This window comes from Passer montanus, unplaced genomic scaffold (assembly GCF_014805655.1).
Source record: "Passer montanus isolate IOZ18808 unplaced genomic scaffold, ASM1480565v1 scaffold25, whole genome shotgun sequence".
Lineage (NCBI taxonomy): Eukaryota > Metazoa > Chordata > Aves > Passeriformes > Passeridae > Passer > Passer montanus.
In genome coordinates, this window is record NW_024367149.1 from 1,803,158 (window position 1) to 1,930,668 (window position 127,511).

Below are 127,511 nucleotides of genomic sequence, written 5' to 3' on the forward strand. Positions count from 1 at the left end.
GCTGCTTTTCCTGTGCTCACAGGACTTGTGGGCACAGACTGTGAGGACACATTCATGTTTAATTATAATGAAAACGTCACACAAAGAAGAGGAAGGGTGTTAAATCACCACACAAAGATTTAAACTGGAAGCTGGTAAGGTTTTAATAACACTGTTTGTGAATTATGCTTCCAATAACACATAAATGTATTATGGAGCTTTAGCTGGTATAAAGCAGTTTCTTATGGTTTAATGTATTTGAAATGAGAATGGCTGTACTTTGTGGTAACAGAAATACCAATTATGAATCAAACTCTTAGTTTAATTCACTTAATAATAGCTGCAGTTAGGGCAGATGTTTAAATGCTTAAATGCTTTCTCTTCAGTTTGTGAAGAGAGACAACATTCATTCCCCTTATTTATGGCGGTACAGTCACTGAAGACTCTTTTTTCCACGGGGACGGGACCCAGCCGAGTGCCCTCATGGGGCCTGTCCTGTGCCCTGGGCTCTACGGGCCAGCTCCTGTCCCTGTCCCCTGGGCTCGGGCCGCACGGGGCCAGCTCCTGCCTGTCCCTGTCCCCTCTGCTCTATGGGGCCACCTCCTGCCCGTCCCTGTCCCCTATGCTCTATGGGGCCAGCTCCTGCCCGTCCCTGTCCCCTATGCTCTATGGGGCCAGCTCCTGCCCGTCCCTGTCCCCAGCCTCTCCCCCAGCCCCGCTCTGAGGGCGGCGCGGGGCGCGGCTCTCGCTGCTCTGCCGGCCGTGCCCGGGCGCTGGTGGCAGCCTCTGGGAGCGGGATCGGGGCTGCCCCGGGCCCGACCTGGCCAACTCCAGCCGGTGCCAGCCACAGGCTGCGGGGGGAAACTGCGGGGGGAAGGAGCGCTGGGAGCGGCCAGGCCGGGGGCAGCGGGAGGTGCTCCAGGGCCCTCCTCAGCCCCGCAGCGGCCGTGGCGGAGCGCACCTTTCCCTAAGGAGCAGAGCCTGAGGAGGGGATCCACAAAGGGCAGAAGCACAGGCTCTCGGCCGTGCGCGCTGAGGGTGGCAGCGGTGCTCTCGCTGCTCTGCCGGCCGTGCCCGGGCGCTGGTGGCAGCCTCTGGGAGCGGGATCGGGGCTGCCCCGGGCCCGACCTGGCCAACTCCAGCCGGTGCCAGCCACAGGCTGCGGGGGGAAACTGCGGGGGGAAGGAGCGCTGGGAGCGGCCAGGCCGGGGGCAGCGGGAGGTGCTCCAGGGCCCTCCTCAGCCCCGCAGCGGCCGTGGCGGAGCGCACCTTTCCCTGGAGGCGCAGAGCCTGAGGAGGGGATCCACGAAGGGCAGAAGCACAGGCTCTCGGCCGTGCGCGCTGAGGGTGGCAGCGGTGCTGGCTCTGGCCTGAGCCCCGTGAATTGTCCCTTAGGCCCGCCGAGCGCACCTGGCGCAGCAGCTGGAAGGAGCAGACACAGGCTGGGGCTGGCCTGGGGCAGCCTCCTGTAGAAAGCGGCTCGGTGTCCAGATTCTTCTGATTTGACTGACTCAGGAAGAGCGGAGGAGGAGCATCTCTGTTCTTCCAGTACAATCGCCTCAATAAAAAGTTGTGGGTTTGTGTTGTTGGGGGGTTTTTTGGGGTTTTTTTTTTTGGTTTTTTTGTTTTGTTTTTTTTTTTAATCCCATGGTGGTGTACTGAGTTCCAGTTCTAGATAGTACCACTAAAAGAAAAAATTAACGTGTTATGGAGAATGTGGAAGAAGGGATATTTATTATATAACAACTTTTTAAGCTCATGTATAGGGAAACATTATTCCATTTAAAAAAGGCCTCGTCATAATCCCGAACATAGGGGAGCAATGACAGAGCCTGTCAGCTCAGATTTGTCCTGACTGCTTCTTTTAGGATTTAAACAGCAGCTTTCAAACTCAGCATCCATGTGTATATCTGCTCTAGCTGGAAGTGAGAGCAGCCAAAGTTTACACAGATGGACACCTTTTGGCCTCAGAACAGCTGCCAGCCCTCCAAAAGCCATAGTGATTCTGCTTCCACCGTTCCAGCACTGAGAATGCATCCACATATTTCCTGCAGATTTAATACTAAATGAAATATTGATTAACCTTTTAATCTTTAAGTTCTGTTTAGCATTTTATCTCAAATTGGCACCAACTCACCCCCCCAATACAACTGCAAAGATTTCAGTCCCTAAGTCCATGAAATCTACAGTTAAGCAACTCACCCCCCCAATACAACTGCAAAGATTTCAGTCCCTAAGTCCATGAAAGCTCCAGTTGAGTTACTTCACAAGATCATAATTAAAAGTTTATTTGCACTGTACATAATCACCAGTAATACACTCCAAATTTGCAATTTGGACTAAATGAAATATTGATTAACCTTTTCATCTTTAAGTTGTTTAGCATTTTATCTCAAATTGGCACCAACTCACCCCCCCAATACAACTGCAAAGATTTCAGTCCCTAAGTCCATGAAAGCTCCAGTTGAGTTACTTCACAAGATCATAATTAAAAGTTTATTTGCACTGTACATAATCACCAGTCATACACTCTAAATGGTTTGCAATTACAGGGGTACAGGAACTTTTTAAGAGGTATTGAACCTGCCTTACGACTCTTACATAATCAATCAATAAATCAATTTATTGTCAATGACTGGACTTGCCTGGCATATTCTTCATAGCTGCCTACCCCAACAGTAAAACTCACTTCAGCATTCTGGGCATTTCAGGTGCCACATATTAAAGTCCAATGCAACACAAATCCCTCATTTTGCTGCAGCAGCCCATCTTTAAAAACCCACAAGAGTGCCAACTGAAACCAGCCCCTGGCCAAGCACAAGGTTTGAGAGTTGCCTTCCAGAGGCTCCAGCTCCATCTCCAGGTACTTCCATCCACTCCCCACCAAATTTCTTTGAACAATGTGCTGATACATTTAGAACCTCTCTGAATAATAGTCACACTTCTGTCTTATACTATTGCTTCCTCCAGGACTCTACCTTCTCAAGCCCAGAAAAAACAAAATCAAACAAAACAAAGAAACCCAAAACAAAACAAAAAATACACTTAAAAATACATTTTGAAGTCCTATTGAAGTCTGTTTTGTGTTATGGTAACCACTGGCTAGTCAACATCCTTTCCTGGCCTTGAGAAGAGCAGCTGCCAAGAAATGGCCTTCAACTGCTTACACTGCAAAGGCTTTTTTAAAGAATTCCCCTGCAAGAGACAAGTTCCAGCTGAATGTTATTTCATGTTATTCCCATATGTAAAACATTTTGAAATATGCAAGTTACTTTAGCTTTAAGCAAAGTTCTAAAATACAAAGACCAAAGATTCTCCTTTATTAAGAAGGCAGTGCATTAGTTCTGCTCGTCTCTGCTTTTGCTGAAACGAGTGAAGTTACAGCTCACTTCACATGTCTTTAGCCATTATTCTATTGCACATTCAAGTTCCATCTTATTAGTCAGATATTTTTTCCAGGAGAAACCCCCATCTGAATGGAAGCCTCATGTGTTTAAACAAGAGGGGTCCCACCAGCACCCATCTCCTCTGATCCCCTTCTTGCTCATGGGGTAATAAATCTTCACAGTTCTTATAGTTCCATAATTGGGGGTATAAGAGGTAGGACTGCCTCCTGTTTTTAAATAGTGCCAGCTCGTCTCAAAAGGTTAAAAAAAAAAATCACCTCATTGTATGCAACAGACTAATAAAAATACTGTGTATCAGCATAACAGGAAATGTGCAACTCTGACACTTCTGCTTGAGGAAGTTATGCAGACTCCTGGAGTCAGGCAGCAAGAACAGCTTTTCTTTGCAGGTATCAAGTATTCCAGATATTTAGCATGCTTTCCCTTGTGTCAGCAGCTCCTCTGCGCAATCCATCCAAGCAAAGAAGACACATTTTCCATCTCTCAACAGTAGCTGAGAAAGGCACACAGATCCCAGTCTATATGTACAGATAATAAAATGCAACTAGCAGGCAGGAGAGAATGGTAGGAAGGTCCCTCAGACAGGATAAAACTGTAGAAATGTCCCTCAGGCACGTCCTGGTTCAGTCATTTTGTTTGCTAGAGTTGCATTTGTGACACAGGAGTACTCAAGGCCAGGGGCTCAGAAGGGGTCTGCAGAAGCCTTCCAAATTCCAGAGATGTGACATGGGGCTAGTTCTACATATCCTGAGTCAGCTGAATGATGTAAACATCCAAAAAATTTCATTTGACTTTGTCTATGTTGTCAAATATACACAGCAAGATCGCTGCATCTCAGCAGGCTGAGCTGACACCTCACAGAAACCAGAAGAGCATTCTCAGTTGCATTTCCAGTTCTCCTTCTCATCAGCATCTGAATAGGCATGTAGTGAATCCTTTGAGGAGAAAGAAAAAGAAGAAAAATACCAGAAATTTATTTTGTGTCCACTTCTCCTTCAATCCTTACTGCAATGAGGATCAAAGAATCCCAGCCCATCCTTTCACCCAGAGGACCAGGTAGTGTTACACAACCCCAACTCTACAGTGGTCTTTTGCCACCAAGAGCTGCCCTGCTACATGCCCTCTCTGCAGTTTCATCTCTCCTGCCACTGCAAGTGTTGATCTTGCTTAGGAAGAAAAAGAAACACCTTGGTGCCCACATCTCTCATCTTTGGGAGATGAACAAGGCAGGCTTTGCTAGTGTGAGATTTTTCTTTACCTGGGCTAGAAGCTGGTGACGCCTCAGCTGTCTGTAGAACTGCAGCACAGCAGGATCAGCTCTCACTGCCTTTGGGTCAAAATCCAGAACACGGAGTCCTGCAAGGCTTCGGGCTCTGGAGAGGGCTACATAGGCCTGCCCACTTTCAAAGACACGAGACAGGGAGATCTCCACACAGTCCAAAGACATGCCCTATCAAAGGCACAGAGAGCTTGGTTACAGAGCAAAGAAAGAACATTGTGATGTATCAACACTAACATGTCCTGTGAGTCTGTCCAAGGTACCGTCTTTGGTAAAAGGTTTTGATTTTTTAAAAAAGGGAATCAGTAGAAATCAAAGGCATTTTTCCACTGTCAGGAAGTTTCTAGGAGATAGCAGGATCCACTAACTAACTCCAGTGAGGCTCTTCTTGTGTGAAACTCTATAAATCCCATCTAATTAACACAGCAGGGAAAGAAATCCCGCTGGTTTCACTCTTAGTGGTTAAATGGAGGAGGCACCATTCTCAAGCAGTCCTCAGGGAGACCTGAGAGAGAGTTTGGGTAAGGCCTGGCCAGCCCTGTCTCATGGGTTGTCCCAGGTGCAGCAGAATTTACAGCATGGCCTAGTTTAAACTGTGGCATGGGAATAAACTCATAGGTCACAGGCCTCCAAGGCCAGTATTTATCAAGTATGAAGTCTTCTGGAAAGGAAGGAATTTTTAAAATATTACACTGTTACATTGAAAGTTATATTGAAAAAATCCCCACTCTGCACCACCAAAGGGTGAGTCCAGCCCAAAGAGCACAGCTGTGGCTCCAGCAGCTTCCTCAGTTACACTGCAGAGCTCAGCTCCCTACTGCTCTCAGGGGAGCACTAGGGACCTGACTCCTCTCATCGGCCCACAGATAAATAATGCTGCTTTATAGTCCAACTCCAACTCTGCAGATGGCAGTGCCCTTAAGGAAACCTCAGCAGTACTGACAGCCCCACTCTCTGCAGCTGGACACATATTCTGGCCTTCACCCCCACAAGGGCCTTTCAGCTTTGCCTCCTGTTTCACCAGCAATGCAAGCTCACCCAGGAAATAAGGTTTATAATGATGTAAAAGTCTATAGCCAGCTGTACAAGAACACCCACCTGACTCTTGTGAATGGAAATGGCCCATGCCAATTTTAAAGGTAATTGCTGACGACTCAGATGAACTCCTGATGGTCCTTTGATGACCCATTTCTCCATTTTTATGAGCTGTGTGACCCCACAGAGAAACCTCACCTTAGGCAGCCCTGTAGGAAGGGGAGTAGGAAAAAAAACAGGGATGTATTCCTGACACTCAACAGCCAGGACGTCAGCAGCTAAAGAACACCTTTTTTTTGCCTAAACCAAACTTAATCCACAAACAGTTAATAGCATGTCCTGAAATGATGTTTGACATCTACTTAAGCAAAAGAATTAAAGGCAGGTATTTTACCAGTTGAGATGCAGAGAAAAATAGATTTTGCAGGTAGCAGAACATTATTCTTTGAGAAGAACAAACAAAAATTAATCAAAACTTGCTTCAACAGAACAAACAGGAAATTCAAATGAGCATACACATTTACATACAGAATAGAGAACACAAGAGGTCTACAGATAGCTGTAGCTGATGCAGTGCATGACATCACAGCTCATGAGAGCCCCAAGCTTGCAGAGATCTCTCTGCTTTCCCTGAAATTATTACCAAGCTGTAAACAAATTAAGAAGTCATGAGCCATCAATGACAAACTGTTTTGTTATTTTCTCACTTCCTTAAACAAAAGATCAAAAGGCTTACTTACCCTTCTGTTCACTTTCAAACCCTACAACAACACCTCGTGCCCCATTCACCAGCCCTTGAGACACATCCAGATTCTTTGCTAACATCACCTACAGAGAAAAAGAAATATTTTAATGCACTGTTTCCACAGTCTGTTCAGCTACCTGCAGCTAAACTTCTTGCCAGGAAGCATAAGCACATCAGGCTGATTTGGCCAAATCATCCTATCCTGCCTATTGCAGCACCATCTTTCATTTGATTGGAATTATTTCACAGCCTTTCTTCCCTAGGATTCCTAATTACATCATTTTACAGCACTGAACACTTTACTTGAGCTATTTCTGTCCACAGCTGTGAGCTCAGATCCAGGGAGCAGTTTCCCCTTCACCAGGCATCACCAGCCTATGCATCTATAGATTCTGGGAACAGCTGAGGAGCAAGTTTCCAAAGCAAACAGTGCTGCTACTAAGTGCAATCCTACCTCCTTTCCATTCTGACAGCCCCAGCTCAGAGCTAGGTGCCCAGTCCAGCAAATATGGCAAGCTGTGCCATTCCTTTATAGGTGGGGAGGGCTGCTGTACCTGGAGCTGAGACTGCAGGCAAGGATTGCTTATGCTCTCTGCTACTGGAAGGCTTCTAAATTTGACTGGACATCTCTGTCAAAGTCACAGCAATCACCACTGTCCTCAAGACATGGACCTGAACTCATCTTCTATCTGGATAAGACTCTAAGCAGGAAAAATACAGAGATTGGGACAGAGTCTTCTGTTGGCCTGGCATAGCCATTCTAGATTGAATTTGCATTATATAAATTAATCTACTCTACACATTTCTCTGATATTCCTCCATTTTTCTTACGCCATTTGTTCTGGTCTATCACACGTGTATGTACACACAGTTACCTGAGCTCCAAGCTTCAGCTCAACTCTACCACCCACAGGACACTGAGCATCAATTAACTTCACTAGCATTGGGTCACTGTCCAAAGCCTCAAACACGTGCACTTCTCCTGTTAAGGAAAGAAAGACAGAACTTACAACTGTTGAACATTGAACATGAACTCTACACAGCATTTCAGGAGGTTCAGGATTTATTTCTAACAGTAATTCCTCTTTTAATATCCATTCTGCTCTGCTGCTAGGACATCCTCACACAAACCTGGTCACATCTAACAGCAGAGAGCTCACTGTTGCCTCTCTTGCCTATATAACTTCCAGAGCATGAAAAGGCACAGGAATGAAAGGTCAGCAGTAAATAAGAACTGAGCAGACAGCGTTTTGAGCAGTTTCACTCAGTACCAACACCAGATCTCCAAAGCAGACTAAGGAAGAATCCAAGGGCAAGCCAAAAAAAGCAAAAAATTAAATAGCCTTTAATTCAAGTCATGGCTGGATAGAGCATAGCCTTTCTAAGATGCTATAGAAAGAAAAAGTTGGGGTGTGGAGGCAGTAAGTTACCCACCCTACCTCACAGCAAGCAATGAGCTTGCTGTCTCTTACAAACCAAATAGTGACATTATGTTTTGAGCAGTTTCACTCAGTACCAACACCAGATCTCCAAAGCAGACTAAGGAAGAATCCAAGGGCAAGCCAAAAAAAGCAAAAAATTAAACAGCCTTTAATTCAAGTCATGGCTGGATAGAGCACAGCCTAAGATGCTATAGAAAGAAAAAGTAGGGGTGTGGAGGCAATAAGTTACCCACCCTACCTCACAGCAAGCAATAAGCTTGCTGTCTCTTACAAACCAAATACTGACATTATGGCTTTTTAAACAAAAAACTGTGCATTTTTTTCCCTAGACACCTCAACTCCAGCACACAGAGCTCAGACTGGTGCTGCTGTGCATGACAGAACACCAGTTCCACCTGACACCCCAGTTCCCTCACTGCATCCAGGCAGAGCTCAGCCCCAGAGGCAGCAGTTTCCTCCACAAGCTCACCTGGCAGGTGTTGCAAGCGTCTCTCATTGGTTATTTCTACATCATCTTTATGGGTGCACAGCCTCGTAGCCAGGATCCCATCACGCTCAGACTTGTGAGCAGCAGTCTGCATCAGCTGTCTGGTGACCTCCTCTGTGCACCTGGTAGCCAGGAAAAGGGAATTCTTCCTTAAAATGATCAGGAATAGGTCTGAGCGGCAGTAACCTCCACACAGCTAGATCAGTCTGTGCAAGCTGCAGGCCTCCAGAGAGGACAGAGAAGGATACCTGTATGAAGTGAGACAGCAGAGCCAGTGTGTGCCCAGCCCTGCCAACTCAGGATCCTTTGAATTAATTCACAGAAATTGCAGAGGGACCCTAGGAAGCATCCTTCCTTACCAGAGCAGCATATATGAAACCTGTCTACGTTAACTACAGCATTTATAGCTTTTGCCCACAGGCACACATTCCTGACAGGGTACAGAAAAGTGACAAACTGCTCTTTCCTCTGCTCCATCAGTGGGGAGCAGGGATTACAATGAGAGATGAGTTTCTCCTCACCTGCCTAAACGGATTTCACTCAGGAGTGAGACAAAGGTCCTGTCAGTCTGTCTCCGCACTTCAGTCAGCTCCACGTTTATGTGGATGCATTTCCTCCAGCTTTTTGCCTAGAAAAATCATTCTTTTGTTAAGAAAGAGGCAGACTTGAAGTATGAGAATGAGTTTAGGAACAGTTTTGTACCTGGAAGCAGAATTTGGTTTCTTCATTAGCCTTGCAGACTGGGGGTAGCTGTAAGAAATCCCCACAGATAATTAGCTGAATTCCTCCAAAAGGCTCATCCCGTTTTCTGACAGCCCTGAAAGGGATAGAAGAGAAGTTCTGAATGTCCTCCAGAATCTGGACATAGTCAGGTCCCAGAAGTTACTTCTTAATCTGTCAGCATATTCAAACCTAGACAACCTACAGTGAAAGATGTTTATCAGTAGAGTTCAAGTAATTAAGCAGTGCTAGTACAAAGCATTAAATTTGCTTTGCTTGCCTAGCCCAGAGGTCATTACTCTTGGTTCTGTAGTGGCTGTTATACTACAGCTACTTCTCTCTTCCAAGAGAGACCTTTTGGGCAGAGCTGTATATTCTGTATTCAGCTCTACAGACAGCACATAGCTCAGGAGATGGAGACAACAACCCAAACAGCCACAGCTGTGAGTGAGGAGCAGACATGACCAAAACCTATCTCATGGCAAAGATCGACCCAGATGCTTTGATTTCATGCTCCCTTACAGTCCTGTACCAGCAGCTGCCTTGTAACCATTCAGAAAATGAAAGAAAGGATGCAGACTTGAAGCTCAGAGAAATTAATTTCTGCTAGTTTGACCTAACAATGCTCACCTTGCCACTGCTTCCAGCTTGTCAAAGAACTTGCCATCCACCATTGAGATCTCATCAATAATTAAGTGTTGGCAGGCCAACCAATGCTGGCGCACCCCTGGCCTCTCTGCCAGCTGAATGCACTGTTCCAGGGGTGCCTTCCCAGAGCCGATCCCTACCACAGGACCAAAAAACAATGCTTTAGGATGCACCTGATTCTTTGGGAAGGGAGTAAGGCTCCCAGGCCCTGTCGGGCAGGCCGTCACCTGCAAAGGCGTGGAGAGTAGTGCCACCGATGTGACAAGCCGCCACTCCGGTGCTGGCTGTGGCGTACGTGATGTTCGGAGGGAGGGAGCCCACGATCCTCTTCAGCAGGAACGACTTCCCAGTCCCTTCGAGAGAGAACAACAGGTCAGTGGCCGGGACTTTCCCCGGGGAGCCGATGGGAGTCGCCGGGAGCCCTCACCTGCGGAGCCGGTGAAGAAGATGCTCTTCCCGCTCCGCACGGCGCCCAGCACCGCCTCCTGCTCCGCCGAGAGCCTCGCCGGGGGCCGCCTCTCCGCGCGGGGCACCTGCGGGACGGGACGGGGCGCGCCGTGAGGGCCGGGCCCCCCGCTCTTCGCCGGGGCGGCGGCGGCCGGGGCCGCACAGCAGGTCCCGCTCCTGCACCGGGCTGATGGCGGAGAAGGCCGGCGGCGGCCGCTCCAGCAGGCGGGGGCGGCGCGGCGCGTCCCGCGACCCGGCGGCCACCTTGAGGCGCAGGAGGCGGAGGAAGCGGCGCAGCGCGTCCGGGGGGCAGTCGGACAGCAGCACCTGGGCGCCGTCCGGCCCCACCCGCACCGCCGCCCGCCCCTCGCCCGCGAACCGCGTGAAGAGCCGCACGGCGTCACCGGCCAGCACGAAGCTCTGCACCGCCGCCGCCGCGCCGCTGCCGCCGGCCACCCGCAGCACGGGCTGCCGCAGCTCGTTGCGGCCCAGCAGCACGGTCGCGTTCCGCATGAGGCGGCGGCGCGGGGCGAGTCCCCCCGGCAGCGGCTGCTCCACGGCCGCCGTGCAGCGCAGCTCCGCCGCCTCCATCGCCCCGCCGGCCGTTCAAACGCGCCGCGTGCGCCGCCGCCAATCAGCGCCCGGGGCTTTAACTCGGCGGCCAATAGGAGGCAGGAAGGGGGCGGCGGGCGGGCCAATCAGCGGGCTGGCCGGCGGCAAGCGGGCCAATCAGCGGGCTGGCCGGCGGCAAGCGGGCCAATCAGCGGGCTGGCCGGCGGCAGGCGGGCGTTGCCAGGGCGGCGGGAGCGGGCGCGGCCATGGCCGCCCGGCGCGGCGAGCGGGACCCGCCGGACGCGCTGCAGAACCGCCGGCAGGCCGAGCGGGCCCGCAAGGAGCGCCGCTGGCAGCTGCTCTTCACGCAGTACACCGTGAACCCCCTCCGGCCCGGTGAGGCCTCGCGGGGGCAGGACAAGCCGTGAGGGGGCGGGGGGCAGGACAAACAGCGGCCAGGGAGGGTGAAGCTGGAAAGGGCAGCTGCTGCTCTTCCCTTCTCCCTGGGGAACCCGTCTGCACACTGAGACAGAACCCAGACATGACCCACTTGCCCAGATGGTGCCTTTAGTAACCACGGAGAAATTAGGCGACTATTTAGGGTGCAGAACTTCTAAATTCAGTGTAAATACAGAGCCAAGATAGGCTAGAGGGCCCCAACACTACCCTCTGCTCCTTCAGGTCCTGATTGCTTTCTACATGCCAATTCACAGTCTGTGCTAGCACAGGCAGGTGATGTAAGTAGATTCTTTCAGGTCTAAGTTTTTCAATAAAACAACAAAGAAAAATAATTTCCTGAGACTTGGCACTCTGCAGGCTGCCCTTGGGTGGGGTGGGACTCTGATATGGTAAGGACAGGCAGCATCCCATTGAAGGGCCTTTAGCACAGTTAATGCCCTTCCCTTCCTAGAAGTTGCCATTAATCAGTATTTCTAACTTATTTTCTTCTATGCACGTGCAGATCAATAATACATGTTCTGTACCTGGCTGTGATGCCAAATTCACATTGAAGCCATTCACCTGTCTCATTTCTCTCCAGTTCACATGGTTGCTAGGAAGCCAATGTCTTGGCATGAGAACATACAGGAGCCAATAGATGGTAAGAAGTCTCTGAAAGCTTGTGGTAACTACATAAGAAAATTATTAGCACATAAGATTTAATAATTGTAATCAGTCTAAAATATCCTGTATGTGGAAACACCTCTGTGACCATATAAGTTAAACTAATTTATGATTTTTGTTTGTAAAGCAGGTTTTTTTCCACTTCAAGTCCCTTTCCCATTACTTTCCATTTTCAGCACAAGTTTGCATCCATGCAATTATGCCCTTATTTTTAATTAAAATATATATAAACTATTAAATATATAAAATTCCTTATAGTCATACTATAAACATTTGGTTGAGAATCAGGAAAACAAAAATACCTAGACGCATGTTCTGTGTGTACATGTTGCCTGCCATTGCAGATTGTACCCAACCACCACGCAGTTAAACTGCTGAAATGACTGCCCAGTCTTACTTTAGAACACTGATAACAAGAGCCCTTATGGCAGCTGCTCCCTTACTGCTAACATGCTGATTTTATCCAAAAACCTTAATGGGTCAGGTGAGGTTGGCCTGCTCTGTTCAAGGGCTGGGGAGGGTGGCAAACCAAACCAGGGAAAGGCTGCAGGTCTCAGGCAACTGAGGAAGTCAAGAGCTGTCATGGAGCACAGGTTTGTGCTAGATGTGGTGCAGGAAAAGGAAGATGCTGCAGTACAGTAGGCAGGGATACCAGAATTAACAGGACAGTACTGTCAGGCAAGTCTTGAAACTTCCTCAGGAGATATTTGAGTAGAAATGTCACCGTGCATTCGGACAGTGTCATTCACAGAAGCACAGAGGCTGCCCCTACCCTTGCTCTTCTTGTTGCTTGGACAGTGTTAAGATGTCCCATTCCAACACATGCCTACAGGTGACTGATTTTTAAACACTTTCATTTGTATTTGTGTCTCGTTTTTTAAAACAACAGATGAATTCCTGAATCTTCTTCACCGTGCAGCAGTGGTGCCAAGAGAGAAATATCCAGAGCCACAAACTGAAAGCCAAGAAATTGGCTGGCATACAACACCTTTGGTGAGTAGGATGCTTAAAGACTCAGCCCTTTACAGGATTCAGAGATGTTAAGCCTATCACCCTGAAAAATACTCATGCAGGAAAGCAATTTGTGACAAACAAGGAGAACAAGAATTACACGGAATGAGCAGAGCTGTTCACAGAAAACAAGTTTTTAAAATTTACACCTAAGAGGACTTTTTACTTCACACTGGCAGAGACTTGTGAACAGAGAAGCAGTACACTTCCCCTGAGAAACCTGACTGCAAAACATCTACAGAGACAGTGACAGCACACTGCCAAATGCCACAGGTGTACTCAGGGCTGTTTATGAAAGTGTTCAGCCATGAGAAATGGTGTGGTGAGCAATGTGAAGTGACACACAGAAGTACTGTGAAAAGAAACGTGCTGCTGCACAGCACCTTTCAAACAAACTGCAAGCAGAACCATAAAATTAATAATCATGTAAGTATACCCAAAGCAGATACACCAGTGAGGATTCATCTTGGGAAGTGTGAATAAACAGAAGAAATATGATTAACAAGTTGAGACATCAATCATATCTGGCAAACAGCTGTGATGATGACTGACTTTGCAGATTAGCATTTTGGGAAAGGCAAATTTTGGCCTGTTATAAAGGAAACTAAGATAAATAAGAAAATAAGACAGTCTTCATTGACTTTCCATATTATATATCAAGTAAACTAGTTAGTAATGACAAGAGTGGAGACAGACATCCCAGCTGGGCTCTGTGGTATTAAGGAACTGCTGGAAAGATTAATCTGGCAGGGTAGAGGCAACTAAACTTCTGTGTAGGGAAGCAATTTTTAGAGTCAGAACTGATGATGTTGTTTAATTTGTTAAGCTTTCCTTATTTGGCAGGTTTGACCATAACAAAGCAGAGAACAGGACAGTGGTACCCTGCTCTTCTGTCATTTGGACATTTCTCAGCAGCAGAACACCACGCATCACTCCCCCCAGGAGGGACTGATTTTAGTAAAAGCACTTGACTGTTTGTTATTTTTGTTTCCCAGGTTCCTTTCGACCACAGTGATACCAGATTCTACTTCCCACGCCAGAAAACTGAGATTACCATCCATGGCTACCCTGCACCACGGGGAGAGAAGTCTAAAGACTAGGGAGAAAGCCACAGACAGAATGTTAATGACATCTAACGTGTTAGGTCCTGTTCATTATCTAGCAAGTCTGGCAGATTGCCAGTGAGAGACAAGAGAACTTTAACCTGTCCAGATTTACAACCTGACAACAGTGACACAAATAAACCTATCTGTAAGGCTCTGTATTCATCTCATTGCTGTTCCCATACCCATCTACACAAATAGTCTAAAAAAACACTCTAACATCTCAAAAAGCTTCACACTTCTTATTTTGACATTGGCAACGAGACCCAGCACTCAAGGTGACCAAATTCATCTTGACAGTAGTGGTGGGAACAAAGGGCAGGCTTCAGCCACCATTCATTGAACAGCTAAACATGAGTTACACATAGTTCTGTGCAAACCACTTAATGTGTTCACACAAAAAAGGTTTAAGTAGAAAACAATCCTTCAACAAAACAGACAGTAAAAAAAAAAATTAGTGATAAGGCACTGGTTTCCACTGGCTTTTTTTCCTTGCCACTGCAAAGCATCCAGCTTGTTCCACAGTTAACTGCTTGATGACAGCAGAAACACATCTTGCAACACAAATAAACACAGGAACTCCACTGGGGAGCACAGTTCTCTTAGCGGGCTCGGTTCTTCATTTTCTGCCTTGCTCTCTTTCCAGGTCTCTTCTGCAAAAAAAAAAGGACAGATTCAGATTTTTATTTTCATGTTCCCCATCTTTGTTCTTGTTTTATAGCTTGGGGAGGATAGAAAGAGAGGGTATTGTCAGAATGTCTGGAGAGGAATGTTTTGGCACACAGGTAGCAAACAGCACTTTTTAACTCCCTTTCTGATTTTCCTGCTGATACCAAACCACTGTCCCCAACTCTGTTACTAACTGAATTATGCTTAGCTCCCAATGACAGGCATCACTTCCAGATGCTGGAGGCACCTATCATGCACTTGCCTCCCCCTGCCAGACATGGCCTGGCTTCCTAGCCAACCAGGATCATTTTCATGCAACATTTTACTTACATTAAGGGCTTTTTTCCCTCCTTTTCCTCCTCTTCCTCCTTTTCCTGGGCCTTTGTTGTGAGCCACTTTTGACTGGAAGCTGGATACGTCATTAAAACTCTCCTTTGTGTTCCACTTTGAGCCCTTCTTCTTCCCACCAAAACCAAACTTCTGATTTTTGTATCGTCTTTTGGCATTTGGTCTGAAAAACAACCAACCAGCACCACTGGCTACATTCCTTGTTTCAGAAAGCTCTCGAGACACACACATATATATACTCATGGTCTCCCATCAACCATCAATAAACCTTTCCCCTCTGAACAAAGACACAGAAATTACCACATTTCAGTCTCTGTTCCATTTTGGCCATAGTTTTGTACTCTTTAGGGACAGAAAGCCACCTTGGACTTACTTTAACACTAAACAGAACAGTTTTCTTTTTCCCCAAAATTATCCCCTAAAAAGACTGAAAAATCAGACATTCTGTGTTTAACTATCTTTTGTTTCTGGTCTCACCCCTTCTTTGTCCGTTGATTTGCATTGCCTTTTTTATTCCCTTGAGATGATGTCTGCTCTTCATCTAGGAAGTCCAGCTTGTCAGAGAGACCTGCAAGAGTGAAGACATCACAGCTACACCTCAGAAAAGACAGATTTTCAGTCTAAGCAAGTATAGCAACAGGTCACCCTTGCTGAAGAACAGCTGCTTGGGAGGTTTTTCTCTGCCACTGGCACACAATTCTGCACAGCAGCAGCTTTCCAACCTCAAGGCCCAGAACTACAGACACAGCAACCACATCACTCTGCCCTACACTGCTCACACACCACTCCTGCCCTTACACATTTGTTCTCTTAGACAAGTTGACTTTACCTTTCTGGTATTTCTTGACTGCATTCAACATATTTTTCTTCTCCTTTTGTCTCCTCTGCAGGACCTCAACTTGCACCTGAGATTAGAAGCAGAATGTTAGTGTTGCTCCTTGCAGTGTCTCATACTTTTTTTTTAAGGTATCCTATCTTTTTTTCTGTTTTCCTTCAGAGCAGCTAGACAAGAAGACTAGCAGCTAGACAGATTCTGTGTGTTTTAGCCAGACCCCTGTGGCTGCACTTTTCCAGCTCCCCACTCAGGCTCTAAATTCTTGTCACAGATCCTTTTGCACATGTCCCTTTTGTAGCTCCTCACCTTCTTGCCGTATTTTCTCATTGCACGGAGCTGTTTTGCTTTCTCAGACCTTTCCATTGCTTCCTGTTTACTCTTAAGTTTCTGTCGAATCTAATTAGGGAAGAGAAAAAACAAAATTTATCAGTAACACAAAAGAAAAAAAAATTTATAATTTCTGTACTGGCTAAAAAAGACAAAACTCACACAAGAGAGAAGAAAAAGCCTTATAATGGGCTCTAATGGAACTGAGAGTATCATGTCAGTCTGTTTGGGTGTATGAAAAAGACTTACTAGTTTCTTTCTTGTCATTATTAAAAGTAAAGCACTGAAGACAATCCTGTAGAAAACATATTTTCTGTTTCTTCCTTGTTCACAAACATTTCTATAAGGATGCTGCCTTATGAATAATTACAAAGATTTCAACACAGATCTTTTGATTCAGTCTAGTGACTCCAGTAGGAGATAAAAACTGTTCTTCAAATGCAAGTCAGTGAATAAGAGAAGAGTAATGTGCAGGACTGACTTAAGCCTTAGTACCAGCAAATTATCCTTCAGCTTATCTAGCAAGGTTCCATCAGAAAGCAGAACAGTGACCCACTGATACATGAACCTTCAAACTAGACTCCAGCTCATGTTTCTTTAATTTATACAGTGTAGTCTTTTTTCCAAATCTAAACCAAAAAATAGTTCAATTTTGAACAATGACTACAGTCAAGAAGGAAATGTGTGAAAGTCTTATTTCCTACACCAATCTAATTTCCTATCCAAAACAGATTCATTCAATAACATACAATTTAAAATCACAGAAAACCAGAACACACTGACAACAAACAAAAAGTGATACTTAAATATGAAAAAAGGATTGCATTCAAGCCACAGTCAACTGCAAGTTTTATGACAAAGAGCAAAAACACAGGCAACTTTATATCCAGTGTTACAGATACTAAGAAAAATTTACACCTTTTTAATATAAACACCTTTTTAATATTAAACACATTCAGGACAAAGTATAAATCATGTTTTTCTACTTTATCATCCAACCTGTTACAAAAATCCCCATGTTGAACCAAAAACCTAAACAAAAAGAAACCTCCTGTCACAAAGTTCCAAACCCAATCATGGTCACAGGAATCAGAAAAGCAGTGAAGGTCAGTACTCACATGTCACACGTTAAATTTAATCCCTACCCCAGGCTAAACCACACACATTACACTGGAAAGAAAACCATTCACTGCACCTACCTTCTGCATCTGTTGGTCTGATTTGGCCATCTCTGCAAAGTAATCATCCGGCCTCCTCGTGGGAACTTGGAGCTTACGCAGCCTGGGGAGCGCTTCCAGGACGGCCGCCTGCGCCTGCCGGTAGCTGGGGAGAGCAGGGCACCAGCTGTCACTGCAGCAGCCCTGTCACTGCACTGCCTGTCACTGCACTGCCTGTCACTGCACCAGCCCTGTCACTGCAGCAGCTGTCACTGCAGCAGCTGTCACTGCACTGCCTGTCACTGTCCCAGCCCTGTCACTGCACTGGCTGTCACTGCAGCAGCTGTCACTGCAGCAGCTGTCACTGCACTGCCTGTCACTGCCCCAGCCCTGTCACTGCACCAGCCCTGTCACTGCGCCAGTGTACACACCAGCTCTGCCACCACACCAGCTGTCACTGCATGTTGGGCACCCCACAGTCCTGATACAAACTGCTCACACAAGCAGGCTGATACTGGGATCTAGCAAACATTCAAGGCTACTGAAAGCAGCTTAGGTGCCAGTACAACATTAACATTTATATATGGCACATATACATTTATCTTATTTCCAGTTATAGTTTTGGGGTTTTTTTCTATTGGGATATAAAAGGCCATTAACATTTACATCTGGCACATATACATTTATCTTATTTCCAGTTATAGGTTGTTTTTTTTTTCTATTGGGATATAAAAGGAAAAGCAAAACAAGAGAACTGTAAGAGCACCAAAACAAACCCACAAAGAAAAATGCGTATCTTGTGTTAAAGCGTTAGTCCTGCTATCAAGGAGCTTTGAAAATAAACTCAGCAAAGGATAAAGTCTGCTATGAAGATGGAAATTATTTCTTTTCAGTCACATAGCAGTTAGATATACTAATATTAATTTGTAGTTATTTTGGAAAACATTCAGAGCCAGCAAGTGTAAAATAACATGGCCAAGAGTACACAGAGACAGCCAGTGTAGCAGTCTGCAGCAGTCTGTAGCACACTGCTGAAACATAACTCCAAAAACGCAGCAACACAGTGAGACAAAAAAATACACGAAATTTCTTTTTGACACTTACAAACTCATCTCTCTCTGGAAATCATTCTCCGGGTCAACATCATCAGACGCAGAGGCGCTCTGAGAAACGGGGTCCGCGACCGGGCCCAGAGTCACGTCCAGCCTCTCCACCCACGAGAGCTGCTGCCTGAATTCGGCCAGGCACTGCTTCAGGCCGTCCTGCGGAAGGGGCACAGCTCAGCCCGGCAGCGCACCGACCGACCGGCGCGGCTGGCCCGGCCCAGCCCCGCTGCCCCCGCGGCTGCTCCCGGGGCCGCCGGGGCACAGCCGCAGCGCACAGCACGGCAGCCCGGCCCCGGCCATTCCCGGCCCCGGCCATTCCCGGCCCCGCGCTCACCGTGTCATTGCGCCGCTTCGGCCGCTCCTCCAGCACCACGTTGAGCCCCGGCTTCAGCGCGCCCCTCGCGAAGGCCTCCTGGAGCTGTGAGAGAGTTCGGTCAGTCCGCGCCGCCGGCACCGGGCGGCCCTTCCCCACCGGGCTCGCCACGGCGGCCGCGGGCTCACCTCCGAGTCCGAGAGCGAGGAATCCTCCGAGTCGGAGCCGGAGTCCGAGAAGGAGCCACGCCGCCACGGCGACGGCGGCGGCGGCGGCATGGCGGGGGCGGCCGTGCTGCCCGTGGCCGTGTTCGGCTGCCGGCCGCGGGTGGCCGGCGGCGTCTGCTTCCTGGAGGAGCAGGTGGTGCTGCACGCCGCGGGGGCGGGCTGCCTGCGGCTGCACCTCGAGCACAAGTGGCACAACTTCATCCCAGGTGGCTCCCGACCCTACCCCCGGTGCCGGTGCCGACTCCGGCCCGCCTGACCGCTCTGCTCCCCGCAGGCACGGAGAAGAGCCGGGGCGTGCGGGCGCTGGCCGTCAGCCCGGACCGGCGGTTCCTGGCGGTGTCGGAGGCGGCGGGCGAGCAGCCGGTGCTGGCGGTCTACGAGCTGGCGGCGGAGCGGGCGCGGCGCCGCAAGGTGCTGGCCGCCGAGGGGCTGCCGGCGCGGCAGGCCGTGTCCCTGGCCTTCTCCCCCGACAGCCGCTTCCTGGCGGCCGCCACGGCCCCCCCCGAGGGCCAGCTCACCTGCTGGCTCTGGGAGAAGCAGCAGCTGGCGGCGGCTGTCCGCGTCCAGGCCGCGGGCGACGGGCCCTGCCAGGTAAGGGCTGCAGCTCCGCCTGCTGCCAGAGCTGCCAGAGCTGCCAGGGCTCCCGGAGCTCCCGGAGCCGTGCCACCGTCCCTGCCGCTCGCTGGTAACGCTCCCCTTCGCAGCTGACTGGTTCTTCGGGAGCACACTTCACTTTTCAAAAAAGTGGATAAAACGATCAAACTGTAGTTCAGCAAGTAGCAGGTGCGAGGTTGGACATACGTTCATCCTTCAGGACATGTGCACAGTCTGTTTTCCCGTGGCCATATGGCTTTTTATCCATGGCAAGAGAGGAGAGGGCTCCACACTGTAGATTTCATACAGTTTCTCTGACCTTTCTTGACATCTGCTGTTGGCCTCCCTCAGCAATAGGACCCTAGGCTAAATAAAGTTTTGCACTGACCCAAAAAAGACATTCTCATGTCTGTATCTGTTGTATCACATGAGATTCCCTTATATCACATGTCATCCGTGTTACAGGGACAGTACAACAGGCCAGTGGGTGTGCAATGTGTCCCTTGTGTCCCTGCAAAAGCACTCACTAAATAGATGGGCTGTGCTCAGTAGTTGTAACACATTTCTTGGAAGCTCTCAGTGCACCTTTTCCTTCATGCAATCTTCTGTGTTCGGAGCAGAGAAGAGTGGCTAGGAGCAGGCTGCACACAAATGATTCCTGCATCCAGCTTTGGGTGCTCCTTTTTAGATTCTTTCAGTCCATATGTTGGTTGAACTCCAGCTGCCATTTTTTCTGGGGTAGAGCTACAAGCAGAGGTTGGCTGAACTACTGAATTCATTACCTCAATTCCTAAAGAGAGGGGAGTGTAAAGACTTTGGCTGTGTAAAGTCCCATAAAGCACAAAAAAATTACTTCAAACTACCCTTCCTGTCCTTCATGTTGACTATTGAGATGGCTATTCCATCATTTTCACAAATAAACAACCTAATTATGTGAATTCACGTACATACTGTTAGCTTGAAACACAGGAATGCAGAACTTATTCCTGGCCTTTTGAGAACAAATGGTCCCACTTTTCAGGAAGCTTGCTAGTTGAAAAAATTTTTAGTCAGTAATAAAGAAGTATTTTGTCCTTACTTTTGTAATTTAATTTTAATAGACACACTTTTGAAAGGGGGAAAACTGCGGTATGTAGGTATGGTGTATTCGTACTGTCTTTAGTATTCCTATTTGGTTCTCTGAACCATCTTCCCCTGTTTGTTTTCCTGTATCTGGTATAGAAAGTCTTCAGAACAGGAATAATATTTGTGAACATAGCTGAAAAAAATGCTTCCTCTCTTTTTTGTTCCATAGGTGAGCTTTAATCCTCAAGACAATACCCAGGTTTGTATCACTGGAAATGGCTTTTTTAAACTTTTCAAGTACAGTGAAGGATATTTAAAGCAGATGAATTTACAAAGGGGAGAGCCAGAAAACTACCTGTGCCATGCCTGGCTGTCCGAGGAGGAAGTTATATGTGGCACTGACACAGGCAAACTTAGCTTGTTTGAAACTGGAGAGCTGCTCTGGGAGAAAAGTTTGGAGTACAGAAAACCACCCAGGAAACCAGAAGAAGAAACAACAATAGAATATGAGAGGTAAATCTGTTCAATGTTTTTAGTAATAGTTCCATGCTTTTGCAGTCAGATTAGTTCCTTCCTTCCTGTCCAGTCTATGTCGTCAGTTGCTGCTTAGCATTTTTTGATTTGTGCTTCTTTATTTGTAAGTCTTTATGCATTTCCCAATTGCATTTCTGTTGTTTCTAGTGGAGTGGCCTTTGAAGATAATGGTTTACAACAGCATTCTTTGCCTCAAATATCTGCAGTGGCAGCATATTCCAAAGGCTTTGCATGTTCACCTAGCCCAGGAGTTGTTCTTCTGTTTGAGAAGACCAGTGAAAAGGAGGTCTACGAGGAGAGACAAGAAGTCTGGGTAAGGAGGGAAAACACTTTTGTAAGCAATTATGCAGCAAAGCCCTGTTTAGAGAACTGTGAGTGTTTCTGATTCAGTTTTTGATAATAATTTTTAGCACACTGCTAAACTGCATTGTAAGGATTAGCTAACTGTCCTGGTGATATCAAAAGGAGTTGCCAAAGGTCACACTGACAGTCAGTGCCTGATGACCTTCTTCAAGGTAGTTCTGTATGTTTCCTTCCCACATATAAAATGTGCTTTGAGGCTGCTAAACTTCAGGAAACCTTTAAGAAACTTTTATTTGTGGAGACTTTTAGGACTAAGAGATAGTTTACATCAGTTTTTAAGAACTTGGCTGCTTGTTTTTTTCCAAGGAGAAGCTTTTCTCTCCTCAGGTATTTATTAGAGCTGTCAGGAGACCTATGCATTCTTAAATAATCCTTCTAACTGTTCTATAGCAAACTGTATCCATTGACCTACTGAAATCTCTGCATAAGAACATTTAACTCTAATGAACTGGTCAAGACTTCATACTCTGATTCTAAAAGGTCAGATCTTCCCTATGCATGAGATCCTGTAATAAGACTTATCTACCTTAATGATACATTACAAATAATTGTTATTCTAATCACAATTTTTAGGCAGTTTTCATTCTGACGCTTGCTAGGTTTTTTTCTTGATATTTCTCTACAACCATTTTAATTCTTGTTTAGTGCAGTACTTCATGTTACTGCTGAAATGTCCCCTGTGATGTTATGAATACCATTAGGTTGTCCTCCTGTCCTCTATTCCATGCCTTGCAGTAGTTATGTGCTATTAAATATCCAAGCTGTCTTGCTGATATTATGTATGTGCTTATTAGAGGAGCATTACAACAAAAGTTTGTGTGTGTGCATGCCTACTACCAAAACATGGAAACCTGGCACAACCCACAGGAAGCCTTTCTTGTGCAGCTGCCTCAGGACCTGTTCAGCACCGAGCCAAAAAAGTCAAGCAGACAGGACATTACATGTATATGCTTCAGCCCCTCTGAGGAAATGATGGTTGTTAGCACAAATAAAAATCAGCTCTACATGTTTACCATGTTCTCCACCAAACTTATAAGGGTAAGTACAGTTCTGTCACATTGCACAGCTTTCATGTCCAGTATTGTAATGATACAGAATAGTCAGTCTTGTTTTCTGTGATGCATTCTCATTAAATCCTTCAAATGAACCCTTAAAGCTCAACATCTGAAGTGCTTGGTGTGCTTCTCTGAGGACAGTGTTTCTGCAGCCCCTTGCTCAAACCTCCCTCCCTGCAAATACTCGATGCTTTTCAGCAGGATAGAGAGCACTTAAGACTATTAAAGGGTGCCTGTTACTGCTGAACCACTTCACTAAGGCTTGGACTGAGATATCCTCGATGTAACTCTGTGGTTCCTGCTCCACTGTAATATGCAGAAACTTTATTACAATGATAAAGCTGGAACGGCCATGGGAATCTCCTTCTACTCTAAAATGATAGCTGAAGTCTTACCTAGAAGTGAAACCTGTCTGTGAAACACAAACGTAATGAAAAACCTTCCCTACTCTAAAGGAATAAAATAATACAAAGATAAGTGAAAAATGTATTATCATTAAATAGACTTTTATGGAATTGAGTAAAACCTGTGTAAAGGCATACAGAAAGATCTTTACAGGAAGACGGGTTGTAGTTAGGGGTTCTGTTTCCACATGCAGCCTAACATTTTATTGATGCTTCACTTCCAGCATGTGGTAGCTAGACATCCTAGTGAAGTTTTCTATCACTCAGCACTTGACTTTTTTTAAAGTATCTGCCTGACCAGAAGGTATTAACTGAATTCTTGCAGGTCCAGTTTTATTTATTTATCTAACTTGCCTTTTTTTATATACCTGCAGTTATGTTATGCTCTCACTGCTCTGCCCTGCATCCCTTTTCTTGATTATTAATTATGAACTTAAAACTAGCATTGTTAGGCTTTTGGCATTGTTATGTTCAGACCAGTGCAGTGAAAGGATTAAGTGGTTCCCTCAAATCTATTCTACAACTGTACGGAAAGACCCATGATAGATTTTTTTATCTGCCTTACTGCTTGCAATGAAATATTTGTGATTTGTTAATGTTCTCATTCCTTCTCAGGAGAAGATATCTTATTTTGCATATATGAATTTCCCATTGCATTCTAATTCAATCACTGGTCTGGACATGTGTATTTGGAAACCCATCCTTGCTACGTGTTCCCTGGATAGATCTGTCCGCATCTGGAATTACAAGACAAAGTAAAGAGCTGTTTGTATTTATTATTACCTCTTGCTTTTTGTATATTGTATTTAGGAGGCAACAGCAGCAATCTCATATGAATGAGAGTGTTGTTCTGGTAAAATTTTTGTGTGGTGTGGGATGTAAATGGTATTACTGACATGATTTGGGGAGTGTGAATATGCAGTGCCTTTAAAACTGGTGCCAAAAGAATACAAAGCCTTTTCTATTAAGCTATTTTCATGTCAGACTTCTTGTGTTTTGGAAAAAACTTTTTCATTCAGCTTTGTCTTAAGATACTGTTGCCCCATATCCTGCTTCTTAGGCATAGATCTTAAGCAAAATTACTCCAGCTCTTGAGGTTCGCTGGAGGGCAAAACACATCTCAAGAGGTACTTGTGTAGGATTGCAATCAGCAATTCATTTACCTTCTCTATCATATTACAGTACACAAGGATTTGCTCTTGCACCATCCACACCTTCTCTGTGAACCAGAAAGTCAAATTTGCTGTTGTTTCCTGCAACATCTCTGTGATCATTACTTAACTGAGTAACAACACACTTCCTCAAGGACAAGGCAGAGGCAGATTTTAGCTGCAGGCGTCCTTGCTGGGCCAGATAATATCCTGTCAAGTGTGCAATGGGGAGTTTTTCCTATTCCATACTGCTCAATGGTTTTCTCTTTCAGCACTTTGGAGCTGTGTAAGGAATATCAGGAGGAAGCATACACAGTATCACTTCATCCCACTGGCCTTTTCTGTTTGGTTGGGTTTTCTGACAAGCTACGATTTGTAAGTCTCTTGTATGAGGACATGCATGTTTTCAAGGAGTTTGCTGTGAAAAAGTGTAGAGAGGTAAGGAGTGGTGCAAAAATGAAATTGGGGAGTTATGTGGAACAGGGTGCTGAAGAACATGACAGAAAATAAAAAACTTCTCCAATACATCCTAGTACTATATATGATGTCCTATATCAAAGCTTAGAGAAATTGATTCTGACTATTGGAGAACAGGCCCAGAGGCTGATGTGTAAGTGTGGGCCTGGGAAGCAGCAGAAGGGATAATTTTGTCAGAAATACTCCAGAACTGAATTTTACAGGGGAAAGCATTGATTAAGAAAACTATAAGTGGCTAATTATGTAATGGAGTTTTCTTTTCATACAAGAATTTGATATTAAAGGATGTAATTGAAATTCAATGCATGAATGTTTTTATCCATTCCATCTGCAGTAATGGGTGGTTATGTTCTTTTTGTAGTGCTCATTCAGTAATGGAGGCCATCTTTTTGCTGTAGTTAATGGAAATGTGATTCAAATTTATTCCAGCATCACCTTTGAGAATGTTACTAATCTGAAAGGACATACTGGGAAGGTTAGTAAACAAATCTTACACAGTACAACTTATTCATATATTAACTAGTTGATAAGATGCATTTTGAAGAGATAAAGTACAATTTTGGATCTCGAGATGGCCCCAAAAGTAAAAACAGAAATAGAGAACTTAATTTTCATTGGTCAGAAGGCAAATGTTCATGCAGTAGATACACCTGAAAAGTCTGCCCTTAAATTGGAAGTGAATGGTTGGCAGCTGGCTGAACAAAGTAAAATATCCCAGTAATATATTACAAAAATAAAATCTACTACTCCATATTGAAATGAATTTTTCCTGATAGTGTGTTCATAAAGTAGTTCTGACTGGTTTTTCTTTTTTCTAATGCTAAAATAGACTTGGTTGAGAAACATCTAGAGGCTTTTCAGTAAGACTTTAAAGTATGATTCTGAAGTTGTCATGGCTTTAGCAGTACAACGACTCCATGCTGTGTGTCTAAAATTTACACATCGAGCTCCTTAGTGTGTTTTGCTTTTGCCAGGTACATGCAATTAAATGGAGTGAAGATGACACCAAACTTGTCTCCTGTGACACACATGGTGCTGTGTATGAGTGGAACTTGTTGACAGGGAAAAAGGAGTCAGAGTGTGTGCTCAAGACCTGCGCCTACAGCAGCATTTCCCTGACTTATGATGCCAAAATTATCTTTGCTGTTGGATCTGACCAAACTCTCAAAGAAATTTCAGAGTCTTCGGTGAGCTAACAAACACTCCTGGATTTTGCTGCATTCTCTGGGAAGGGTACTGGTGCTTTGCTTTCATCCATTTGGCAAATAGAAACTGGTCTGGTTTTGAAAGCTGTGATATTTACTGACACTTTTGTGTTTTTATGTGTTTTACAATGAAACCTGAGATTTTGTTGTAGTTTTATATTTTTGTAATTTTACTTGCATTTACCTAGAAATCTTCTAATCCAGCTAACAAACTAATTTGGCAATATTGTATCAACTGTTCTGCTGAAGTACAAGGGTATCACATCTACCACTGTATCTACGTGCATTTTTTTCCAGGAAAGTAGTAAATTGTATGTGATAACCATTACGTCTTTTGGATCACACATCAGCTTGGCTTGAAAATTTAATACTGGTAACTATAACAAATACAGATATTTTATATCTAAATATTTCTTTTAAATCTAATTTTTTTTAATGTATAAAACTTAATAGTAATTACTGTTGGGGCTATACTTCTATAGACATCTAGATTCTTTTAACTGCATTATGTGCTGCAGGCAGAGGTATAACCATTGCTCATGCCGTGTGTAATCAAACCCTTACTGCAGTCTGAGGTGTGTGTGGTGGTTTGTGCTGTTGGTTTCTGTAGATCCAGCACGAGGTGCCTGCCCACGGTGTTGTGTACACGACTGTCGCTGTGGCTCGCTCGGGGCGCCTGGTATTTGTTGGTACCTCCCTGGGGGCAATTCGAGCCATGAAGTACCCATTAACTCTGAAGAAAGATTTCAGCGAGTACCAGGCCCATGCAGGTGCTGTTACAAAGGTAGCACAGACTTCTTTCTTTTCCTTGTGGTGCCAGCTGCACACAGCTCCTTTTGAGCTGATTTTCCTTCTCAAGTCATAGCATAATAAGTTAAAATTAAGGCTGAGTCTGCACATGGAGAATGAATATCACAGCATTCATAGGAGTCCTGTCTCCAGATATGTCAGGGATTAAGCTGTTGACTAAAAAGTGGCTTGCACCAGATTACAAAACATGGCATATTGGACAGAGAGCTTTGATACAGCTCCTTCTGGAAAGAGGAAGGTAATTTTGTCATAGAATCTTTTAGATTGGAAAAGAGCTTTTAGGTCATCAAGTGCAACTGTTAACCCAGCATTGCCAAGTCTACAGTAAACCATGTCCTCAAGCACCACATCCACACATCTCTTCAATATCTCCAGGGGTGGTTCCTGTGCCACTTTCTCTTGTAGAGGGGCATCACATTCATCGATTTCCAGATGCCTGAGACTTCTCTAGTGAGCCAGTACTGCTGCCAAATGACTGAAAGGGCTCAGTGAGCACTTGTGCCAGCTCCCTCAGTGTGTTTTGGTAGGTCCCCATTCTCCAAGAAGCCCCATGTTCTGTGTTACAACTGTACTCTGTTAAAACTGGTCACAATTTTGGTGTTTTAAGTACCACTATCAACTACAGCACCTTGACTTATCCTCGCACAGTCCAACATTAGAATATGAACTTCAATTACTGTAACTCTACTTTCACCTCAGCTGTAAGCTGTATCAGCTCCCAGGTACTCTATGCCAGATCAGGCAGCCACAGGAGGTCTGGAGGAGGTGACAGCAGTTACTACTACATAGTTCTTGGTGAGATTAGTTGTAGCTTCAAAAGAAAACATTTAGCCATCTGCTGCTCACACAGCTTCTCAAAGAAAACCACTAGAGATCTTTGGAGTTGTCATATAAATTGCCCGTCTGTGCTATAATTGCCTAGAAGGTCTTTTCTGTTTCAGGTTTTTAAAAATCTTGCTATGGCTTTGAGACCAGAAGCAGATCCAGTATCTACACAAATTCTTTACCTTCCCTTTGTTGTTTCAACCAGAGCTGAACAGGAGTAGGAGACATAATCAAAATGTTGGTAGTGGGACTGTGTTATTACTTCCACTGTTGACTTTCTGGGGTAGAAATGAAGAGAGTATGTGGGTGGGGAGAAAATGTGGTGTAAAATAAAACTGTGTCTCCATTCTTCCATGTCTCATCTATTATTTTGTTGTCTCTTCCTTCTAAGATGACAGTGACAAGTGACGACCAATTTCTACTGACTGCCTCAGAGGATGGCTGTGTATTTATCTGGAAAGTGTATGATAAAGAATGTGGGGGAGTGAAAGAAGAGCAGAAGCTTGAGTATGCTGAGGAAGTGTTGATCATGAGATCAGATATAGAAGAGAAGGTAGGAGGAGCAACTTGTGAACAAAAACCAGAAGATTTCTGTGACTTGCACTTGCATAATGCTTGTTGCCAGCCAGTCCTATATGGCTTTGGTCAAAGAGGTTACAGCAAGTTGCTGCAGTGGCTTGTCAATATGCAAACAGCATTGTACAAACAGTGAGTGTGTATTAGATTTTTCTCTAATACTTTCCCCAATCTTTGAAAGCACTTCTAATAGAGTAGAGAAGTCAGAAGATGCATTTCTATAAACCATCTTCTAAGACAGCAAAAGAACTTTACTTCTAGAACTTCTTGGTCGTCTGTCTGAAGATTCTCTGTAAAGGCTGTTGTTCATAAATATGTGCATGTAAATAAAACATCCTTAACAAGCTGTTGCTAATGGCAAATATTCTCTCTCTTAAAACTCTTTTCTCATCCATGTCCTAACAGAGTCAGGCAATACTAGACCTGCAGATTTGTGTGAGAGATCTACAGACAGAAAGTGATTACGAGCTACGTCTCAAGGACATGTACTGTGAAGGAAAAATAAAAGCATTGGAAGAGACTTTCACTCAGGAAATAGACTCACTTAAAACTAAACACCAGGTATGATTCATCTTGCAGAACCAAATGCTAAGAAATCTTTCACTGAACAGTTGAATTCAAGCTTACATTACATATGTAGATATGCCATACAGCATCTGAAATAATTCCTTTCCAGTTTAAGACATTCTTGATTTTATAAAGCATGAAACTACCTTTGAGTCAAGTATCTTATAGGTACAAGGGGATGCAAGAGTTCTCCTAGGCAGCTTGTAAGTATTTTCACATCAAACCAGCACAATAAATACTGCCTGAGCCTGAGGATCAGTAGGAGAAATGGGACTGTGCCTTAAAAGCTCCTTTCCATGTAAGGCTGCAGCTGCTGTAGGATCTAACAATTATTCTCCTCAATACTGCCTTCTTTATCTGCTTAGATTTTAAGAACATCTGCTGAGGTTTCTTGTATTTTTTTTAATAAAAGTAAAATATATTCCCTGCATGTCTTCTGTATGTGTGCTTATTGATTTCTTTGTGGTCATGAACCAGGACTCCCCTGCACAGCAAAGGCTATGATAATTCTTCCCAGTGTCCTATTTGTCTGTGTCTGATAATGCTATTCTGTCCGTCTGTCTGATGCACACACTGGATTTCTGACCTGTAATTTGTTATATTTCTGGACTTCTTTTAGATGTAAAAGGCAAGGGATCCAGTAGTAATTTCTCTAGCAGTAAAACAACTCAAAGGGATTATATATCACATGATTCAATCCTGTCAACCTCATGTTCTTTTTGAGCTTTTGGGTGAATATTGTCCTGTTCTGGTGATTTGTTACTGCTTATTTTGTTGAGTTGTGCATAGTTCCTTCGAGCAGTATTTCTCTTTGACTCCACATAAAGGAGTTCAGTATGAAAGCTTGCCAAGTGACTTATTAGTTGTAGTATTTTACAGGTTTGTAATTTTCAAGTGCTCTCTCTATACCTCTTTTGTCTTTTGGCCCTACAATTGTTCCAGTAGATTTTTGATATTTTTTTGAGGAGATTTGATTATTAATTTTAATGTTTTCAAGTATTTTTTCAGATTCTTTGGCTTGTCTCATTGTGGGGTTTGTCTAAATAACCTGAGTTTTAACCTTTCTATTTTTTCTCTCTTTTGTAGAACCTAACCTTGTACAAGAAAGCCATTTAAATTATTGTGGATTCCTCTACCTCTGTTTTATCTCTGCTGGGTTTTTTTCTGTGGTTCTTCGGGTCTTTTGATAAGTAGTGCTTGGCTATATATTTATAATAATCTCAGCTACACTGAAAATTCTTTAGACTTGTTGATTATAGGCTTGCAAATAAATGCCTTTGAAGGTGAATATAATTCTCTAGGCAGGCAAGTTGTACTTCCTCTCCAAGTATCAGTACATGTTAAGGTTAAACTGAATGACAGCTTCAGACTGAAAGTGCTAAACTTTCTAGTTGTATCCATCAGACAAATGGAATATTTTTGTTTATGAAAGACCATGCAGCTGTTGTGAGAAGAAGGTGAAAATATTGTAACTATGGTACAATTCCTAGTGTCTCTGAGAAATTTCTCAGCTGTTTTCCCGCTCCAGTTCTTTGTGCTTTTTTAGAAGATTAAGTAATTTACAGTGGCAGGCTGACATTTCAAGTGAATGGCATTTAAAATTCTCTCTTGCTTAGGTTTATGTCATAGTATGCAAATGTCAGCATTTTAGGGCCTCAAAGTTGCTTCAAGTGAAACAGGAAGCAGCTTGAACTTTAATATCTGGACAATAATTTATGGAACTGCAAATTCTCCTCAGGCAGGCATACATAAAGGAGTGGAGGCTTTTGTAGCTCACAAAATTTTCTTTTTAGATTAGGATCAGTACCTTGTATTATATGAACAATATTTGCTGCTTTTCCTTAGCTTTCCTTAGCTTAACTTGTCAAAACAAACTAATATGTGGGAAAGCTTGTTTTAGGGACACATGGCATCTCAGTTTTTATGAGAGATTTCAAACATATTTCTGTTTTGTATGTATTCCTCACCAGGGGCAAGAGCACAAACAATTTGGACATTGCTTTGTCTAGTTTCAGATGAAAATGTATTTTTCTTATTTTTTGTTCCAGATTTTACAGGAAGAGAAAGAAAAACAGAAGCTACAACATGAGATTCAACTGTCTGAGCTGATGGATAAACAGGCTAAGGAGGTGCAACAGCTAGGTTAGACTATAACAAATGTTTGTAACTAGAAACTGAGGGAAATGCTGTGTTGATAGCAAGGGACAGGGAGGGATTATTGGAGCAGAGATATAATGAAAAATGGATGTATGTCATGCAGGTATTTGGTGCAGACCACATGGTTGTCTAAACTGCACCATACACGTGCCCATGATGAGAACATGCACATGGGCCCTGTATGTTAAAGGTTTGGTTCTTGACATTAGTAATTTCTTCATTTATTTTATGCACAGCTCACTGTGCAAGAGCAGTGCAGTCATTCAATTCAGCAAGGAGGTGCACACAGCCTGGAAATACCTGGACTCCAGATTTTTAAGCAAGATAAAAATACTGCAAATTAGTACCAAGGAGTCCCCCCATAAATGACTCCATTGCCTACTCATACTTTGTAGCACTTGAGCTCAGACAGCTCTGCCATGGTTCTCATCCCAAAGAAATACCTAAATTAGTTGTCAGTTTTGCATGGCTGCAGAGGCTAAAGCCCCTGTATATCCGATGAAGAAAATTATTAAATACTTCTACTTTTAATTTATTGCAACCAACTGCCAAAAAGACAGTAAATAATAAGGCAGTGATAGCTGCAGAAGGATAGGATTCACTCTTCTTTTCTATTAGTTTTATCCATTCCATATGTTTCCTGTTAACAGAATCTGACAGTAGTCAGAAACTCTCAATGGAAAATGAGAAATACCAGGAGCTTCAGGTGAAATCACAGAAGATGGAGGAGGAATACGAGAAACAATTGCACAATTTGGAGGAAAGCAAAATCAAGGCTCTGGCAGAGCTAAAAGAACATTATGAGAAAAAACTTAAACATAAATCTGTTCTGCTGGAAGAGGTAGGAATCTTGATTTGCACACAGTCTGAATCAGCAATTTTAATTTCATCAGAAACAGCAATTTTAAAAGATCCTAAGTGATACTGGTTTTTGATTTCTGCAGCCAGAACAAGTTTGCTGATGTTAGTATTTGGGCCAAATTCCTAACCTGAAGCTTTCAAGACTTAAGAATTATTAAATTAAAAAAAAACACAAACAAACAAAAAAAAACACCATCCCTCAATGTATATGTTATCAGTTTCTAAAGTTACTTTAATCCACTAAAAAGTTATCTTAGATGATATTGCTGCAATTGAATATTCCACTAAACATAGATTCTCCCAGGAGAAACACAGTTACAAATAACCTTTTATTTCTCTCCTTTATTGGTCTCTTACTCTTGCCTTCTCTAATGTTTATTTTCCTTAACTGCAGGCAAAACAGAATATGAGGAAGCAGATTGAAGCACAAAAAGAAATGGAGAAACAAATTTATGAAGATGGAGACAAAGAAATCTTAGAACTCAAAGACAAGTATGAGAAACAGCTTTTGGAGGAAAAGGAGTCCAACATACAACTGAAAGGAGAAATAGGAGTCATGAATAAAAGGGTATCTCTTATTCTGTGCTAGTATCAGACCTGTACAAGAAGACCTATAACTGAGGAATGAATGTGATTAATGGCATGTCAGTTTAGTTCATTAATCTAGTCTGCAAATATGTGGCATTTCATATGAGAACAATAGCCTGTTCTTAGGTTAGTTTGAATGTTTAGAGTATTTGGGCAGAAGAAGAAGCTGCCTGCTGATTTTATTCTGATATGATTAAAGATAGATGATAAAGGAGGTATGTTTTATTAGTACACTTTCTCTGATCTACATAGTTTTGAACTATAAATAATATTGTTCATCCTATGACAGGAAAGAAATGAACTTTTAATTTTTCTATGATTGAATACTTTGCTTTATTACTAAAATATTTTTACTGCTTCATTCGATGCAATAATCCCAGTGTTTTGTTTGCATCATCATTTTTTATTTGCTTTACTGGGATTTTTAAGGAGACATAAAATATTTTACCTTTTTTATAGTCTGGGTATTATATTTGCCTAAGAATGTCAGAGAGACATTTTTTCTTCTTCATTTTGTTCAGTATCTATCTGGAGACAGAAAGGTTCTTTTCATACCCTCTACTATCATGGTACTGTCTTTTTAGTTTGTCTTTTAGACCTCAGGGATTTCTTCATATGTCCTTACAATTTGTCCTATGCCATTCATTGGTTCCAACTTTCTTGGTTTTCCAGATCTTAGTACTGAGGCAGGGCTTTTGAGAGTACCCAAGAGCTATGAACTGGGAACCCTTCCAGTCTTCCATCTTTAGAGATGTATTGCCTGCATCTTATAAGAACATTCCATGGATTGAGTGTTAGCTGCAGCTGATGCTTAGGTATAAAATCCATACCCTTCTTGCTGCTGGATGCAATTTCCTTCCTTCCTTCTAGTGCAGCAGGCATTCTTGTCAGTATATACAGAAAAAGCAAAAATGGATATTCAGCCCTCTTTTGAGTTAGAGGCATTTAACTGATGCGCTGCTCCATCACATCTTAATTTGATATCCTTTATCCCACACTGTCTACAAGGTACCCTACAGAATAGGAGGACCAAGCTGTGCACAGCTTTTGGAGACTGGTAAGTTCTTACTAGTTTGCCTCTCTAGTTGAACAGCCTACAGAAAGAGCTCAAGGACCGAAACAGGGATATTGAAGAAATGAAACTGGAACAGCAGAAGCTGCAAGACATCATTAAATCACTGGAAAAGGACATCTTGGCACTAAAGACAGATGTTAAAGAGAGAACTGAAACTATCCTAGAGAAGGTGAGAAAGTGAACAATTGGATGAGGTCAAAATCACCTCCCTTAATTAAATAGAGATATTTATTTTAATAGTATTTGTTGTGATAATATCACATGACTGGAAACTTGGTTTCAACTTAAGGAATTTGTGATCTCCAGTTTGGGATTTTGGTTTTTAGTTGGCATTCTAAGCTTTTCTTGGGGAGCTCAAGTTCAGGACACTGACTTTCTCATCCCCAGTTCTGGGATCTGTAGATGGCTCAGCATTATTTGCCCCTTCCCATCTAACCTGTGGGTTTGCAACTGGAGTTCAATCTTCCACAAGATGTGTGACTACTGGTTTTGTCTCTTCCGTATTTGTGTCTTGTCCTAGAGATCTGTGTGAGAGTGCTGGGTCTGATTCAGATCTCTGTACCCATTTCTTCCAGGAGAAGCATGTATATGACCTAAAAACGAAAAATCAGGAACTGCAAAATTTCAAGTTTGTACTGAGTTACAGAATAGAGGAGTTTAAAAAGCAAATAGAGTCACGTGAAAATGATATTGAGACAATGAAGAAACAGATCAGTGAGGTGAGTAACACTCCTATTTGGCCTCTGCTACTAAGCCCACTGTCTAAATAAAAACATGACCCAAACAGTTCATGAAAGATTCCAATTCCACCCTGGTTGTTTTTTGACTTCTTTCAAGGATACATAGCACTGATTCAATATCTGTGCAGCTAATAAAAATATCTGTAGACAATAGCTAATTAATTTTCTATCACATGCTACCAGTGATCCACATAGTTATTTAGTTTCTGTATGTAATTCTAAAATTTGCTTTAAAATAGATCTTATCCTTATGTGTTTGCCCTCCTTGTGCCCTATAGCATTTTTAAGACACTGCTTTTACTGATCTGGCAGAAAAGAGTAAATTTCTTCTCTCAGAAATGTTGCAGATTTATGCAAACATAACTCTGCCAGGGGTTAGGTACATGGACAAATTATATTCATCAGTTGATGCATGGGAAATTTAAACGTATCCATACTTAGCATGCAGCAAATTCATTGAGGGAACTTATTTATGATAGAAGCTTGATCCCTGCATAGATGTATCCTTAGCTCAACCAAACTAGGACTATGGTGTCATAGTCTTTTAAATAAAATGCAAACTAATCAACAATTTGTATGTACTTCAGACTAGCAAGATGAAAACCCTGTTGTCCTTTCTGGTCACCATCTTGTGCTATAAATAAATGCTGTAGCACCCTTATTGTTTTTTCCTGTGTGTTTTGCATATGTACCCACAGTTTTTAATCCATTTGTTTCTTTTCAGTAGCAGGGTCTAGTTATTGTTGCCCTTACTCTTTCCAGTGTTGACTGTCCATTTCCCCCTCATCCCTTTTTATTCAGATGGAACAGTAGAGCTCCCGTTCAGCTCAAGGAATTTAAGGGGCATCACATAATTCAAATGTGACTCAACAGGGAGTTGCACATTCATTTGTGTGGTTTCTGTATATTCTGACAGAGGGCAGTGTTGTTACAAAATTGACATTTCTGCTGTTGTCATTCAACCTGAAGGGGGACCTATTCCCTCAAGTCTGTATTTCCATCCTCTGGTCTTCCTGTTATGTGTTATTTTTTCACGTCTCCTCTTAGCCCTGATTTCCTCCTCCCGCTTCCTTTCAGATGGAGGCGGAGCTGGAAAAATTCCGCAAGGAGAGCATAGAGCTGAAGCTGAACATCACACAACTGCAACAGAAACAGAGGGCAACTGCTGGTGAAGTGCACAAAGAGATGGAAAAGGTATGGGGTATCCCCACGATGCAGGTCCTACAGAATGACATTGGTGGGGACAGAACACTGGTGAAACGTTAATCTGAGCAAACAGTTACTTCAGGGGTGCTGTGTCCAAGGACCAGGAGAGTCTCTGGTCAGTGGGGACAAAGACAAAACTTCCAAGCTTGCAACCAGCTTAGAGCGTTCATTAAAAAAAAATCCAGTTATTTATGAGTCAACACATATTGTCCTGAGTTTAAGAGAACAGTGAGGTGAATGCTGAACTATTTGTTCCTGCCCAAGCCTGAAATCTGGGGACACTTGGCCTAAACAGGAGCAGCATGTAGGATGCCACCTAGGCATTAGTAGGATGACAAAAAGGAAGTTCTCATTAATGGAGGAGTCAAGGACCCCTTGTTTGAGAGTGTATCAGACATGAGGGAGGAAAAGGGACTGCAGGGGAAGGTGGAGGAGCTTAGCAAGCAGTGCATGGGTGAGGAAGCAGGCAGGGAGGCCTGGCAGAAACCAAGAGAGAATGAGAAGGCAGTCTTGATGTGAAATCAGCAAACTATACATATGTCTGATATGTTTTGTCCCTTGTCTTCTCTCCTTAACTGTTGTTGTGTTGTTTCTAAATAAGAAGGTAGGACAGCATTTGGACAATGCTCTCAGGCACATGATGTGGTTCCTGGGGATGTCCTGTGCAGGGCTGAGTTGGACTCAATGATCCTGGTGGGTCTGTCCCAACTGAGCATATTCTGTGATTCTGTGTTTGGGAAAGGACAGTGGGCAATAGCATAATGAGCCACTGTTTTTCAGTTGTCATCTTTGCAGGTTGTCACTGATATTACCTAATAAAAGTATCTTGGCTTATAATTTAAAAAATCTATGCTAAAATCTATCACTACTGTTCAATATAATGCTCACATTCCCAGAGAGTTGTTAATTAATTCTTTTTTTTAATCAAGCGGAAGAAAGTATATGAGTGTCTCCACCAGTTCCACTAGATTTTCTAGAAAATTGCACAGTGGGGTGTTCTGATGAACCAAATAAGAATGTGACTACATCATTCTTGCAGAGGCAAAATATGGAAACCCTCATCAAACGATTTAAGGCAGATCTTCATAATTGTGTGAGATTCATTAATGATTCCAAAAAAATGAAAGATGGTATCCGTGAACTCTATGCCAAGTATGTGCATCAACAAGACATGGTGAGTCAGGACCTCTGCCTTCTCCTTGCCCATGGCTTTGTCTAGTAGTGTGATTACTGAGGCAACATGCTGTGCCCTGTCAGGTGGAGGCTCAAGCAGAAGATGCAGATTTGCAGCAGCAGTACAAGAAACAGCAAGAGTACAACGAGAGGAATTTGGCAGTTTTGAGGAAGAAGGTGATGAAGGATAAGGAAATGCAACACACTGCTTACATGCGCATCATGCAGGTAATAGGCCTCTCCTTGTGGTGTGGAGTGGGAACAAAGGAAGGGCTGCACAAAAGAGATTTTATTAACCTTTCTGTTATGGTTTCTTAGGACTTTGAAATAGTTTTGGTTGACTTTCTTGCCAGAAATTCCTACATTTTTCAAGTGCTTCCATTAACTTTTCTGAACAAAAAGAGCAAGATCTCGGAAGTCAGACATTACTTTTTTTTATCTCCCACTCCCTAATAGGAGATAGGGAACTTTTGTTGCATAGAGGTTTTAAAGGAAACTAATGTACCTATTTTTTATTTCAAGCTGTATTTATAATTGCCATCATAGTCAATTTGCCCTTGTTTGGGTGTCAAGCTGTATCTGCTATGTAGTAATGTTTAGGAAGCAATTTTGGAGGAAGAAAAGGAAAAAAACACCCCTTCTTTGTCCAATAGTCCCTTGCCTACTGGTGTGAACTGAGAAGAACCTTCCTTTTCACATCCCAAATTTTCAAGGAAGTTCAGAAATACATGGGGAATATGTCTATTTGTACTAAGATCTCTTGCTCAGAATCCTTGTTCCTTTACCAGTCAAAGTAAACTCGGGAATGCTGGGGTCAAAGATCCACTTTGTTTTTATCTGGTGTGGGAGGACCTAGAGCTCCACCTAGGAGGACAGCTTCTCTAGTCTCTTCTTAACATGCTCTCCTTCTGCTCAGTCAGCATTTCCTTTTCCCCTCAGTAGCCCTTTCTACATTGTTACTTTATTATGCTTCCTCAGGACCATTAAATCTCATCCCCTCCTAAGTCATCTGTTGTTTGCTATTTATTCATCATTTGCTTCTTCAAGGCTAGACAGCAGCAATCTTCTTCCCTGACACTATTTTAATTTTTTTTAAATTCTTTCTGTGAGATAGATGTTTCCTTTAGCACAAAAGGAGATGAGTTCAGAAAATAACCTGAAGAATTTCCTTAATGGAATAGGGTGACAGATGGTGTTCATAATGATAATACTTGATGTCTTGGATCAGTAAGCCTAAAATGAAATTATGATTAAAACCAAATTAATAAAACATCTGGAAGATGAAGATATCAAAGATTCTAACCAGCCTGGTTTCTTCAAAGAAAAAGCAGTTCTCTGAAGTCCAGTAGATTAATGAGATTTTATAACCAGCAGGAATTATCAAGCCTTCCAGTCTTTCACGGGGGCTTTTAAGACTAGTTTAGACAAACTTCTGTGAGGATTTGCTTTGAAAAAGCAAATGACATCCTGACAGTCTTCTAGCTCTGTCTTTCTATTATTTCTCAGTTGCAGTTACATTTTCAGAGCTATGCCCTCCTCTTTGAGAGATTATTCATAGGTACACTCCACTAGTGACTGCTGCAACAGATGATTAGAACTGACAAGATAATTTTAGTTATTCTTACCAGTTGACAAGTTGCCTGTTATTCAGCTATTAGTTTTTCCTCTAGCCTTCTGTATTTGTAATGGTTTCTTTGGATACATAAAAACAGAGACACTGAATAACCTTGAAGTAGTGCTGCTTAAACTGAAGCCCATATAGGATGAATTTTACTGTATGTCCTACCTATATGTCCTGTCTGACAGTCAGCACTGTAGGGACTTCCTAGACTGTAGATTGCATCCATATGATGTGTCATTGTACCTGATGGCCTCATTATCCATGCATTTGATCAGCCCCTTTTCTGAAACAATTGGTTCTTTGCCACAACCTCCCGTGACAATGAGTTTTCCCATGAACATTTATTTTATATATCCATTCTGTGACGTTGCATTGCAGTGCAAGCATTCTGTCAGAATGTAAATATTGAATGAAAGGCTAATCTCTCTGGAGAGAAGGCCTCTTTGGGAAAATATTATCAGTGTCAACCAACAGTCTTTTAGCATCAAGGAAACCAAACAAGACATTTCTACATAGCCCAGATTGCTTCATACAAGACACTCTCTATTATATTTTCTGATAGACCAAAAGCAAGGTCTTAATTTGGCAGCAGCAGGTAATCACTTGGACAGAACATATATGAATGTGCCCATGACTAAAGTACACCTAAAGGCAAATGTTACGACCCAACCCTGAAAGCTGATCAAAAGAAAATTACCTTGACTGATTATTGGAAGTTGCCCTCTTCATGTGTTCTTTCAGGATCAAGCTCTGGAAAAAAAGCATAGAGTCAAATTTCATCTGTATTTAAAGGCTTGCATTAGACAAGTCAGACTCAACAAAATATTACAGTTCCAGAGCTGCCTGAGCACACCAACTCCTGCTGCATTTTATAGTCCAACATAAGCACTGCAAGAGCAACTCTTCTTGCCCAACAAGTTCAGATCTTAATGAATCCCACACTCTTCCTCCAGTCAGTGATTTTCAGCTGAGGAGAAACTAAAGCACAGCTGCTGTACTTGCCTAGTGTGAAGTCTTGATACTCTTGCTACACACATGCCCTGAGCTATTGCTGCCAACTTGAACTCCTTGAGTGCAGGCACATACTGTGAGGTGCAGTGGGCTTTGTACTTCACTTCTGACCAGCCTGCAGTTGTGTGGTACCAACACCTTTATAAGTATACTGGAAGGAACTGAGTCGTATGTTTTGCACTATCTTTGGTGGCAGCATCTCTATTCACCAAAATTATCATTAAAACAAAAGCAGAAAACAAGATTTGAAGACACCGTATTCATGGAAAATTTAATTCATCCTTGTTCTTATATCCTGTTGTTTTAGTGGGTTTCCTACTGCTTGAAACTGATATTGTGAGGTACCCTAAACCTGCCTTTTTGCCATCTATCTTTTTCAATATTGCCACTGTGTTCCAGAAGTTCTAAAAACCACACCACAGGTAGCTGAAATAGTTGCTCTTCTTGGTTCAAGTATGATGGCAGCTGTTTAACATTTGTCCTAGTTATTAATGTGGTAAGGTATTTCACTGTCCTAATAAGAGGCAAATACACAATTCCATGTGTAGCATGAGCAGCAGTGTTATCATGAGCAGCAGTGTTATCATCCTTAAATAGTACTAACTTAATGTGGTAAGGTATTTCACTGTCCTAATAAGAGGCAAATACACAATTCCACTTCACTCTCTTGAATACAGAAAAGAGATGTTTAGTTAATGGTGCTCCTGTTTCTAAATCATGAGCAGCAGTATTATCATCCTTAAATAGTACTAAACCATACTGGTTTTGCCAAGTCTTTGAATCTGTTGCAGCAATGGGTAAATTACATTTACTGGCACTTTCACAGCTCCTTCAGCAAGATGCTTCATGGTAGGTTACTAAAAATTAGAGGACTGAACTTTTATGGGCTGAAAACAGACTAAGAAAAAAAGAACAAAATATTAATACATTGCTAACTTTTCCTTATAACAGGAAGTGTTAGCGGTAGCTACCTCAAATCTCCACATGTGTGATATATTTCCTCACAATTTGGAAGGAGTATGGGAAAGTAATGTCAGAACTAATGAAGAGAGCTTTGAATAATGCCAAGGAGATAAAGATAATTTAAGTGAACAAACACATAGTGACAAATGAAAAGCAAAATAATAGACACTGGAGGGAGAGATGGGAATTCTTCGCATTAATTCTGAATTAATTGGATCAATTTAGGAAGGCCCTGAGCTTCCCTTTGGAATTGGCAAGGAAGATGATACCTTGGAGTGCAGCTGCAGTCAGAAAAGCAAAACAAATATTGGTTTTTTGAGCTAACGTGGTTTGAATACTCTCATGTTCTGAGTCACATCTACTGTGATCTTTTCTGAAATGTTGTGTACTCTCCTGATTGCCCAGCACCTTCTGCTTGTGATACTGATTCTATACTTTCCAGTGTCTTTCTCAAAGATATGAAGATACATATTGCTCAGCCAGATAGTACCTGTGCCTTTCCTTATAGAGCATGTTGTTTTTGCAGGAAAATGTGAGTCTGATTAAGGAAATTAATGACCTACGGCAAGAACTGATGGTGGCCAACGCGCAAGTGCACGACCTCCAGTCTGCACTGAGATTAAACAAGAACAAAAAGGCAATTCAAGACACAGGTGAATAATTCTTGTATATTTTCCATATTGTCAGTACTCATGGCAGAAGCTCTTTTGGTCCTAGGTGAACAATTCCATTACTGTCTGTGTTTCATTCTAACTTGTCTACCTTGTGGTACCTGGCACATTTTAATGTTAATTGTAGAAGCTGCTAAATCCTGTAGATTCTTACTATTTAGATCTACTCCTTCAACCCTGAAAGATGCTTTCCTTTGTTCATTCCAAAGAACTGTATGATCTGGACCTTTGTTACTGTAATGTGTCCTCTCTATTTTATCTTCCAGCTCCCTCCAGTGAACTTCCATCCGGCCCAGCTGTCCTGAGGTTGAATCCAGAGATGGAAAGTGAAAAAATCATAGAAATGCAGCAGCTAGAAATTCAATATCTGCGAGACCAAATCCAGGAGATGGGGAAAGCCCTGAGCTGTCCAGATTCAGTCTCCTTCAGTCAGAAATCTTCCTGACCTGAATCTGGGAAGAAGCCACAAGACACAGCAATACTGATGTGGTTCAAGGATGCCTTACATTATTATATCCTCCTGGCAAGATCAGAAATGCAACAGCATAGAGTAGACTTACATCATCCTATACTCTTCCACTAGGAGCATTTATGAAACAATCAGTGCTCTGAACACTTCTACTTTCCTGAAATCTGCCCTTTTCATGAGACTTAGGAGCCTAAAGAAAAAAAAATAAATTGATGTTAGTGTTAGACTAATCTTTGTGCCTTCATGCTAGCTACTCATCTTTCTCTTGAAAACTAATGTGTCCTAATTCAGAACAGGTGGTCAAACTGTAAGCCTTTTCTGCTAGAATTCTAATTTGGTGTCATTGTGCTGCAAAATACATTAGCCTTTTATTTTCCAATTTTAAATTGCCCATGTCCATACAAAGGACTGCTGCTCTTAAGACTGATGTCATTGCTATTCCAAGCAGGTATCCAGTCACAGATTAACAATCAATTACCTTGTGAGGACAACCTTTGACTCAAGAACACATGAGCTAGAGCAGAGGCTAAAGCCTCTGCTTTCTGTCTAGAGATGTGTTGCCTCATCTGCCAAAAAAGGCAGCCCAGTTTCAAACTCCCAAAATCTGGAATAAAGTCCAAACTTTATGTCATAACTCCTATAACTTTGATAAACTGATTTTTGTTTGTCTTTTTTTCAACATCCACAATCCCTTTAGTTCAGTTTTTCAGTGAAATTCTCCTAATGAGTCACTCTGCAAAGTACTCATACACAGAAAAGGGCAGGGAGTAATTTTTTTAATAATGAGAGGGGGAAAAACCTAAATTTTTCACCATTTGTTGTCAGTACATGACACACTGTGCCACTGAGGAGTATTTCACATCTATCAGAAGTTTGAGCTACTGGTTGAACGTAGAACTGCTTGGTATTACAACAGCCAGTATATTGCTGTTTCATTTCCTATCCTGAGTTGTGGAAAAGTGATGAGTGCTTTTAATATACTCCTAATATTATACAGAAGGTGATGCCAGGGCTGGATAACATGTAAGCTACATTACCATCAGGAATACCAGACTCATTTCCAAAGCAATACCATGGCAAAATAGATGGTTCCATGAGCTCCAATGATTTTGGAAACTTCAGCTGAGTGCTTTGGCCATTAATGTGGAATTAAGTTTCTTTAGTCTATTTTTTTTTCCATTTTTCATCTTTAAACTGTATGGAGCATAGATTTTACAGGAGCAAAAGGAAGAAGTTAATGGTCTGTTAATGGGCTAGCTTAACACCTTTTCTTCCTCCTCCCCTCCCCATATAATCATCTTGATACTTCCTGTACAGAAAGAGGATGTAATTAATGTAATTAGTAAATATTTTAGAAACTAGTTCCCTCTAAAATTTTCAGGACACACCCATTTTAATTTGCTAGGTTCTCGTGTGGTATAATTTCCCCCTCTCTCTGTCAGGACAAATTGAGTGCTAGAATCATACCACACTGCTTTAATAGTTGTGGTTAAAGAAATGTCACACCCATTTTAATTTGCTAGGTTCTCGTGTGGTATAATTTTCCCCTCTCTCTGTCAGGACAAATTAAGTGCTAGAATCATACAACACACTGCTTTAATAGTTGTGGTTTAGAGAAATGCAATCAACTTTTCTGAATAAGAAGAATCTTTTCCTAATATCCCTATACAGATAGTGAATTATTTCTAAATGGTGACTGGTATGCTTAAAAATATACCCCTATTTCACCCTTGTTAGCAAATTTTAAAGGCAATACTCAGCCTGTCAGATGAAGCCTAGGTAGCTGCAGCTGCCAGACTAGGCTGAAGAGGATTTTGAACTTGATCTTAGTGGCTAAGGGGCAGCTAAAACATTGCTTGTATAGGGGAGCATTAAACATCAGGCACAGCAGAGTGTTACAACTAAACTTCAGCAGACCTGCTGAAAGCAAAATAGATCTACAAGCCCCTTCTATACTGGGAAAAGCAGACCAAGGTCAAACTCCCACACACAAACTCTATAAATGTTTTAGAATTAAGCTGTAACTGGATTATGGTTTTGTGTGCTAATGGCCTTCTGAATTCTCTCAGGGTGCAAAATCATTTTCTGCTTTCATCCTCTCTTGACCTTCATTGTTCTGTTTCTCCTACTGGTACCTCCCTAAAGGAGCTGGTAAGGATTTCATGCTCTTATAAAGCTACAGCCCATTTTTTTAAATTACTATATGGCTATCTGAATGAGATTTCCCCTTATATGACTTTTTTGCTAAATGGGCCAACTGAAAAACAGGTCCTTCTGGATAGGGTCAAGCTCATTGTTGAAAGGTGTTTGTATAGGAAAACCTATCACATACCATTTGTTTTTTATGTGTAGGACAACATCCTTTGGACTGATGATATTTCACAAGTCTCCAAAGACATATCAGATTTTTCTCAGACAAATTCCTGAACCTGTCACACTACTTGGTTTCTATTTGATTAGCATATCCTAAGCTTCCCTTCTCACAGCCTGATAAAAAGTAGCATGTGACTTAATAACCAAGCCTCCCTTTCCATTAGCCAGGCAAGAGCTGTTGTTCAGTCCCGTTCTCTTCTTCCTGCCTTTCTCTGGAGATTTTCCAGCTGCTCAGACTAACGGCAATGATCCCTTCTGCTATCATGAAACCTAGGCAGGAAAGGAGGGGATATTGATGAGTCTGGGAATCCCATTCCCCTACTGACTTCAACATTCCTGCTACTCCCTTTTGTTATTCTTCAACTCTTACATGAATTCTTTTCTGTTTCCCTGATTCCTCTCAAAATAGTTACCCTTTTCCCCCCACTGGTTTACCAGGAAATCAGCTCTTCTGCAGCATGATAAACTCTGCTGGTGCTGCTGTCTCCCAGGGAGGAGGTTGTGCAGCTGCCTTTTGGTGGGAAGATGTGACAGTAACATCTTGGCTGACTTAAGTACTTGCCTGCACTTCTGCCGCAGAAAGAGGCAGTCCTGATATGACTGGATGACCCCAACCTGTAAAGTAGAGCAGGAGCTACTTCATTTAATACCACTATGACACACTGTTGCTGAGTGTGTCAAATGTCCCCTAGCACTACCCCTTGCTACCTGGGAGCTGCTCTCCGGCTCTGGCACCCCTTCACCTCCAGCTGGGAGGAAATGAGCCACCTTCCAGGATCGGTGTGTGGCCAGAGGCCAGATCCTGCCCGAGGAGGGAGGGGTAGCACCTGCACACCGGCGCGGCTCTGGAGCGTCTCCAAGAGCAGCAGCAGGTTTGCTGAGCCGCCACCCAGCTGGGGAATGCACCTGCCCGGGCAGGAGGAGAGGGCTGCCGCCGGACCTCGGTGCTGCCGCGGCACCAGCAAGGGGAGCCTCACCTGGGTCTTGGCAGGCACTTCCAAGAGGAAGGGAAGAGATTTTCCCCGTGGGCTCCCTCGTTAGCTGGATCCAGTGGAAGGAAAGCCAGGAAAAACCATTGCTGCCAGCCTGGAGCAGGGAAGTGTGCCGGGCTGTCGCATGTGGGCAGCGCCTGCTGCAGGTAAGTGATCCCTTCCTCCCTGGGGAAGGAGCTTCAGCAGCAGCTGCTGGCAGGTTTGAGGCTGCTTCAGACTCACTTCTTAAGAGACCCTGCTTCTTGCCTCCAATTCATTTCTTCTTTGTGCTATTGGTTCCTCTCAGCGTGTCAGGCTTGGGAGTTTCTTGTTCCCTTGGAACTCCCAGGCCACCCTCGGCAGAGGCGCATCAGGACAGGCTCTGCAGGATCAGGATAATGGATGCCTGTTGAGCTTACAAAGAGGAAGGGGAACATGACACTCTACAATGGAGTGTGCCAAAACTGTCTAGATCTGTGTAAAAAGCAGCTGTGTACTGACCCTGTTACAACAAGCCCTCCACCATCCTTAAGGCCAGAACCCCTAGGCTTGGGGAAAGGAAGGGACAATCCACCATCACCCAGGGCTTCCCTGGGGCTTCCCAAATGGAGTCTCATGGCAGGAGCACTGCTGGGACAGATGCTCACTTCTGGAAAGCATTATCTGTCTGTTGGGGGAGAGAGGGTGGGCTCTCCCCAGAGGTGCAGATCCAACTGCACAGATTTGCACGGATCCCGAGCAGCCCAGGAAAGGAGGAGCAATTGGTGGTTGGTATGGAAGGCAAAGGAGTGTGGATCTCTAGCTAGGATTTTGGGCAAGACAGATAGATTCCACATGAAAGCCCCATTACTCCCATTCCTTGCAGGTTCCTCCATCCCCAGTCCTGAGTTCTCAGAGAGGGAACCTTCTCACATGCTCTCAGGTGCACCATGACAGGTCTTGAACACCATGACACAGAGCTTCTGGTTTGTGCATTGAGAGTAATTCAGTCATAAGATACATGTGCTTCATTCTCTTTGAGCCTATAGGGAGTTAGAGCAGAATCAAATATGCTTAGACACCCCAAATCTGTCAGTATTGAAGAGGCTTCTGGGCAATCCCCTAAAAAACATTATTGAATTTGGTCAGCCCAAAATTTGTCAGGCAGCTGGACTAGATGATCGTTTTAGGTCCTTTTCCACTGAAATACAATAGAATAGACAACACAATAGGCTAGAATAGACAAACTAGAATACAATAGACAGAATAGAATGTACTGTTTCAGTTGGAAGGGACATACAACAATTCAGGGCTGACTCTCTTGGTAAAGAAATGCTTCCTAAAGCATTGGAGGTTGAAAAAATGACATGAAATTATGGGAAAACGTTTATGACTATTCTGGACTAAAGATTTTTGTGAGGCACAGAGTGGTGGAAGGTCCATCCCAAACAGGCTATGGACTGATCAGGAGAAGAAGCAAATAAGCTGTGATGGACTGGGAAAACAGAGGGCTGAGATGGCTTGGATTTGCTTGAGATTGTGAAGCTCTGTTGGCTCTTATCCTCGCTGCTCAGGTAAATAATTTTATGTATTATTATTTTATAGCAAATCTTGTTGGACTCTCCCAGTCTCCATGATGTTTACAAAGTCCACATAAAAGCTGCATAAAACCCTTCCAAGGCTGGAAGTACAAGGAAGTACAGCAAGAGCCTGTCTCATCCCCAGACTTCCCCTCCTAAACCCTGTGGGTAAGCAATGTTTGGGGGAGGTACCCTGGGTTTGAGAAGAGGAGGGAAGTGAGAAATATTTCAAGAGCTGAATTGTATGTGGCTCTGAAATTGAATTTTTAATTAATGTACAGTCCATGGCTTGTCTGCCAGATATCAGTCTGTCAGGCACAAGAAGTTTATCAGTAAATAAATATATGCATGTATCATTCCGAGGCATTCAGCCAGTGTACATCTCCCACACCTGCAGCCAGGATCACATTGATGATGACCCTCAATTTCCAGTTAAATGTTGTCAGAGTATGGAAAGAAAAAAACAACTAACACAATGGAAAAGGAAAAACATGAATATTTTTGCTTTCCTGCATTCCTAGTGCTTTCCTGTTCTTCCTCCACAGCTGCCAGCCAGCAGTGGGGAAGGACAGCATGTCACTTTCTTCCTGAAAAAAGGAGTGGTGGGTGACAGCCCAGGATAGGGCTGCTTTGGTTTAACATATAAAGAGTTTTCTGAAGAAGGTGGGAGGCAATGCACCCAGCCTGAGGAATGAGAAACTGTAGCTAGATTTAAGAAGGAATGTTTTCATGGCGAAGGTGATTTAACTCTGGAATGATCCCTGAGGGGCTGTAGATCCTCCATCCTTGGCATGTAAATGAATGGGGCCCTGACCTGCTCAGTCTGACTTTTAGGTGAACTCTTCTTTAAGCAGGTGACTTCACAAGGTCCCATCCCACCTTAATTATTCTGTGATTCTAGGAGTAAAAATACTGTTATTAGCAGCACAAGCCCTCAGGGTCTAGAGAAGCAAGTGTGGATGGTTTTAGAGCAAAAGATTATATTCCCAGAACATATTCAAAGAGACATAAGAAAATATGAAAGCACACTTCAGTGGAAGCCTTTGCCTCTCCAAATAATTTGTTTAATAGGGGTTAATGTAACACTGGGAAACTCTCCAAATAATTTGTTTAGTAGAGGTTAATATAACACTGGGAAATACATGCTTGTAGAGGTGATACCTAATTTTGTTCCTCGGCCAGATGCTCCTATGGTTTTATTTTGCTCCCTTGTCCTTCCTATGAGCAAATAAAATACTAAAATGGTTACATTTTAAAAAGGAACATGAGAATGCAGTGCTGTAGCTTGATTTTTGATCACATTTTCCCTCATTGTGGTTCATGCTGTTGTGGTTTCCTTGTTTACTGTTTGACTTGTGTAACTTGGGTCAAGCAGCAGAAGGACACAGACTTTGCACTTCTCCAAGCTTTATGTTTTCTTGGTCTGAAATCTCAATCTAATCTACAAATTTGCTTTCTACTAGACTCACCCATTCATTGGTAAGGAGGAGATAAGGCACCTCTGTGCTTGGAGAAGGAAAGCCAGGAGAGAGCAATGTTTAGCCCCAAGCTGATTTGCATAGGCTAAGGAAACAACTTCAGACTCACTGTCTCCTTGCCTCTCTCTACTTTAACAGTGCCCCGTGACATCCTCACCTTCCTGGGGACTCGTGTCCTGGGCACACACAAGCTATCTGCTGTCTCACGCAAAATCAAAGTGCATCCCAGCAGGCACAAACCGACACGCTCAGCCACAGCTCATTTCTCTCTCTAACTGCTGCATTCTGGTTGCTCCGGCTCAGCCAGGAGCTGCAGGTCTCTCTCCCACGGGCCTCCCAGCCAGGGTGCTCCCTCTGTGTGCTGGGTCTCTGTGCCACAGCCATCGCAGGGCCAGCCCCTGCAGCTCCCGTCCCCACGGACTGCCCGGACACGTGCTGGGCCCGGAGCCAGACCAAAGTGACCTCAGCTCCATCACAGCCGGGGAGTGACTCAGGAGGAGCTTGGCCTGACACTGTCAGGCGGTGTCTGGTTCGGGCACTCCCCGCACCATTGTCCTCCCTCTCCCCCCGGCCCCTGTTGGCTGGGCCCCGACAGAGGGGGTTTGAGGTGTTTGCTGGCAGCAAAGGCATTGCCACAAGGGATGCCGTCTGTGGAGAACAGAGACAGGGACAGTGATGGGAGCAAAGATCCCTGATGTGTGCAGAGCTGCCACGTGTGGAGGTCAGAAATTGTCCCTGCCTGTGTGTAATGAGCCCTGAGCCCCAGAGCCGAGCAGAGCAAGGTACAGAGTGTGTTTGACATGGGCTGATGGGTTCCCATGCTGTCCTCTCCAGCACCTCTCCATCAAAGATCCCTGGTGTGTGCAGAGCTGCCCTGTGTGGAGGTCAGAAATTGTCCCTGCCTGTGTGTAATGAGCCCTGAGCCCCAGAGCCGAGCAGAGCAAGGTACAAACAGAGTGTGTTTGACATGGGTTGATGGGCTCCCGTGCTGTCCTCTCCAGCACCTCTCCAGGTTTGGGTACTAGCTGTTCTAGAGGGTCCCTGTGGTGCTGTGGGACCATTTGGAGCACTCACATGCCAGGTAGGAACATTATGAGAGAGAAATGCAAGTGGTTTCCGCTCTTGATCTAAAACTGTACCCAAAGAAGTATTAAGGGGGGGCAGGATAGTGGGGACACAAGCCTGGGAACCACAAGGGGTGGGCTGAGACAAGGTGCTGTGCCCAGGGGAGCCCAGCTAAGCACAGCACCTCAGAGCCAATGCTGCCCTTCCTCTGCTCCCCTCCAGTGGCAAAGTGCTTCAGAGACCAGCAGTGAGAGAGCAGGGCTCCAGGCCACAGCTAAGGGCTCTTTCCAGGGATGTGCTGACATCACTGGAAATGTAGCTGCCATATTTCTGTAGGGAACTTTCTGAGGGGAAACCACTGGCAGTGCAGGGATGGGGATGGGCTGAGAACACGCAGCTATGGCAGATCTCACTCTTCCAGCCACTGGAATGGAAGGGTTAAACCCTGGTCCTGACCCCCACCTCCCGTTCTGGGCAGCAGAGCCAGTTGGTGACAAGAGGCTGATGCTGATGAGGGAGCATGTGAAGCCGGAGCTGTGAATGGGGCTTTATCCCAGGAGGGACCTGCCTCTGCTCTGTCCCTGCCCTGCTGCCAGCACCAGCTGCAGGCAGAGTCCTTCAGGCAGCAATGTGCCAGCAGCAGGGCACACAGCGTTGGGGAGGCAGGAGAGTCGCCCTTGGGGCAGGCTGGGGTTCCCCCACAGCACATGGAGGTCTCCCGTGAAGACATGCAGCTGAAGCACACAGGGCTTCTGTGAGGGAAGCTCAGCAAGGTCTGCAGGCCAGCCTGAGCAATGAGGCCCAGGCACAGGATTATTTGCTACAGGGGAGCAGGGTCTCTGTTTAATGATCTCTTCTTGACTTTTTCAGATGAAAGACACAGGAAAGGAAGGAGGCAATCCTGGCTGTTCCCCTGTGGTGCTGCTCTGGGAACACTCCATCATGTTTCACAGCCCTGCCTCGGTGGTGGGCTCAACCCCAGCACGTGGACCATAGTTCTCCAGGTGGCACCACTGCAAAAGGAAATTCCATCAGGATGCAAAGAATGAGACCGAGACATCATTGCTCGAGAAATGCAGCTGCCTTCACCACTGCTGCTGCACTGACCCTCCGTTTGCTGTAAGGGTGCAAATTCATCTGTGCCACCTCTGTGCCCTCTTCACCCAGCTGCCCGCCATGCCAGAGCTGGCAGAGCTGAGCAGCCCCCGCACCCCTGCGGATGCGGACCACATCCAGAGGAATATCTTGGAAGAGCATGTGGAGCTCTGGTGGTTCCAGGACCCCAAGAAGTCCATCCTGTGCTATGGCATGGCCGTGGTGCTGATCCTGGCCTGCGGGATTGGGGGCATCATCCTGCTGTACAGCACCAGCAGCCGGTCTGGAGAGTGGCGGCTCGCCGTGGGCACCACACTCTGCCTCCTGGCCCTGCTGGTGCTGCTGAAGCAGCTGCTGAGCTCTGCAATCCAGGACATGAACTGCATCCGCAGCCGGGATCAGATCGAGCTCCTGAAGAGCGGAGGCTTCTCGGACTGCCTGGTGCTGCTGCTGAGCGCCCTGGTGCTGCTGGTCTGCGGGGTAGTGCTCACCATCCTCTCCACCACCACCATGCAGCTCAGCCCCGCACGGCCGCTGGCCAGCATGTTCACCAGCGGGGTCATCCTCCTGACTGCTGGCAGCGCCATCCTCCTCTGCCTGCTGCTATACCTGCTGTGCACCTCCTGCCGCCGGGCGGCTCCTCGGAGCCTGGAGACCGGCGAGATCCGCGTCTTCACCATCTCCGGCCGCCTCGCTGGAAACAGGCGGCTTCCCCCCACCTCCAGCATGGCCAACCTGATCTGACCCAGGACACCTCTGCGTGAGTCTTAGTGGATACAGCCTGTCAGTGATGGCCTTTCTCCAAGGAAGGGTGACGGCTGTAGCGTGCCCTGTGTTCCTGTCGGAGATGACTGGCATTTGCTTTGCCCCAGGCTGGTGGCACAGCACAGACTCGGGGCACCTGGACGGGCTCTGACCTGGCTGGCATTTTATCACCACAAAGCCTCCTGTGTCAGCTGCTGCCTGCCTGGCTGTGACCATGTTACAGAGCGAAGGTGAGCCTGTCTTGTACCTCTGGGAACCCCAGTACTTGTTCGGTTCCTGCAGCTCCTGGAACGGTGTCATACACTCTCCTGGCAGGAGAGGCTGTAATTGTGGGTGGTATAAAACCAACCTGTGCTCTGTGCAGAGCCTCCAGCTCCTGAGTGAAGTAGAGCCTCTAGCAGCTGGTGAATGGCAGGAGATATGTTGCATGTCAGCAGGCATGAGGGAGCCTGGTGGGAGGTATGGCTGCAGGGGCTGCTCCAAGAAATCACTGATGCCTGTGGGAGTGAGTGTGGGATTTCCATAGGATTGTGTGTGCCAGAGCCACAGCATGGCTGGACCTCACATGAAATGCTTTTTGTATTTGCAATGCCAGTATCTGTTCCAGTGTTACGTTTCTGCAGCCCACCATCACCTGTGGTTTATCAAAGGGGTGATCAAGGGGTGTTGGTGTCAAGGCCCTGATGGATTATCTGTGCTGGACTGAGTGTTGGGGCTCTGTTTTCATGCCAGGATGCTCCAACTGCATGAGCCACAAACAGCAAGGTGCACTCGCTGTGGGATGGTGATGGGATGTCCAGATCCTGGGGCTGCCCTCTGCAAAAGCTGTGGTGTGAGGGGAGAGTGCTGTGCCCTCCCACAGGAGCTTCCCAGGCAGAAGCACCTCTGCTGCCAGGTGCCCTGCAGCTCATCCCAGTCCCTGCTTGTTTCCATGCTGTTTCTGTCTCCCAAGTGCTGCAGCTGCTGCAGGGCAGAAAAGTTCCTCTATTAGCACTTGGGTTTTACCTGGAGCTTTTTTGGTGTTTTATCTCTACAAGGTGTCCTGTTTTATCACCAAGGTGTCTCTACCAGAGGCAGACTAACAATTCACCCCAGGAAGTTTTCCTGTGACTTAATGAGAATTTTCTCAGGTAAACTAGACTTTCCCTCATAGACTCACTAACTCTTTCACTGCCCTTTCCTTAGACACAGATCCCAACCTCCTGCTGAAGATGCTCCTGCATGACTTTCTCCTTTTAGCTGCTTGGTCAGAGCACGGTGCTAATAACAACAAGGTCATGGGTGTAAACCCCATGTGGGCCATTCTCTTAAGAGTTGGACTCTGTGATCCTTCTGAACCCCTTCCAGCTCACTGTTCTGTGATTCTTCATCTTGTCAGCTCCCATCTTTCCTTCACCTGAGTTGCTCTGCCCCAGATGTTGGTTTTGCTCATTATTTGCCAAGGGTCCTCTGCCATGGAACAAGACTGAGCTATTGTTTTTTGGTGCCTGGTAGCAAATTCATTTGGAAGAGGATGGTAGCTGATTCCCTTGCTAACAGCACAAATCACTGCCCATGTTACACCTGGAGGCAGTGTCAGAGCTCACCATCAGCTGGTCAGTGAGGGGTTCACCCCTTCACAGCTACAGACCAACCATTCCCAATGCACTGAAATCTCATGAAACCACATTTGTATTCACCTGCTCTTGCCCTGCTCCTGCTGACTTTCCTTTGCCTGAAGCCTTGGATTGTTTTCCCCAATGTACAGGTACATCATTTGAGCTTTTCTCTCTGTATCTCTGTTATTTCTACATTTTCCTCTGCCACTTTCACATCTTCTGTAGATTTTATTAAACTGCTGTTTCCTCTTCTCTCTGCATCTCCTCCCTTACTGCCCAGGAGCTCAGAAGGTGGTGGTGAGCTCAGATCCTCCTGTGCTAAATCTCTTCAGAGCTGAGCTGTTCTTTCCCTCTGGGCTGTCTGGACTCAGGTCCACCAGGGAACCCTGTGCTTACACAGGAGGGGACAGGTCAGAGCTGAATGGTCTTGCACACCATCACCGTTGCTGCTGCTCTGCACGTCTGTGTCAGTGCAGGTGCAGTTATGCCAGGCTGCACCCCCTCTGCCAGCACCAGTGGTCCAGCAGTGACTGCCAGCTCCACCAGCCCGCACGTGCTGACAGGCCACAGCTGCCTGCACACCAGCTGTTTTGCACATCTGGGCATTTCTGTGAAGAGGTATGACTGTGCCCAGCTCGCAGCTCCGTGCTGCCTGCATGTCAATGTGAATCCTGTCCCCTCCACAGCCCCTTCAAGTCACAGTGCCTGTGACTTGTGCCAGAAAAGGGTGATTGACTGTGGGCCACGACAGCAACCCAAGGAGACAATGGCTAAGAACAGGCTGTGCCTGAAGATGGTGGCTGAGTGTCCAGCTGCCCAGAGGGACAGCCTGTGCTGCCCAGTCACTGACTCCCCTCTGCGGCACAGGTGCTGGTTTGTTTCTTGGTTCCTGTGCTGTGTGTGGACATACATAATAAAGTGTTAGAGAAGTTGACTGTGTTGAAGGCTGTACTTGAATGCAGGCCTCTCTGCAGAGCAGAGGTGTCAGGCTTTTCAGGGCTGGCCTCAGCCCAGGGCAGTAATCACAACAGCCCAGGGTCCCACGTGTGGCTGTGGTTTTGGATCACCAGCTAGTGTGGCAACGCCACCGCAGCCCCAAAAATGCATGTACTTCTTTCCTGATGAGAATTCCCACCTCCAGATGCATGTTAATGTCTTTCTGCTTAAGAATCCAGGTGTATCCAGATTCCCTTAACCACCGCTCTGTGAACCTGAGACCTCACCATGCCCCTGAAAGATGCTCACGTGGAGCACACAAAGCCTCCTGAACGTGTAGTGCTGGCTAGTTTGTTTACAGAGAAGCTGTTTCACCCTGTGGCAGGGCTGAGCCTCACACCTGGAACCAGTCTGCCTGCATACCTGCTCCTGGTCCTGGCCAGCCTCAGCCAGGCCCTCATGGCAGCTTCCTGGGTGGACCCCTGGAGAAGGATCCTCCTTTTCATGCATGTATTCCCAGCTCTGCATGCCAGATGTATTGTATTTCCCCCACAGACATGAGTTGCCAGGTTCCTGCCCACTTGCACTGCAGCTGCTCCAGAGGGGCAGAAAATGCACGCACACACACACACACACACACACACAAGAAAACCTGCCATATCTGCTAGGCTAAAAAATAAATGGGTGGACTTATGAACAGGGTCAAAGTAGACAAGCCATCAAACCACTAAGTGCTGAGGGGCTGGTGAGTAAGATCCTGGACAAATAAGCCTGGGTGCTTGTATTTTTAACTTCTTTTAAGACATCACCAAGACTAAAAAGAAAAGACTGCATCTAGCATGAATTCATGTGACTGAAAAGCATGTTGAAAAGCCCAGAAAATACCCTACAAAAGATAACTGAAATGCTTTTTCCCAGCCCTCACATTTAAATCTCTTACACAAAAGATATTAGAAATTTCCAAAAATACAGTGTATAGTATATTTTCATAGGTAGCTGATGAGCCCAGAAGACAAATTATGAGACAGTAACTGAAAAAGTAAAGCTCACTTTAGAAATGTGGCATTTAAGAGCAAAAGTTGGCTGACCACTGAAAGAAGCCAGCAGGTTTTCCTCCTGCTCCAGGCTTCAAGTGGCACATTTGCCCTCTAGCCTGTCTCATCCATCCAATGCCTGACCCATTTTTCCCCTTTGGTTTGCATTCTCTGGGGTGTATTATCTACCTTTTTTATGCACTAAATGTTTTAATGAGTGGAGAAATAGAAAGGCAGTTAGCAGTGATATAGAGAATTGAAGGAGGTGGGGGAATTAGCTGTGTGGCAGAGCTTTGAGAAATGCTGTCCTGTGTTATCTCATGCTCTGGAGCATGACAAAGAGACTCCTGAGCTATCAGGGATGGTAATGACTGGGCGGTGCCCTGGGAAATCTTCCCAATCGGTTGTACCAGCCTTATGAATCACTTACTAAAGGTGAATGCCACTGCTGCTCCCTGCTTTTAACTCCAGAGTAACCCATGAAGGCACAACCAACTCCAGCAGAAATAACTTGCAGTTACTTGTGATTCATGTGCTGTTCATTGTACCACAAAGATGACAGGAATGTAAAAATTATTGCATTTGTACAACTCCACAGTTGAACACAGTTGACACATGGAACTCTGTAATGGTGCTGGGGGAGAAGGTCACCTCGCCCTAGTGCATGGGCCTAGCACTGCAACTGGCAGCACTGATGAGTTTTCTCAGCTCTGCAGAACTGACAGGGGAAAGGTGTCTTTTAGCTTGTCTTCCTGGAGAAGAAAGAGAGAAAAGAAAGAAGGACTGTGGCTGGAGAGATGTGCACAGAAGCCCTGTGATGGTGCACCAGGGCTGCCTGCACCATAGCAGGTGAAATATTTGTTTGGATAAGAGCACTCACTGTGCCACAGATGTGGTCTCTCATTGCCACAGTTAGAGGAATGTATTTATGGTCTTTGAAAGCACATGCAAAAAAAGCTGTGCCCCAGCTGTGGGGCTGGGGGTCTCCTCCCAGCACTGCCACTAGGAGAGTCCCAACAAACCACTGCAGGCAGAGGCAGGGCTAAATCATGTTTTAATCACACCTCAGAGTGACAATGCATTGAGGGACAGATCAGGGCTGGGTCTGGTGTCATGGGGCAGTGGGGCCAGTGCCCAAGACCCCATGGCAGCACCAGGGCAGGCTCCTCTTCCCACTTCACCTGCCTTCCCGGGCATGATAGGCACCATCTCCTTCATCCTCAGCATCCAAGCAAGGCTGGGAAAGCAGCACCTGGCTTGGTGTCCCTGTGACAGCACAGCCTACTGGTGTCAGGCTGGGATACTCTGGGACCGGCTGCCTTCAGCCTCCATAATCATTCCTAGCCCATCCCTCTCTCCCCTCCTCTCTGCTCCCTTCCTCCTGCCCCACACATGTGGGGCCCAAAGCCAGGGACAGGTAGGAAAAGGTGGAGCTAGGGAGACAGCAAGAGGCTGCAGCAATGGTGGCTGAGCTGTAAGCTTATAAGCTCAGATGGAGCGATGCAACTCCCGCTCCTCTTTTGTTGGCAGCTGCTCACTGGGCTGGATGTAGTTGTCCTCGATGAAGCCATCATCATCCTCAGCTTGTAGGTCAGCAGCATCAGTTATGGAATGGCTCCCACAGGAGCCCCTGTCCCAGCTGCTGCTATCCTCCATGGGGCTGCCTCCGATGGAGCTGATTTCAGGCAGCGGCCGGTGGCGGTAGCTGGCAAAGTTCTTGTGGACAAGCTTGCACTTGGCAGCCAGTGCAATCAGGATGGAGATGCCAACCGCTGCCACTAGGAATCCCACCAGGTATGGCCAGCTCCTTCCCCCCTTCCCAGCAGGCAGTGCAGTGGCTGTGACACAGGAAAGGCACATGGTCAGCCTGTGGCACACCCAGCGCTTCCCATCCTCCAGCCCTGTGCCTGCCTGCAGTGTGCAGCCAGCACTAGGTCATTAGGAGCAATACAGATCCTCTTCACCAAGATCAGCTACCAAGGGGGTGTGAACACTGGGGGCAAAACTGCCTGACAGCTGGCTGGTACTGCTGCACATCACTGTGGAGAGTGATGTGCTCCGTGTGGCTTCATGGCCCCTTTCCTGTCACAAAGCCAGCAAACACCTCCAGGAGCTGGCCACCCTCCCACCAAGCCACTGCACCAGCATGGCCAAGCAGCCTGCTCCTCTGGGGCTGTGGGGCAGAGCAGGGGGACTCCACCTGCAGCCCCATCTAGTATGATGGAGGACAGGAAGGTGCTAGACCTTATGGACACCTCCTTATGGACACCATCCGCACAACTTACTGTTGTTCTCAGTCACTGTGATCGGCTGTGGTGTGCTGAGCCCACGAGCAAACCGCTGCTTAATCTGGCAGCCCAGGTCCTGAGAATCCAGAGCTGTGATCTCCTGGCCCCTCAGCCCCGGGGGCGACACGCAGGTCACCTGCACAGCTGGGAGACAAATGGGCTAAGGTGGGATGGGGGTCCGTGCCCATCCCCTCTCCAGTTCAGAGAAGATGATCCCCACTTGCTCCTGGGTTGATGGGTTGCATTGCAAGGTGCTCCTGGCTCTGCCTTACAGACATGCTAACCCTCAGCAAATTGTAGGAAACAACCAAAGGAAAAATCCCCTGATCAAGAAACTCTTGTGTGACTCTAGGAGCTCCTTTAAACTGGATACAGACAAATTCATGGATACCCACAGAAACGCCACTGCTCTTACTTGGAGCTGAGCTCAGATGGTTGGAGCCTGACCTGGCTCCAGAGAGGAGCTGCCGACTCCTCAACAATGAAAATATGGTCATTCCACAAAGACACATAAAGATGGATTTAGAGGCCAAAGTGTACATACAACCCATTTCCTAGAAGAGTACAAATTATCTTGCTGAGGTTCTTAGAAATCCTTGGTATCCTTTGTAACTGCAAGCAAGGAACAGACACATCACCTTTCCTTTTGGTTTACTATCCCTCAACAGGGTAGGACAGAGAACCATCTCAGACCTTGCCCAGGGGGCAGAGCAAATGGATCAAGCAAGACTCCTACACTTGGGATTCCACCTGCCCAACACACTCCCTGCCACCCATCCCTTCCACTCACCTCCTCTGCGCCGCAGCCACTGCTGCAGAGGGTGCACGCTGCAGTCACAGACCCAGGGGTTCCCTTCCAGGCGCACCCGCGGGACTGTCTCCATCAGCTGCAGGCTCCAAGTGCCCACAGAGACCAGCGCGTTGTGCCGCAGGTCCAGGTGGAAAAGAGCCTTCAGTGGCAAAAGGAAAGGGACATCAAGCTCTTGCAAGCTGTTGTTTCTTAGAAGCAGGGTGTGCAAGTTTCCCAGGCCCTTGAAAGCGTCCATGTGGATGTAGGTGATGCTGCAGCTGCTCAGGTCCAGCAGACGCAGAGCCCCGAGGTTGGAGAAGACTGCTGGGCTCAGCATGAGCTTGGCATTGCTGGAGAGGTTGAGAGCGTGCAGGGAAGGAAAATGCTTCAAGAGAGTCCTGTGATGGGGCATGACCAAGGAATTGAAGGAGAGGTCCAAACTGGTGATGTTTCTTGGAAGGGAAGTTGGAGCATGCTGAAGGTTCTTCCCACTGCAGTTGGCCCATGCCTGGGAAAAGAGCTGCTGTTTGAGATGTGCTATCCATGATGGGGACTGTCTCCATAGAGAGACTGCTCAAAGGTTCAAACGTCTTAATTACCCTTGCAGAGTTTAAAAAAGCAAAGACACAAACGCATTTAAAAACCACATGAGCTACCGTATGAGATTGGAGTGGGCCTAGAAGACACAAACGCATTTAAAAACCACATGAGATTGGAGTGGGCCTAGGAAAATGGAGAAAGATGAGCAGGACAGCCCAGGACTGAGAGCAGCTGACTGAAACATTAAAGGAGGAGCATGCAGGACTGGAGGGAAAACCCAAAAGGATGAGTGCAAAGGCAGCAGGTTGTCACCCCCCTGTCCTTCCGTACAGGGCAGCTGTCACACAGGGTCAGTTTGCAGAAAGCCTTCCTTTTCCTCCCCTGGATCCCCATCTCCAGCCCCCGGGGAGCTCTTGTGTGACACAGGGGCATCCTCCCAGCTGGAGCAGGGAAGCAGGAGCGCCTTGCCTGTTGCAAGGGCAGGCAGGAAGCTGACCAGGCTGCAGAGCTACAGGTACCTGTACCAGTCACCCATGCCAGGAGCAGCTCCCTGGGGCCTGTGCAGGATAGTGCATCAATGCTTCCACCTATCCCATGTTCTTGAGGATACATGGTGAGTAGCTGTGGCTTACTGCTGGCTGGCTGTGTCAGTGTTAGGAAACAAAACAGGCCATGGACCATTCGCTGTCCCAAAAGACCAGCAGAGCAGGATGGAAGGATCAGTCAATCCACATGGATGGATTTTTATTTTTTTTTACCAGTAAAACAGGGTGCCCCGACTCAAACAGTTCTGGGGAGCAGTCTGCAGCATGGGTTACTCTTGCCTGGGCCTTTAGTGGGAGGGGGTCAAGTGTCCAAACTGAAGCTGCCAGAGAGCAGGTCAGCAATTTAAGTTTGGTTGGGAAGGCACAAGCTCCTGCTAAGTGCTGTGTTTGGACCTTGCAAGCAGAGATGCTGTGCTTCAAGTTTACTGTGGTCCATAGTCTGGGTTTCTGTGTTGGCTACATTCCAGCTAGCTGGGCTTTTCATTTCCTTCACCTCTCCTTTCATCCTCTTCTCCACTTAAATCTCCTATCAGACCCTGCTGTTCCTGCTTGGTAGAGGAACAGATATGCCCTTAAAAACCTCAGGCGCTGCAGACTGGTTTATAATTGGGCCAAGCCACAGGGGGACCACATGAGCCCAAACACAGCTGGGCTCAGGAAAGCTTTGGAAACGGTGCAAACTTTTGGGTGTAATAACTGAGAGCTCAGTGGAAATGTCAGTGGCCCATGACAGCCACTTTCCTTCATTCTCCCAACTCCTGCCTGCAGTCAAGCTGCTGGCTGCAGTGCTTGTCCCTGTGGCTTAGTTGTGTTTCCTGCTCCTTGCCGGGTGCTCAGCGATCCTGGCCCCATGCTTGCCAATCACCCTGGCTCCAGTCACTGCAGCACCATGTGAGGGGTTGGGACCCCCTCAGGGATGTGACTCATGGCTGCTTGCCATGCACCCCTTATGGGCAGCTGTGTTACACCTGCAGCCAAGAGACCCCACAGTCAGAAATGCCATGACTCAGACAATGCTTTCCAGGCCGTGCTCTGGTGAACAGGCTGGACAACATGACATGTTCAGCTCAAGGCTGGGAGCAGGACAGCCAGGCTCTGGGCATGGGCAAACCACCCCTGTGGCTGGTGGCCACTGGCACAGCCCATCTCCCAATTAACTCTGCTGGCTCCCGTGGGTTTTCATCACTCGTCTTCTCCTGAGCTTTGAGCAGGAGCTGCCTGCCAGGCCCTGCTGCCCCGTGGCACCGCAGCTGAGCTGGCAGGGCCAGGAGCGGGGCCCGGCCCACCCTCAGCTGCTGCCCACACCGCGGCCCCGCGGCCCCCCTACCTGGTGGTCAAGGCTGCAGGGGTGTCCCATCACCACCGGCCAGACGCAGAGGAGGCTGCAGACCCAGCAGAGCAGGCAGGTAGGAGCCATTTGGCTCCAGGAAACTTCCGGCCAGAAAAACAAGTCTCGGGGAAAGCTGGGAAGCCGGCAGAGCCGGCCCTGCCGGGCGAGGTGTGGCCGCGGCCGCCCGGCTGCGAGCCGCCACCGGGTCCCCACACGCCGGCCCCGCAGACAGCAGCGCCCGGCTCCGAGCCTGGCTGCCGCCCCGGCCCCGCTGCGCCCCGGCCCCGCTCCTCCCGAGCTGGTGAAAGGTGGCGGTGCCAGTTACACATTAACAGCCGCGCCCCATCACCTCCCTGCCGTGTGGCCGCCCGTGATCGGTGAGCAGCACTGCCGGCTGCGCTGTGGGGGCTGCCGGGCTGGCAGCAGGACCCTGGGCGGGCTGCGAGCCCCCAGAGGCCAGGCGGCACCTCTGCGGCATCTGCCCTGAGACACCGCGCTGCAGGAGAGCAGCCGGAGCCTGGTCCAGCCGTTGGTGCGTTCACCTGGGACAGCTGGGGCTGAGGCAGCAGGAAAGTATCCTACAGGAAAATAAAGGTCTTGCTGGAATTCCAGCAGAAAGCATGCGGCAAACTGGCAGGTCTCTGGGCCCAGCAGCAGCAGCAGCTCAGTGAACAGCACCTGTCCATGAAGGTCCCAGAGGATGGGAGTGCCCCACCACCTTCGGCACCCTTCATGCAGACCTACCACTTAACAGTAGTCCTCCCTTCCAATCCTGCCATGGAGTCAGTGAAAGTCTGAGAAATCATGTCAAAGCAGCATCTCATGGGTGTTTGCTGGCACGCCAGACCTGCGCCTGTGCCCATGGGTGATGGGGCAGGTGAATGGGCAAGACTGGCAGAGCCACAGGTCAGGCAGGGAAAGAACTGGCTGCACCTGCTCCTGGCTTTGCCTCTGCAGCAAGAGGGAGCCCCAAGATCTCTTCCCACGAGGGGTAAGGGACCAGGGTACGGACGTCATCGACAAGAAGCCAATTGTCAGCAAGAGCATTTTGGACATGTCCTGGGACATGGACGGCCCCTCCTCCCCCAGCTGCCAAAGGGGTCCTCCACAGCCGCACGTCCCACCCTTTCCTCAGGGAAAGGGCTTCCCAGCAGCCTGTCCTTCATCCTGTGGGCATGTGCTGGATGCCAACGCAGCAGGCAGCTCCTGCTTCCCAGCTGCCCAGGCGGGCTGGGGATGCTCAAATACCCCATTTCCAGGATGTTCCTGCGCCTGGTGGGATCAGTCCTTAGCCCACCCTTGTGGGACCTCCCCAGGACCCACTGAGCACACAAAACAAAACAAGTATCCAGAGAAGCAGGACTAAAAAGTGTTGCTGAGGCAGCCCAGGCCATTGGTGGATCTGCAAGGCAGTTGCATTTCCTATCAGGAAATGTATCTGTGCATTATGGTTTCTGGCATGTGGTGCCATGAATTAGAATGTGCAAATGATAACAAAAAGTGGTATTTTTGTCAGTCTTTGGGTTTTTTTGGGGAGTTTTTTTCAGTCTGTTGTGATTCAGCAAAAATCGACTCCTAGTACTTTAGTCGTCTATAACAGGTGCTTGGAGTGTCCTGTGGATTGGGCAATTGGAGCTTTCCATGTTGCAGGAGAGCAAGTGTGGAGAGCTGCTTCAGCTGTGCTCAGCTGTGCCCATCTCTCTGGTGCCTCCTCTGGAGACAGATAAACTTAAACTGGAGCTGTAAGGTCCTGGCTGGCCACAAAACTCCCCAGAAAGGTTTCCTACTCTACCTCCAGCTGAAGGAATCTGCACAGCTCTTATCCAGGTCCTCCTAGAAAAAAACACGAGCGAACAAATCACATTGGGTGAGATTCCTCAATGGATCCCTGAGATCTCCTGGGTATGGCCTGCAGAGAATGACCCCATATGGCTTCCATTCCGCGAAAAATTCTGTGTGAATAATCCCACCCTCAAACGGATCCTCCCAAAAGAGGGAATTTCACAGAGTGCACTGTGACTTGGGCTTTGTGTGATGCGCTCCCCCACAGCTGCCAGGGAAGCACAGAATGGGTTGCACGTGTAAGCACACAGTTCTGAGCCTGATGGCCTCTACAGCCAGCTTCATTTTCCAGGCAAATGAGGGCAGCTGCACCTGGTATCCATCTTTTTCAGATCCTCTCCACCTCTCCTGCTGTGGGGTGGCCAGGCAGCTGCACTGTGGGAGCCCCTGCTCACTGCCATCCCTCCCTCAGCATGCCACAGGCACCGCGCGGCCCCAGAGCACTCTGTAAATAGTCGGAAGCGATGAATGGATTTCCCTTTCCTCTCCATGTGTGCTTTAGATTTTTGGCCGGATACAGCACGGGCCCAGGACACATCAAAACATGAGACTCACTGCCTGGCAGCCCTGGCTTTCACATGGGAACAGTTTGATTTGTGAAGCAGTGTGAGGTTTGGTGTGTGAAGCTTATGGTGATTTCCTGGGGAACGCTTTTTGTTTGCCAGGCAAAAGAGCCTGGAGTGTGCTGGTGGCTGGCACAGCCTCCGTGCTGGGTGTGAGACACTCTGGGGCTGGGCTGAAGCAGGGCCATGCTGTGCTGTGCCCATGCCAAGCACTGTGCATGGGAAAGTGCTCAGGGAAAGCCAGGCTTTCTCCTGCTTCCCCTTCCCCCCAGACATGTTTACCACAACACAGAGGGTTTTTTCCGCGGGCAGTGGCCACCCTCCCGTGTGAGCCGGGCAGCTTGTTGGCGCCCTGCCTGTGCTCCCACTCAGCCCGTTTCAAGCCGGACAGCGTCCCCGCCATGGGCCCCTGCAGGATGAGTCAAGCCCCGGCACGGAGAGCACGGAGCCCGGGTGGGCCATGCCTCGCACCCCGGCTCGTGGCGGCGGGAGGCTGAGGCCTCCCGAGGTGTGCGCGGCCTCAGCCCCGCCGCACGCCGCTCCCCGGGGGACAGCCCGTGCAGGGCTGCTCCCGACGGCTCCTGGAGTCAGGGCCGTCTCCAAACAATGGGTGGAGAGCAGGAAACGCCGCATGGGAAACAGGATTTGGCTCCGCCGCCGCCGCCAGCCACGGCCCCTTGGCCCCTTTCCTTTCCCTGCTCCAGAGAGCCCTTCCCACAGCCATCAGCCACGGGGCTGCGCCGAGGGATGGGGATGCCGCCGCCCGGGCGGGCTGGGGCATGAGGCGCTCTGAACATTGGACGAAAAGCAGGGTCCGGACACCTCCTGGCTGGGCTAGGGGCTCAGCATGGCTCAGGGAACCCTGAGCACGCGGCCCTAGCCCTGGAGGGGTGGGTGGGTGCCTTTCCCTGGAAAACGTGTCAGAGGCAGCGAGGCCAGGGGCCCCTTGGCCAGCAAACCCTGCTCTTGAGCAGCTGACTGGCCACGGAGCCAGAGAAACAGGGGCATCTCTCAGCCCGTGCCCAGGCTATGCACCACAGGAGGTGGTCCCAGCTGCCCTGGAAGTCAAGCAACAGCGCAGAGAAGAGATGGGGGACACGGGCAGGGAGCAGCGGACCTGAGCTGCTGCTCACGTGGAGCTCCTAGGCAGCCACAGCCTCCAGCTCTGACCCCCGTAGCCAGGAAATGCTGGGGATTTTCTGACCTCTGCCAGATTTGGAACAAGCTCCAAGGACATGGGACTCCAGCTTTGTCTTCTACTTCTCTTCCCACATCTAGCAGGTAAATTGCTCCTTTTCATCTGCCTTAAGTGAGCAGCCCCTGTCTCAGGGTGGCTTGGTGGGCAGAGGCAGCTGTGGAAGCCTCAGTGGCGCCATCGGAGCAGGGTTGGGAGGGAGGAAATGTCCCTTTGTGATCAGCCATTTGGAGCTCTCAGAGGCTGCCTCTCTCTGACATGGGAGGAGAGGCACCTCAAGACTCCCATTCTGATGCATGCTTGGCTCATGCTGGGAAGCTGATCCAGCTGGGGTCTCCAAAAGGAGAGCAGAAATGCACACTGTGTCATCCCAGTGTGTGTGCAATGCTCCTTGCTTTGCCCTAGCTGTGCTTCTGAGCTGGGGGTGGCAAAAATATCCTGGAAAGGGGGAGACATCTGGGTGATAGGATCTGGCCCCGAGGCAGGGCTGATGTGGCCATGCTCTTGCTGAGCTGTGACATGCCCTTGTGCTCCCTCACCCCAGGAGCCATCCTGGACATCACCCTGATTGCCAACGTGCAGAGCCTGTCCCACTCCGACTTCTTCCTCTCCTGCATCGTGGGGGAGCACGATGTGAGTTACCTGCAGATCGAGCGGGAGAACAAGATCGTGATGACACACCCCAAAATGAGCTTCCAAAACTACCGCAACCGCAGCAACCAAGTCCAGGCCAGGGGCTTCTCCAAGAATGACCTGGTGGGGATCCTCTACTGCCTGGGGCGCACCCCGACCGAGCAGGCAGAGGTGGTCTATGTGCACAACAGCCACAATGGTGAGTGGCTTTTGGGGACAGCAGGAGGCTCCTGCCTGCCAGTCGGGTGCACAGGGGACCTGCCTGCTCTTGCTTCACAATCCCAGCACCAGGCAGGGTGGTGGGGGGACACTGGTGACCCATAAGCTAGGTTTGGGGTCCACCAGCACTGGTAGTGGGGGGGATGGAAGGGAGGTGGAAGGGATGTTCAGCTGGAGGAGCATGGTCGAGCCTCATAGAGGAGCCGTCTGTATTTATAATGGGCTTGGGAGAAGGGCAAGGTCCAAGAGGAAGTTGCGTGCCCTTGGAGGAGGTTGTGGGGTCTGGAAATCATTAACCAGAGCAGGGGGTAGCCCTTTGGAGCTGTGCCAGCCCGTGCCCCCACCACAGGCTCAAGGGGAGGAGGTAGTGCTGGGGCAGATCTTTGGCAGCCTCCCCAGGTGCTGGACAAAGACCATCCCGGGGCAGCACATCACCATTCCAGGAGTGGGGCTTGCTGAGAGGCACTGCCAGACAGCACTGTAGCCAAGAGCAGTGCTGGGCTCATCTCCTGCTTCTGTTTGGGCCATAAGAATCCAATGGGCCTCCTGGGCTGACCAGCAGTGGTGATACCACTGATACACACTGATACAGTGGTGATACACCTGGGGCAGCATGCTCCCACACTGCCCCTCTGACCTCTCCTCCCTGTGCTTGAGACTTTGCAAAACTAGTAGGATTGAAACTTTGTGATGTTTGCCTCAGGATGCTTTCTATGTCTTTTTAGAAAGTCTAGCTAAAACAGTTGACCTTTTGTTCAGAATAAGAGGAGGGATAAAAGTTTCCATGCCTGTGTTAAGACACAGCTTCAGCAAGGAGATCAAATGTCTCCAAGCTGGGGCACAGAGGCTGCTGGTGGAGCCTAAGCATCCCCCAAGGAGCAGGGCTCAGCTTTTGTCCTTGTAAAGAGGCTCAAGCTGAAAAATGGCAGTGGTCCTACTGGAAATGGAGCTGGATTGTCTGAGCAAGCAGGGTGGCACTGAGGAATGGAGCAGAGGCCAGTGAAGAGACAGTGTGGGAGACACAATCAGCAGCATGGGGTGAGGAGCACAGAGGGACTTCTGCACCCCCCAATGTCCTTGTTTATAAATCATGGATGGAGATGATGGCTCCATCCCTGGAACAGTGCTTCCTGTGATGGGGTGTTCTCAGTCAGCCCCCACTCCTGGGTCCACTTAGCCAGGCTAAAATAGTGCTTTGGAGGAGCTGCCCCTGTGGGAGTTACAAGTGCCAAAAAGGTGTCTCTTTCACAAGTTCCAAAGAAGCTTCTATTGCTCTGTTTAGAGGAGAAGGTAAAAAAGTAAAGGAATTAGTAAGCAAAAAAATTACATGTTTGCAGGAGAGCTGGATACAGAACCCACTGAAGGGGCTTGGTGTGTGAAGGGGCCATCTCTCCTGTTTAGCCTGAGAGAACACCAGAGCAGGCCAGGGCGATTAAACAGTGGGTGGGGAATGCTGTTAGAGGAAAGCTGGCAGCTCCCAAAAGGTCATGCATGGAGAAGAACTTAGGAAGTTTGATAAATTTTGGAAGCATTACTGAAAAAACAAAGTAAAACAAACCAAAGAGATCCTGAGAAGCAATTTCAGAAGTGTTTAAATCTGTCAATAAACTATCTTTTACACTTTCCAGAGCAGAAGGACACCCAGAAAAACAACTGCAGAAAACCAACATATTAAAAATTTTTGTATCTGTGTGCACAAGAGAAAAGTTGGGAAAATTTGCTGGAGGATCTGTCTAAAATGCTAGTGTTGTTAGCAGGAGACAGGCAATAAATAGCAGAACAACATCACCAGGCTGGGTGTGCGGTGAGCAAGGCTGTGTTGCTGCCCTTGGGAAACCAGACTTTCCTAAATCTTCTGGGTGAGGAGTTACAGGTCTGAAAACTCAAGTCAGAACCTGGAAAATAGCACAAACTGTAATAAAGAGCAGAATATATGGTGGTGTGGTCCCTGAGAAAGAGACAGCTGAGTTTGCAGTGGTAGGGTCCTTGGGGCAGCAGCAGTGAGAATGCTGTGAAAGACCAAATTGATACTGTCTGCTCAAATTCCTGGAGAAAACTGGGAAAAATCCCTTTCAGAGGTTCTTCGAGAGAAACTTTGCACCCAGGGGGTGGCAGGAGTGATCTTTGCATAGGTAAATAGCTGACTAAAAAAAGGGACAGTAGGAATAGGAGCGGTTCTTGTCACACGAGGGAGTTCCCACTGGCATGGCACAAGGTCTTTGCATGGACCTGTGTCACTAGCTGTGGGAGCAAAGAGCCGAACAAGCAGCCATGCTGGCTGCTGTCCCTGAGCTGCCTGGGGAGATGATGAATGCACTGTGGAGTGACAGAGAGGGGAGAGATAGAGCCTGGGAGGGCTTCAGTGATGGAGTGACAGGTAAACTGGTGTGCACAAATGCAAAGCGTTGTGTTTGGAGGTCCCCAGGGAACTGTCGCCTTTCGTTCCAGGGAGTGAGGTGGATTGAAACAGAGTGAGGGCCATATCTGTGAGCCCACCACTGAGGGCTTCAAAATCCATGGAAGAAAGATCCCTACTAGAGGGATAGGTGGAGAGACGATTCTGGGAAATTACTGCCAAGTGTGACCTGCGGTGCCCTTCCCTGGGCGTCTGCGGCGTGTGCTGCTTCCTCCTGGTCCTTGGCCTCAGAGGGGCAGGACACAGGGCTGGATGTGTTTTAGCTCCAGCCTGGCATGGCTCCTTTTAGTGTGTGAGAGCTGGAGTACTGCCAGGCTCCAAAAGCCAGCAGCCGCCTGTGTCCTCCTTTGTGTCTGTCCTGGCACGCCCAGGGCTTGGTTTCCCAGGCCTTAAGGTATTTATAGCCCTGTTTGTGCTCAGGCTGGGGTCTGGCTGACTCACATTAATACTCCAGGAGTTCATTGCTGCTGCACACCCCAGCACCTGGGGAATCAGGAAAACAGCCGTGACAGGGCTGCTGGTCCTGGGGGCTGGAGGGCAGCCTCCAGCACTCTTAATTCCCTTCCCCTGCCCTGCTTTCCCTGCCTGCAGCACTCCACCCCTCACCAGCAGGCACGGTGCACCATGCACACTTGTTCCAGATGTCACCTCCCCAGACTGCTGCCACCAGTGTCCTGTGCAGATGGTGGGCTGGTCAGAGGGCAGGGTGCCAAATCCCATGCCTTGGTGTCTGCCTGAAGGGGCTGAAGGGGCCGGAAAGGGAGCCCTGTTCCTGCAGAGGCTTGGGAGGTCCAACATGGAGCGGACAGGGAGATGTGCTGTGACATTCCAGCAGAAACATGCCAGGGCGTGTCCTGGTGTGACTGGTCTGAGGGTGTCAGCCCTGCTCTGGGGTGTGAGTGCCCTCGGGGGACTGAATGCTGTGCAATCTGTGCCTCCTCCTCCTCTGCAGCCCACCTCTTCCCAGTGAAGGCCACACAATCTGTGAATGTTGCCGAGGTGGCCACCTTCTCCGCCAGGATCCTCAAGAGGAAGGAGACAGATGTTATGTGGAAAAGAAACGGCAAGTAGTTCCAAGAGCAGACACAGCTGGAGCTGCTCCCAGCTGATGCCTGGCCCTGGTCCTGGGGGCATAGGAGGTCACAGATAACTCTCTGTCCCCTTGCAGGCAGCTACTACCAGACCACGGACCGGGGCGAGGTGCAGGATGACCATGTCGTCCTGACACTCCCCAATGTCAATGTCAATGAAACCGGTGTCTACAGTGCCACGTTCATGGGGGACAGCCCTCTGTTGAGTGCCTTCTACCGCCTCATCGTGAGAGGTGAGCAGGGCCCTGGCTGTCTGGGGACTGGGGACAGCCATAGCCTGCTCTGTGGCAGGTGGCACTGTGGCCCCCTCTGCTCTCTCTGCAGCCTGCCCTGCGAAGAAATGGGGGCCATCCTGTGAGAAGGACTGTCCCGACTGTCTGAACGGTGGCATCTGCCACGACCACGTGGGTGAATGCATCTGCCCTCCAGGGTTCATGGGCACCCGCTGTGAGAGAGGTGGGTTCCACTGCCCATCAGTGTGTGCTGTGCCCAGGGCATATGTGGGGGCTCTCTTGCACCCCTAGACCTGAGCACTGTGTCTAGAAATGCCATGTTCATCCCCAGCGCCTCCCCACCCTCCATGCCCTCTGCTTCTGGGCCGCGGCTGGGCCAGCCACATGGGTCCCATGTCTCCTCAAGGTGGTGATATGGGGCTTGGGGCACCCGAGCCAGCTCTATGCCATGCACAAGCAGTAAATTCACGGATTAATGGTGGGTGAGGGCAGACCATGCTTCTCTTTCCAGCCTGCCGGGAAGGCCAGTTTGGCCGCAACTGCCAGGAGACGTGCCAGAGAGCCCAGGGCTGCCGGGGGCTGAGCTTCTGCCTTCTCGACCCCTATGGCTGCTCCTGTGCCTCAGGCTGGAGTGGCTCCCGCTGCGACCAAGGTACAGGGACATGGGTGTCCATCAGCTCTCCCACCCAGCTGGGCTTCCCCCAGGGCCTGGCTGCTCTGCAGCAGCACCTCTGCAACCCTCTCCAGATCTGAGGGTCGGCACAGGCTGAGCAGTACTGCTGCCTGCATCAGCTGCTTACTGTCTCTGTGGTCCTGTGCCATGGCCACGAGTAGCAGTGAGCTCTCCTCTTCCCACAGCCTGTCCCTCAGGATTCTACGGCCCTGACTGTGCCCTGGAGTGCACCTGTCAAAACGGAGGCAGCTGTAACCGCTTCAGTGGCTGTGTCTGCCCTGCAGGCTGGCATGGGCAGCACTGTGAGAAATCAGGTGAGACTGGCACAGGGCTGTGGCAGGTTTCCATCCCCCACCCTCTACTGGATGCTGGCTCCTTCCTCATCAGTGGCTGGGAGGGCCATTGGCTATTGGTCTCACCAGCTGGTTCAGCAGGACCCCTTGTCTGTGGAAATAGACTCCAAGTCTGTAGAAACCAGGACATTGCAAGGGCAACATCTGGTCTGGCATCCCAGCATTATCTGTGCTGAGAGTGTTCTTGAGCCCAGCATGTGGGATAGGGATCAGGGCTAGACCACAGCATCCATCACCTTTCCCTTGTCATCACAGTCTGGTCACATCTGGGTCCAAGAAAAGGTGCCAGGTTTTCTCGTGCCTGGGAAGGAGCAGGGCCAGCCCTAATGTTGATTTCTGTGTACCAGACCGGTTCCCCCAGATCATCCAACTGGCCTCAGAGCTGGAGTTCAACCTGGGCTCAGAGCCCATCATCAGCTGCGTGGCCATTGGCAACCCACTGCCCACCAGGGACAGCGTGGAGCTGCGCAAGGCTGACGGCACTGTGCTCAAGGTACTGCCCTGTGCCCTTGCCCCACCACCATCTGCATGTTGACAGCTCCCTCAAGGGTACCTGCAGCTGCTGGGCAGCTTCAGACTCACGGGGGCTGAGCCAAGGGCAGAGTGGAAGGGCTGACAGCACCCTCTGTGCCACAGGTCATCAAAACCATCATCGAGCCGCAGCAGATCACCTGTGAGTTTGAGGTGCGGCACTTGACAAAGGCGGACACGGGGCTCTGGGAGTGCCGGGTCTCCACGACCAGGGGCCAGGACAGCCGGAAAGTCAAGGTCAATATCCGAGGTGAGGAAAGTGTGGTGGCAGGAGCAGGACAAGCCAGGGTTGCTGGGGGAGGCTGTCAGCATGGTGTGGCAATATCACCCCTGCACCTGACTGGGTGCCTCCCATTGTGGGCTACAGTGCCAGCAGACAGGTTCGGGTGATTATAAAGACTTTCCTGACAAAGCTGGAAGGAGCCAAGAGGTAGCAGATGTATCCATGCTCTGCTCCTTGTTGCTCCCAGCCCCACCAGTGTCATTCCCTTCTTCCCCCAAGTGCCACCAGTGCCCTTGAGCGCCCCCCGGCTGTTGGCCAAGCAGAGTCGCCAGCTGGTGGTGTCACCTGTGGACAGCTTCTCTGGTGACGGACCCATCACCTCCATCAAGCTCTTCTACAAGCCCAAGGATGACAATTCAGCATGGTCATCCATTGTGGGTATGTGTCTGCAGGGCTGGGGGACACAGATAGAACCTGTGTGTGGGAGGGTGAGATCTGGGGTAGGCAGATGTCCCCCTTTGGTAATGCTGAGGAGGATGCCGGTGGCAGGGCAGGCTGTGGATTGTGGGCATGGTTTTGACATGTTTTCTTGGCCATCAGTCGACAACAGTGAGAACATCACCCTCATGAACCTCCGGCCAGTCACTGCCTACATCGTCAAGGCGCAGCTGAGCCGGCCAGGGGCTGGTGGGGAGGGCAGCAAGGGTCCCGAAGCCATCATGGTGACTGACTGCCTTGGTGAGCCTCCATCTCCCTGACCCTGCACAGCACAGAGACTGACAGGTCGCACAGCTGATGTGCTGTGAGATTTTGCTGCTTTTTTGTTTGCAGAGCCCACAGTCAAGCCTGTGATTGAAGGCTGGTCCATAGAAGAGAAAAACATGCTTCATGTCAACTGGAAGTTGCCAAGCAACCATGAGCCAGCACATGGGTTCATTGTCCACCTCTTTGACTCTGCAAGGCGGTTGGTGTCTGAGAAAAACATCACCTCCATCTCTGTGCTCTCTGCCCGCATCGGGGACTTGGAGTTTAACAAGGAGTACAGGCTGGAGGTGCTGGTGTACCACTGCACCAGCCTGGGGCCACCCTCTGACCCCTATAAGGTCATGATCAACAGTAAAGGTGGGTCCAGTGGAATGCTGGGAACTATAACAGGGAATTATAATGATAAATCATTTATAATTGTAACAGCAACCATCCCCAGGTCTGGCTGCTCCTTATTGCATCTCTGATAGAACATGAACAGCTGTTTGGGGAAAATAGGCCCTCCTTTCCTCCCTAGACCCTGCAGCTCCAGCACCAAGGAGCTGAGAAACATCCTGAGCTGAGAATGTGACATTCAGGTCATCATGAGTGATGCTCACAAACAGATCTATTCTCTGCACCATTACCCAAACCCTGATGGACCTGCCTATACTTGCAGCCTTTACAATACCCTGTAGCATCTAGTTTCTCTATATAATTATACTCTGCAGGAAAAAAAAAAAATTCCCTTTGGTTTGCTTTAACCCTGCTGCCAGGTAATTTTGCTGCATGGTCACTAGGGCCCTGCAGTCCTGCCTGTGGGCACACACACATGCAGCCCCTGAAGCAGGTAGAAGACCATGCAGACATGGAGCACCAGCCTGACCAAGCTTTCTGGCAACCAAGGGGAAAGGCATGCATGAGGCCTTTGGCGGGGCTTGGCACCGTAGGGTACACATGGAGAGGACTGATAGGCATCAGGCTTGAGGGATGAGAGGTTTCCTCAGCTCTCTGCTTGTAAGAGCTTTGTATGATTTGGGAATTTGGAGTTAGGGATGTGGGCAGGCAGGAGTATGTGACGAAGGCCTGAAGAAATGTCACAAGAGCTAGTCAATACACAGGCATCTAGACCTCAGATGGCGTGGCTGGAACATTTGTGAGTACAGTCCTGCTTCACTGTAGTACATGGACAGCACCTTCACCTCCTCCAAGCAGGGGCCAGGGGTCCCTGAAGATCCCTCAAAGCTGACCTGGCTCTGGTTGCCATTGCCATCCACAGGGTCCAGTCCTAACAGCAGCACTGAACCCTGGCAGCACGAGGAGTTCTGAGACTGACACTCTTCTTTCTTGGTGCCAGGGCCCTCCTCCCCGCAGCTGCTCTCGGCAGAGCCCGTGTCCGACACGGCTGTCAGGCTCTCCTGGCAGGTGCCCGAGTACCCCAACGGGGGCATCACCAAGTACATCGTGGAGCTGCAGCAGGTGGGGGGCACCAGTGAACCCCAGTGGATTGACACCGACAGCGGCGCCGAGACCACCAAGATCGTTGGGGGCCTCAATTCCAGCACCAGCTACCAGTTTCGTGTCCGTGCCAACTCCCATGTTCCAGGGGAATGGAGCCTGCCCGTGAAAGCCAAGACCCTCGGGGATGGTGAGAGGGGTGTCCCAGCAGGCAGGGGGCTCACAGCTCTGCTGCAGCTTGGGCTCAGATTCCGGTCAGCAAAAAATGATTGGGGTGCTTATGGCAACCTCTGAGCATGGCTCTGAAGCAGCAACCCAAGACCAAAACTCTTGGTGACTTAAGAAAACCTGCTCCTAGTCCTACAGGGGCAGGGGTGGCATGATGACATCATGGTACCTACAGAGTGACTCTGTGTTGGGCAGTGGAGGATGTGAATCAAGGGGTTGGGGGAGCAGAGCAGAGCCAGCATGGGAGGAGATCATGGCTTGACCCAAAGCTGGCTGGAGGTCCATAAACCAGTGGTTCAGTGTCAGGAGCTGGGCTGTGACACTTTCCCCTCTGTGCCACTGTGGCACCAGGAGCTCAGGATGTGGTTATAGTATCTTCATTGGGGATCTTGGTGATGGGGGAGAGATGCTGTCAATAGTGCAGGCCAGGCAGGGCTTGACCATGGTCCACAACCCTCCATCCCTCCTTTTGGCAGGAGTGCTGAGCGTGCCGCCCAGCCTGGGCAGCCAGAGCCCTGAGCAGGCGGGAACAGACCAGCAGCTGCTCTTGGCCATTGTTGGCTCTGTGTCCGTCACTTGCTTCACCATCCTCTTTGCTCTCCTGGCACTTTTCCTCATCAAGAAGAATTTTTTCCACCGGCGCCGCACCTTTACGTACCAGTCTGGCTCGGTGAGTGCCGCCTGCCCCACCAGGACCGTGTCCCCTGCTCCCCACATCCCAGCCCGATCCAGGTCACGTTCCATAGCCTCCAGTCCGGATGCAGCCAGACCTCACTTCCACACGGAGAGGGTGCGGAGCCCACCTTTGCTCATGACCACTGTCCTGCTGGGACTGCCGCATGGGCAGACAGGTGCCCGGTGCCTCTAACCTCACCATCTTCCATTTTCCCAGGGGGAAGAGACCATCCTACAGTTCAACTCGGGGACCCTGACCCTGACACGCCGGCCCAAGCCGCAGCCTGAGCCCCTCAGCTACCCCATCCTGGAATGGGAAGACATCAAGTTTGAGGATATGATTGGGGAGGGCAATTTTGGGCAGGTAATCAGGGCCATGATCAAAAAGGACGGACTGAAAATGAATGCAGCCATCAAGATGCTGAAAGGTAAGTGTTGGGGGAGGCAGACAGGGTGGGCTGACTGCTGCAGCTGTGTCCTGGGCCATGCTTGTGCTGGGGAGCATCAGGAGTCATTTGCAGAGAAGCAGAGGAAAGGCCCCTGTTGTAGGCCTGAGGTGTTCATCCCTTCTTTTCTTCCAGAGTTTGCTTCAGAGAATGACCATCGGGACTTTGCCGGGGAGCTGGAGGTGCTGTGCAAACTGGGCCATCACCCCAACATCATCAACTTGCTGGGTGCCTGTGAGAACAAGGGTGAGGGCTGTCCCATTCTACCCTTCCCCACAAACTCTGCCCAGCTGTCTATTCCTTTTTGCTGGGGAGAGCCCCAGTAGCCCAACCTTGTCCTGCCCCACAGGCTACCTGTACATCGCCATTGAGTATGCTCCGTATGGAAACCTCCTCGACTTCCTCCGCAAAAGCCGAGTCTTGGAGACAGACCCAGCCTTTGCCAAGGAGCACGGCACTGCCTCCACCCTCACATCCCAGCAGCTCCTCCAGTTTGCTTCAGATGTGGCCAAGGGGATGCAGTACCTGAGTGAGAAGCAGGTACATCCCAGCAAGCCCCTCAGATCACCCTCTTCCTGAGGCCTGGGGGTTCCCCATCGAGGCATGGGGTCCCTGAGGCCAGCAGGAGGGAGCGTGTAGCTCCTGCTAACTGCTCTTCCCTTTCAGTTCATTCACAGGGACCTGGCAGCAAGAAACATTCTGGTGGGAGAAAACCTGGCCTCCAAAATTGCTGACTTTGGTCTCTCCAGAGGGGAGGAGGTCTATGTGAAGAAGACAATGGTGAGCCAGGAATGAAACATCTCCATGGGGCCTGCACCAGTGTGGTGGGCAGGATGCCCACCATCAGTGTGACCAACCCACCGTGGCAGGACTGGCTGGATCACAGCTGTCTTCCACCCAGGAGGCACCCCTCCAGCCCTGATGGTGGTTCTCTCTTTCCCCAGGGCCGTTTGCCAGTTCGCTGGATGGCCATCGAGTCCCTCAACTACAGCGTGTACACCACCAAGAGCGATGTGTAAGTGCTGCAGGCGGGGGCACTGGGCTGGGGCATGGCTGTGGCCACCTCCACCCCTCTCTGGTGCAGTCAGAGAGGCAATGCTATTGCTCTGGGTGCTGCAAGGGCAGGAGGTGATGGTGGTGCATCTCCCTGAGGAGCTGCTGACTCAACCCCAGCTGCCTGTTCCACCCTGGGCTTTGCCCTGTGTCCATCAGTGGGGCACAGCTGAGCACTCTGTCACAGCCTCCTCTCCTCCCCTTTCAGGTGGTCATTTGGTGTCCTGCTCTGGGAGATTGTCAGCTTGGGTAAGGCTCTTCCCTGTCCCCTGCCTTCACTCAGGTCCCTGTAGGTCTGGTTATCCTGGGGCCCTGGGGGGAACACCCTAGGGACTGTCACCTCCTCAGCTCCTGAATGTCTCTGGCCGTAGGGGGGACACCGTACTGCGGGATGACGTGTGCCGAGCTCTATGAGAAGCTGCCCCAGGGATACCGCATGGAGAAGCCGCGTAACTGCGACGACGAGGTGTAAGTGGACAGAGCCTGGGCTGGTGGTGGCACCCACGTAACCCCACTGCCCCACAGGGCTCGCACCAACTTTCAGCAGCTTCTGCCTGGTTGCCTCTGTATTGTGGCGGAGGGATGGGCTGGGGTCCCACACCCAAACACCTTTCCTGGGCTTTAGTTTCCTGCCTGCTTCCCCCATCTCCCACAAGGAGCTTTTCTGTCCCCTCTCCTCCTGTGTGCACTGAGCCGCCCACCCCTCTCTGCCCCCAGGTACGAGCTGATGCGGCAGTGCTGGCGCGACCGCCCCTACGAGCGCCCGCCCTTCGCCCAGATCTCCATGCAGCTCATCCGCATGCTGGAGGCCAGGAAGGTGAGTGCTAGCGGCTCAGTGGGAGGGATGCCCACAGGGCACAGGGCTTTTCCACGTGCTTGGGCATCCCTTGGCCTTGAGGACCAGCCAACAGCAGAACCATGTGTGGGGGTCAACCCCACCATCACTTTTGGGGTGCAGGGAGACAACAGTGCTTGTGAGCATGCTAGTGGGGACGGGAGGTAGATGTGGACATGCTCACAACTGGCTCCTAACTGGGGTTCCCCCACAGGCCTACGTGAACATGGCCCTGTTCGAGAACTTCACCTACGCGGGGATTGATGCCACCGCCGAGGAGGCGTGAGGCTGTGCTGGCCCCAGCCTGCTGGAACAGTGCTGTGGGGACAAGGAGCTGCTCATCGCTCCAGGGCCAAGCAGACAAATGGCAGTGCCCCCTCACAAGAGTGCCTTCCCTGCAGCAGGACTGTGTCCTCCCCTCCCTGGTGTGGTGCCAGCCACTAACAGCCCCACACTCTTGGGACAGGCTGGGGTGGCCCCCAAGGACAAGCAGCAGCAGAGTGCTGGCAGAAGAGCAGCCAGGAGAGGGTCTCCCTCAGGAGCCAGGGTACTGCCTAAGCCCATGGACACACATGCTCAAGCTTTGGGGTGAGAGGAGGAAGCAGCAACACAGCTGCAGCCCTCAGCACGCTCTGAAGTGGTGGTAGGGGTTGTGAGCAGCGCTGCTGGCATGGCATGGGGCCACCCTGGCGGGCACAAAAGGACAGTGTTGGCTGTGCACAGCCTCCAGCTCTGCAGTGACCCTTCAGAGATGTCAGCTCTGCCTTATGGACAATAAAGATCATGCAACAGCTGGGTCCAGAGGAGTGTTGGTGGGGACCCACCTCTGCCCTGCTGACAACACTGGGGAACAGCATGTGGGGGCCCAGTGATCTGCTGCTGTGGTGGGCACTCCTCAGAATCCTGTTCCCATTGGGGTCCTGTGATAATCCCCAGGAATGTCCCAGCATTCCCAGGCAAGTCCCGGGTCTCATCATGGCATGGAGATGGGTTTTCTTAGGATCCAACTGGGATCTTTTCCCACACACAAAATTTAACACTTGGTCTTGTCCCCAAAGGGATATGGAGAACAGACTATGTCCTTCCTATGCACAGCTGCCTCTTGCATGCTTAAAAATTGTTCCTGCAGCTTCCCCTCAGCTGGCTGGTCTTTAAAGGGATGGCCCTGCTCTTCCAGCTGGATCCTGTGGAGCTGTGCAACTCCACACCCTTCCCACCCTGGCCAGCTGACACCTCCCAGCACTGTGCTGAGCCATCAGGTAGCTTCCCACATCAGGCAGAGTGATGGCTGTGTTTGCCCAGCCTGCTCGAACATGTGCTGCCAGGGTGAGCCTCATGTGCCCGTCCCTCGAGGGTCTCCCGGGCTCTGCACTGACCCTCCTGGAGGAGCTCCTGTCCCAGGCTTCAGTCCCTCAGCTGCACTGCTGCTGTTTGTTACCCTGAGAGGGGTTGGGTTTCGGTTTCCCCTCTGCTGGTTTCAGCTTGCTCAGCCCTGGACATGCCATCCAGCTGTCTGTCTATCTGTCTTCTGCAGTCCCACGAGAAGCAAGAGTGGCTCCTGCAGAGCCTGGTATCCCTGTAGGAGACAGGGACATTTGCATTGTCCTTCTGGGCAAGCATTTTTTATCTCTGAACCGTGTCAAAACCATTCTGATTTTCCATTCTGGTCTCCAGTGCTCTTTGGTGTCAACTGCAGCTGTTAGTGAGCAGCCGCTCTGCCCCATCCCTGAGGTCCCCAGCAAATCAGTGATGGGGACTGGCCCTCACAAACAGCCTGACATGTGCCACTGCTTCTGCACCGCCTCTGCTCCCAGCTGGGAACAGCGTCTGGGGCAGTGTCCCCAGTCCGGCTCATGCCTCAGTCTTTCTGCTTTTTTTGACAAAATTTGTCTGTGGCAAGCTGGAGCTGGCACTGCTCTCCCCTCAGTGCCTCTAGTGCTGTCCTCAGCTGCTGGACTTGAAGAAGCAAACCTGGCCTTGGTGCACAGGGGTCACACGTGCAAGTGGCTCCTTGTGCCCTGGCTGGTGCCCCCCGGGCTGTGCAACAGTGCTGTGCCCTGGCAGGGTGGGAGACCCTCCAGCACCAGAAGTAATGGACTGGCATGAGCTTGAGCATGACTGTGGTGGCCCTGCACCAACACCACTAGCACCTCTGAGGGCTTCGCCCCCTGTGCCTGCAGCTCTGCTCCCAGCACGGCCACAGAGAGGGTGCTGCTGGCAGAGCAGACCTGGAGTACTCTAGTGCCAGGCGGCACAGGACACAATGCAGGCACATCAGCTGTGCCATATCCCATGCTCCATGTGGCAGCAGCCCCAACAGCCTGCCCTGCCCCACACCGGGGCCTCCCTAGTTTCTCGGGGGTTGTTTTTCTTCCTACCCCATCCTCCCAGCATGCCAGTAGCCACAAGGGCAGGACATGCCGCCTATCTGATAGGAGCAGTCTCTCTTGGCACTGCGGCCAGCAGCAGAGGGGCTGTGGCATTGTGGTTTCAGGCACAGGGAAGTGCTGGTGATGGGGCGGGGGGAGCCCCCAGCCAGGCTTCCTGAGCTGCACAGCCACCACTTCCCAGATAAAGGTATCGCCTGGAGGAGCCGCAGCAGCTCCCGGGACACTGGGAAGGGACGAGTGCGGCACGTGTGGCTCCGGCACACAGGCTGCAGGATGGCAGCCTGCCTGTGCCAGGGCTGGCAGCTCTCACTGCTCCCTGCCATCCTGCTCAGCCTCCGCAGCCCACCGTCAGCCCCTGAGCCAGTGACATCCCAAGGTAGGTCCTTGGGGCTATTTTCTCCCGCAGAGGATGGGCCAGAGAGGAGCTAGAATGCCAGGTGTGGGCAGCGAGTACCTCACAGCAGCCAAAATCTGTGGGACTGGGAAGGAGGCATTCCAGGAGGGTGTGCAGGGAGTATTCAGGGGGAGCAATGGAGTGCACTTCTCACCTGTAGGACACCCTAAATTGCTTGGAGTAAAGGAACATCCATGCTCTCTGCAAGCAGAGCTTGGCTGCCCATGGGTTGCCCCTGAGGATGGCAGCCTGGTGCTCCCAGTCCTGCTCAGGTAGCAGAGGGATTCCTCACTCATGAGAAATTCTCAGAGTTATGACATGATGAGAGTTTGAACAAGACTCAAGTTAACATCTGATGGCACAGCTCTGCACCACAGGCAGTGCAGTGGCACTTCCAGGCTAACCCCAGTGCTCCTGCACCAGCCTTGCCATCATCTTACTGTCCTGCTGGACATCCTCATCTTAGCTGATAGCTGGCCCCAGTCTGGCTCCCTGCACCTGCCAGAGCCACTCCCCAGCTTTGTCTCATTTTAGGCTTCTCCATGCATTCTTTAGCACCTCTTTAGCCCCTTTAGAACTTTCTGTAACATCATAAAAAGCATTAATTGAATAAAACCCTGTTGATCTCCTGCTTGTTTCTCCAGCCCCACCCCAGGTCTCTGGCCAGGACAGACTTAGCACATTTTGAGTCACCCCCATAGGGGCAGTGGGACGAGGGTCAGGGTTGGACTCTGCCCACAGCCTCTGCAAAATCCTTGTGCCTTGAGCCCTCAGCTGGCTTGGCAGCACTGCCCAAGCATGGCTGGTGTGGGCTGCAGAGCTGGGCAGCTGCCCTTCCTAAGAAATGGGCTGTGCTCAGCAAAGATGCTATGATAGCCCACAGGACCAGGGTGGCCTCCCAGTGATGCCACGGGTCCCTGTGCCACCAAGCTGCTGGGACCTGGCCACTTCATCTCCTGGTGCTCGGAGCTGGGTGAGGTCATGGAGCCAGCATGAGGCCTGGGGTGGGGTAATGGGGGGCAAAAAGAGAAGAACGGGTGGGGGGGCTGTGGAGAGATGGGACAATGGGCATGGGGAAGAAGGCAACACAGGGCTGGGAAATGAGGAACAAGGCTGGGGGGGTCAGGGCAAGAGAAGGGACGGGGCGAGCAGAAAGACACCAAGAAGCTGGCAAGAATACTTGGGAACAGTGACTTTTTCTTTGCCCAGGGTGGGCTCAACTGGCAGTGCAGGGGTGTGTAGCAGAGAATGGATGCACTCAGCAAATGCAGCAGACACTGGCAGTGGGCTTGTGGGGTCCCAAAGCTGGGGGCAACCCCTGGGGAAGGCAGCAAATGCCACTAGGAAGAGGAGGAGGAAGAGGGCTGGAGCAGGTCAGAGGGAGTGCGGGGAGAAGAGACTGCTGAAGCAATGCTGGGGACACCAGGACCACCCCTGTGCATCACACATCTGCATCTTGGGGCCGTCCCCTCTTCCACGATAACAGGGACTGACACCCTTATGTCCGCAGAGCTAGCAGTGCTTCGGATAGAGATCCTGCAGGGTGTGATGCTCCAGTTTGTCCCTTACCGAGGGGGACACACATGCCCCCAGGACAGTCCCTGGGCAGGGGTTTGGGCATCCCCCCTGCTCAGGACCACATGCCCCCACACCAGCCCCCAGGCCCTTTCCCTTTCTCTGGGGTGCTGCTCCTCCTTATCTCACTTCCGCGCACCTTCCGGCACGAGCAGGGCAGGGGTGCTTCCCCCTGATCGCTGGGCCCTGAGCTCCCCTCTGACCGCAGGGCTATTTCGGGATGTTTGTTTGTCCTCAAGGACCTCGTGTACTCAGGAGGGGGCGTGGTGGGGCCGGGGGGAGCCCTGCACCACCAGGACCCCAGTCCAAGCCAGCAGCCAGCATTGGTGCCATGTCCCTCCCCAGTGTGCCAAGCTGGTGGAGAGCACCTGTGCCACGGCCATGCTCAGGCTGCCCCGCGTGCCTGAGGTGGAAGAGGTGAGATGGGGACGGGTTTGTGCCCAGAAGCTACTTCATAGCCACACTCCTCCCAGATGCTGCACTGCTAGCAGCTGTGTCCGAGGACATCCTCTGTTTCTCCCGCTCCTTCGAGGACCTCACCTGCTTCTGGGACGAGGAGGAGACAACAACTGGGATGTGCCACTTCTACTACTGGTACAGCAGGTAGGAGATGGTGGGGACCCAGCCCAGCCTCCTCCTTGCTGCACAGAGAGCTGCAGTGTCAGGGTGGCACAGCAATCTGGGGCATCCCAGTGGCTCCCAGCTGCAAGGAGAGATGGAGGACTCACAGAAGCTATAGAGCAGCCACTGCACACCCTGCAGCAGGGCTGGGGCCTTGGCTGTCCCTCAGTCCCATGAGGATGGTGCCCTGCAGTAGATTATGGCACAGCAAAGGAGCTGGTGACACCAAGGTCTCGGTGCTGTGCCCCACATTGCCTCTCCTCAAGCCTGGCCCAAGGCAGGAGGTGTGAGGTGCTGCAAGGCCTGGCTCTCCGTTCCTCAGTGATGCGCCCACAGCGTGCGTGCTCTCCACATGGCACCGTGGGGCTGGCGGGAAGCGACACGTCTGCGTCTTCCCCAGCCAGGACGTGCGGCTCTTCACCCAGCTCCACCTCCACGTCCTGGATGCCACCACAAACCGCACCAAGTATCGGCGGGAGCTCAACGTGGAGGCAGTGGGTGAGTCCCTTCCACTGGGCAATGCCCTGTGACAACAGAACGGTTCCCAGATCTGGGTCCCATGACCTTCTGCCTGCCACAGGGGCTGGCAACACCCCGAGCCCTGCACGCACAGACTTCCATGTGTCCCGCAGCAGGACATTGCCCAGACCAGACCGGGGCTGCTGCAGGAGCACAAACACCCTGGCATGTTCTCTGCAGGTCTCATTGCTCCCCCAGACAACATCACGGCCCGCTGGGCTGGGGCTGTGGGGCAGCTCTGCGTGTCGTGGCAGCCACCACTCGCTGACTTCCCGAACTTCTTCCTCTACGAGGTGCAGTGGTGCCCTGCCAGCTCCACAGGGATGCCCTGCAACACCACACTGAACCCCAGTGAGCAGCACCCTGGGGACCCCTCCACTCAGTCAACTGTCAGCACCCACACACCCAGGGCAGCCTCCCCGGCACTGGGGCAGGTACACAGAGGGGTCAGGGATGGGCAGGGGGTGTGGGGGCTGCAGTTGCTCTTCAGCTTGGCCCCTCTCTACAGAGGCTGGTCCAGGCCAACACCTGGGTGGTGCTGCGGGACCTGCAGCCAGGGGTGAGGTACCACATCCAGGTGCGCAGCAAGCCCGACGGTACCTCCATGGATGGCGTCTGGGGGCCCTGGTCACAGGCAGTGGCTGCTGAGACACCCCACTCCTCTGGTGAGCAGCCATCCCCTCCGCAGGGGTGCTGGCAGGGACAGCAGGGAGGCACCCACACCAGGGACTGCAGGGGGTGGGGGTCCTGTTGTAGGCAAGGTGCAACTCCCAAGTTTTGGGGGGCCAAGGGGAAGCAGCCCCCTGCCTGCCCTGGCTCTCCCCTGCCCAGGAGACATCGGGCTGTGCTGCAGCACCCCTGACCTGCAGCACGTGCGCTGCGAGTGGAGCTGGGACCCTGCAGAGCCCCACAGCTCCCACCAGCTCTTCTACCGGCCACCTCCAAGCAGGGCTGGCACAAGGTAAGGGCATGGCAGGCATATGGCACTCAGGCAGGCACACCCCAGGGACCACTGGTCTGCTGCGGCCAATATCCCACACCGGGCCCCTTGCCCATGCCCTGCTCTGTCCTGCCACCACCAGTCTCATACCTCCTCACCACCTCTCCTGGCCACATTGCACCTCTGACCACAAGCAGCAGCAGCTTTCCTGGGCAAATGCAGGAGGAGTGCTGCCTGTGGGTATGCTTTGCTGGGACTGACTGGCTCCCACTCCTCCCACAGGGAAGATGCATGGCATCAGTGCGAGGAGGTGAGCAGGGGGGCACAGGGCACTCATGCCTGCACCTTCCAGCCCAAGGCTGGCAGTGCCATCTCCGTCTTGGTGAATGTCACCCGGACCCACTTGCTGCCCCCACTCAGCTACTTCAAGGAACCCTTTTGGCTGCACCAGGCTGGTGAGTCCCAGCGCCACCACAGCCCCTGCCTGGCTCACAGGGGACACAGTGTCCCATGTCCCATTTCACAGGAGCGACACATGCCTGTCCCCAACACCAACAGTGCTCACAGATGCCCCGCAGCTTGTGCAGGCAACAGTGTCGCAGGGCCGGCTGAGCCTGCAGTGGCTGCCGCCCCTGGAGCTGCTGGCAGAGCAGCTGCACTACCAGGTCCGCTATGCCACGGAGAACAGCCATGACTGGAAGGTAAGGCCTGGCCAGGATACCCCGAGCAGCTGCTCGTTCTGCTGCTGACACACGGGGCCAGGCAAACGGGGACCCGGCCCTTGGTGCCGCCCCGCAGCAGCCGTGCCTCCAGCTCGCCTCTGCCCCTCTGCAGGTCCTGCAGGTTCCACGAGCAGCTAGGAAAGAAGTCCTGGACCTGCGGCCGGGGTCCCGCTACCACGCCCAGGTGCGGGCCCAGCCCAGCGGGCCGTGGTACCAGGGCAGCTGGAGCGCCTGGTCCAAAGCTGCTGTGGTTGATGCCGTGGCTGATGCGGGTAAGGGACAGGGCTGGAGGCTGCGGCCAGAGGAGCCCCACGGCTGACGGCAGGACACGGAGAGTGCTGGAAATGGGCCGGGGAGCAGCGGGCAGGGTGCTGCGAAGGGCTCGGGGGGTGGGTCTGGGAAGGGCTACAGCTGCAGCGTTCCTCCCCCGATGCAGGCTGGCTCATCCCCAGCGTCACGGTGGTGCCGCTGCTCTTCTCAGCAGTGCTCCTGGGGCTGCGGTGCACCTTCCCCTCCCTCTACAGGTAAAGGGCTGTGCCGGGGCAGGCGGGGCTCCAGCACCAAGCCTGGGCACCTTGCAGGGGGCATTAGGGCACCCCAAGTCTGAGGGTACCTTCAGCGCCCCTTCCTCCGTACCCAGCAACGTGAAGCAGAAACTCTGGCCGCCCGTCCCTGACCTGCACCGTGCTCTGGGCAGCTTCCTCCAGGAAAGCAGCAAGCACGGCCAGGTGAGGGGGTGGGCAGGGCGGCTCAGCTGCCCCCGGGGGCAGCTCGAAGGGCAGCCCCCACCGCGTCCACTCCGTGTCCCCCCAGGCCAGCGCCTTCGACAAGCAGCCGCCGGAGGAGGCCGTCCTGCCCTGCCTGCTGGAGGTGCTGCCCGGCCCGCGGCGCGAGGCGGGCCCGCCGCCGGAGCACGCTGGGGGCCGCCTGTCCAGCACCGACATCGCCAACCAGTCCTACCTGCTCATGAGCGGCTGGGAGCCGCGGGCAGCCCCCGGCGCCCCGGGGGCCCCGGGGCCCCCCCCGGCCCCCCCACCCCGCCATAAACTCTGCTCCCTGCCCAGCACCGCCTGCTCCCTCCTTCGCCGCCCCGCCCCGGGGGAACGCCCCGCCCCCGGGCCCGCCCCTTACCCTGCACGCGCGGAGCGCCCCGCCCCTCCCCGCGGCTCAGCCAATCGCGTTGCGTCGCGCGGCCGTCGCCTGGCAGCGCGCGGCCGTTGGGTTTGAAGCGGCCAACCGGAGCCCCGTCCGCGCGCCGTTTAAAATGCTGCGGCGCAGGCGGGGCGGGCGAGCGGCGGCGGCGCGGCGGAGGTGAGCGTGCGGCGGGGCCCGGCAGGCCGGGGAGGCAGCTCTGAGGCGCAGTCTCGAGCGGGGAGGCGGTGGTGAGGCGGACGAGGGGAAGGGAGAATGTCGCCTATCGGAGGGAGCCCCAGAGAGCGGCTGGAAGGGGTGTCGGCCGATGGAAAGGACCCCGCGGGGCGGAGGGAGGGTGCGTCGGCTGATGGAGAGTGTCCCGAGGAGCGGTTGGGCAGAGCGGGGGTGTCCGGTGCTGGGAGGAGCGGCCGGAGGGCTGGGAAGGTGCGGTGCTGGGGAGGCCGGCGGGGCCGGTCGGAGCAGGCTGCAGCCCTGGCGGTGGGCACGGCTGAAGCCGCCCGCCCGCCCGCAGGACCATGGCGCAGTTCCTGTTCGAGGCGGACCTGCACGGGCTGCTGAAGCTGGACACGCCGATCCCGAACGCGCCGCCTGCGCGATGGCAGCGCAAGGCCAAGGAGAGCGGCCCCGGGCCCAGCCCCGTCGGCGTGTCGCCCATGAAGCCGGCCAATCGCTCCCACAGCTCCAGCAAGACGCCGTCCAAGACACCCGGTGAGCGCCGGCCGCCAGCGGCAGAGGTCGGGTGCGGGAGCCTCGCCCGGGCTGCTTGTCTGCAGCCGTGGGGCTCAGCTGTGGCTCTCCCTGCCACGCTGCCCTGCCGGCTTGCTGGGCAGGCAGGAGGAGGTGGGCTGGGCTCCTGGCGATCGCTCGCCTCCTTCCCAGCATGAGGGGCAGAGCTCTGAGCACTGCGGCTGGCGAACTGCTGCTCGCCCAGCTGAGCCTTGCTGGGACAAGTGTGGGCGGGACTGTCAGCTGGCAGCTTTACATCCTGCAGCAGTTTTTGTATCCTCCCCTTATCTCTGGACTCTGGCATTGTTGCACTAGACCCAAGGTGTTGCTCCAGACAGTTCCTAACCAGAGCCTGGTGGCAGAGGGGAAAATATAAGTTAGTTGTGACTGGGTGGCATGAGCTCTCAGAGTCCTACTTGTCTGGTGGATGTGACGTGGGAGTGTGCTGGGTTTGCTCTTGTGAAAGCTCTAATACGAGCTATTAAATAGCTGTAAGACAATGTTTTCGTATGCAAATGCAGGAAAATCTGGATCCAAAATTCAAAGCACCCCCACAAAGGCTGGGGGGGATCGCTATATTCCCAACCGCAGTACTATGCAGATGGAGATGGCAAATTTCCTCCTAACCAAAGAGAATGACCCTGCTGAGGAATCGCCTACCAAGAAGGTGAGCATGTTGCTAAGTTACAATTACTTCCAACAACCACTAATCGTTCCTGCCCCTTTACAGAGGAGTAAACTGTAGGTTTACTGTAGGTTCTATCGAGTAGACACACAGGACTGACAAGCCCCAGCCATTGCTACTTGCAACTCTGGGCTTCAGGAGCCTCGGATGAGATTGAAGCTGTAGAGACTGCCATGCACTCTAGCCTATGCTGCTTCTGGTAGCAAAATTTACCTTTTGACTAATGAGGCTTTAAAATGTAGCAGGCAACAAAAACACAAAGCTGTGAGCCTGTGCAAAGTGAAACTGCTGGTGGTAGCTATTCTAGGACAATGTCTACACAGGGAACACTTCTGGAATGTTTTACGCTGTGTTCTGAAATCTGTTTATGAAGCATTTAGTCGCTTGTGGCTGTGGCTTTTCCCACTGGTAATGACACTGAATTTGCTATTGTATAAAAATGTGAGCAGGACAATGTGTGAAAGCCTAAGGAAAAACTGCTTTGACCTGCCTATGTGTGGCTGACCCTGGAAGCACAGTTGAACAACTCCTGATTCTAAGAGAAGGGGACTTAGGTGTCTGTTTACATTGCAGTGTGGGAGTTGTTTTAAATGCATTGCACTGAGGGTGATTTGTCTCCATAGGAGCAACAGAAAGCCTGGGCAGTGAATCTGAATGGTTTTGATGTAGAAGAGGCAAAGATCCTCCGCCTCAGTGGAAAACCACAGAATGCTCCAGAAGGTAATGATACAGGGTCTGTGTGAGCTGAATCAGTGGGAGAGATCTGGTCAGGGGAACAGCAACACAGAGGCTCTGTGTGTGGTCGCAGGAGAAATCAACTGGTTTCTGAGAGCTGTACAGGCTGGAGTTTCCTTTCTTAAGGTTCCTGAGGTTGAGGGAGGGCCTAACAGTGAATCTATTTAGTAAAGTTGCTATGACTGCCACTGCTCACCTGTACTGCAGGTTGCAAACCTTCATGAAGTCTGTAAGAGCATCAAATTCTCTGCTGAGCACTTTCTAGCTTAAACTGTAACTAAACATAATAGGATACAAAAACCCAAGTGTTTGTTAAATTTGTTTTCATGAATAAGGAAATTGCAGCTCACCCCCCTTCAGCAGTTCATACTGCCAGTGATTTTAGCACACTGCAGTCTTGTGAGTATTTCTCTTGGGACTTTATTTTCACTCCAAAGTATTCCTAGTTGGGTGAGCAGCACTTAGCTGTGAGGAAACTAACTCATGTTAACAAGCCCGTTCCTCTGCGCACAGGCTATCAGAACAACCTGAAAGTGCTCTACAGTCAGAAAATGACGCCTGGATCCAGCAGGAAGAATAGCAGATACATTCCCTCAATGCCAGACCGGATCTTGGATGCACCAGAGATCCGCAATGACTACTGTAAGTAGGCTGCAGTTGAGTGCTGGGCATCCAGAACATTCTGCACAGGAGTGCTGTTCCTAGGACAGTGTAACTGGGCTGTTTGTATTATTTTATGCACCCAGGGCTAGCACAGACCACTTCTGGAGTGTCCTGTGAGGCCTTACAGGAACAGTGGTCTAGGGTTGCTGTGTAGATGACTTGGAGCAGGGTACCTGGCCCCACCAGCTGGGCATGGTGACACTCAGGAGGCTGCCCCTCACCTGTACGTGTGTGCGTGCACATGTGCACACACACAGCTGCTGCATCAGCACAGGTGAAGGGCAGGGCTCTCTGGGTAAGCATGGTCTGACCTGCCTTGCTCTTTCAAATCGTAGATCTGAATCTCATAGACTGGAGCTCCCAGAACTTCCTGGCAGTGGCTCTGGACAACTCTGTTTATCTGTGGAATCACGCTTCTGGGGAGATTATCCAGCTGCTGCAGATGGAGCAACCAGATGTTTACATTTCCTCTGTGTCATGGATTAAAGAAGGAAACTACCTTGCTGTTGGCACAAGTAGTGCAGAGGTCCAGGTGAATGCAGGAGAAAAACTAGAGGTGTTTTCTATGGATTGACATAACTGGGACCTGGGGACAAAACCTTGGCTGGCAGAGGAAAGTGCCACGTGCTGACTTGTCTTCCCTGGTGTGGGGTAGAACTGCCCCAGCCAAGTGCAGTGTGCAAGGCAGGGCTTGGTTTGGGGGATTTCTGATAAGTAGTGTTACCTTTTGTGCTATAGTCATGAGATACACATTTTCTCTGTTCCCTTACTGAGAAAGCTGAATGCCAGAGCCTGTGCAGTGAGGTTCTTAGGGCATAGAAACAGGACTGGGTTTCTTCTGAATAACTCTTTGCTTTGCCTCTCTAGCTATGGGACATTCAGCAACAGAAACGTCTCCGAAACATGACCAGCCATTGTGCCCGTGTGGGAACCCTCAGCTGGAACAGCTACATCCTCTCCAGGTAAAGCAGTGTGTCAAGAGCAGTTCCCAGTTGTTGCAAACTCCTATCCCTCAATCTATGTGTGGTATGGGTTAGGGATGGCAGAGAGAAGTTTCTGTGCTGGCTTGGGATTCTTACTCAGCCTTATCTGTTGGGACTGTGAGGAGAAGGCCTCTTTCCTGTATTGCACTTTGTGCCGAAGTTAAGAGCTTGTGTGGGTGTTTCACTCATACCAACAGACCAGTGTTGATGGTAACACTGGTTGAAACCCAGTGGCAGGTATAACAGTCTTGCAACAACAAAAATGGATGTGGGTGGAAATGTGTCAGTCTGACCCTGCAAGCCTTCTCTTCTCTCTGCAGTGGCGCACGGACCGGGCACATCCATCACCACGATGTCAGAGTGGCTGAGCATCATGTGGCCACCCTTGCTGGCCACACACAGGAGGTGTGCGGACTCAAATGGTCTCTAGATGGCCGCTACCTGGCCAGCGGTGGCAATGACAATCTGGTGAATGTCTGGCCATGCACCCAAGGAGGGGGTGGAGACTTTGCTCCTGTACAGACCTTCACTCAGCACCAGGGTGCTGTCAAGGTGAGCACAGGGCTGCCACGGACAGGTATCTGTGTGCAAGGCAGACATGCAGCACTGGCTGGGTGCAGGTTGCCTCTTGTGTGTCTTAAAATGAACTCTTGTCTCTCAGGCTGTGGCGTGGTGCCCATGGCAGATGAACGTTCTAGCCACTGGAGGTGGCACTAGTGACAGACACATCCGCATCTGGAACGTGTGTTCTGGTGCCTGCCTCAGTGCTGTTGATGCCCATTCCCAGGTGAGATATGAACATCAGCTTGGGACAAACGCCTTCTGGCAGCACCTACACAGAGCTGCTGGCTCCTCAGGCCCAGAGGCATGGGGAAGGAGGGGATCATGCTCATCTCAGAGTGGTGAGCATCAACACAAGCAGCTTGTCTTACCTGTGTTACTGCCTCTTTTCAGGTCTGTTCTATCCTGTGGTCAACAAACTACAAGGAGTTCATTTCAGGCCATGGCTTTGCACAGAATCAGCTGGTTCTATGGAAGTATCCAACAATGACCAAGGTTGCAGAGCTGCAAGGTAGGTGGACAGGGCCTGGGTGGGGGGGTTGCTGGAGATTGAAGGCAGCTGCACTCCTTGGTTGGAGCCTGTAGCATCACTGATACTGGACAGTATCCAGGGGCATGCTGCTAGGAGTAAAGCATGCCCACAGGCTGTGGAAGAAATACCATTGCTCCAAGTGTATTCCTGGGGTCTGAAATCATGCTGCCACAGCCAGTGGGGAGGGGACAGCTATGCAAGCTGGCAGGGCTCATGGGAGCATACAGGAGTAAATATGCATGTGCTGATCTGCACACTCCTCCTCAGGTCATACTGCCAGAATCTTGAACCTGACCATGAGCCCTGATGGTACAACAGTGGCCTCAGCAGCTGCTGATGAAACACTGCGGCTCTGGCGCTGTTTTGAGATGGACCCAATAAAGAAGAAGGAGAAAGAGAAGGCAAACAGTGCCAAAAGCAGTATTATTCACCAGAGCATCCGCTGAGAGCACTGGGTTTTTGTGGGGAGGGGGATATTTGGTTTACACACTGTACAGTATTTTAAATGTTAATAAACTGCTTAACTTGACTTTTTCTTAAGGGAGTCCAATGGAAGAAAAAGCCATGGCTCCCAAACCCAAGTCCTTCTCCCTGAGGCTGGGGATCTGGGTAAGGGGGGCAGACTTCAGTCTTAAGGGCCAGTTTACAGGCACCCTGAGCCTAGCACAGCCTAGCAGAAGGATGCTGTGCAAGTGCAAGGGCTGTACTACTGTTTCTGTCCCAGCTAAGATACATATGTCACCTGCCCTATCTAGATGTTGGCTACAAGCACAGCAGCTCCACCACAGGCTCAGCTGAAAGCACAGCATGGCTGTGGCCTCAGTTTGTGTTGTCCTGTCCTGTCTCACCACCACAGGGGCAAGTACTATGGCTCTACAGGCAGACCTCAGTTTGTCTTGTTAGCTCCAGGCAGCCATCAGTGCCTGCTTATGGTGCTGGAGTAGAATACCTACTTTTGCAGACTGAATTGCTATTGAAAAAAAAGAAGGGGGGGGAAACATACAGCAACAGCTGTAATCACCCCAAAGGCTAGAAAGGGGCTGGCCCTGGCATCAAGCCTGATGCAAAACAAAAGGTTAGTTTACACTGCCACAGCCAGCCTGCATGTCATGCAAGAGCCACACAAAGCACCACTAACCCTGTGCTCAGCTTTCAGTCATATTCTTCCAACAACTCTGATCTGTCTTCCCCTCCTGCTGCCAGGAAGCCCTGGGGCCTTGCTGAAGCTTGATGCAGGGGAGCAGGCACCAGGGCTCAGCTGACATTTATTGGAGCTTGACTCCCCTACACTTGGAAAAATGCCTTTTTTCCAGATTGAACTGTGCTGGAGCAAGTGGCAGAAAACATTTTTGAGCCCTTACCTGACCAACAGCCAGCTCAGCCATGCTGCTCTGCATGGTGGAGCCACAGTGTCTGAGGTTATGGGGCTGCACCAGCATTGCCAGGGGTTCCTGGAGACACTGCACAGCTGATAAGCACCTTGGCCTGTGCAAAGCAGCTCCACCAAACCTGTGCCTCCCATCAGCCCTCAGTGATTAGCTGAGGGTGGATTATTAACTGTTTTCACCTTTCCCTCAGCACAGTACTACACTGTACCTAGCACCAGCTCTGCCTCCTGAGCTTTACGCCAGCTGGAACCTTCAAAGGTTCAAACTTGTGCTCTGCCAAGGGCAGTGAGGGTGTGACCACAACCACCAGAGCACCCCCCCACCCAAAGCTGATATGGAGGGCAGTCAAAAAACAGCAACTGAGCCCAGCACCTTCCCAGCAGTGCTGCTGGTGCATCCCCATTTGGCCACTTGGGAAAGATCATAGGAGGTCCAAGAAAGGAGCTCTTCCTTTTCAGACAAATCCTGGGGCCACAGCTGTCTCTAATGTGGAAGCAGGCAGAAACCCACATGCAAGGTTGGGCTCTCCCACAGAGCTGTGCTGTTGTAGGAGCCCTGCCCCACACCCCTGCACTTTGGTGCTGGGAGTTAGCACAGGCTTGCCCCTGGGCCCACAACTGATTAGGCCTTTCCTGGTCCCTGACCTGGAAGGAAAGCTTTATATGCTGAAAAGTTGCTGTAATTTTTCACTCCTGTGTAAGAGCAGCTCAGCTTTCTCTCCCAGACTCTTTCTTTCTCCTTAGCACATGCCCCACACCCAGATGCTGTGCATTACATAGCCCTTAGACAACCTCTGGGCATTACGAGAGCGTAATGATATTGCAGGGTCTTTGGCCCCATGCTGGTCTCTTACAGTCCTGGAGTGAGGAGGAGCAGAGGAAGGAAGTGGGCACTGATCCAGCAGGCCCAGTAAACACAGCCCTATAAGGTGTGAATTCAGCTCACAGCATGACAGCATATTAATTTACCAAGTGCCATGGCCAGCCCATAGAAGAGCACAGCTAACAGGAACAATTGGAGGAAGGGAGAGCAGAGCACATGCAGGGAACAGCCCATTCTAAAATACCAAGCATAAGTAGTTTAAAGCATTGTTGCTATTTTGGGCAAAAGCAAAGACACTCCTGTCTTTGGCGAGAGCCAGCTGGAGGGGAAAAAGAGGCTTGACAGGGAAAGGTCCATGTCAGCTGGACCATCACCTACAGCTCCTGGAGTGAAGACTTCTGAGCACTGAACTAACATTACACACCACTTCAGCATGGACGAGAACAAATTCTCATCCAAGTCTTTACTCCCAGAGAAGCATCAACAACTGGAGAACACTGCACAGTGCAGCAGCCAGATCCCACTTTATGACTTCTTGCACACAAGGACACTGAGCACTGTAGAAGAGGGTGATGGCTGTGTGGTATTTTAGTCACAGCAGTTCAGGTCACTTGAAGATGCTTTCCTACATTTCAGAGCATGGCCTTGAGGCATACAGCAGTCAGGTCAGACCAGCAGAGCTCTCTCACACTAAGCTCTGCTCCAGTGCTTTGGCTGGACCTCCACCAAAGCACTCCCACACCACAACCAAACCTACAGTGAAACTCAGCATCTGGAGGCTGCTGATCTAACACATTCCTCCCAGCCACATGCTGCCCAGCTGGCTCCCTACTCTTCCCAAGCTTGAGTCAGCACCCAGGCTGCCCTCTGCTCAAGAGGGCTCTCTTCATGAGGTAATGGGGAAGGCAGCCCTACACCCCAACAGCACTGAAAGGGCACCAGAATGAGACAGTTGGAAAGATAACAAAGCCCAGCCAGGCAATGATGCACTTCTGCAGCAAAAGCAAGACAGCAACATCAACCTTCCTCTGACCAACCTGAGCTACATTGTGTGTGCACAGATCCATGCTACAGGGGCATTCACAGATGGCAGCAGTTTTTGCTTTGGCAGATGTAATAAGCAACAAACTGCTGTTTCTCAAGCACTCAAGCTTCCAAAGTCTCTATTCCCTGCTCTGCCATATCGCAAATGCCCATAATTTCTGAAAAGCAGTAGTTCTTCCTGGGCAGGTGGCCCAGGGCCCAGCCCACACCCACACTCCACCCCAGCCATTTTCTGATAGGGTGGAGTCACTTTCACAACAGAAGCCTTGACACGCATCCAGCTCTGAGCACTGCTCTACCAAAACACTTTGAAACAATCTGCCATCTGCTGCATCAGCACACAACTATCACCCTCTTCCCCCCAGCACAAACCTGCCACACCAGCTGCTTCTCCCAGCCCTGCCTTCAACCACACTGGGCAGGACCAAGCACCTGGAAGAGCTTTTGCTCATATTGAGCCAAGAAAACAAGAGGACAGAGACATTTCTCCTTCTGTTTGTTTATTTGTCATAGAAGAGCAGCCCAATCTGACAGGGCCTGGCTCCTTCACCTCGTCCTCGAGGCCATCAGCATGTTTTGGTTACAATCAGAGCAGGTGACAGGCACCAGGCCAGGAAGAGCAGCTGCACTGCCCTGCTGAAGGGCAGAGCACATCTTCACACAGGCCCAGTCAGATCCACAGAGGCAAGAGGTGCTCACTCTTGCACCACAGCCGAGCACACTTAAAACCGGCCTCCACTGTGCTCAGGCTAGGCCAGAGCAGGGCTGGACCCAAGCAGGAGAGCCCAGCAGCTGATTTTAGGGGCACTTATTGCTCAAGTCTTGAATTTACAGGAATGGAAGTGGTCCAAGACTAGGCTGAGCTTGGTCTCCCCCACTCTGGAGCAAGCCACCAGCTGCCTTAGAGGATCAGGTAAGTGTGGCTTGAGCACACACTGAGCACCCAGCCCAGGCACAAGAACAGCAAGGCAACCTGGGCTTATCACATGGGGGAAGCCTTTCAGGCTGTCACAGCCCCTGCTATGTACTAGGCACAGGCATGGGTACCGTACTGGGCAGGTCTGGGCCCTGAAGTCCCAGACTGCCCCTACGTTCTCCACAGACACCTGGGCACAGATATGCCAGGGCAGGACTCCCAAGCTGGGCACACAGGGACCAGAAGGGACATGCAGCACTGTGGCATAGAACAAAGTGGCACAAGGCATCATAGAGCAGGAGCACTCACACATGAGCTGGCAGTAACAAGCAGCCAGGGATGAATCTGCTCGTCCACACAAGCTCTTGTGAGTCAGGGAAGAGGAGAGGGCACCAGGACAGGAAGCGGTCTCTTCTTTTGGTCCTACTCAGAAGGAAATGGCCCCTAGGCAGAAGAGCCAGATGTAGGCACTTGGGGAAAGTTCCTTTGGAAACACTGGAATGGGACTGCAGCCCCACAGCTGTGATGCAGGCAGTTGCCTCTCTGCTCAGCAACACTGAGAAACAGCACAAGCCCTCCCAAAGCAGAAGAGGCCCATGGCTGCTCAGAGCAGAGGGGCTGAGCATGCAGACAGGGGACAGCAGGACTGGGCACGGGGGTACAACAGTCTGTAGGCACTTGACTTGGCTAGTGGCACCCAGGAGCAGAGGGACAGGTCCCAGCTGCCTCTGCCCCGGGGCTCTCATTGGCTCTGGGAGCACTTTACCCTCTAGTTGGCTTTGACCTTGCCATTGGTGACAGTGCCATTTTCATGGATGCTGCTACCGTTGTGCTGGGCTTCTTGTTGAGCCACCCTGGGCAACCGTTTGCCCTTGGTGTAGGACTGGTACCAAAAGTTGGAGAAGAGGATGAAGAAGATGGTCCCATAAATCCAGATAAGGTGAATGAAGATGGGGAACTGGTATTGGCAGTTGGGCATGAAGTAATACTGGGAGATGTGGATGGAGACAATCACAAACTGTGCCTGGGAGCAAGGCAGAATAAGAACAAGTTACTCATGGGAGCAGGGTCAGGGAACCCACTAGAGATCTTATTTTTAAAGGCAACACCTAGACCCCTTTCCCAGTCTGAAGCACAGGTCCTTATGGTGAGGCATTCAGCAGCAGCTGGAAGAGGCAGGCACAAGTCTCAGAGCAGCATATGCTTCTCACCCTCCCAACATGGCTGCAGCCCATGAGGTGAACAGCACCCACACCCCAACCAGGCTGGTAGGGCTATCAGAGGTCCACAGTGGGGCAAAGCTGCTAAAAACTCAGAGCAATATGCTACAGAGGAGACAACTGCTGCTGACAGCACCTTTCAGAGGTATAAGGGCTGGCCTGCCCTTCACATCAGGCACATGCTCTGCTCTACCTCACAGACTCACCAGCTGGATGGCTGTGATGTGCTTCTTCCACCACAGGTACTTCTGAAAGGCAGGTCCTGCTGCTGAGAGCCCATAGTAGAAATACATGACAACATGCACCATGGAATTGATCATGGCATGGAATGAGCCCATTCCCCCTGTTAAGACAGATTTTCCTTAGTGTAAGTCAATACTCCACAGCAATCAGCACTACACAGTTGCTAAGAGCACAGCAGGGTCAAAAACCCCTTCTCAGCATGCTGGGGTAACCATACCCAATCCATGCACCCAGACAGTTGCCATCTTACCTGGCCCAAACTTCGCTCCCCACCACCAGCTCCATGGCAGAACAGAGTGGTGGAAAAGGTGCAGGAATGTGACCTGTTCATTCTTCTTCCGCAGGACAAAGATCACCTGCAATGAAAGCCCAAGCATTAAGAACCTGCAGCCCTGGGAGCAGCTAGAGCAGGCTGGGCTACTAATTCAGTGTGTGATCTCCATGATGCTTCCCACCCTCCCCACTCATTGTCATCACCCATTAGGTCACCCCACAGCTTCCAGAGCTGTAGCATGTAAAGAGTGGCCTCAGTACCAATATTCTAGGATGGCCTCCTTGGCAGTGATGCCAGACAGAAACACTACCAGGTAAGACTGGAAGGGCTGCAAAAGCACCTCCCCAAATACACTGGGCTCAGCTCCCTGCCCAGCAAGGGGTGAAAAGGCCTTCTCAGTAACTCACCGTGTCTGTCAGTTCAATGAACTTGGAGAACACAAAGAGCCAAGCAACACTGACCATCTGTAACAGAACAGGTTAACATTAGAGACCTGCCTCAGCCTGAACAAGCTCAGTGAGGGAAGGGCTTCATACAATTACCCTGGCATGAAACCAAGGCCCAGAGACTGCACATTCTCTGCCTCAGGAAAGACAGGAGCTGTGACCCTGCCATCCAAACACAACCACTAAAGGCCATCCCCACTTATCAGGAGAGGGATGAAAACTCACCCTGAGGGCCTTGGGGTCCTGTGAGAAGTCTACAGGGTCACATCGCCAGGTGTACCCAGTGAGCCACCCTGCCATCAGGAACTGCAACAAGAGCATCATCAAGGTGAGGCCTAACACATCATCCAGTGCACATCAAGCTCAGAAGGGCAGGGAACAGCCAGGAAAAGGGCTCTCCATCACCCACACAGCCTGCACACGCTGCTTTACGCGTGCCTGACCAAGCTACCGACAACTCACCTCATAGACTATGTAAAGGGAGAGTCCCACCAGAAAGAAGTTGTATAGCACCATGAACTTCTTCAGGTTTAAAGGCTTCCTGTTGGCCATTAGCCGGGGACCCAAGGATAGGACAAAGTAGACATATCCCAGAAGGATGCCCATCACAAGGAATGGGGACTGCATCAGTGGGTAATCAGCGATGCGGGGGTCTGCAGAAAGAGCCACAGTGCAGAGCAATTAGCATCCTCACCCCAGGCTGCTGCCAGCAGTGCTGCTGCCACGGTGGAGGCAAGGGCACGGCAATCCTGCTCTAGGACACGAGTGCAAGTAGGGAAGCAGTCTGGGAGCAGAGGCTGGTGAAGTCAGCCAGACTCAGCACAGTATAGCCTGAAGCCATGCTGCAGGGCAGCCTGCAGATCACCTGCCCAGGAGAACACAAATGCCCCAAAACAATTTACACAGTCACTGATGCAAGACAGCCTCATAACAGGCAGCACAAAAACCCCAGAGTTGCATCTGGCAACCGTGTAAGGGCAATGGCAGGATGCAGTTACACCAGGGGATGCTTCAGGGATGACAGACCACCCCCCAGTGCCTCAGGCAGTAAAGCATGTAGTGCTACCTGTCTGATAGCTGGGCAGAGCCAAACACTGACCTGCTTTCTTCATGAAGTCCTGATACATAGTCACAATCCCCTCCATGGTGGTGGCAGTGTCTGTATGGAAAGAGGCAGGGAAGATCAAGTAGCTGTTTTCTCAGGACCACAGCCTACAGAGCACAGCCCTGCAGACCAGTAAACTCCAAGCCCAGTTTCAGAGAAACAGTCATGTATCTGGCCAGTGCTGCTTTCAGCTGATCACACACCAGAATCTGCTTTCCAGATGAGCCACAGGCCTTCTCACTTCTCACAGAGCCTGGCTCTGTTTCCCCAGCTCTGCTGGGTGCCCCATCATCGAATGCCAGCAGTCCTTCCAAGGCAAGAACCCAACATTTCAAGCCAGCTAGGAAAGCTTCCAACCTCAGCACTGTATCTCCAGACCCTTAATCTTGCTCCTGCTGTACAAGCTCAAGCATTATCATCCACAAGCACCATGACATTGCCAGCAGCATTGGCAGCCATATCTACTCAGCACACTTCTCTGTGTGACCCTGGAGCAGAGATGCAGGGCTGGCCCACACTCTCCACAGCGCAATGCTTTTAAGGTCAGCTTTGGGCTCCTGCCAACTGATTCCCACCACAGAAGCAGCACACCATCACTGGCAGGCCCATTACATGAGGAAGGAAATCCATAGGTTCAGAAACAAACATCAGTTTCTGGTGTCAGAGTTCCTGGTTTCACATCCTTACACAAACCCTCTGGACAAGAAACTACTACCACATAATCTAGTACCTCAGAGGCCAGGTGCATCCTGCTTGGCAATGGCATTTCCACTGCCCTTCCAGACAAGAGAAAGCCATATGATGGAAGGCTGCAAGGAGAAAGACTGGCACTCCCCATACTTGCTCATCCTCAATATGAACACACACACCAGAAAGTGATCTGGGCAGATGCTCTCCAGAAAAGCAGGAAGGGCCGAGGCTCTTACTGCTGCAGGCAAGTTTTAAACACCCTCACCCATCCCCTGTGCTCCCCAACCTCTCCCCAGCCCACAGGACACCAGAGCAGCAGGAAGGGAGGCAGAGCTTAGGCACAGCCTCAGCTGACTCATCCATCTGTGAGGGAGGCATTCCCCACAGCTGCTACCAGACATTCCACCTACCCCTTCCAGGAAGGTGCACAGGAGTCACTGCTCACGCATGCCTGGGGAAATGGGTCCCCAGCCCAGCCTTCCCAGGAGGTATATTGCTGCCACCAGCAGGAAGCACATGGCCTCTTCCAGACCAGCAGCTAGGAGGCTGAAGCCAGAGTACCCTTCTTCCCAGTAAGGTCCCTGAGTACTCAGCAGCCACTGCCACCTCAAGCCCTCACCAGACAACACCAGCACTGCACCTTCAGCTCACAGCAAGGGAAGAGCTCAATGTCATTGCTGTAGGCAGGATGGCAGCAGACACTTTCTGTGCAGAGCTACCAGGCACCTCCATGGCAGGCTTTGCCAGCAGTAATCTTCAGGGGGCCTGGCACACACCATTCTGGTTCACCATTCCCTGCAAATCAGTTTGGTGCAGCAGCAGTGCTGGCTCTGTGCCTGCCCAGTCATACCCTCTGCATTCCTCCAGACTGGGGAGTGCCACCTAACCTCTTTGCAAGGGCAGCAGGCAGGAAGAGGTCTCCTCCTTCACCTCAATTGTCCAAAACACCCATTCCCCCAAGCAAGGCTCCAGAGCAGCCTGCACAGTCACGCAGCCCAAGGACAGAGCCCAAGAAGTTCTGCTGTGTTTCAGAAAGCTCAGAAGGTAGTTCCTTATGCAATCGTGGAGGCAGATGAAGCAATAGGACAAAGCCCGCTTAGGACTGATCCCCCCACATAGCAGGGGCACCACAGCAGCAAAATACACATTCACCCTCCCAAGCAAGGTTTCAAAGGGTTTAATAGCAAGTAATACTCACATGTAGTATCACTGTGATGCAAGAAATATTTAAGGTTCTGGGTACTGCCAAGATAATCCACTCACCGTGTGCAGCAGAAGCCAGCTAGAAGTGTAGCAGAAACTATTGCATCCTCAAGAGACACTCAAGGCTCAGCTGTGGGAAATACACTAAGTACAAGTCTGGAAAGCTGCTGAGCTTTATGTTGCTTTAATGGCTAAGAGCAAGCTCCAAACTTGTCTGTCTAGTTTCAGCTTTCAACCACTACATCCAGCTACACCTTTATTTGCTAGATTGAGGAGCCCTCAAGAGTCAGCTCCCAGCAGAGGCACCTGACTATTCAAGGTCTGTGTTTATCTTATCAAGGTGAATGAGTCAACCTTACTACAGGTCCAGGGCAGAGACAAAAATCCTGCCGAGTACTTGCCTATTTTGAGCAGGTTAGGATGAGAAGAGAGTGTCAGCTGTCTTTGAGCCCATAGCTACATCTCACACTGCGGAAACACGCTTGAGCTCAGACACTACAGATCACTTCCCTGGCTCTGGGCCAAAGCCTCCAGTACCACTGATCTCACACTGCAGAAACACACTCGAGCTCAGACACTACAGATCACTTCCCTGACCTTGGCTTAGCTGGGCCAAAGCCTCCAGTACCACTTGCCAACTAGGACCCAGCTCAAAACAATTCAGGGTCCATGACAACTATTCTCCCAAGCAGTGGGAGAAGCTCATTTCAAACCAGGACTAGCACAGAAGTCCCTACCAGTGTGAACAGTAACAAGTTTGTCTTATTGATGTTTTGAGAAATGCCTCCAACACTCCTACAGCCACACATGCCACAGGAAGTTGGGAGGCTTTGGACTTGATCTGAACACAGGCTCTGGGCAAGCACCAAGAAATAGTAGAATTATGCTGCAGGCCCTTATGGAAAGGACCTATATGTTTTCCTCGGTTTCTCTAGGCAGAACAACATCCTGCTAAATTAAGCTAACAGAGCAACCACATCTCCAGGGAAACCCTGAGATTTTCTGGTCTTTGGAAGACCTGGCACCTGTCCCCACTGGCATGCTACATCATCCTACATCAAAGTGGCCAAAGTATGCCTTGCTCAGAGGCAGAACAACATCCTGCTAAATTAAGCTAACAGAGCAACCACATCTCCAGGGAAACCCTGAGATTTTCTGGTCTTTGGAAGACCTGGCATCTGTCCCTGCTGGCATGCTACATCATCCTACATCAAAGTGGCCAAAGTATGCCTTGCTCAGTGAGCAGATGCAGGTATGTCTGCCCTCCCCTGTCCCTCAAGGGGCAGCCACTGGCCTTGGGGTGTTGACAGTCGAGCAGCAAAGTGGAAGTTACAGGGCACACCCAAGAGTCACCTTCACTGGGCAGGGGGATGTGAAGTGCACTGGCCTGCCTAAACTATGACTGCTCCATGCCAGCCTTTCAGGTGCAGGGGTTTTCCAGCACAGAGCACCAACTGCCCAGGAACCTCTGTGCACAGCACCCCTCCTCACTTTGAGAGGGGTTCACCACCCACACGGGCATCGGCTCTTACTGCACTCCACGCCACACTGCACATCACTCACTGCAGGTGTTCACAGCTCAGTGGTTGCATCTGTCCTCTCTGCACATGGGGGACACTTATTTTCCTCTAACTCCTCCTAAATCCTGACCTTCTTAAGCAAGGAGCTGAGAAGAGATGCAGAACTCAAAACTGAGCCTTGAACAGCTGAAGAGAAATCAAGCAAATAGGTCCAAGCATCCCAAATGAGCAGGAACCCTAGGGGCCCAAACACACCCTAGATGATACAGAGAAACCTTACAACACATCTCCTATCTCTCAGCAACAGCGAGTCACTTCCCCGTGTCAGACAAAAAGTTCCCACTATTTGCAAACTAGAGTATCAGGCCAGAATCTGCTCCAGTAACCAACACCAAGGATTAAATACTTGCTTACGCCAAGCAATGTGTAGACTGCATATTTCCAGCAAGCTATACAGCTAATTAGTGCAACTTCAGCAACAACAGCAAGGCCTTTTATGACCAGCCCCGGTCAGACCACAGCACTGTCAGAACCATGACACTGACAGAGAGCAGAGCTCAAGCCAATAAGTTTTGTTGACAGCCTTGCAGGGCAGACATCTCCCCACACAACAACTATCTGCAAGCAACAGACTCTGCCCCAGACATCGAACACTCCTACACCTCAGCATTCAGGTCAGAAATCAGTCCTGTAATAAGTGCAAAAGCAAACACCCTCATCTCCCCACTGGTTTAATTAAAGGCAGCACCAAAACCTTCTGGTAGATGGCCACAGAGCTGCCACCCCAGGGAGAGCTGGCACAGGGCCCTTGCTGAACTGCCTAAAGCAGGCCTGGCCCTGTGGGGCTTCCCAGGGAGTAGCAGCCCTCAAAGGTCAGGAGATAATCAGTTGGCCAGATGTGAAACTAACATCCCTGACCTACTAGCTGGCAACAAGGCTTGCTGCCTGATGCAGCTTTGAGCTCCAGCACCTCTCAGGAAGAGGCATCTTCCTCCCCCAGCTCCCCACCACAGCACCCACCCAATTGCCTGGCATTCCAGAAAATCACCATGGGATCTAACAAAGCCTGCACACAGCCCCAAGTGCCCATGGACTACATTTCCCTGCAGAAGAGTGGAACTGATCAAGCCAGCCACAGACAGGGGTGTGTACTGCATACACAAGGCTGGCACCACAAAACTTCCCCACCAAGAGCTGACAGCCACAGCTCCAGCAGCTTTCCTGAGCTTATGCACAAGTGAATCCAGCAAGATGAGGAACATGAACATTTTTCTGCCCCAAACAACACACAGGCAGCAAGGCAGTCAGAGCAAAATGAGAGAGAAGGAGCACAGCCAGCAATAAGCTGCAAACCCCTGTTTTCTATCAACTCTGCAGTGGGATCACTCTAAGACTGAAGTGCACAGTGAAGCACAGGAAACCGATTTGGATCTCCACTGTCTGCTGCTCTGTGCCCAGTGAAAGGGAGAGGGGCTTCTAACCAGGCAGTACACACTTATTTCACACACAGCATCTCCTAACACCAGCTCAAACACATGCAGCAGAGGCCACTCAACAGGAGAGCTGTATTCAAGTACACTTGCATTCCTGCTAATAATTTCAGCCATTCACTGAAGACTCAAGCTAAGATAGCATTGCCCACATGCTTCTAAAGTAATGTTTTTTCTCAAAAGAAATCAGTATAAAGATATGCCTGTCACCAGCCACAGAAGACAAGTCTGGCAGGACAACCAGAGCTTCTATGCTTTAAGTGTGGAAAGCCACACCAACAGATATAGGTAGTAAAGCAACTCTGCTAGCCTGGCATCTCAGCTCTGAGGACCTGGGGCAAACGCTGATTGGAATTTGAGAACAACCAGTCCCAGAACTCCATTCACAACTTAACTACAAAGACTTTATACTAGCACCACCAGATAAGTTTTTCTATTCAAATCCTTGCCATTGGTCACTTCCTCTGGCTCACCTACTTCGTGATGAGTGTCGAAGGACACAGCCAACAACCCGGTACTGCGTGTTCTACACCAGCATTCTCTGAAGTCAGTACAGGAGGTACTGAGTGACACAAGGGATGCCAGCTCTCCAAGTTGTGATATGTAACAGCTCTTGCAAGAGGTGCTATTGCAACCGATGAGGGCATCAGCCTGGCTGGGTGGGTGCTGCCCCTGGCACACTGGATCCAAGTGCCAGGAAGTGTCCTGCCTGAAGTTGAGCCGTTTCCTCATCCCCACTAAGTGTGTGTTAATACCTACCACTCTCTCACGCAGTGGCTGTAAAACCCTGAGGCCTTTGGACAGCATCCTACAAACAGATTAGGCTCTCCACTTCCCATACTCACTGGAAGCAGGGAAAGCAAGAGGAGACTCCCAGATTAGCAGAAAGCACTGACTGACAGTCAGTGTGGCACCTCACAAGCTTTCAGGGAAAGGGGGACATCAATTGCAATAGGGTCAGGTAACCTTGCACAAAAATTAAGGCAGGTATCAGACTTCAAGGTCCCCACAAAAGCATACCTTGCAATAAGAGGTTTAATATGCACAGCATACTTTTTTCAGGGGCAGCACCTCCCCAAACTGTTAAGAGTAGGTTTACCCCTTATCACATTCAAAGCTGGTGGCTGCATATTCAGAGAACTGATATCAGTAGAGATGAGAGCATATGAGATGAGGAAAAAACCAGAAAAGGCAACATTAGGCAGAAAATCTGACATAGCAAGGAACAAAGGAATAAAGAAGTGCAGGAAAAAAGTAAACAATACGAGATACCAACAGAAATGGAAAAAAAGGCATTTCCTTTCTGAACTAACCATATTGATCTGTGTCACTCCCTCATAGAGCACCAGGTGAAGGGGGAAGATCGAGATGGCTGAGCTCCCTCTCTGAAAGCACCCAGCCTCTCCCCAGACTGCACAGAGCACACTCAGGAAGGACAGAATGAGGCAGGAGGGCAGGCAGGGCTACATTGAGCTAGGCCAGCTTCCAACATCTGCATCCAAAATCAGGTCAGCCTTCTAAAGCCACCTAGCAAAGAAACAGAGCACCCTGTCTGGGGGTGGGACAGGCTGTACCACAGCACTCATCTCTGGTTTTAATCACTATGCAAACACCTCAATACAAGGCTGCACCTCTGTTCTTGCAGCCCTAGCTGTAATCACAACACAGTAATGATTGGTGTGCTCTTCCCCACTCAGGCCTGTGCATTAATTAGACAGGTATATCAAGACAAGACCGACATGAAAATCCACAAAGCAAGAGGCAGAAAGGAAAGACTCACAAATTCCCTCTAACAGCTTTATTTCAACTGTTCAAGAAGACCTTTGGGCCTCAAGAAGCTATGAACCCAGAGCTTCTCAACAATACAAGAAGCTGCTGCCTGGAACTTACCATGACATCAGCTTAGGGTCCTGTACCCTCCACACCAAGAAGGCAGTGCAGTCACACCATCTTCTAACAAGAGAGCAGGATGTTCTCTGATGGTATGAAGCTGTCATACTCCAGTAGCACAGTATATGCACCTAGAACCCAACATGCCTGAGGCTTAATGGCTTCCACATTCAAGGAGGTTCACAGCCTTCCAAGCACAAAAAGTGAAGTGTGAAGCCTGGCTATCTCAACATGGGTGTAGACTGACCACTCAAAGTCAGTGCACTTGCTACTACTGCTGTACCACAGGGAGAGCCTCTTAGGGTTAAGTAAAAGCAGCATGAGTTATAAGATTTGTGTGTGCACAGAGCAAATCTTAAACTATGAGAGCAAGCTAGCTGATCTGATACACAGAGTAAGACAGCTCCTTGCAACAAAGCTGGAGAACTTGCTGCCAGTGACAGCTCACCACCTCAAGCCATCCCAGAGCAAAGAATCAACCCTGTGACACACTGAATCAAGAAACAGGGAAATCAAGAAACATCAGACCCAGTTACCACCTCCACCATCCTCAAGCCACTAAAGGCTCAGAATGCAGACAAGAGCCTGATGGTGGGGAATAGGCTGTGGCAGCTGTAACTTGTCATCTCTGAGCAACAGCAGCCCCACAACTCCTGCAGGGAAGAGTCCTGGCTCCTGGGGACCGTCTCCTCCCTAAAAGAGCCCAAGCTGCCTCACCTGTTTGACTGGCAAGAACCAGACTTTCCAGCCCAAGTACTCCCACCATCTGACAGCCAGCAGGGCACACACTACCAGAACTCCAACACAAAAGCACAGAAACACAGAGCATCTCTTAGGCCATCACAGGCACCACTCCCCATGTCCCTTGTAAGTGTCTCAGGCTAAGTATTCACTGTGCTGTAACCCCCAGCAGAAAAGAAAGCATTCACCTGTAGCATTCAAGGACAGCACCCAGTCAAGCACCTGCCCCAACACCAGCTCCAGAGCTTCCTCAGGATGCAAAGCTGTTCTCCATCAGGAGAGAAAGGAGACACTATGCAACTTAAATAAGCTCCCTTATTTTTTATCTCTAACACATGGTATGAGACACCTGTAGGTCAGAGTGAGCTTTTACTCCCAAGTCTCAGTTTTAACAGTACTTTTATATTACACTTCTTTCCTGAAGGACCACATAATATCTCCCACCAATGGGTTTTCAGGAAACAAAAATAAGAACACAACATAAGGCAGGACCACAGAGGCCCAGGCTGTGTGGGTGGCACGGCTTAATCCCCACAGCAAGATGTAGCAAGTAGATGCTGCAACAACTGGCATCTTGCTGTTTCTCATAGGAACAGGCTGTTAGCAGCGGCTCACACCCATGAGCTAGAGGGGCTTCCTAGGAAAGAGATAAGGCACACCAGCCTCAGCCAAGCCCCAAGGGCTCAGCCAGCTGTTTGACTCTAAACTACCCTCAAGAAGCTGCCCAGCAGGTCTGGTGGGAAGGTCAGCTCCATCCAGCTAGGAATCTGCCCTGGCTGCATTCTGGTAGAAGAGAAGGTGGTCAGCTTGGGACAGCACAGCAGGACAGATGCACTGCTGCACAGGCAAGCCTGGCCTCCAGGAAGGGAACAGATGCTCTGAGAAAATGCACTAGGAGGTAAAGCACCAGTGTTATCCCATGCTGCCCGGTGAGCATAGGAAGGGGTATTCACCCCACTTTTTCCCCAATATGAACAGAACCAACATGATCAGCCACAGGGAAAGTCCCTGACAGCCGCTCTGCAGACAGCGGCCCAGGCACTGATGCACAGACTGACAGCCCCAAAGCTTAGCCTCTTGTTGCAATGCCTATTTATGCTGCCTCATTTACTCTGTTACAATGTAAAAATAAGTAGCTTTCCCAGCTTCCCCTTCGTTACAACAGAGGAACTGGCCCCCGTAAAGAGATCTAGAGACCAAGCCCTGTACTGCCAGTGGTTATCGAGCCCACGGTGGTCCAGGAAGCACAGACCCCCATGAAGGACCACACCAGCGCCAGGTCAGCCCGACGCCAGGCAACTGCTGCTACCAGGGGGGTGACAGTGACCTCCTCCTCCTGCCACCGCGTTCCAGAGCGAGGGCCAGCGGGAGGCCAAGCACCTACACGAGCCGGCACTCAAAGCTGACATTGTGTCGCAGCAGCGGGGGAGGCCTGGTACTGCCACCCTGCCCGGAGGAGGAGGAGGAGAGAGCCATCTGAATGGTTACATTGATGCCGACGGCTCGGTAGAAGAAAGCTCCCCGGCCGCCGGGGGCTGCTCGCGCCCCGCTGCCGAGAAGCCCCAGGAGACCACAGCCCTGGGCTGCTCAGCGTACCCGCACGGTGCCCATGGCAGGAGCCGGGCAGCGCCCCGCTCAGCCTTGCTGCCACCCCTGCGAGTCCCTCTGGCAAAGGCCCCGGCCCCGCTGCCGCCGCAGGGAGCGCCAGGTCCCCCCGCCCGGGCGGCTCCCGGCCCGGCTCGGGTGTGGCGCGGACGGGCCCGGAAGCGGGGCCTGCGCGCCTGGGAAGGGCCGCAGCGGGCCCAGGGAGGCCCCGCGCCGCCGCCGCGACGTGTGGGGGGTCAGCCACCTTCCAGCGAGCCCGCGGGGCTACTCCGCTGCCTGTGGAGCTGGGACTATCCCGCCAAAACGCCAGCAGGGCGATGCCGACCTCGCCCCTGAGGCTGCGGAGCCAGCGGTCCCTGAGCCGGGAAGCAGGCGGACCCTGGGCTCGGGCCACCGGCCAGCAGTGGGGAGGCAGCCCCGTCACGGCCGGGACCCAGCGCGGCCTCTGGCAGAGGCCTGCCGGGACGGGGCCGGTGTTCGTGCCACGGCACACAGCGTGGAGGGACAGTCCTTCCCCCGGCCGGCCGGGAAAGCATCCCAGCCTCGCACAGAGGGGCCGGCGCTGCCCCGAAGGAGAGCGGCCGACTGCGGAAGGGAATTGCACCCTTCCCTGGCACCATGGGTGCGCTGAGACAGCGGCACCAGGCTGCCAGCCAAGGAGCGCTACAGCTCCTCACAGAACCCTGTTGCTTTTGAGAAAAAAAAAAAAAGAAAGAAGCAACCAAAAACAAAACCAAACCAACCCCACAAACCCAAAAACCACTTCAACAGTTCAACTCGGACTCCCCTCGTGTCCCTCCGTCTGACACGGGCAGGTTCGCACAGCGGTGCACTCGCCACACGGTACTGCGGGTACCCCCCTTTCCGGGGGGTGACAGCCTCCACAGCCGCACCCAGCGTGATCGCCCGGCAAGGGCACGTCACAGTATCGCAACACCCATCCCACCCATCAGGCCACGGCCTCCCCACCCCTGTGGTGAGCAGACACCACACACCTCCCCCCGTGACCGTGAGCATCCCAGGTGACGGGAACACGGACATACACACGAGCCTCCCCCAGCAGGGCAGTTAACAGGTGCCCGGCCAGCACATGGCTCCCCCGGGGCAGGACCCACCATTCCTGGCAGCAAAGCTTAACCCCCCAAAGCAGCCGAACCCTGCTAAGGCCTCCTCAGCACCCTCCAGCCCTGCAAACACCTTCCGAAGCCCCCTCAGCACACCCCAACGACTAGCCCCGACCCACCGCTAACCTCGGATACCTCCACCCGAACTCCCCCCTCACAAACACCCCAAATGACCGCTAGAATAGACCAGACATCCCCAGCCCACCCCTTGCCAGGCAAGACCGGGCCCCACACCCTCCACCCCACGGCCACCCGCACTCACCGCCAGCCGCACCCCAATCTGCCGCCGCCACGGCCGCCCCCGCCATTAAAGCGGGAAGCTCCGCCCCTTCGCCGCTGCCGATTGGCAGAAAGTGCGGCGTTCCGCCCCCGGGAGAGCGGCGGCCAATCGGCGCTCCCGCCGCGTCCCGCCCGTTCCGCGGCCACGCCCACCGCGGCGGGGCTTGAGGGGCGGGCGGGCTCTGCCGGCGGGGCCGAGCGGCGTGAGGGGACGGGGGAAAATGGCTGGGGAAGGGTGCGGGCTGCGGCAGGGTCAGCGAGCCGTGCGGAGGGCTGGCTCCAGGGTGCTGGTGGCGGCATGAGGCAGACCCGTACAGGTCCATAAACCTGCAGCTCATAGGCTTTTATCCCCCTCGGGACACCGCAACAGGCACGGCGAGCTCTCGGAGGCACCGGACAGAGCCCCGAGAGGCCGCTCTGGCCCCGCGCCGCTTCCAGAGCGCTTCCATCCCGCGGCGCCTCCACAGCCAGGCCAGTCCGCAGCCTAAAAAGTGGCCGGGACTCGACTCGCGCTCCTCTGGTCTGAAGGCATTTTCAGAACTCACTATTCTAATTGTTAGGAATCACCTCATTTCCAGCTTAATTTGATGCACGGCTGGTTAATAAACACTTGTTCCTGTGCCAGCGTTGTAATTTATCTCACCACGGTCCTGCCTCGGTGTTGATTCTACAGTGTGTTTGTAGACTGCAATCATCTCCCTCTCAGCCATTACAGGGAAGACTGAACAAGTTTTTCCAGCATTTTCTCACTAGTCTGCCTGTCCCTGCACCTAATGCCATGGTAGCCCTTTTTGCTGTACTGCTGTTCACCTTTCCTCCCATGAAGATGGGTGACCAGGAGCAGTTACAGACTTGTGCTCACCTGGTGAGAATTTCCCACCTGGATACAGGCAGGGTTGCGTTTGCAGAGGCAGGTCAGTGTCTCCTCTGGTGACTTTCTTGCTGGTTTTGGGTGGTGCAGCATTCCTTTACCTTCCCCTACATTGTTAATGCACTACAACATTCTGATTTCATCAGATTACACCTAATATTTGTGCCAGTCCTTAAGGAAAATAATTTATAAAAATATCCACAAAGTACCTCAGTAGTAACCTGTGTGTCCTGATATGCTCCCTTTCCTCAATCTTTGCTTTTGTCTTGACCTGAACCACTCCTTCCCACGTGGAATTCCTGTGCTTCTCTCTGCCCCAACAACTACCATGGTTCCTAATAGATCCCAAGATTCAGAGATGATTCTCTGGAGTCCATGCAGGGCCTAGAGCTTTACAGAAAGGGTTTTTTTTTTAACTATCAACTTAGTCGACATAATAAACTTTATTTTGTCCTCCATTTGGTGCCTGCATGCTGTGTTACTCTTTAACTGGATACTGTTAACACCAGACTGGCAGAGCCAAAGCACTCTGGGTCACTTTTCCTCCCTAGTTAAATATAGGCATCAGCCTTGTTTGTTACTCTTCACTGTTTTTCTTTATTGTTTTCCTTTTATTTTGCATCATTACTCTATTTTTAGTTGATTTGTGCTCCAATTCAATGGAAACCTTGCTATGTAGTTTGTCATTAAATTAGAGATCAGTGGATTCCTTCACACTCCCTTGTACTGGATTATTTTCCACCTTGTATCCTGCATCTCATAGCTTTCTCCAAGCATTCCTTCTCTCCTCTGGATCCACCCTTGCTGGCAGGCTTGTCAGGCTCTAACAACGAGCCCCAAATTGCACAGCCCAGCCTCTTCCTGCTATTGGAATTAATTTCCAGGTCACTCTCTTTTCTTCTGCTCTGAATGCAATTTATTTCTCCTCTCTTGGTCCTGGACTCTATTTCCCTGTTGTGTCTGCCACCTCCACCATTATTTCTGTGTGGTATTTGCTCATTAGTTGTTTTCATTTCTACTGCATCTTCTGCTTCACTCATTAATTCTCCAACACATCAAATAGATTTCACCATTTTACTTCTCCTCCACCAGTCTCTTCTTTCCACACTCCCTCGCTTTGATGGGTTCCCTTTGTCTGCATATTGGCCTTTGTTTATTCCCCATGCTCAGTGGGTGTCTGGGTTCCTTGGTGCTCACCCTTCCCACACCGTTGGCAGTGCTGCAGCAGCCTGGGCAGGAGCACCCTGGCTGCAGGGACAAGGATTTGGTGCTGTGCTCCCCAGGGGGGTGATGCAGGGTCCCCTCCTAACCCCCGGGGACAGGCCTCCAGCAAGGACTTGATTAATCTGGTACGTGTTGTGGGTCTGGGTTTCTGCCTTCCAGCCTCTTTGGAAGCAGGGTAGCACAAGAACACATAGCAAAGAAAATCCAAAAATAAGGGAGGTGGGGGAGACAAGTGATGTGACCTGCTGTGTACAGCCTGATCTTCCCAAGGTGTCCTGGGACAGACTCTTTCATAGATGAGTAATCTTCTGCTTGCATCTTGAATCCAGCCCATCTGACCTGAAGTCTGGGGGAGAGAAGCTGTTTGCAGCCAGCCAAGCGTGTCACCCTGAGTGCATCTGGACCATCAGACCAGAGATGATCCTGTCACATGCCTGCACGAGGGAGTCCTGCCTGCTGCAGCCACTCCTGCAGCTGGCACAGCCCTACAAGTCATTAACTCTTCACCTGCAATTCAAGAAACAACCTGTGCTTGCTCCCAGCAGCCTGGGCTGCACCAGGCTCCAGTCTGGAAAAGTTTAAGCTCCTTCCTCCATTTCTTACCTGGATAACAACACACAATTTTCACTCTAACTTTAACAAGGATCTTGCTGGTCCTTCTTAGCAGGGGGATCCAGTGAGATGGAGGTGGGTGGGAGCCTCTGCATTCCTCCTTTGCACTGTTCCCTCCACTGCTCCTTGTCTCCTGCAGAGCCAAGGGCACCTCTCTTTCCCCTCACAGCTCTGCCCTGGTGCAAAAAGCAGGCGTGGGCTAATGTAACTTGCTGAAGGCACAAATACTGAACCCATCCTCAGTGCACACAATTACCAGACTATCAGATGGGAAGGTCTGTAAGAACTAAGCAATGGAAAAGGAATGAAGTTCATTGAGAGGTTATGACCTCAGGGATTAGTAATGATAATTTTTTCTGTATGTAATGAGAGATGCTGGTGCAGTGTTGTACCTTTTCTGGTGCCAGTCTTGAAGACTGGCTTAGGCTCACTGTGCACCTGGGTGGGACGAGGGTGGTTTCAGTCTCTTCATGTGGCAAGTTTCTCAGTATTCTGACAATTTAGAAATTCAAAAAATCAAAAATTTGTTTTCTGGGGAACTAAAATATCCTTTTTATCATGCCTGGTTTATACAGCAAATTTATATTCTCTTATTCAATGAATTTATAACTATGAATTAAATTTTTTTAATACTGATCAATTGAACGGTGAGAGTTTTATTTGGCAAAAACATTAACATTATTCAACTTGAAAAAATCTAAAAGAAAATAAAAACTTCAAATTAATTCAGTGAAATTAAACACATAAACAATTGGCCCTGTAATTTTTCAGTAATGTGTTTGACACACATAGTTAGTAAATTTACACACCTTAATACACTTGGGGAGTGAGAAGATGATTTACAGATCCTCCCATCCTTTTCTATTTGATCCTGAAAAACCAAAAATTTTGCATGTCACCAGATAAAAACACTGAATGTAAATTGGCTCTCTAGTGTTGTTTTACCCTTCTCCCTTTCCCTGAGGTTGGACTCTAAAGCAGTATCAACCACAAATTATTGCTGCACACTTTCTCTGCGGCTCCATGGAAAAAATGGTAAGTTGATTATGCTCACAATCTCAACACATCCAAGAAATGCTCCTACAGCACCTCTGTCTATACTGACAATCAAAAACAGACTTTGATGGCCACTAAAAGTGATGAGAGATGACACCACTCAGCACCTAAAGGCCCATTAAATGCCATCATGTCACTCTGCAGTCTCAATAAATGGAGGTGGGCAGGTAGACCATGCCTGGGCATGTGTTCAGGCTGATGTGTTGTCTCCTTCCATGGCTGATACCAAGATTAAGTGACTCACCTCGTGAAAAAATTTTTATTATTTGTGCTGATTACATTGTAGTGGCAGTAAAGGCCAAATACCCCATCACTGTTGCTTTCTTCCCTTAAGCCAAAAGAAATGCTTGCATTCCTGGAATCTGAGCTCCCTATAAGCCCCTCAAGCTACCAGCAAAGAGCCCATAACATTTCTGTAGCCAACAGGCATGAAATGACCCCACTGGAACCCCTGTGTAACACGACCCTTAGATTTACATTTAAACTCACCTGCAAAAAGGCATTCCCTGAGATGGAAGGGGCAGTGCCAGCATCACCTGGGAGCTTGCTGGCACCGTGGTGGTGCACTGCAGCTTTGACAGCAGACTTTCACCCCGGTGTGTTTAATTGCTGGACTTTGCCTGCCAGCTGGGGTGGGCAGCACACATGACTGTTGTTTCCTATGGGGACAGGAATTCTTTGTCAGCTGCATAGCAGCCTCACCAGTGTGAGCCCATGGGCTGGGAACATCACCCCAGCAATACAGGACACCCTGGGGTCCTCCACAGACGTGCCACAAGTCTCAGCCCACTCTGGACCTGTTAAAGCATCCTTATGTGTTCCTGTGGCCTAGAGGATAGTCTTATGGAATAATGGTGCTTGTTTCAAATCCATCAAATCATGGGGTGGGGGGAAAGCAAGAAGCCGAGCCATAGCCACAGCAAGGTGTCTGAGGATACTAAAAGCCTGGAAAAGCCCATTCTTCAGTGTCTCTGCGCAGCAGCAGGCATGGCAGGACCACCTCAAGGCCCAGAGTGGACTGACAGGAGGCTGGAAAGGGTCAGGAGAGCGGAAGGTTTCAGGACATGCAGCTCAACAAGAGTCCTTGGTTACTGCACAAGTATTGGTGACTGGCCACAGGCCACACCTTGGCAGAAGAGCTCTGGGAGCTCTGTCTCTTGTCATGAAAACTGCCCCTTCTCAGGGACCTTTCAAGGCTGGGCACCTGGGCACAACATTTCATGGGCACATGCTCCTGAAGAGAGAAAAAGCAGGTGATGAGAAAGCCACAGTCCTGATCATCCCCAGAGTCCCCTTTCCATATGAAATAATTTCATTTTACCTCTGTGTTTTAAAGCCCACAAGAGCTGATCATCTCTGGCAACCTGTCCCAGACTGTCTGGAGCCTGAGGGAGCAGCTTGAGTGACTTCTTCACTCAGGCAGTTGGGATTACAGTCAGATTTGCTGACTCGACACCCATATGTCACACTCCACAACTGTGTCCCAGGGCTGTCCTCCTAACTTGTGGAACAGTAGTGCCATGCAGCTCCATGGAGTGAGCAAAGGTAGAAGAAAAAACCTTCCCAATTGCTTTAGGCTGTGCTGGGGACTTTCCTGAGAAGATTTTGCCTTGACCTGAAGTGGCCACAGAGTCCTCAGCAGAGGCTGCCCAGGGCAGGAGTCGCAGGTGCTGCACCTCAGCCATGGGGCAGCAGGGTGTGAGCTGCCAGGCGTCAGGCTGAGCACACTGCTGCTCACTCCACAGGGGCTAAGCCATAGAAAGGATATTGTCAGAGCAGAGGATTGTTCTGGGAGAACAGGCTGCACAAAGAGGAATTGTTTTGCCATGAAATGAGGCCATGTTTAGCTGCAGCTAGGGCTGGGCTTTGCCTGCTTGTCTGGGCTGCAGGCTGGCAGGGAATACTCTTCTCCCTAGCCTGCCTGGCATCTTCTCTTCTTCTGAGGTTGTCCACTGGCACAGTCAGCAGCACAAGTACATGCACTGAGACCCATAATGGGTAGGGTGAAAAAGGAAATTGAGGGATAAGAAAACTTGTGGCAGGTCTGCCATGACCTCCTGCACCTGCCTGGCAGGTCCAAGGGGCACAGGGAAAGGGAAGAGCAGCAGTGGGGCAGCTCCCATGGTGACAGCCTGCACTGTTTCTCCCAGGAGCAGGTATATTCTCACCTCTCCAAAAAGTGTTGTTGATGGCCTCCCTGAAAATGTGTGAGGGGACAAGCATCTTGCACCTGAGCTCCAGCATGACACACCAGAGAGCACAGGACACAGAAGCAAAGGGAAAGGGACCTGCGTGCTCAAAACACGAGTTGGAAGGCTCCTATAATTTCCTATTGGTTTTACTCCCTGTGTGAGTGAATACCAACATTTGAGAGGAATGGTGGATGCACCCACAGCAGTATTCTGTGAGTCATTACTTCCTCAGCAGCTGCAGTGGGGCTTCCGCAGCCCAGGGCTGCCCGGCTCCTCCCGCCGCAGCCCCGGTGCTGCCCGGCTCCCGGTGCTGCCCGGCTCCCGGTGCTGCCCGGCTCCCTGCCCAGCCCCAGCCCCGGTGCTGCCCGGCTCCCGGTGCTGCCCGGCTTCCGGTGCTGCCCGGCTCCCTGCCCAGCCGCAGCCCCGGTGCTGCCCGGCTCCCTGCCCAGCCCCAGCCCCGGTGCTGCCCGCTCCTCTCGTGTGCCATCAAGTCACGACCTGATGCACTGTTCTGCAGACAGAGCAAAACAGGTTGTGCCATGATGACGATGATGAAGAGGAAGATGATGACTGACATTGTTTGTCCTGCTGTGATGCCCATGAGAGCCTAAATAAACAAAAACAAGACAGCCAAAATTGGTTCCGCAGCCCCACTTACTGCAGAACATGTTTCTCAAGGGGATGCAAACCGCTCCGTGTTAGCTACTGCCACGGACTCTCGGGCAGTGCTTTGAAGTCCCGCCAGGCTGCTGCAGCAGAGCAGGAGACAAGAGCTGTCTCTCTCATATCACACAGCAGGACCCCGACTTCAGTACCAAAAATAAACTCCACATAAACATCCGCTGCACGGTTCAAAGCCGAATTGCCGTGGGAGCAGCACACCTCTGTGCTGCACACCAAGGTGGGGGGAGCCCAAGGCTGGCACACGGCAGTGGGAGACAGACACGTCCCACCAAAGCCACCTGGCAACCGGCACAGAGGGGGAAAGGCTGTGTTCAAAAGAGGAACATCCTGGGAAATGCTGCAGCTTTGAAATAGCACCCACAGACAGCAATGCCCCAAAGCATGGCCTTTACCCCAATGTAAGGCCAGCAAATAAAAACCTCAATGCAAAAGTACCCTGGGGCACAATCTTTACTCAGAGGAAAGGAGCTGACATAGCAAGCTGGACTTAGCACCCACTGCTATTTCAGTGCAGAAACTGCTTGGACATGATGGTAGCAAAGGGAGAAGCCTTACAACAAGCAGGTAAATCAATGACAGAATCTGAACAGCAGCGATAAGATAGCTGCTGCAGGAACTACAGCTCTTGAACCCCTGATTTTAGAAAATATGCATCTCAGTCAGAAATATACATGCAGTAATTTCCTTTCTTTAAAAAACACACTCCAAAAAAATTAAAAGGACAAGGGCTTCTCCTTCAGAGGAGCCAGACAGCATGCTTTGCATTATGCTTATGCACAGGGTTACCCCTAGGGAAATTGCAGAAGGTTTTCATTAATTTCTAAGTGCAGGTTTCCACCAAGGCAGTGTTCCTGGATCCAGCCAGAGAGCTGCAGTATCATAGGGACAGTAAATAAACTATGGAATCACATCAGCTTGAACTATTTTTATGGCATGTATTACAAATACATCCAAACATCCCATTTTTTGAGCATGAGCTTTTACCACCACAGCATCTCTGTGAGGCACAAAGTGGTAACATTTTATGTCTAAAATAGTTGAAGATTTATTGCACTTGGGTGGAAAGAGGAGATGCATGGGATTTTTTGAAAACACCTGTGTATTCATTTGTAGGTACCAGCTGTCACATAGACAGGCTCTGCCTCTCCTGAGGCCACCAAGCTCATGCAGGGAGCCTGGGGAAAAGCAAAGACCCAGACTGGGGAGCTGTTTCCACCACTTGACCACTTACCCTGTGTTTGTGCCTTTGACTTCCAAGCAGTCTCTGAGCTTTTCAGAGGTCAGTTAAGATGCATCTTCTGCTGCTGTTTCCATGTGGTTTTCTCTCCTCTGTGAGCTACAGGTGGAGCTGCTCTGGAAACAATGCAGATGAAAAACTTGGCTGAACACCCTTTGACAGCACTCACCCCATTATCTTGCTTCTTAGCATAAAAAAGTGCTCTGGCTTCTCAACCCAACCACCACAAGACTTCGTCTTTGGTCCCAGATGTTTCTGGCAGAAAGATCCTATCCTAGCAGGAGGATGAAAACCAACCCCCCAGCCTACACCAAAGCCTGCCTTACCTGTGGTATGGAGAGTGGAGAACTGAAGAGGTTCCCCTCACTCCTCTGTCCCCCTATCTTTTCAGCTGCTTCTTCCCTCACACCTCACAGACTTCACTTCCACTATAAAGGCTTAATGACATCCACTTAAAAGATCTGTAGGTTAAAAAAACAAACAAAATATTATGTTTTGCTTGTTTAAACAGAAGACATCTGTGTGCACACCACTGCTTGGGGATGGGACAAGAGAGCAAACAAGCAGCAGGTGTTTGTCATGCTGATCACTGGATGCAGAGAGATGCAGGGAAGTGGTGGCACCACTCTGAGCTTCATGGCTTCCAGAGAGGATGCAGCTCAGGGCAGCAGCAGGACAGGCTGTGGGCACGACCCAGCATGGCTGCATGTCCGATACAGACTGGGAGAAGTGGGCCTGTGGGTAGCTGGGCAGGAAGGAAAGGCAATAAATATCTCTCTCCTGCATTTGGGAGGAAGCCAGATGAAGCACTCCTGTCACGAGGGTGAAACACTTTCCACTCTAACAGTAACTCAGGAGGATATTAAACAACAGTTGCATAAGGCAAATGTTGAAAACTCTTCAGTCTGGGTATCCTGCATCTAAAAAAATAACATCCATTTTTAAACATCCAAACTATTAATGGTGAGACCCAGTAACATAAGGAAACCTGGAGAAGCTCCAGAGAACAAGCAAGTTGATGTTGTGCCAGCATATTAATAAAGTAAACAGGATGGCTTAGTAAACAGGTGTGTCTATTCAACAGATATCCCATGGAAAATAATGACCAAAAATATGTGATCATATTGATAAAGACTTAAAGCAGAGAAATATAAATACCAATCAACAAGGATTACAGACCATAAGCCTGTCAGACTACCATGATAAATTTTTTGGCACTGTACATTCTTCAGTATCAGAGAGCTGGTACAGCAGCCTGTGTGATCAAGGAACAAGCTCATGGGCAGCCTGGCCAAGTGTGAGGCAGGAGAGGAGCTGCTCCCCGGGGAGCTGGTACTGAGCATGTGTTTGCAGCAGGGTAAAACTTGGTTACATGGAAAAAAACTAAGTAATGATGGGTACAGCCTGCTGTCCTGGGTGCCCTTGGCATCCCTGGGGCACAGGGGCTATGCAGCAAATCCCATTGTCTGCACCAGAGCCTGGCAGGTACTGAGGGGAGGTTTGGGGGCCAGAACAAACCTGTGCCCTTCTCCATCACTCTCCTGCACCCAAACCGGAGCCCAGACATCCCAGCAGCACCTGCCATGCCAGGGCTGAGTTTCCTCCCTGCCAAAATTATCCTGCTTGGAAGAGATGAGTTCAAAAGGGATTGGATAAGGCAGGGGAAAAAAACACAAGAGTTCAGAATGGCAGCAGATCCCATGCTCACAGGAAGTGTGCTTCCCAATCACCCACTTGGCTGCTGCCACAGCAGGACACAGCCTGAGCCTTTGCCCTGACCCAGCAGGGTCACACTTTTATTCTGACACAGTGCACCAGGAGCGGTGAATCCCTGTTGGACATGCAGACCACAGCAACAAGCAGTGGACCATGAATTCCACAGTGACTTTATGGGTAAAAGTCTGGTTCCTGTTCCCTGTTTAAACATTCAATCACTAGCAGCAACTGGATAAGAGGTTAAAGTCGCTCTACATCTGAAATTCCCATTCCCACAATTAGAATAGTGTGTCCTGGTCCAGGGTCCCAAGGGACACAGATGCATAAGGAGATTTGGATATGAGTCAAGAAATGGAAAATATGCCTTAAAGCAAAAGGGACTTTCATCAGTTCAGTCTGTCTTAAAAAAGGATCAGGAAAGCTTGATCATAATATCTGACTCTGGTACTAATTACTCAGAGGCTCAGTTCCTTTCTGAGAAGATTCACTGACTTGAAGGGAATTAAAGAAATGCAGCTTCAATCTAAGGTGCAACAAAGAAAACAGCTTCTAGAACAACCTACCAGCCACTGTAGCAGGAATACATCAGTTTAAAATCAACTGTTTTCCTAACAACAGTGCTCTAATTTACACAAGAACTAATTCGAGGCAGCCTGTGTCATGCAGGAAGTTACGCTGGCAAGCCTGGGAGCCTGGCCAGACTCCCTGCTTTATAATCTATGGAAAAAAACCTGCCTGTGTTTCCCTTCCTCCAGTCCAATTGTGTGAAAGGTCTGGCCTGCCCCACTGGAGGCGTTTTTGGGAGGCGTTTTGCTCAGGCTAGCGTGGGTAGCAGGCAGCCATGCCCTGCCCGTGTCCCGGGCTGCCCGAATCACTGCAGCCAGCTGCTGGCCCCGAGCTCGGCACTGAGGCATTTTAGCTTTATAAGGAAGCCAGGCTGAGGGGACGAAGCAAAGCAGAATCCTAGAGCTGAGGCTCCATGAATGACGAGTGCCAAATATCTGACACACACAGTATACTTCCTTCCTTTCCAACCAAAGCAAGGACATGAGACAGAGCAGGGAACAGCCCTCCCCCTGGTTCTCAGCACGTCACAGGAATAGCCCTGCAGGCTCCGACTCCCCAGCTTGTTTTTGCACAAACTGGAACCAGTAACCTGCCTCCACTGCCTTTCTCAGCACGTCACAGGAATAGCCCTGCAGGCTCTGACTCCCCAGCTTGTTCTTGCACAAACCACTCACACTGGAACCAGTAACCTGCCTCCACACCAGTTCCCTCTGCAGTCAGTGGCATCCCAGAGCCAGGACCTCCACATTCATTAGGAGCAAAAAGCAATTCCACCAGTCTGGCTGGGATGCTGCCACTGCAGCCACACTCATTTGCAGCGGAGCAGCTTTGCTATTGTGTAAGCTGTTTGTGCTTCCAGCTCAACTTTCTACTTCCCAGCTCAGTGCTTTTCAAGGGCCAGCATGTCAAAATGGGTCAATAACTGCCCTAGTCACAGCTTTGTGGATGGTTTTGTTTTGGGAGAACAGCTCACAGCCTCCACAAATAAGCTGGATCTGATTAGCTCAGAGGCAAGCAGTGCAGGAGCAGCTGCAGGCTGTATCTGCTGAGTGGAGATTTCCTCACCCGAAGATTGCTGACAGATGCTATTGAGTAAAACACACTGCTGGCTTTCAACACAAGTCAGAAGGAAGTCCATGCAAGGGTAACCATAGGCAGGACATTTGTGCTTTAGGATAGTGCTGTATGTACTGACAGGCTCCATGGGCATGTGCACCCACCCTTTTGTCTCACAGGAATCTCTCATTAGATTATATGTTACAGCCCAATGGCATAAAGTAAAACAGAGATGGCTTCAGTGCCCAGTTCCTAAGAGAAACAGGCCAGACTTCACAACCTGGCCCATCCAGAAGTGTCACAGTCCTGCTCACATTGAAATACCTTTCTGAAGTGATAAATTAATCCTGAAGCAGCTAATAAACTTTATAGAAAACAGAAGCAGAGAAGCATGGAGTGAAATCAGATCCATCTGGGATTTGCTGCAGTATCAGAATACAAAAGCTCTGTGCTTCTGTTCCTCAAGTGTTGTCTTCTTGCTGTGGGCCTTGAAATAGTCCTTCCCAGTAGTTTACTTTCTGGGGTATAACCATAATTGGTTTTTAATGCGCAAAGTGTTTGCTGCTTATGTTTGTACCCTGCTGACTCACTGTGCTACATCCCTTTACACACAGACCTGCAGCTCCAGCACTTGGCCTCCAACATTTTCACTGTGGTTTAGACTGGAGCTGCTCTGTGGCCTTACCCAAAGGGAAATAAGAGTCCTTACGACCCGAGAGACGGACACAGCGTCTCACAGTGAGCATAACAAGGTCTTTATTAAACAAGACGGAGTAAAGAAAGAACACAAGTGAACAAGCAGAAACAAGGAGCTCTGTGCAGCTCTTCAGGTTCTCTATCAGGAAAGGGTAGTTATCCTCCAGGCCAGACCTGGAGAAGATGGCATCAATACCAGAAACAAAGTCCTCTGCTTTGGCTGAACAGAGAAGTACTTATGTCCAGGAGACATGGCCAGCAGCAGCTCCACACAAGCCACCCAGCACTAAATAAAATCCAGGGAAGGACCTTATAAACCCTGTCTTCCCAAATATGGTGTGTGGATATGTGAAGGGCCTTGGAAGTCCTAGAAGGAATCCAGGTGGGGTGCCTGCAGCAGTAACAAATGTTGCTGTTCCATCGGTCTGGTTCATCTCAGCTCATCTCTGATACGGATGCATTGAGGCAGATTTTATATTTGTTTTTATGCCACTCGGCATTTTTCCTGGAGAGATAAAAAAGAAAAAGCAGTGTAAAATCAGTAATATGAGAGGGCATTTGCTCAGGAGCACACAAGATTCCAACAATCTTGTTGGGCTTTTCCAGTTCCACTCCAGGCTCATTTGCTACAGCACCTTCCAGCTTCTGACATACATGATCAATCTCTTTCACAAATTGGCATCTTTCTCTGCTGACAAATCTCCTTGACAGTTCCCGTGTCCCCCTGCTATCCCCTTCAATTCTATTACTTTTTCATCCTTAGCAAGCCTTTCTCTTTGTCAGGGGGCTCCTACAGGAGTGCTGGGCCTAGTCTCATAGAGGTTGCTGGCAGCAGCAGAACACAGAAGAACCCAGACTGTGTCCACTTCCATTTCAGAGAATCTGTATCCCCTTCCCTGTAGCATTATTTACAGTCAGGGTGTATATTTAAATTACTAAGCCTCTCTCAGATTTCTTAATTTCTTGTAACCACATCCACCTCTTGGGCATTATTACTCTCTGCTGATACCAATCTCACATGGGAGTGTGTTCAAAGACATCTTATTAGGAGCTTAAAGTAAGTGTAGAGTGCTAGACAAAATTAAGATGATCTGAAAAATAAACAGTGATTAAAGAGCAGCACAGAGGGATATTCAAAAAACACTTCTTCAGTGTCTTCAGATTGAACCAGAAAAAAAAAGGATAACTTCTGAAAGTTAAAATTATAGTGCATCAGGACAAGAAAAGATTTGATAAGCAAAAGCCTAAACCAATAAAGATTATTAAACTTTCTCAAACACACCCATAGTGGGTCACTGTCACCCATAGCAATGAATGTTAGTTTCTATCAGTTACCTGTCCAATCAGGAGACAAATACTGTTGGATACCACTCCAAAAGCAACAGTGAACCAAACAGTATGGTTCACCCACATCTGAGACACTGTGAGTGGTTGTGGTGTTCCCAGTCTTGAGAACAACCAGAAAAAGTGCATGTAAGAATGAAAAGGATGATCCAAGTTATAATTTTCACACAAAGTCATATTAAAGAGAATAGGACTTCGCTAAAGGAAAAACACCTAAAAATAGATAAAGGAGGGAGACATGACAGATTTCCAAAACATGAAAACTAGTATGGAGAAGGTAACTGAGGAATGATTATTCACCATTTCTCAAAACATGGGTAAAAAAATTGCAATAAAATTATCAAGCAAAATATTCAAACATCAAAAAGATTTTAAGCAAAATGTGATAAAGCTGTGGGACATACTGCCATAGGTGTTGTAGAAGTCAAAACTGTAATTCAAACAGTAACTGCAAAAATTGACAGCTCCTGGACCCAAAGGTATCAAAACAAACTCTGGCTTAAAATCCCTAAAAAACAACTGTAGTGAAGATATACTTTCTTCTTGTATCCTTTCAGCCTTGGCTATGGGCACTATCAAAGGCAGAATAGCTAGACTGACCTTAGCCAAAACCCACCACAGCTGCCCTTATCAAGAGGTACTTTCCCCACCACACTGACTGCCTCCCCACCCTGGATACAGTAACTCTGGGTATCCAGCCAGCAATCACAGGAGGTCTCCTTTGTTACCAAATTACAGTGGAAATTACTTTCTAACTCTTACATAAATACATATTTAACTTAGGATCAATACTGTTGGCTCAAGTACACATCTGAACAACAGTCATTATATACAAGCAAGAAAACACCAATTAGGATATCAGATATTCTAAACTGCAATTAACATAAACATTCTGACAGTACAGGGTTAGCCTGCTTAGTCCCCCAGGCCAAACCCATTCCTGACAGCAGAGGATTTTTAAGTAGGAATACCAGAACAGGGCAAGCCTGCAGTGATATCCCTGCAGAATACCTATTCTGCTTCTAACATATTGTGGCTCAGGGTCAAGGAATCAGAGTTGGTATCCTCAGAATGAGATGTCGACTGATTTTTCATTCAGAAGTCTATGTATTTACTTTTTCCATCTCATATAAACATTATCTGCCTGTCACACAGTAGGCAATGTGCTCTACAGTGTAATTATTTAGTATTCAGAAAAATATCTCCCTTTTCTTCTAAATCCACAAGCCCATATTTTAATTGGTGCACTTTCACCAATCCTTCTATATCATGGGAGACAATGAACAATCATTCCTCATTTGCCTGCTGTATATAATTTGGGTTTTATATGCTTCCAGTTTCTTCTCCCTAGCCCAAAGCTATGCCCACTGGCAGAGGAGACATCAGAACCACCCATAAGGCAGATATGGATACCCAATGGATTTACAGAATAGCCTAAAGATATCCTGTTTCTCTGTTCCTTTTCTAGAAACTCCTAGCATTTAGTTTGCATTTCTGCCCCAAGTGAATACCCAATTATTGTCTTTATAGAACTCTTCTATCATAGATATATTTCACAAACACAATTAACTAGGTTAGAGTCCAGATGGTAGATGTGTAGCCAAATTTCTATGCCTAAGTATTGCACTTCATATTCAATGTAAATGTCATCTACTGCTGTTAAGTAAAGTCACTTTGTATAGGAAATCCTTCTAACTTTTTAGAGAAAACTTTCTTTTCTTACATAACTCATTACCACCAAACTTTTCCACTTTATTACCTACCCACAACTTAAATTTCACAGGAAAATGCCCAGTACAGATCTCTGAAAATTACACTGTGATCTCTCTTCATATTGATTCCTATGTTCAGTAAGTCTATTATTAAAATAGTATTGCAGTGTAAGTTAAGAAGCTGAAGCTGGTTGGCTGGGATCCACCTCACCCTCTGAGCCAATTTTAAACAGGTATTACTCCTCTATTATAACCTGACTCATGTCATTAAGCCCGAAAGGAACCTCATACTTAGTCACATTTAAAACTGGGGAAGAATCTCTACACCTGCATTTGTCTTTCTTGCTCCCTGGATTTCAACAGATCTCAGATATGGAACTTTACCTGGCTGCCCTGCTGGTGCCATCTGCACTCCTGCCAGCATTGGCTGCTGCTGAGCTGGTGCACCTGCCATGGGGACCTGCTGCATGCCTGAAGCACCTGCAATGATGGCACCAGCTCCCGGCTGGCCCGACGGCACAGACGCCCCAGAGCCCGGGGGTCTCCGGTTTGACAGCCCTTTCCCAAAGGCCACAGCTGCTACCAGGGCATTGGTATCTGCAGGGTTGAAGGTCTGCTTGTTCTGCCGTAAACCTGTAAAAAAAGAAGTTAGTTTGGAAGTTATTTTTAGACTTGGCAATCAGGTCTAAAAAGTAGCATAGCTGGTCCTGAATTTACTTTTCAGCTACTTTAATGCATGCAATAGAGATGAGTTTCTTACAGGCTGTCCTACAAGAGTCTCAGCAAGGTCAAGGAAGCTGCAAAATCAATGGACACTGGTGATCCAAGAGCTTTTTCACTGAGAGCAGGGCATAATCTGCTCATGGAAGGAGGGTAGAGTGAGCCAACTCCTCCATGCCCATAAGAAGCTGCCACTAAAGGTTATTGCATGCTGAATCCTACAGCAGGTAACACTGAGATTCAGATAAACAATAGCAACACTCCCTTTTGGAAGCTCATAAGCAATGTGGTATCTGCAAGTTTTTTTGCCACACATGTGCCCAGTTATTCCCAGATAGCAGACAGAACCTGTGCTCAGGTCCTGTGCCAAAGATGAGACTAAAAACAATGCCACTGCCTTTATGAGTAGTGTGTGGCACTCCTGGGAATAGAAAAGGCTGGCCATGAGCCTGAAGCACCCATTATCTAGACAGGATCACACAAGAGCCTGCCAACATGGGGACTCCTTCAGAACATAGCTAAAGGGTTTCTCATTAACTGCTGCTGCACTTTCACAGCTATTTTTATTAATTAAAGTTGATTGGGAAGTCTTGGCAGATACTTATCACTTCCTCAAAGGCGGATATGTCAAAGGGCTGGAGTGACCTTCCTGCCATGCATAGGTCACACAAGGAAGACACGTTGCACCCACAGCACTGTTTCCCATACTTCAGTCTCTCCAACAGACCTATTTTGCCCTCTACTCTCTCTACTTAAACCCTGCACCCCACTTCCACCTCAGTGACATACCTCCACTTTCAGATTCACGCTCCTCCTTACTGATTTTCTCCAGCAAATTTGAGCACATTTTGTTCAGACTTTGGATCTGTTTCTGCAAAATGAAAACTGTCAGAAACTGCTAGGATACCTCCAATTCAGTACAAATCAGCAAGACAAATGAACAAGCTTTCCCTTCCCCAGATCTGTGTAACCAAATATAAGTGTTTTGGTAGCTGAGCTTAGAGTGCCCAGTAGTAAAAGCAGGAGGGCACTATGAAAATGGGATAGCCTTCGCCTCTGACTGGGTGGAGGGCACCTCCTGTGAACAGCCAGAGCTGGATACTCTTGTGAAACTGTGGAGGAAACCAAACCTCAGCTACGGTCAGCTGGAGAAATCTCAGACAGGAAAGAACACAGAAGAAAAAGAAAATTGTCAACTGGAAGGGTGGAGGAAGCAGTTAAAGGGCATCTTGTGACCTAGAGGTAAGAGGCAGAAGTATCAAACCCTTCTTTACCTACCTGTGCTGCATCAGGGCTGATTCGAGCTGCATCTGTGATCAGCTGCTTCTCCTGCTCCTCCACCTCAGGGTCAGGCTTGGTTCGGAGATGGTCGGGCACCACTTCATGGCTGAACACCGGCACGCGCCCCTCTGTCTGCCGCTGCAATGGTGGCACAAGCCTCACTCAGAGCCTCTTCCTCCAGCCCAGCACCAGACCAGGGCACAGGCCATGGTGCTGAACACGGCTACAGGGAAAAGCTTGATCTGAGGAGCATTAGGAAGTTTCAACAACTTGTCTAGGAATTTGCACTGTGCCTGTTTAGTAACAGCAAATTATTTATTAACAGCAACACGTCCTGTAAAGTGTATCCAGTGCAAGTGTTTGGAGGTGAAACCCCACAGCAAAGCAGCTCTCAGACAGAAGTACTTCTTGCCCTTTCTTCCTTTACACCCAGAACAGCGGAATGCCCAGCTGAATACTCAGACACTCAAGCACTTTCTGATACTCAAGGGACATGTCTTACCATGATCTCCTCATCGCGGTCTGGAGACAGCACTAGGGGGATGATCACCTGGTTTCGCAGGAGTGGTGTCTTCTCATGCTTTAGCACTTTATTCAAAGTGTTCAGCTGTCCTGAGAGCAATGCAAAGCTGTCCAGAACAGAAGGCCTGGAAAAGCAAATAAAGAAGACAGAATATGGAAAAGGGATGCCACATAGGGCTTTTCTCTCTTCTTCACTGAAATGGCTGAGGAGCGAGGAAACAACACTATCCGTCCTCAAATCAGTCTACTCCAGACAGTAAGCAGTAAAACCTATGGCTGAATATGCAGGTGTGGACAAACCCCAGCCCTTACTGGAAAAGGCTCAAATGCAGCAAATATCTCAGGGACATTACAGGCAATACCACTGAAAGTGGCAGTCATGTGAGATTTCAGTAACACACACAGAAGCACTTCTTTCCTTTCACTACCTCTCCAGACATCTGGAGCAAGGTCTAAGAAACAATTTCATTCCTAAGCAGTACAGCCAGGACAGAAAATATTTATCATTTGGCTATCCGGACTGAGAAACAATGAAGCTAAACAACTGATAATCTTTTCAAGAAGGTCCTCTTCAGCTTGGTCGCTGTGCCAGATTCATCAGCTCTCCTGCCTCCTGCAGCATTAACTATAAATGTTAACTTGTCTGTGAAGCTTTGCTGCAGTGGCAGACACTAAGATACCATATAGTTTATTAAGCTGCAGCTATAACATCTTTTTGCTCCATATTCTCCAGGAAGAGAATACCATCTTGCAAGGCTCTCAAACTGTGTGGTAAAGCAGAATCAGCAAAAGACAAAAACTCACTTTATATCAGAGCCACAAAAAGCCAGAAAAGGTCAAGAAATGCAGAAAGAACCATTCCTCATTTTATAGCGTATGTGGGTCTCTAAGATCTTTCATCTGAGAACTTCTATTCACTGCAGATGCAAGTCTAGTTCCCATAAAATGTCTGGATTAAAAGGTGTTAGCGTGACTCTAATTACTCTACAGCATGAAGCCAATGGATTTCAACTAGTTTTCTTGTGGAAGATGTGTAATGGTTCCTCCAGCACCAATGTAAAAAGAAAATTGAAACCTATTGACAAGAAGCTAATGTTTTTTAATTAATCCTTTGAGCCAAGTCTGAAGAGCTCTGGCAGCGATCAGCAGTGAGACACTTTACCATGTGAGTCGGTCATACTCGTTCTCCAGCTTGTAGATAAAACTGACCAAGGAGTTCTTCAGGTCAGCCACCTGACTGATGAGTGCCTCCAGGGTCAGCTCCAGCTGCTTCTCCTCTCTCTAAAAAAAGACAAGACAGACAAGGGAGGAGAACAAAGACATTGTGAATCCACACCCATGCATCCATGATCCAATCTGTTCCACAGCCTCCTTTTCAGAGGAAGCAGAGGCACTGGAGATAAAAATCCTATTATTTCACACTGACCCCTTTCCCTTGGGTCAGACTACTTAGGCAAGAGACTTATGCCTGAGACAAACGCTTGGCCAGCTGTCCTGCTAAAGATCTAGATGAGTGTCTGAAGACATCACCACTTACACCTGCTTTTCACCACATCAGGCAAAGTCATCAAAACTAGCTCGCGCCACCTTTGTAAGCCACTTAAGCTAACCCAGATCAAAGATGATTAGCATTCCCTCAGCCTTTTCTGAAGCAGCTGTGGATGCTGTGATGTCTTCATCCAAAACAGTCTTTGCAAAATGAGTACCAGGATTCAGGGACTACCGAAGACTCCAGTTTGCGCCATTCTTTACTTTCTTTCTGCCCATGTGACACTTCCAGCTGCCAAGGAAACTGGCAGCTCCTCCTGGCCTTGTGCCCCATGGGCTGCAGGAGGCCCTGCCCTGCTGTGACACAGACTGGCACTGTACCCACAGTACTCACCTCCTGCCTTTTGCTGGGATTACATTGTTTAAGAAATCTTCCCCACTGACATCCCCTTCTGGGTGAGGGAGGATGGTGACAGACAAAGTGTCAAGACTGGGGAGTGTTGCTGAAGACACCAACTCTTGCAAAAGCCCTCTAAACTCTTATCTATTCTAACTTACTCATTCTACAATATTGTGCAAAATATAATTAAAGTCCCAGCCCTAAGGAACTGCTCGTGTAAGTTGAGAACTGTACAATAATGCATGAGGAGGGTGGGACAAAGCAATCAAATAATAGAAAGGGAATACCGACTGGAAAAGCAGATAGGGTGACTCACACTGGTGGCATGCTTGCTATTGGGTTTGTTGTTGCTCTGTTCAAATACACTGGCCCAGTGTAAGCTTCGTGGAGAGATTATCAGGCACCTTCCACGTTCATGAGAGCACAACATTATTCTATTTTATTTGTACTCTGACAAGTCGGTAACCACTGATGGGACTTCATTTCACTTTAACAACCTTAAAACAAACAGCTGAATCAACCTTATTAAAATTTGATCCCCAGTCCATGGAGTGGACTCACGAACAGACTGCTGCTGGCTGTTCCACCTGGAGATAAAAGCACTCTCCTTCATCTTGTAACAGGACTAGTCGGTTCCTGTCCAATTAAGAAATGTGCCTGCAACAGTTTGTGTGCACTGTGTTTGTGCAAGGAGGTTAACTACTGCCTGTGCTACAAGCCAGGCTGGTAGCCAGCGTTTCACTGCAGAGGTGCCAGGCACATGCACCCACGGCAATTCCCCTGGCCCCCTGCCCGTGCTTATCCAAGAAGCCCTCAAGAGGATGGATGAAACCCCATTGCACAAGGAGCACTCTCACGGCAGCAGCGACTCCAACCCTCCTTCCCCAGGCTCTTCCCAAAGCCATCGGGAGCTGGAGGCAGATACGAGCTGTGCAATAAGCACACAGAAACACTGACCAGCAAAGATTCCAAGGAATGCTGTGCTTCCCCAAGAGGATGCTTTGAGCGGTTTGATAGCAACGTTAAACTGGCCCGAGGTAGTAAAGGTAGGGCTTATGGCAGGGGTTCTGAAGGCCTCCTGATATGGAGCAACCGAGAGGCAAAGGTGAAATTCAGAGTAGGTAAAGGTAAAACAATGCAGGCAGCAAAACAAAGGAGAAAAAAAATCCTGACTGGCAAAACAAAGGGGGAAAATACCCCCATGACTTTCTGTACACAATGGCATTATCTGAGCTGATAACGTCCTAACTCAACAAGATCTCACGATTATCTCAGGGTAACCCATGAAAACATCTGCCCAATGCTGGACAGGCAGTCAAGGAAGTAAAAGCGACCACAGGAGTCATTAGGAAAGCAACAGAAACTGAGCATCATTATGTCACCACATAAATGCATGCCTCCTTTGCATCTCGAATATTACACGTCACTCTTGTTCCCCCAGCTGAAAAGGAGTAGAGTAGGAACATGTACTGATAAAGGCAACGAGCATGATGAATATTCATAGCTTAAAAAAACCCAAAACCCAAAAAACCCCAAAAACAAAACAAAGAAAACCCCAGTGAAAAAGCAGTAAAAAGACTGGTATGACTAAGTGGCTGAAACAAGGAGAGACAATGTAACAATCCCCATAAACGAGGAATAGCGGGACAACCGGTCTTCACTTTCTTTTCCAGCGGGACAGCCAGGACAGCTGTATGAGGCCAGCCGGCTGCGCCTTCCAACAACCCAAAGGAGGCGGATCTTTACAGCCCGTTAACCTGCCCGCAATGCTCTCTTCTTTGGATGATACGGATGCTACAAATTCACAGCACTTCGTAAGACAAAAACACTAACATTTCATTCAAGCGGGACCGGGGCACGCGGCCCCACACCCGCACACCCCACAGCCGCAGAGCAGCGAGGGGCTGCTGCACAGCAGAACACCGCCCGCCCAGGCTGCCCAGCCCCGGGCGCGCTCGGGCCCCGCGGAGCCGCCGGGCCCCGCTCCGCTCCCCGGCCCTCACCTGCATGGCGGCAGCGGCGGCGATGGCGGCG

The 127,511-nt window shown here is 49.6% G+C and overlaps 12 protein-coding genes and 1 long non-coding RNA gene across 23 annotated transcripts in view; 7 read left to right on the forward strand and 6 right to left on the reverse strand.

Annotated features, from left to right (window-relative positions):
• Nucleotides 1–2,461: 2,461 nt before the first annotated feature.
• On the reverse strand, nt 2,462–10,780 carry PIF1 (PIF1 5'-to-3' DNA helicase). Its single transcript, XM_039711562.1, is given in 12 exon segments — nt 2,462–4,321; nt 4,645–4,836; nt 5,764–5,909; nt 6,441–6,528; nt 7,321–7,427; nt 8,357–8,496; nt 8,896–9,002; nt 9,077–9,191; nt 9,725–9,878; nt 9,970–10,107; nt 10,110–10,278; nt 10,280–10,780. Coding segments are annotated over 12 exon segments (1,914 nt in total). The 3' UTR covers nt 2,462–4,264.
• A 188-nt stretch (nt 10,781–10,968) lies between these two features.
• On the forward strand, nt 10,969–14,136 carry FAM183A (family with sequence similarity 183 member A). Its single transcript, XM_039711638.1, has 4 exons — nt 10,969–11,137; nt 11,781–11,840; nt 12,753–12,856; nt 13,870–14,136. Exons 1-4 carry the CDS (start codon nt 11,008–11,010, stop codon nt 13,972–13,974), a joined length of 399 nt encoding a protein of 132 aa, XP_039567572.1. The 5' UTR covers nt 10,969–11,007; the 3' UTR covers nt 13,975–14,136.
• A 443-nt stretch (nt 14,137–14,579) lies between these two features.
• Nucleotides 14,580–19,010, reverse strand: EBNA1BP2 (EBNA1 binding protein 2). Its single transcript, XM_039711812.1, has 8 exons — nt 18,921–19,010; nt 18,418–18,575; nt 17,356–17,479; nt 16,136–16,225; nt 15,824–15,899; nt 15,472–15,562; nt 14,977–15,157; nt 14,580–14,630 (listed from the first exon to the last, which is right to left on the reverse strand). Exons 1-8 carry the CDS (start codon nt 19,008–19,010, stop codon nt 14,580–14,582), a joined length of 861 nt encoding a protein of 286 aa, XP_039567746.1.
• Nucleotides 18,990–41,740, forward strand: CFAP57 (cilia and flagella associated protein 57). Its single transcript, XM_039711634.1, has 22 exons — nt 18,990–19,165; nt 19,234–19,550; nt 20,848–21,131; nt 21,300–21,465; nt 22,401–22,553; nt 23,590–23,729; nt 24,398–24,563; nt 24,964–25,077; nt 25,577–25,789; nt 26,418–26,591; nt 27,834–27,995; nt 28,424–28,579; nt 30,634–30,727; nt 31,393–31,583; nt 31,998–32,171; nt 33,277–33,435; nt 33,842–33,985; nt 35,084–35,200; nt 36,252–36,386; nt 36,470–36,613; nt 40,507–40,633; nt 40,918–41,740. The coding sequence occupies exons 1-22, from the start codon at nt 19,009–19,011 to the stop codon at nt 41,094–41,096; spliced, it is 3,666 nt and encodes a 1,221-aa protein (XP_039567568.1). The 5' UTR covers nt 18,990–19,008; the 3' UTR covers nt 41,097–41,740.
• A 2,616-nt stretch (nt 41,741–44,356) lies between these two features.
• TMEM125 (transmembrane protein 125) lies at nt 44,357–52,942 on the forward strand. Of its 3 annotated transcripts, none has more exons than XM_039711636.1 (2): nt 44,357–44,631; nt 49,437–52,942. In XM_039711636.1, exon 2 carries the CDS (start codon nt 49,743–49,745, stop codon nt 50,403–50,405), a length of 663 nt encoding a protein of 220 aa, XP_039567570.1. In that variant the 5' UTR covers nt 44,357–44,631; nt 49,437–49,742; the 3' UTR covers nt 50,406–52,942. The 3 variants fall into 3 exon arrangements, with proteins under 3 accessions (XP_039567570.1, XP_039567571.1, XP_039567569.1); XM_039711637.1 differs by lacking the exon at nt 44,357–44,631 and adding an exon at nt 48,538–48,582; XM_039711635.1 differs by lacking the exon at nt 44,357–44,631 and adding an exon at nt 49,185–49,339.
• Nucleotides 52,943–55,029: 2,087 nt separating this feature from the next.
• Nucleotides 55,030–59,943, reverse strand: CUNH1orf210 (chromosome unknown C1orf210 homolog). Of its 2 annotated transcripts, none has more exons than XM_039711864.1 (4): nt 59,485–59,943; nt 57,073–57,232; nt 56,280–56,426; nt 55,030–55,832 (listed from the first exon to the last, which is right to left on the reverse strand). In XM_039711864.1, the coding sequence occupies exons 1-4, from the start codon at nt 59,572–59,574 to the stop codon at nt 55,483–55,485; spliced, it is 747 nt and encodes a 248-aa protein (XP_039567798.1). In that variant the 5' UTR covers nt 59,575–59,943; the 3' UTR covers nt 55,030–55,482. The 2 variants fall into 2 exon arrangements, with proteins under 2 accessions (XP_039567798.1, XP_039567797.1); XM_039711863.1 differs by having other exon boundaries at nt 57,073–57,580; nt 59,485–59,940.
• Nucleotides 59,944–62,578: 2,635 nt separating this feature from the next.
• On the forward strand, nt 62,579–75,689 carry TIE1 (tyrosine kinase with immunoglobulin like and EGF like domains 1). 4 transcript variants are annotated; one of them, XM_039711737.1, is made up of 23 exons: nt 62,579–63,173; nt 63,632–63,919; nt 67,308–67,418; nt 67,524–67,679; nt 67,771–67,902; nt 68,191–68,331; nt 68,538–68,666; nt 69,053–69,198; nt 69,342–69,486; nt 69,739–69,897; nt 70,060–70,197; nt 70,291–70,581; nt 71,561–71,851; nt 72,366–72,679; nt 72,782–72,992; nt 73,146–73,256; nt 73,360–73,550; nt 73,677–73,790; nt 73,955–74,025; nt 74,272–74,312; nt 74,435–74,531; nt 74,781–74,880; nt 75,113–75,689. In XM_039711737.1, the coding sequence occupies exons 1-23, from the start codon at nt 63,128–63,130 to the stop codon at nt 75,182–75,184; spliced, it is 3,495 nt and encodes a 1,164-aa protein (XP_039567671.1). In that variant the 5' UTR covers nt 62,579–63,127; the 3' UTR covers nt 75,185–75,689. The 4 variants fall into 4 exon arrangements, with proteins under 4 accessions (XP_039567671.1, XP_039567674.1, XP_039567672.1 ...); XM_039711740.1 differs by having other exon boundaries at nt 62,580–63,173; nt 67,308–67,422; nt 67,528–67,679; nt 72,366–72,559; XM_039711738.1 differs by having other exon boundaries at nt 62,580–63,173; nt 72,366–72,559.
• Nucleotides 75,690–75,838: 149 nt separating this feature from the next.
• MPL (MPL proto-oncogene, thrombopoietin receptor) lies at nt 75,839–83,286 on the forward strand. Its single transcript, XM_039711813.1, is given in 12 exon segments — nt 75,839–77,664; nt 79,731–79,860; nt 80,201–80,376; nt 80,578–80,831; nt 80,906–81,097; nt 81,099–81,358; nt 81,620–81,792; nt 81,896–82,038; nt 82,172–82,331; nt 82,496–82,583; nt 82,700–82,787; nt 82,873–83,286. Coding segments are annotated over 12 exon segments (2,331 nt in total). The 5' UTR covers nt 75,839–77,411.
• Nucleotides 83,109–88,637, forward strand: CDC20 (cell division cycle 20). Of its 3 annotated transcripts, none has more exons than XM_039711742.1 (11): nt 83,109–83,370; nt 83,726–83,922; nt 84,462–84,607; nt 85,249–85,345; nt 85,874–86,002; nt 86,359–86,555; nt 86,891–86,985; nt 87,327–87,558; nt 87,668–87,793; nt 87,961–88,078; nt 88,367–88,637. In XM_039711742.1, the coding sequence occupies exons 1-11, from the start codon at nt 83,324–83,326 to the stop codon at nt 88,543–88,545; spliced, it is 1,563 nt and encodes a 520-aa protein (XP_039567676.1). In that variant the 5' UTR covers nt 83,109–83,323; the 3' UTR covers nt 88,546–88,637. The 3 variants fall into 3 exon arrangements, with proteins under 3 accessions (XP_039567676.1, XP_039567675.1, XP_039567677.1); XM_039711741.1 differs by lacking the exon at nt 83,109–83,370 and adding an exon at nt 83,377–83,637; XM_039711743.1 differs by lacking the exon at nt 83,109–83,370 and adding an exon at nt 83,417–83,548.
• Nucleotides 88,638–91,834: 3,197 nt separating this feature from the next.
• ELOVL1 (ELOVL fatty acid elongase 1) lies at nt 91,835–106,147 on the reverse strand. 2 transcript variants are annotated; one of them, XM_039711744.1, is made up of 8 exons: nt 106,083–106,147; nt 95,552–95,611; nt 94,915–95,105; nt 94,678–94,758; nt 94,414–94,470; nt 93,983–94,088; nt 93,696–93,832; nt 91,835–93,293 (listed from the first exon to the last, which is right to left on the reverse strand). In XM_039711744.1, the coding sequence occupies exons 1-8, from the start codon at nt 106,126–106,128 to the stop codon at nt 93,039–93,041; spliced, it is 933 nt and encodes a 310-aa protein (XP_039567678.1). In that variant the 5' UTR covers nt 106,129–106,147; the 3' UTR covers nt 91,835–93,038. The 2 variants fall into 2 exon arrangements, with proteins under 2 accessions (XP_039567678.1, XP_039567680.1); XM_039711746.1 differs by lacking the exon at nt 106,083–106,147 and adding an exon at nt 102,351–102,375.
• A 6,369-nt stretch (nt 106,148–112,516) lies between these two features.
• LOC120503308 lies at nt 112,517–114,658 on the reverse strand. Its single transcript, XR_005627706.1, has 4 exons — nt 114,302–114,658; nt 113,970–114,091; nt 113,525–113,607; nt 112,517–112,661 (listed from the first exon to the last, which is right to left on the reverse strand). It is a non-coding gene; the product is annotated as an uncharacterized LOC120503308 (long non-coding RNA).
• Nucleotides 114,659–118,052: 3,394 nt separating this feature from the next.
• On the reverse strand, nt 118,053–127,505 carry MED8 (mediator complex subunit 8). Of its 2 annotated transcripts, none has more exons than XM_039711761.1 (7): nt 127,481–127,505; nt 124,752–124,870; nt 123,570–123,714; nt 123,065–123,205; nt 122,576–122,657; nt 121,451–121,699; nt 118,053–118,515 (listed from the first exon to the last, which is right to left on the reverse strand). In XM_039711761.1, exons 1-7 carry the CDS (start codon nt 127,484–127,486, stop codon nt 118,451–118,453), a joined length of 807 nt encoding a protein of 268 aa, XP_039567695.1. In that variant the 5' UTR covers nt 127,487–127,505; the 3' UTR covers nt 118,053–118,450. The 2 variants fall into 2 exon arrangements, with proteins under 2 accessions (XP_039567695.1, XP_039567696.1); XM_039711762.1 differs by lacking the exon at nt 127,481–127,505 and adding an exon at nt 127,311–127,456.
• Nucleotides 127,503–127,511, forward strand: part of SZT2 (SZT2 subunit of KICSTOR complex) — a 53,776-nt gene continuing 53,767 nt past the window's right edge. The window contains exon 1 of the mRNA XM_039711814.1: nt 127,503–127,508. Coding sequence (XP_039567748.1) covers nt 127,503–127,508 — 6 coding nt within the window. The remainder of the gene's footprint in view (nt 127,509–127,511) is intronic.

Bases quoted from the DNA above. Each gene is read 5' to 3' on its own strand.
- FAM183A (XM_039711638.1), top strand. From the start codon at position 11,008: ATGGCCGCCCGGCGCGGCGAGCGGGACCCGCCGGACGCGCTGCAGAAC. The intron at 11,138-11,780 runs GTGAGGCCTCGC...ATTTCTCTCCAG, and splicing joins CGTGAACCCCCTCCGGCCCG to TTCACATGGTTGCTAGGAAG. The intron at 11,841-12,752 runs GTAAGAAGTCTC...TTAAAACAACAG, and splicing joins CATACAGGAGCCAATAGATG to ATGAATTCCTGAATCTTCTT.
- CFAP57 (XM_039711634.1), top strand. From the start codon at position 19,009: ATGGCGGGGGCGGCCGTGCTGCCCGTGGCCGTGTTCGGCTGCCGGCCG. The intron at 21,132-21,299 runs GTAAATCTGTTC...TGTTGTTTCTAG, and splicing joins ACAACAATAGAATATGAGAG to TGGAGTGGCCTTTGAAGATA. The intron at 30,728-31,392 runs GTTAGACTATAA...TCCTGTTAACAG, and splicing joins TAAGGAGGTGCAACAGCTAG to AATCTGACAGTAGTCAGAAA.
- EBNA1BP2 (XM_039711812.1), bottom strand. From the start codon at position 19,010: ATGCCGCCGCCGCCGCCGTCGCCGTGGCGGCGTGGCTCCTTCTCGGAC. The intron at 15,563-15,823 runs GTAAAGTCAACT...TCACTCTTGCAG, and splicing joins AGTCAAGAAATACCAGAAAG to GTCTCTCTGACAAGCTGGAC. The intron at 14,631-14,976 runs GTAAGTAAAATG...TTTTTTTTGCAG, and splicing joins GAGGGAAAAAAGCCCTTAAT to AAGAGACCTGGAAAGAGAGC.
- TMEM125 (XM_039711636.1), top strand. From the start codon at position 49,743: ATGCCAGAGCTGGCAGAGCTGAGCAGCCCCCGCACCCCTGCGGATGCG.
- CUNH1orf210 (XM_039711863.1), bottom strand. From the start codon at position 59,574: ATGGCTCCTACCTGCCTGCTCTGCTGGGTCTGCAGCCTCCTCTGCGTC. The intron at 57,581-59,484 runs GTAGGGGGGCCG...CTCTTTTCCCAG, and splicing joins CCTGCAGCCTTGACCACCAG to GCATGGGCCAACTGCAGTGG. The intron at 55,833-56,279 runs GTAAGTTGTGCG...CCTGTGTCACAG, and splicing joins CACAGTGACTGAGAACAACA to CCACTGCACTGCCTGCTGGG.
- TIE1 (XM_039711737.1), top strand. From the start codon at position 63,128: ATGGGACTCCAGCTTTGTCTTCTACTTCTCTTCCCACATCTAGCAG. The intron at 67,680-67,770 runs GTGAGCAGGGCC...CTCTCTCTGCAG, and splicing joins CTACCGCCTCATCGTGAGAG to CCTGCCCTGCGAAGAAATGG. The intron at 74,532-74,780 runs GTAAGTGGACAG...CTCTGCCCCCAG, and splicing joins CGTAACTGCGACGACGAGGT to GTACGAGCTGATGCGGCAGT.
- CDC20 (XM_039711741.1), top strand. From the start codon at position 83,519: ATGGAAAGGACCCCGCGGGGCGGAGGGAGGGTGCGTCGGCTGATGGAG. The intron at 86,556-86,890 runs GTGAATGCAGGA...TTGCCTCTCTAG, and splicing joins CAAGTAGTGCAGAGGTCCAG to CTATGGGACATTCAGCAACA. The intron at 88,079-88,366 runs GTAGGTGGACAG...ACTCCTCCTCAG, and splicing joins CAAGGTTGCAGAGCTGCAAG to GTCATACTGCCAGAATCTTG.
- ELOVL1 (XM_039711744.1), bottom strand. From the start codon at position 106,128: ATGGCGGGGGCGGCCGTGGCGGCGGCAGATTGGGGTGCGGCTGGCG. The intron at 94,471-94,677 runs GTGAGTTTTCAT...GTTCTGTTACAG, and splicing joins AGGACCCCAAGGCCCTCAGG to ATGGTCAGTGTTGCTTGGCT. The intron at 93,833-93,982 runs GTAAGATGGCAA...CTGTCTTAACAG, and splicing joins GGGAGCGAAGTTTGGGCCAG to GGGGAATGGGCTCATTCCAT.
- MED8 (XM_039711761.1), bottom strand. The intron at 123,715-124,751 runs GTAAAGTGTCTC...TTGCTTTTCCAG, and splicing joins GAGTATGACCGACTCACATG to GCCTTCTGTTCTGGACAGCT. The intron at 121,700-122,575 runs GTATGTCACTGA...CTTTTTTTACAG, and splicing joins GCGTGAATCTGAAAGTGGAG to GTTTACGGCAGAACAAGCAG.